This window comes from Salvia hispanica, chromosome 4 (assembly GCF_029641045.1).
Source record: "Salvia hispanica isolate PSC_SH4W2 chromosome 4, Shi_PSC_v1, whole genome shotgun sequence".
Classification (NCBI taxonomy): Eukaryota; Viridiplantae; Streptophyta; class Magnoliopsida; order Lamiales; family Lamiaceae; genus Salvia; species Salvia hispanica.
In genome coordinates this window covers 31,512,824-31,628,666 of record NC_142695.1, presented here as the reverse complement: position 1 = coordinate 31,628,666, position 115,843 = coordinate 31,512,824, and the positions used below count along the sequence as shown (strand labels likewise).

Below are 115,843 nucleotides of genomic sequence, written 5' to 3'. Positions count from 1 at the left end.
ATGTGATGAAATAAAGTAAGAGTAACTTAATTGGTCCCAAAAGGAATACGACTAACTTAGTTGAGATGGAGAGAGTAATATCGTTTCGCATCACATTCTAAGATACCCAACATTCTAATGATCAATATGTTTCGATTGAATGCAAGTATTAAATTATAAATATCGTTTGAAGTACCAAGATAGACACTACATAAATTGCAATATAAGTACCTGCAATGGTAGAACAATGTTGAAGACCCAAACCAAGTGTAAACCACATTTTAAGGTTTCAATAGATAACATCGTAATAGATTACCCAATTAGATAACATGGTAGAACATGTTGTGCACAATCTCGAATGTTTCAAAATAAATGGATCTGAAAAATTAAAATTGACTATTTTGATCTTACGATTCATATTTCTATAGATACAATTCAACGCGTTTATTTAAATCTCAGCCGTTAGATCTTATCCAATGGATCATATTGGTGATTAGTTACGCACTAATATACTATAGTATATCACAATTATTAACTGCACAATATTAGTATATCACAATTGTTCGTTGAGAAGATAAAGATTGATTAAGAAGTTATATAATGTTTTTGTTCGTTGAGAAGATAAAGATTGATTAAGATGTTATAGGTTTGTAGTAAGTCGTGCTTATCCTTGTCAAAACTTAATTTTAATAAAAACGGGTATCATTTCGAAATATATACAAATTCAATGCCACTACAATTATTTTTATTGCCGCTTATTCCAATAATGACAGCCCGTATCTTTAGTTAATTTATCTAAATTAATCAATTTAGTTTTCTCTCATTTTAAAGCTATAACATGAATGATTAAATAATTAAAAATATATAATTTGAATATTAATTGGTCAAAATCAACAATTCGATACGTGATAGCGTATTTTGAATAGTTAGTATTTTGTGGGACGGCACAAGATTTTAGAAGGTTTTATTTTGTGTGTTAAATATTATTTTTATATTCACGTGAAAGAGAATTTTTTCCAAAAATAGAAATATGACATCTTTTATGGGACAAACTAAAAGGGAAAGTGTGACATTTTTTGTGGGACGAAGGAAGTATATAAACTGTACTAGTATTATTATACTTGATTGTGCATTTGAATGATTAGATATCAAATAAGTTTAGAATTAATTCATTTACTCAAAAAAATCTAAATTATAATCTATGTATCCTATCATTCAATAAACCCATTATTAAAATGTATTTTTCTCAAATAAAATATTGTTACGAAGTAACCACGTTAATTTGGAGCTTCTAGAGGCGTAATATTTTAAGAAAATCAAATACACCATACTCTGGTACTACTTAATAGTCCACTCAAAATGAAAAATTGAGAAGTATGTTTGTGTTCTCAATGAATTTCAGAATAATAAAAAGAAAACATATTTTATAAGCAAATGATTGAATGTAAACGCGATCATAATATACTTAGAACCTAATCATCTAATGTGGTGTACGATTTTTATATATAAAATAGTATTACTAAGATATAATTTTGAATTGAGTTGATGATATTATTTTAGTTGAATGAAGATTAATTATGATTAATTATCACATAATTATCCATCTAGAATTGAATTGTAGGATTCAATCACATGAACCAAATACACTACATACTACATATTTAATTTTAAGATACAATATTTCAACTGAACAACCCCTGAATAGAATATATTGTTAATTTATTAAAATTACAAATTTTATTGTACAAACCAAACAATTAGTAGTTGAGTCTGTTTTTAGACTCTAAATATCTGAATTTAATCAACGAATTATTCAAAAAAGTTAGATCTATGGTTAAATGTTGTAGATTTGAGTTTTACAACAAATTTGATGGATGATTAATTGTCATCTTTGTGATTGCAGGATGGATTTAATTCTCTTAGTTCGTTATTTTATTGTAAACCCGCTAAGGTTGATCGTAGTAGATTATATTTCACTTTTCATTTCTCTTATATAATCAATGTATAATGATTACTTAGACTACAAAAGAAAGAAGAATTAAAAATGAAGAGTAAAGACGGCTACCCAAACCCCAATCGGGATTTGGGAACGTAGGGTGTTGACGACGACGGCAGCAGCACAACAACGGAGAGCTTTAGCGGTGGCCGAAACCCTAATTAGGGTTTGACAGGGTTTGACCATACGCAGATCTTGGTGGCGATGTGGTACGTGAAACAAGAAATAAATCGAGCTAAGAATAAGCGCGGAGACGAGAAGAGAATAAGGTGTTGCATGAGCTCATGCAACACGTGGAAATCAAGTTAGAACCACCGTAAGCGCGTCCACAGAGGATCCGAGTTAGCTAGCTGATTAGTTGAAGTTAGTTGAGTTAGTTGAGTTTGTTACTTGAGTCGTTATTTGTAGAAACAGTCATATAAATAGGTTGCTTTGGCAATGTAATTCATTCATTCGACTTAATGCAAAGAACTTTCTCATCTCCTTCTTCTCTCTCTCCTATATCTGGTAATACTCTGAATATCGGTGGGATCTCGGTCACCGTCCCTGCTATCGGAGACCTCGGTCTTGCACCAAGTGGTATCAGTCCTCGCGATCCAGCTTCCGCGATGGTTGATACGCGCTCTAGCGATGCGCGTAAACTGGAGGAAATGTTAACAGCTGCTATCGCCGATCTAAGGACTAAACTCACCGATGCTGATCGTCGGCGAGAAGATTTCGACAAATCGCGCGATCGCGCAGATGAGGCTCGCGACAGACAATTTAAGGAGCTTCGCGATGAATTCATTGCACTTCAAGTGCAGCAAAATGAGCTGATGACTCGAATGTTAGCTCCAGGAGGTGGAGGAGCACCGTACGGCGGCGGAGCTCCGATCGGTGGTCCAACGAGAGCACCTTACTTCGCCACTCGTCAATTGAAGGTCGGCTTCCCAATTTTCTTAGGGGAGGACCTAGCTGGTTGGATTTTGCGTTGTGATCACTTTTTCACGGTGGATCTAACACCGGAGGAAGCTAAGGTTCGTCTAGCTGTAATCAATTTTGAAGGAAGAGCCCTACAATGGTTCCAAAACTGGTCGAAATACCAGGATCTACCTATGGCAACCCCCTGGCCTCTGTTTCTGCAAGCTCTGGAGGGGAGGTTTGGCGATCATCTTCTCGGAGATCCAATGACTGAGCTGCTATCTCTAAAGCAAACCGGTTCGTTCTCTGACTATCACGACAAATTTGAACTGCTGTTAGGTCGTGTTTCTCTATCAGAATCGTATGCTATAAGTCATTTTATCAATGGATTGCGTCCTAATGTTCAAAGAGCTGTTAGGTTGTTTATGCCTCAAACGTTAGTTCATGCCTATGCTCTTGCTAGACTTCAGGAAATGTCTAATATAAGGGAGGGATTTACTACAAATACTCCTAGAAAGTTTGAACCTAAATACTCCCCATTACCAACTGCTAGTTCTGGAAATCCACCTTTACTTCCTACACCAATTACTCCAGCCTTTAAAAATAGAAGAATATTGACTGAAGAACAAATGGCTGAATGTAGAGCAAAGGGTACATGCTATGGTTGTAATGAGAAGTTTGAGAGGGGTCATAGATGCGCTAGAAAACAACTATACATTATGGAAATAGATGATACCTTGGCTGAACAAAATGTAGTGAATGAGGTTGAGGATAAGGAGGAAGAATTGGTTGCTGAGGATGAGAATCCATTGATCTCTATCCATGCCATTAATGGATCAGTATCTTAAGGGTTCAGAACTATGAGGATTACTGGAAAAATAGGCAAGAAGGATGTGCATATCCTCATTGACTCGGTTAGCACACATAACTTCTTGGATATTCATCTTGCTAAAAGGCTGGGACTTTCACTAACTCAAGTCAAGCCTGTGATGGTAGATGTTGCAGATGGGAATAGGCTGGAATGCGATTCTATGTGCAAAGGGTTGAAGTGGAAATTGAGACACACTACATTCATCACTGATGTGTTACTACTGCCCTTAGGCAACTGTGATATGGTTCTTGGCATTCAATGGCTGGAGACATTAGGCATCATCCATTGGGATTTTAAACATCTAATCATGGAATTTAAACTCCAAGGAAGGAAACATATACTCCGGGGAAGTGCAAAAGATCATAACATCCAGAATATATCTGAGAAGGAAATGAATAAGATCATATCTCATTGTCAAGATATCCAACTTTGCTGCATCAGAGTTATGGAGGCTAACTCAGTGGATGTTAAGGCCTTGGCTGACCACAACTCTGAGGAAGTTGTACCTGCTGAAATTCAACTCTTCTTAGAGACTCAAGAAGCTGTGTTTGCTGAACCCACAACCCTTCCCCCAATGAGAAACCACAACCATAATTGTACAGAATACTGGAGCCTCACCAGTGAACTCAAGGCCCTATAGACACACTGCCTTGCAGAAGAATATCATTGAAAAAATGGTCTCTGATCTGTTAACTCAGGGATTTATTCAGCCTAGTACCAGTCCCTTCTCTTCTCCAGTGGTATTGGTCAAGAAAAAGGATGGCTCTTGGAGAATGTGCATTGATTATAGAAGATTGAACAAGATAACTGTGAAAGACAAGTATCCTATTCCATTGATTGAAGAGCTGCTAGAAGAATTACATGGTGCAACAATCTTTTCTAAAATTGATCTGAGGCAGGCTATCATCAGATACGCATGGATGAGGATGACATTTCCAAAACTGTATTTCGAACTCATGATGGCCACTATGAGTTCACTGTAATGCCATTTGGATTGACAAATGCTCCGACCACTTTCCAAAGCCTTATGAATGATATCTCCAGACCTTATCTGAGAAGGTTTGTCTTGGTTTTCTTTGATGACATTTTAGTGTACAGCAAGGATGCTAGTACACATTTATCTCATCTGGATATGGTTTTTGAAAAGCTCAGAGAGCATTCCTTGTATGCTAAAGCATCAAGTGTGATTTTGCTAAGGAAAGAGTGGAATACTTGGGTCATATTATCTCTAAGGAGGGTGTAGCAATTGACCCCAAAAAGCTCCAAGCTATGCAAGATTGGCCGGTTCCTAATGATGTTACCAAGCTCAGAGGGTTCTTGGGACTCACTGGATATTACAGAAAATTTATCAAGAACTATGGGATTATTTGTAGACCTCTCACTGATCTATTGAAAAAGGATGCATTCAAATGGAATGAAGAAACTGATCTAGCTTTTATGGAGCTAAAAGCTGCTATGGTTAATCCTCCAGTCTTGGCTCTCCCTAACTTCTCCTTGCCCTTCACAATAGAGACAGATGCCTCTAGCTATGGCATTGGTGCTGTTTTGATGCAACAGGGTCACCCCTTGGCTTTTATCAGCAAGACACTCTTACCTAAACAAAAGCAGCTATCTGTATATGACAAAGAGCTCCTTGCCATTGTGTTTGCAGTTATACATTGGAGTCACTACTTAAGTACCCTCCCTTTTGAGGTGAGAACTGATCATAAAACTCTGGCTCATTTGATGCAACAGAAACTCACCACACCTGGACAACTCAGTTGGCTCTCTAAATTGATGGCCTATGATTTTTAGATAACCTACAAGAAGGGGCTGAAAATTTGGTTGTTGATGCTCTCTCAAGGGTGCACTCCTCTGATATTCTTTGTATGGCTATCACTACGGTTTCAACTGATTTATACCCTCTGATTGAAGCTACTTGGTCTACTGATCAGCATCTAAGTGCTGTAATCTCTGAATTCAAACAGAATCCTCAATCTCCCTCTAAATATTCTTGGATTGGTGGGCAGCTGAGGAGAAAAGGGCATTTGGTAGTTGGAAATGATGTTGATCTGAGGTTGAAAATTGTACAACTCTTCCATAACTCAAGCTCTGGTGGTCATTCAGGTGTGCTTGCCACCTACAAGAGGCTTTCTTCCTTGTTCTACTGGCTTAAATATGGAGAAACAGATAAGAGGATACATTAGAGAGTGTGATACTTGTCAGAAATTCAAATATGATAATAGTGCTTACCCCGGCCTTCTCCAACCAATCCCTATTCCAGAGTCTGCTTGGTCTCAAGTTAGCTTGGACTTTATCGAGGGGCTACCTTTATCTCATGGAAAATCTACCATTCTAGTAGTGGTAGATAGACTCACTAAATATGCTCATTTCATGAGTTTGTCTCACCCTTACACAGCTTTAACCGTAGCTCAAGCTTTTCTTGATCATGTATTCAAGCTTCATGGGCTGCCTACGATCCTAATAAGCGACAGAGATAAAGTCTTCCTCAACAACTTTTGGATGGACTTCTTTAAACTCCGAGGAGTTGAACTTCACATGTCTACAACCTACCACCCTCAATCCGATGGCCAAACTGAGGTTGTGAATCGTTGTTTGGAGACTTATCTTCGTTGTATGAGTGGTGATCAGCGTACTAACTGGAGTAAGTGGCTAAGCTTGGCCGAGTTTTGGTACAACACCTCATTCCATTTGGCCATTGAGACTACACCTTTTGAAGCGCTATATGGCTACCCTCCACCACTCCATATCCCTTATTTTCGTGGTGATTCTACTGTGCACGATGTTAATGAGAGTCTCTTAGCCCTAGAGGCAATGATTGAAGTTCTTAAACACCACCTTACTCGTGCTCAGCGCAGAATGAAGCAGCAGCATGATAAACACCGGACTGACAGAAAGTTTGACATTGGCGATTGGGTTTATCTTAAGCTACAACCTTATCGCCAGAATACACTACGTGACAGACAATTCCAGAAGCTTAGCCCACACTGTTTTGGGCCATTCAAAGTGATTGATAAGTTTGGAGAAGTCGCCTATAAGTTGCAGCTCCCTTCGGATTACAAAATCCACCCGGTGTTTCATGTTTCTCTGTTGAAAAAGAAAATGGGACCTTTGGCTCAACTTCATGGTACTCTTCCTACAGTGGGGAATTCCACCTTCTTAGAGCCTGTTCAATACCTTGATTGTCGCCTTGTTAAATGAGGGAATATGCCGGCTACACAAGTTTTGGTACATTGGGCGAATTCTTTCCCCGAGGACGCAACTTGGGAGTTTCTCCACGACATGCAAGAAAAATTTCCTCAATTTCAACCTTGAGGACAAGGTTTATGTGAGGGGGGGGGGGGGGAGATTTGATACGTGAAACAAGAAATAAACCGAGCTAAGAATAAGCGCGGAGACAAGAAGAGAATAAGGTGTTGCATGAGCTCATGCAACATGTGGAAATCAAGTTAGAACCACCGTAAGCGCGTCCACAGAGGATCCGAGTTAGCCAACTAATTAGTTGAAGTTAGTTGAGTTTGTTACTTGAGTCGTTATTTGTAGAAGCAGTCATATAAATAGGCTGCTTTGGCATTGTAATTCATTCATTCGACTTAATACAAAGAACTTTCTCATCTCCTTCTTCTCTCTCTCCTATATTTGGTAATACTCTGAATATCGGTGGGATCTCGGTCACCGTCCCTACTATCGGAGACCCCGGTCTTGCACCGTAATGGCTAGCCTTGGCGGTGGTGTTTGCATGCGACGATGGTGGCACCATGGCTCCGAGCGCTTGGCTGTGGTGGCGGGTCCAAGTAATAGACAAAGACCAGTTTGTGGACTTGGCCTAATTTCCTAATTAGTGGATATCGTTATCTTAAATATGTGAAATAACTTAATTAAATATGTAATCTGAATTGTTTTTAATCCTTGATTGGATGGATGATCAATATTTCTTCTATGGTGACACAAGATAATATTCCTTTGGTTTAAATTGAACTACGCCTTATAATTTAATTAGTAAAGTCCAAGCCTCCATAGATCCCTAACCTGGCCCTACGACATCACTTTAAAAATAGGAGATGAGGGAGAACATACAACCCAAGCCTCCACAAGACTTAAATTTTCGGCCCACTATGTATATAAAGTATTTGAAAATTGCCTTAATCTTGTTCTTCTCCTTCAAGACAAGTCCTTAAATTATTTGACAAGCTTCTCCACAAGAAGGTCAGATCTAAAGTTTGGAAAATAGGTTACAAGATCCATGGTCAAGCATTCAGACACGACATGTAGAGAAGTAGAGGGCCACTTTTATTCTATGTGAAATCATCAAAGTATGATTTTATTCTGTAATGTCGATTTTATGTGATATAAATGCACAATCAACATGTTCTTATATATTCTTTGTGTGGCCTCTTGACTGTTTTTTTGGGCATGGCGGTTGGGCTTAAGGTTTGGTCATTATGTGTGCATAGCTTAATCTTTTTGGACCATAAAAATGAACAAATTTAAAATACTCCAATCATGCATCAAACATGTATTCCAACAAAATGTGGCAAATAAACATGCGTGTCTTAACACATAGATGTACATGCTTGCACATTGATCGTGTCGTCCAGGCACGTCCCTCAAATGAACAATAAAGTAAGAAGTGCTAGATGCATTCGTCTAGGTTCATGCTCTAAAACATGTCCATACCGTGCCCCAGAAAGGCGCATGTAACGTTTGTAACTCTCGACGGTTATACACAAGTCTTGGTGGCAAACGTAATGTTGTCTATGTTGACTCCAACAGGCTCCAATACAGTGGACTACAAATATAAATAGGGTAATAACTCTGATAGGAAGGAATTTTGCACGCGTGTCGTAGGTACGTGTCCCTTCCTATTCAACAAGATCTATAAGTTCTCACTTTCCAAAATACTATTAATTAGCATATGGTAAGTTAAGCTGTCAAACCCATGAGGAACGGTTCCATCCGTTATGTATTTCCACACTTAGAAAGGTTTTGGCGATGGCGCCACGCTATAAATTGGTGGTGGGAACTGAACTACGAAATATAAATAACACTTAAACTAATGTGGGAACGAAGAGTGCAAATAAAATGCAATATGAAGAAAGCATTTAAACTGGAATGCAGACTGTGCAAGTTGACAAACTTGGCAATTCAGACATGACGAGAAAAATTAACACTTGGTGAAAATAAGAAGATTTCGGAAATGAAACAAAGCAACAACTTGCATGAACACTCCTAAGTTCAGAAGCAACAGAGACCAAGTTAAAAGGCTAACAAAAATAAACTAAGTGTTAACTCCAAAAGAAAGCTAGAAACTAGGAAAGTGACATGTTCAAAGTGACTAAACTATTTGACTCCTAAAAGCTAAACTAAATCACATGTAGCTGAATCATAATGAAACATGGAAGAAGATAAAGAACACTAAGAACATTCAACAATGGTGATAAAACACATTAAAAACAAAATCAACTAGCTAAAAACACTAACAACAAATTAACTAGGAAAGAACCAAACGTTAAAGCTTAAGACAAGGAATTTCACCTAAAGAACACAAGAACTAGGAGTAAATGCTTTAACACTAGAGAAATAAATACATCAAAGCTCTTAAAGATCATCCTCCAACAACCATTAACTAGAGAGTTAAAATGTTGGAAACAAGTTTCAACACAAGTGGTACAAAGGGACTAAAGCATTAAAGAAACTAAAATCTACTACAAGCTTCAACCCATGGTGAACAAAAGATCTTGGTAGCCTTGAAGTTGAAATATCTCTTCTTAAGGAAGAGAGAAAAGTTACCTAGAGATAGAATTAACTAAACTACTAAACTAAAGTGATGAGTGATTTTTTGGAAAGTTAAAGTCTTTTTAATAAATATATCAAACAAAAGACATTCCCCTTCTTTTCCACTCTCCAAGGGCAGATATGGGCGTGTGTAGCAAGTGAGAGTTGTCCTTGATAAGTGTGTGGAAGTGGTTTTAATCATTTTGATAAGTCGTATTCTTAGCCTTGGTTACTGGTCAGTATGTCGTGATTTACATGTATTATCCGCAAAGAAGTTGCTTAAGTGTGCCGGAAAAGGGTCCCAATCAGTAGGAGAAGGTTCGGGCAACTCAGGTGAAAAGAGCGCTAGCAGGGTACAATACTGACCAGAATGCATGCCAGAAAGAAGGCTCGAGATGGAGAAGAAGGATTTCTTGGATAATCAACCACAAACAAGGGCAAAGGAGTCATTTCGCGAAGGAAGTCTACCCTAAAAGTAAGGGCAAGCCTCCCTATAAAAGGAGCCACTTGAAGAGAGAGAAGCACTTTTTAAGTTCGGCCACTACACTTAGTTAGAATTCTCTCTCGGAAAAGATCATTTTTCCTCTAGCATTGTCCACATCTTCTCATTCCTCGCCACAGCCATGGTCACCTGAAGTTCCAGGCGTCCACCGGAGACTCACCATCCATTGTTCCAGCCAGTTCATATCGTAGCAGTAGCAGTTTCATTGCCCGGAGTGGCAAAACAATCTTTAATCGCTTTCTTAGTTTAAATCTTTACTTTCTTTCTTTCGTTGGATCTATTGCATCACTTGACTTTTTGTTATCTTTTGAAGTATTTTGTTGAGATCCAAACGCTTTTAGTAATGAAGTTTGTTTTATGCATTTCTTTTGGTTGGAATCTGTTTCATTCTGCCTAGATAGCTTAGATCTAGTTATCGTGTTTATTTTCTAAGTGTTTAAACATGTTTTCGTTTGAGTAGACTAGATCTGGGTTTGTCAACTGAAATTTCGAGTTTCTTGTTTCGGTTTAAGGAGTTATGCATGAGTTTTCCATTTCACGTTTCTGTTGCCACCTTGCATGTGAGTCAGTAAGAGTAATCTAGAGTTATTAGCCGTTGATCTTCGAGTTTAAGCTTTTTAATTTATGGATCTTATGTTTGAAGCTGTAAATTTGAGTTCATCCATGGAGTTTGTGTTCATCTAATTTCTATGCATACTTGTTGAAGAAGAAAACATCACAATCCACTTTTTCTAGGGCCACTTTTACTTTTTAGTTACTTTTTGCTTTTGTCATTTACTTTTAGTTTGTATCCTCCAGACCTGTCAGAGTAGCCACCCAACCACCACATATCCTCTGTTATTCCATATTGCCTTATTTAGTAACTGTTTTACTTTCCATGTCTCTGAAACACCTTGTCCACTATTTTCACGTACACAACCACATGTCGATCACTTTCACGCCCACTAGTCAGTAGAGTACCACTTTTAATCCTGTCTAGGTAGAGTCTCAACCCAAAAGCATGGTAGCTCACCAATTCCTTCCAAACTATCACCACGATTATCCTAACGTGTCCATCTCTGTGGGATTCGACCCTTACCTCCACTATACTAGCCAGTAGAAGTGGGTTGAGGAATTTTATTGATACCAGGTTCCGGTAGTCGTGCCAACGACTCAGCTAGGTTGGGATTTTCATCCCGATCAGTTGGATACACCCTTAAATTAACACAACACCACATTTTCGACGGGTTCAAACTGGTCAATCCAACAACTTGGCCAGACTGAATCTTCTTTGCCTTCTTCCTTCATTTTCTTCCACATCTTGTCATTTTTCCCTCTTTTTTGCATGTTTCCTTTTCATGCCTTCATTAAGCAGTCTTCGAACCTAATGCTCCATTCCTTGCCAAAAAGCATCTTTTTTATGCAAATATTCAACATATAGTGCAAATAGTGATCATTTTCGAATGATGAAAACTAGCCAATCACACTCCATATATTTCACACCCCAAGCATTCTCTGCACACATTCTTTCTCTCACTCTCTGCATACTTTTTACGTTGAAACTCTGCCATCGTCAGGGGCGGAGCCAAGAAATTGTGCAAGAAGGGGAAAAATATATACAAATAAATGAATAAACATAAAACGATAAAGATAATAAAATATATTAAACATGTACAGATGAACTAAACAATTATAATTGTTCCCGACGAGGTCTCATAACTTGAAAACTATTCAAAATCCTTTCAATATCGTTCTTGGAAGATATATTTTTCTCAATATGAGTAACCAAACAATCATTCATCCAAGGTCTCCCATCTTATTACGAAGACAACTTTTCATGATGTTCATAGCTAAAAAATACCTCTCAACTGATGCGGTCACAACTGGTTGGACCAACGCCAACTTTATAAGCAAATAAACCAATGGATAGACAATATGTTTTCCGGTAGAAACTAACCTCTGAGAAAGATCTCCCATACTTTCAAGATTTGAGAACTCTTCATGTGATCTCATGTCGCGGATGTAAGTCTTGAGTTTTTTGTCAAGCAACCGAAAATCAACTTCAAAGAACTCCAAAGGATAACAATGAGTAAGTTCAATCAATTTGGATCTTTTAAAAGCAGCAAAGGAACTCTTTGGGCTAAAGCAAGACACCCATAGAAGCAAATTTGTGTTAGCCCCATTGAAGCGATTGTTGAGTTCTTGAAGTTGCCAATCGATCACAACTTTAACAAGCTCAAACCTGAAATAATTCACGTTTGTCAAAACTTCTTTCCTTCTAGGTCGGCCAAGATTCTTATACATGTCCTTCATATCTAAGATTTCAATATCATTATTCTAAAAAAATATAGATACTTCGTTGACCAGAGACTCCCATCCTTCCTCCCGCATATCTTGTAGATATTGTTTTGCTATTTCAACTAAGGCCTTGGCATTCACAATATCTTGATATTTCCTTTGCAATGCAAAAGATAATTGATTCGTGATTCCCAAGATCGTTGTCATCAAGTGCAAAATGAATGCAAACTCAAACGTTGGCACAACACCTAATAACAAAAATGATTCTAAATGATTTGAAGAACCTCAATAACTGGAGTGAACATGATCGACAAATTTATCAGTGACCTATAATGAGACCCCCAACGTGTATCACCAGGGCTATGAAGACCTCAACAAGACCTCTTTCTTGATTAGAACCCTTGCTTGTTGAGAGTTCACCACTTTCAAATGCTCCCAAAAGTCTTTCTAATAGCTTCTCCTGAAGTAGATCTTTGCACTTTCAAGAAGCTCCAACTATAGAAGTTATATTGTTCACCAAGTTAAAAAACGCAGCAACTTGTGGTATTTTCTTTGCCACAACAACAAGAGGTAGTTGAAGCTGATGAGCAAAACAATGAACACAATAAGCAGAAGAGTTCTCTTGCAAGATCAATGCCTTGAGTCCATTAAATTCACCACGCATGTTACTTGCACCATCATAACATTGCCCTCTCACTCTAGACAAGCTCAAATTATGCTTCAAAAGCAAAACTTCTATAGCCGCTTTTAATGAGGAAGCTGTTGGATCTCTTACATGAACAATACCAAGAAATCTTTCAACCACATATCCTTTCGAATCGACAAATCTTAGAGCAAGCGCCATTTGTTCCTTGACTGAAATATCACGAGATTCATCAAGTAATATAGAAAAGAATTCATCACCTATCTCATGGATAATAGCATTTGTGGTCTCCATAGCACAAGCATAGATAAGATCTTTATGAACTTCAAGAGCTATCATTTTTCGATTTTCCATAGCATTATTCAGGACAACCTTCTCAATATCATTATTATGATCAGCAAAAAAACGTAGGAGCTGAAGAAAATTGCATTGATTTGCAGACTCTTCCGATTCATCGTGACCACAGAATGCCATACCTTGAGAGAGAAGAAAACGGATACAATCAAGTGAACTTGTCAAGCGAGTGCGATAATCCTTCTGTGTTCGGGTTGATTGCTTCGCAAAAGCAAATTGGATATGTCGGCATCTTTCTAAATACTATATTCAAACCAATTTCCATGTTCCACAAACCATTTTGGAACAAAGCGTCGATATATGTTGCCGATTTTTTTTCTGAGGAAAATCGTGTCCCTTCGGTTGACACGGGCCTTGTTGTAGATAACGTCTTCTAATTCTATCACAGTAGTTAGGATGATAAATCAAAATTTTCATCCCAATCAGAAGGAAGACATTCCAAATTGATTTCGAGTGATTATCACTTGCTCGTTCTCCGATTCATGGTAATCCTTCTACTATTAATTTCTTTCTATCGAGAAATTTCTCCGTCTTTTATTCAAAAATAAAATTTTATAATTGATATAGGTCGTAATTTTTCAATCAAATGATAATATTAATAACTAGCAGAACTCTTCTAATTTGTCGTGACCATAGAATACCATACCTTGAGATAGAAGAAAACAGTTACAGTCAAGTGAAGCTGTCAAACGAGTGCGATAATCCTTCCGTGCTTGGGTTGATTGCTTCGCAAAAGCAAATTGGATATGTTGTTATTGCTTCATCAAATCCTCACAACTTCTCCATGCTTTGTTGTGGGCACTCTCTGGACCTCTGTGCTCATTGAATTTCTCTTTTTTCTTCCAATTAGAATATTCCTTTGATACAAATACTTCACCACTTGGTTGTGCTCCAGTATTAGGAATACCATATTCCAACCAATTTCCATGTTCCACAAACCATTTTGGAACAAAGCGTCGATATATGTTGTCGATTTTTTTCTTCGGAAAATCGTGTCCCTTCGATTGACATAGGCCTTGTTGCAGATAATGTCTTCTAATTCTATCACGGTAATTAGGACGATTAATGAAAATTTTCTTCCTAAGCCCAGGATTAGAAGGAAGACATTCCAAATTGATTTCCACATGTTTTCTTTTTAAGTGATTATCACTTGCTCCTTCTCCGATTCATAGTAATCCTTCTACTATTAATTTTTTTCTTTTGAGAAATTTCTTTGTCTGTTATTCAAAAATGAAATTTTATAATTGATATCGGCCATAGTTTTTCAATCAAATAATAATATTAATAACTAGCAGAACCGCCGTCTGCAGAACAACATGTAAAAGTTCTATGGAATTATTTTACACAAATAAGATAAAGTATGATAAATTAGAGACAAAAATAAAACCATATAAAGAGATGGAATTTTATTAATCATACATAACTTCTTCACAAATATGATAAAGTATGATAAATTAGATACATAAACAAAAGGGATGAGATATTATTAATTATACATACCTTCTCCTCCAACAGTCCAGCAGCGGCCAACCTCTAATAGGAATTGAATGAATACTCTCTTTTTCTCTCAGAGTCCAAGTTGCGACTTGCAAGGATTTTGTATATTTTCTTCCAATAATCCCAAGTTTCACATATTGGACTTTTTTTTAAAAACTTTTCTTCTCCTTTTCTCTATAAATTTCTAGGGCAAAGACTTACATTTGGTGTCTTTAACACACTATCGTGTTGGTATTTTTTTCAAAAGCAATTAGTTTGAATAATTAAGTGATTTTCGTATTAGGAGTTTTGGTATTTTTTTCATTTGAAATACTAGGGAGCTATTTAATACTCGCTTCGTCCGCTATTAGGAGTCATATTTATGGACGGCACGAGTTTTAAAAAAATATTACGAAAAATGAGTGGAAAAAAATTAGTGGAATAGAGGTCTCACTTGTATATCTTAGTTTTAAATGAAATGTGAGTGGAATTAGTTAGTGGAAAGTGGCTTATTATCATTTATGGTAAAAGTGAACCGGGACTCCTATTCGCGGACAGAGGGAGTACAAAAGAAACATATTATAATAATATTATACTCCCTCTGTCCCATAGTAGATGGCATAATTGAAGAATGACACGAGATTTTAGGAGATGTTGTTTTGTGTGTTAGATGGAGAGAGAAAATAGTACTATTTATATTAATGTGAGACAGAACTTTTTCCAAAAAATGAAATGTGACATCTTTTGTGGAATAACTAAAAAGGAAAGTGTAAAATCTATTATGGGACGGGGGGAGTATATATATCTAGGTATATGGTAGTGATAAAATGCAAACTTTAAATACTGTACAAACTTTAAACTATGATCTAGACCGTTAGAAAATGTCAACAGATGAAAAATAATAGCAACAGAAAATGTCAACATAGTGTCCGCACAATGTCAACACAATATCAACCGTTGACACTGTGTTGACATTTTTCGTTGCCATTATTTTGTCATCTGTTGACATTTTTCAACGGTCCAGATCATAGTTTGGAGTTTGTACCGTATTTAGAGTTTGCATTTGATTAGATTCATATAGGTATAAATAGAAGTTGAGGGGGGTCAATTGCCTCTGGCCTCTACACGCTAGATCCGCCCTCGGCCATCGTCATCATCTAGTTCGAAGAAATTCATTTGTTAGTGGTGTTGCTACATCCGAGACAAGGTCGTTTCATCTTTGGAGATGACACGCTAATTCCAAGAACATTAATGTGATGTATCTTGTTTTACGGAAAAATGACTCGTCGACTCAGCTAATTTTGTGATATTTAATTTCAAATCCCATATTTCCTTGCAGTAATTTTTAATGAGTACATATTTTTTGTTCAATTTTCTTTTGGATCGTATTGAGGCAGACAAAGTCTACTTTTGTACTCGTTTGTAACATATTACAAAGCTTCAGCCGTATAACAATAAAATGTACTTCAATTTTGCAATTACGCTAATTGAATTAGATAATTATCAATATTCTAATAATTAAGTCGTATACTTGAGCTAAAATACTCCTCCACGTTATACTGATCGCACAATATACAAGTACTAGTATTATTTTCGGTAGGTAGAATCTCAATTATACTTGATCACGATATATTTTGTGCAAATTTGATCGAGTAGTTGATAAGCAAAAATCAAACAATGCTCAGCATATACAAATTCAACTATAATCCAATTTAATTTTTAAAAATAGACATCTTAAACGGATGGTCAGAAGAAGTTAATGTTTATATATTGAGCACCAAAAAACCACTTCCAAAAAAGCGCTCTCATTGTTTTGTTATTTGTGTGATCATTCATTTGCTCATAAATCAATTGCTATATACTATCATTAATGAATTAGCAGAGTATAGAGTTTATAGAATCAGAGACGCAAAGCAAGGGCGACGGCTCGGTAAGAGTGAAGAATGAGCTCAAGTGTATTACTTGTGTCGGGTGCGACTCGCAGCCGGCAAGGATATTCGGCCAAACCATGTCCGCCGCCGCACAGGCTCTCACGGGACTCAAGTTCATTACCAAGACTGGTGGAACCGCCGCCTGGACCGACGTGGAGACGCGCTTCAACCGGCTCACGCACACCACCAATGGGCTGCTGCCACGTGCGCTCTTTGGCGAATGCATTGGTATAATGAAAGGCTGATATACTCCTTCCGATCCTTATTAAATGTTTCATATTTATGTATTTGGACATGTCACAATAAATGTCTCATTTCACTTTTACTGCTTTTAATAAATGGACTCTACATTTTACTAATTCATTCTACTCACAATAATTATAAAACTAATATATAAACGTGGGGTACACATTCTACTAACTTTTTCAATCAACTTTCCTTTATAAAGTCAAACAATTTGTTAAAACCTACACCGGTCAAATATGTGACATTTCATGGGTACCGGAGAGAGTATTATTCTTAGCATGATTCACAAATTATTATGCATATCAAGAATTAATTCAATTGTTTGATGTGTAGGAGTGAAGGAGTCGAGTCAGTTCGACGGAGAACTGTTCGACGTGCTTGCGCGGAAGAGGAATATCTCCGGCGAGTGCATCAACAAAGCACAACTCAATGATTTCTGGGTTCAACTAGTTGATCCAAGTTTCGATTCTCGCCTTGAAATATTTTTTGACATGTAAGTGACATTCATCTTGGATTCTCATTAATCTCTCATTTCAAACCCTATATATACACACGTACACACACTGACACACACACAACAAGAGATATCTTCAAGTAATGGCAATTTGAATTTTTCAATACAGGGTTGACAAAAATGCAGATGGCAGGATCACTCAAGATGAAATCAGGGAGGTATGATCTCTTTCTCTTTTTATGTTAATGTGAGCTTTCGGCGATGTACATTCGAATTCACATTAGTATGATATTGTTGCTTTTGTTGGCAAGTGAAATAAAAATAACTATATAAATTATAATATAATTTTAATGGTCCACTCCTCCAAACACAAAATTAATTTTAGGATGGAACTCCTAGATTTTAAATTTGAAAAAACCGGTGATTTATAATAGGAAAAAGTGACCCTAAAACTAGTGTTTATGTATCCTGTATACAGATTATATGGTTGAGTGCTTCGGCAAACAAGCTGTCCGACATAGAAAGGCAGGCAGATGAATATGCACGACTAATCATGGAAGAATTAGATCCCGAAAATCTCGGCTTCATCATGGGAATTCAATCAATCTTCTAACCTCCACCTATATATAATAGGAGTCATATATTGTGTGAGCACGCATTTTAAGAAATATAATGGAAAAATATGGTTGAATAAATTAGTGAACAATGGGTCACTTATATATACTCTCCCCATCTGTCATTAGGAGTTCCGTTGACTTTTCTGCACTCGTTTTATAAAAATGATAATAAATGTTAAAGCAGAGAAATGGTAAAAGTGAGAGAGTGAATAATGCAGAGAAGTCATCATTCATGGTAAAAGTGAAATTTGACTCTTATTGTGGAACGAAGATAGTATTAAATATTTTCTCCGTCCCTCCATAGTAGAGACATTGCTTTTTAGCACAAGAGTTAAAAAATTGTGTTAACAGTGAGTTCGTGAATGGAGAATAAAGTAGAAAAGGAAAAAAGGTTGCAGAAGATACATTTCTTTTCAACACGAGATTTAAGAAAATGTGTTAAAAGTGAGTTAAGAGATGGGAAAATAAAGTGAACGAGATAAAAGTAAGTTGTTTTTTTGCAAAAAGGTGAAATAACTCAGTTGCAGCATGACAATCCAAAAAGAATACAACTCAGCGTATACAAAGGGACCGAGAGTACTTATAAACTCAAACAAATTGAAATCAATCATTTGATTATGATCCACGTACAGAAAACTTGGAGAAAGAAATTGAATGTTAATCATTTGACTATGATCCTGATCCACAGATAGAAAACTTGGAGATGGTCCTACTGCGAGGGGCAGAGCAGTCAGACGGCGAAGAGGCCCGGAATTTGAGCAAGATGATGAGCGAGAAGCTGATGCGGAGGGAGGACAAGGCGCTGAAGAGGTGGCGGAGAGGCGCAGCGTATTTTGTGGAGGACAATTGGAAGAGGCTGTGGGTGATGGCGGTGTGGATGGCAGTTATGGCGGAGCTTTTTGCATACAAATATTTGCACTACAAAAAGGAAGCCGCATTCGAGGTGATGGGGCACTGGGAAGCCGCATTCGAGGTGATGGGGCACTGCGTGTGTGCGGCAAAGGGCGCGGCCGAGACGCTGAAGCTGAACATGGTGTTGATTCTGCTGCCAATGTGTCGCAACACCATTACTTGGCTCAGGAACAGGACTAGCTTAGGGGTGGCCCTTCCCTTCGACGACAATATCAATTTCCATATGGTAAAATTTTATCCTTTATAGAACGTTCACTACTCTTTTTTTTTTTGTCGTGCAAGTTGAACCAACAATATGACTTTTACGATATATATATATATAGAGAGAGTTGTGATCAATGTCGAACCCTTCTTAAAGACCGAACTAGAGACCAAATCTCATCCATCCATTAATCACATCTGATGGTTATTAATAATTACATATTATCTTATTTTTTTATTGATAAAAGGGTAATTTTGGAAGATCAAATCTCTCTTTCTCCATCCTTCCTTCATCTCACTGCTGCCTTCCCTTTGCTACGCCACTACTGTCTCGGAGAAGGATACCGCTCCCGATCCTCACCCCAGGATGGATATCCACCGCGAAGGCCTCCAAAACCCTGTTCTGTATTAGCGGAGCCAGCACTTTCCTGCCTTTGCACCATAGATTGTACGCTATTCTATGAGATTGAATTGCGGAGAAGCCTTTGAAGTTTAGGAAACAGTGTGCGAAACTGATGCAGGCAGGGTCCCTCTCCTTCACCGCCCTCAAATCATCAACTAAAATCCCTAAAATTAAATCGTAAAGGATGTCGCTGGGGAGGCTGTGGTTGCTCAATTTGATTGAGACGTGATTCGCGAGAGCTGATTCTATCGAATCAAGGCACAAAATCGAAGTATAATAGTAGCCAGATAAAATCGGTTCCTGCTCAATATCTAATCTGGCCTCCTCCTTCATCTGTAACCACAAATCGACAACCAAATCATTTTTGCTTGTACGCGATCGGCGAAATTAAGTCTGCAACAGATGGTGTAGTTGTTGTCTATGGTAGAGAAGATGAAGAAACTGCTGAGCGGTGTGGAAATCGTCATTATTTCGATTTCGATTTTAATTCATTCAGCTAGGCTATAACTTCATTCAGTTAGATTATTAGTTCATTCAACTAGGTTATTACTTCATGATTTAATTTTCTATATTACTTCATTTGACTAGGTCATCACTTCATTCAAATAGTTTCATCACTTCATTCAATTAGGTTATTAGTCTAAATGATTCTGGAGCAGACGAGGAAGAGTGATCACTACTTCATTCATACGTGCATTTGCATCATTCAACAAGTATATCATTTCATCAAAAGATTTTTATTTCATTGAACTTCAAGTGCGTTAGTACTTTAGTTCACTCTCTTATTATGTGAGGTTATAACTTTATCAGTGGGGTTATAACTTTATCAACATTGACATATGAATAAATCATAACAAAGAAAAAAATACTTCGTTTTTAAAACACTCCATACAGTCAATTCGCTTTAAAGTAATAACACATAATAATGAAGTAAATCACAGTAAAAATGAAGTAATAAAATATTATAATGAAGTAACATCTTTAACTGATGTGTTGTTTGCATATTAAAGTATGCCATCAATTCGACTCTTATTGAGCTAAATTGTTGTTATAACACATTAAAATGAACTACATATTCTTTTTGATAAAATAGTAAATTGATAAGATGAAGTAATAAATTATGATAATAAAGTAATATAAATGATGTGTTGTTTGCACATTAAAGTATGTCATCAATTCGACTCTTATTGAACTAAATTGTTGTTATAACACATTAAAATGAACTACATATTTTTTTTGATAAAATAGTAAATTGATAAGATGAAGTAATAAATTATGATAATAAAGTAATAGTATAAATGATCTGTTTTCCTATTAACTATAATCTAGTTAGTATGAAGTATTAAATTCATATAATGAAGTAATAAGTTATGATAATGAAGTAATATAAATGATCTATTTATACAGTAGGTTTTATTACTAAAATGAAGTAATAATACATAATAATGAAGTAAATCACAGTAAAAATGAAGTAATAAAATATTATAATGAAGTAACATCTTTAACTGATGTGTTGTTTGCACATTAAAGTATGTCATCAATTCGACTCTTATTGAACTAAATTGTTGTTATAACACATTAAAATGAACTACATATTCTTTTTGATAAAATAATAAATTGATAAGATGAAGTAATAAATTATGATAATAAAGTAATAGTATAAATGATCTGTTTTCCTATTAACTGTAATCTAGTTAGTATGAAGTATTGAATTCATATAATGAAGTAATAAGTTATGATAATGAAGTAATATAAATGATCTATTTATACAGTAGGTTTTATTACTAAAATGAAGTAATAATACATAATAATAAAGTAAATCAAAGTAAAAATGAAGTAATAAAATATTATAATGAAGTAACATCTTTAACTGATGTGTTGTTTGCACATTAAAGTATGTCATCAATTCGACTCTTATTGAACTAAATTGTTGTTATAACACATTAAAATGAACTACATATTCTTTTTGATAAAATAGTAAATTGATAAGATGAAGTAATAAATTATGATAATAAAGTAATAGTATAAATGATTTGTTTTCCTATTAACTATAATCTAGTTAGTATGAAGTATTGAATTCATATAATGAAGTAATAAGTTATGATAATGAAGTAATATAAATGATCTATTTATACAGTAGGTTTTATTACTAAAATGAAGTAATAATACATAATAATGAAGTAAATCACAGTAAAAATGAAGTAATAAAATATTATAATGAAGTAACATCTTTAACTGATGTGTTGTTTGCACATTAAAGTATGCCATCAATTCGACTCTTATTGAACTAAATTGTTGTTATAATGAAGTAATAACACAGCTGAATGAACTAAATTGTTGTTATACTGAACTAAATTTGTAGGCATAAATTGTTTGTTTTAATTTTCCACTAACAATAGTTTGCATGTTTTATATCAGTGGCATACTTGCCTGACTGTCCATCCCAACTGATCTTCATTTATATTACTTATTATTTCATTTATATTACTTATTACTTCATTTATATGATCTTCATTTATATTACTTCATTATCATAATTTATTACTTCATTATATGAATTCAATACTTCATACTAACTAGATTATAGTTAATAGGAAAACATATCATTTATATTACTTCATCTTATCAATTTATTACTTCATTCTCATGTTTTATTACTTCATTTTGGTAATAAACCTAACTGTATAAGCAAATCAATTACTATGAAATTGATGGAGAGCTTCTCGTGTCAATTCAGTTAATCTCCACTTCGCCTCTATACAAATTTCGGTCGACATATCAATAGGCAAACATGGAATATTCTCGTACGTTCCACCGCAGCTAAGAAATAGGATAATCGCCGGAGAATTCGTACGGCGGCGATCTCAAATTCGGCAATGGAGTCTCATGGCTCTGGACTCCGCCGCGTATTGCTCCTGGCATTTTGTATCTCCGGGATTTGGTCGGCTTATATTTATCAAGGCGTCCTGCAAGAAACTCTGTAGGCATTGCCATTTCATTTTTTATGCTTCGATTACTTTCTATATTTTCCATAACTGATGGAAGATGAAGATATGAAGATGAACTAGGTTTGGAGAGAAGTTTTGAGAGAGGAGAGAAGAAGATGCAGCGAAATTGCGTGAGCGGGCATAAGTAAATTTTTAAATTTTTACCCTAATTATGAAATTATAAAAATACCCCCGCATTGAAGTAAATTGAGTATATAATGAAGTGCGAAAATTAACCTTTGATTATCTAATCTAATCCATCAAATTCAAGATCATGTGGTCAAGATTCGGTCTCTAGTTCGGTCTTTAAGAGTGGATTTGTGGTTAATAGGACTCTATATACATATATATATATATATATATAGAGAGAGAGAGAGAGAGTCCCATTATCCACAAATCCACTCTTAAAGACCGAACCACCGAACCCTACCAAATTAGGGCTTTTAGATCTAGTTTTTTATGGATAAGATACAGAAATTTATAAATTATTTTCGCCTTCATCACGAGCCTATTTTAATTCATCCGAAGGTAAATAAGTCATACTAACATGTTACGAAGATTTAATTTCGTCCAGAATATATTACTTCATTCTAGTAGGTTTTTACTTCATTCTAGTAGGTTTTTACTTCATTCCAGTAGGTTTTTACTTCATTCCAGTACGTAAATGTGGTTTCGCCGTCGCGTGCCGTTCTTTCTCTCTACGATATCTATCACCACCGCCATGGCGCTAATATGGTTTAATAAACACATGGAATAATATAATAAATTATTGTAATGAACTATGTGTAGAAGCATTTGAAGTCCTACTGGAATGAAGTAAAAATCTTATCCAATGAAGTAATAACGTTTCTGAATGAAGTAATAAACTTACTTGAATAAATTGCATATTTAAATGTTAATCAAGCAAAAACTCACGTCAATGAATTTGAATGAAGCATATGTTGAATCATTTCAAAACCTACTGGAAGCAAGTAAAAACATGTTGTAGTTTCAATGTATTACGTACAGAATGAAGTAATAAACCTATACAATGAAGTAAAATGGGCTAGTAATGAAGCAGAAAAAATTTTCACAGCAGCACATCTCATCAAAAAAACTAGATCTAATGGCCCAGATTTGGTCTCTAGTTCGGTTTTTAAAATTGGTTCGACATTGATCACAACTCTATATATATATATATATATATATATATATATATATATATATAGAGTCCCATTATCCACAAATCCACTCTTAAAGACCAAACCACCGAACCCTACCAAATTAGGGCTTTTAGATCTAGTTTTTTATGGATAAGATACAGAAATTTATAAATTATTTTCGCCTTCATCACGAGCCTATTTTAATTCATCCGAAGGTAAATAAGTCATACTAACATGTTACGAAGATTTAACTTCGTCCAGAATATATTACTTCATTCTAGTAGGTTTTTACATCATTCCAGTAGGTTTTTACTTCATTCCAGTACGTAAATGTGGTTTCACCGTCGCGTGCCGTTCTTTCTCTCTATAATATCTATCACCACCGCCATGGCGCTAATATTGGTTTAATAAACACATGGAATAATGTAATAAATTATTGGAATAAAGTATGTGTAGAAGCATTTGAAGTCCTACTGGAATGAAGTAAAAATCTTATCCAATGAAGTAATAACGTTCCTGAATGAAGTAATAAACTCACTTGAATAAATTGCATTTTTAAATGTTAATCAAGCAAAAATCCACGTCAATGAATTTGAATGAAACATATGTTGAATCATTTCAAAACCTACTGGAAGCAAGTAAAAACATGTTGTAGTTTCAAGGTATTAGGTACAAAATGAAGTAATAAACCTATACAATGAAGTAAAATGAGCTAGTAATGAAGCAGAAAAAATTTTCACAGCAGCACATCTCATCAAAAAAACTAGATCTGGCCCAGATTTGGTCTCTAGTTCGGTCTTTAAAATTGGTTTGACATTGATCACAACTATATATATATATATATATATATAGGGATGTATTCAGGTCAGAACGCTAAGTATAAGTAAAACTCAAAACACTTGCAGTCCATTGGATCTTATGATCTAACGGTTAGATTAATGCCACGTGTCATCTAATGATGTAGAATTTTAGACTAATAATGTAGCTCGGATAATAATGTAGCATTTTAGTTTAATAATGTACAGTTTTAGTCTTACAATGTATATTTCTAGTCTAATAATGTACCTCGGCTAATAATGTAGATTTTTAGTATGATAATGTAACTAATCACAACCATCCAATCTGATGATCCAAGGTGTAATATCCCAGCATTAGAAGAAATAGAAAATTAGAAATTTTATAGTTAATAGTTTTATATGTATGTGTTGGGGTTAGAATAGAAGAGATAAATATAGGATTTTTATAATTTTAGAAAAAAAGATGGAGATAAAGAAAAAGAAGAAATAAAAAGAATGGAAGGATTGATGAGTAATAGGGTTATACGTGTTGAATAATGTGAAAGCTATCTGGACTAGTTGTTATGCCTCATTGCTTGAGTGAATCACAGGGTATAGTTGGCATGCCATAGGACAGCAGTACTGCACACATGTTTGATGCCTTATGATAGGCTATACGAAAGATATATAGCATCTGATAGTATCTCACCCAGATGCCTTATAATAGGCTATACGAAAGATGTACAACATCTGATAGTATCTCACCCAGATGTGGATATGACAGAGGCCCTCATCGGGTTGCTTATAGTGTCCGTGTACCCGTGTCCATCGCTAAGCATAATTTGGGAGCTGAATGTGATATGAATGTGATATTTGATTGAGAAATGATGTTTTATGCATTGGATATCTAAATAGTTTTCTTAAAGCATATGTTGTGGATTGATGAAAGAATTTGACCGCTGAAATGATGATATGCTATGTTTGTGCCATATGGTTTTGAATTACAGGTGGTAATTGGTTGTTATTGAAAGTATCATGTGACTAATATATGGTGTTTGTGGCATAGTTGATCTAAATAGTTCGGGAGATATTATATAAATTGTTGGTAAACTATAGGGGTTTATGAACATGAAAAATGAATAAGTATTGAGTAGCATTCCAAGTGATAATTTGATTTTTGTGTAAGTGATATCGATTGAAGTCTTTCGAGATTGATTTCTGGAATGCGTTTACACTACGAGCTTGTTGAAGCTCACCCCCCCCTTTTCTTCTCCCTCTTGCAGAGTATAGTAGCGAGTGGACTCGCTTGTTGGCAGCTGCACGTGTCGAGTCACTACCCCCTTTTTGCTGGTACAGTTGGAGTTTTCACGTGGCATGCTTAGGCTAACTTTTGATTGTATATAGTTGGTGTGGAGGTGTAAGGTTACGTAGCCTTCTTTTGCTAAAAGGGTTGTAAATAAGTATCAAACCGGCTAATGTTACTTATGTCATGTAGAGTAGAAAATGGTTGTTTTGACATGTTTAGTTACTTATATAATAATGTTGTATGTTGGGTGTGTGTAGGAAAAAAAAAAAAAAAAAAAAAAAAGTTTTGCAGGTTAAATAGGCTTCATCGATCGTACCAGAATGTGACACCACTTACTTGGTTAAAACTAACCGAGTAAAGGGTGTTACACAAGGGCTGTGATTAGTGCTGTGTTTTACACTAAGATGTTGTAAGGACCCTAACACACCCCTATATATATATATATATATATGATTGTGTTAAAATGACAACACCTCTTAAAGTAACACCATACCACCATTCCTAGCCAATCATTTGTACATGTGGACGAATAATAAGCTGCCATGTGGCAATCATAAAAATTGCTCAAGGGTAAATTTTCACGGACTGCAATATCCAATACACTAGACTGCAACTTTTCCCGACTGCAATATCCAATACGCTAGACTGCAATCTATAGATTGCAGTCTAGCGTTTATACTATTGCTGTCTAGCATATATAATATTGCAGTCTAGCGTGGTGTCACAGTGTCATTTTAAGAGTGTTGTCATTTTCACAGTGTCATATATATATATATATATATATATATATATAATAGGGAAGTGATCAATTGCTAACTCATCATTTAATTGCTAACTACAACTAATTTAAGGCCATAGGATTTTAGAAAACATGTGGTCTACAATTTACCACGTGTGATTTTCGTTTTTATTAATAAAATAAAAAAAGATTAAATGAAAATGTCAATATAGTGTTTCGGAAATATCAACACAATGCTTTGAGAATGTCAACACGATGCTTTAAGAATGTTAACCCATTGCTTATATTGACATTCTACATGTATTATATTGACATATTTTATATAGTATGTTGACATTTCTGCTTTACGAAAAATTGAAAAATTTTTAAATTTTTTTTCAAATTTTGACGTCGGAACATATGCATATATGATATCGTTGGAATCCTTATAAAATTATCTTTAATTTGATATATGTTATATGGATTTAAAGTTTTGGGATTTCTTTTAAAAGTTAGTTATAACTAAACATGTAGTTAATTGACTTTAATACCCTTATTGATATTTTATGGAATTAATCCTATGGCTTTATTGACGTTTTTTGTTGATCGTATTGATATTTCTTGGTTGATGATCTAAGCCCTTAATTTGAATATCTAATGGCTATTATTCAGTTGTAGTTAGCAATTAGGTATTGAGTTAGCAATATAACACTCCCATATATATATATATATATATATATATATATATATAGGGGTGCGTTAGGCTCCTTTGCACCCTAAGTGTCCTATTTCCTTCTTAATCTTAGCCCTTGGATCCTTGAATTGGATGGTTGTGATCAATGCATTATTAGTCTATAATGTTGCATTATTAGCCGTTGTGCATTATTAGAATGAAAATGTGCATTATTAGTCTATAATGTTGCATTATTAGCCGTTGTGCATTATTAGAATGAAAATGTGCATTATTAAATGACACGTGACATTAATCTAACCATCAGATGACAAAATCGTGGGGCTAGGAATAAGAAGGAAAAAGGACAAAAGATATGAAAATGATTTGAATACATATATATATATATATAGGATTGTGATCAATTGAGATTTTTTATGCTAATTGAGAAATGAGATGCAATAACAGCCACTCATTTTTATTAAATGAGTGGTCTAGATTTTTCCACATGGAAAATATCTTTAGATTAATTAATTATGAAAGGGCAGAATGGTAATATCATAGTAAATTTTATTCAATAAATATTTTTTTTTTAATTTTTAATTTTAATTTTTTATTATTTTATTTAAAAAAAATTATATTATTATTTTTTATTTTTTTAAAAAATTTTTTAATTTTTTTTTTAAATTTAAAAAAAAAAAAAAATTTCATTTTTGTTTCGTTTTTTATTTTTTTTAATTTTTATTTTTCAACTACATATGCAATTCATGTCAACTACACACATATAATGTCAACTATGTGTACAATCCATGTCAACCACACACACAATTCATGTCAACTACACACATATAATGTCAACTATGTGTATAATCCATGTCAACTACATATACAATTCATGTTAACTACACAATATAATGTCAACTACATATACAATTCATGTCAAATAGTATTTATTGAATAAAGTTGTTGACATTTGATGTGTAGTTGACATGAATTGTACATATAGTTGAAAAAAAAAATTAAAAAAAATAATAAAAAAAACGAACAAAAAAATTAAAAACAAAATTAAAAAAAAATTAAAAAAATAAATAAAATAAATAAAATTAATAAAATTACAATTATGCCCCTCTGTTGACATAAACTACATGTTGTTGACATTTCACAAATATTCTGGATGAGTGGCCCATATTGCATCTCATTTCTCAATTTAGCTAAATAATCTCAACCTAACAAGACCCTATATATATATATATACTATATATAGGGGAGTGATCAATTGCTAACTCATCATTTAATTGCTAACTACAACTAATTTAAGGCCATAGAATTTTAGAAAACGTGTGGTCTACAATTTGCCACGTGTAATTTTCGTTTTTATTAATAAAATAAAAAAAGATTAAAAAAAAACGTCAAATTAGGGTTTTAGAGGAAAATGTCAATACAGTGTTTCGGAAATATCAACACAATGCTTTGAGAATGTCAACACGATGCTTTAAGAATGTTAACACATTGCTTATACTGACATTCTACATGTATTATATTGACATATTTTATATAGTATGTTGACATTTCTGCTTTACGAAAAAATTGAAAAATTTTTGAATTTTTTTTCAAATTTTGACGTCGGAACGTATGCATATATGATATCGTTGGAATCCTTATAAAATTATCTTTAATTTGATATATGTTATATGAATTTAAAGTTTTGGGATTTCTTTTAAAAGTTAGTTATAACTAAACATATAGTTAATTGACATTAATACCCCTATTGATATTTTATGGAATTAATCCTATGGCTTTATTGACGTTTTTTGTTAATCGTATTGATATTTCCTGGTTGATGATCTAGGCCCTTAATTTGAATATCTAATGGCTATTATTTAGTTGTAGTTAGCAATTAGGTATTGAGTTAGCAATATATATATATATATATATATATATATATATATATATATATATAGAAGTGATCAATGTTTAACTAATTTTAAGTCCATAACTAGAGAATAAATCCCAGCCACACATTTTAATACTTCAAATTAATCATATGGCTTAAGTTATCCTATTGCTTAAATATAGCCCAAGGGCATTTTTGTAATTCAATTTACTAAATCAAACTTATGATTTCTTCACCATCACCATATTTTCATGATTTTCTTAGCTCTTCGCAATTCACGATTTCTTCCAAAATTCACGATTCCTGATCGTTAATCCTCTGGATTTGTTCATCATGATTCGATTCCAGATTTCAGATTCATCACGATTCCAGATTTGTTCATCTCGTTCGTGATTTCCAGATTTCTAATCGTTCGTCAAGCATGATTTCCATATTCGATTCCTGATCGATCGTCCTTCGTCAATTCACATGATTCCATATTTGTTCATCTCGTTCGTGATTTCCAGATTTCTAATCGTTCGTCTATCATGATTTCCAGATTCGATTCCTGATCGATCGTCCTTCGTCGTGAATTCACATGATTCAATTCCAGATTTCAGATTCATCACAATTCCAGATTTGTTCATCCTATTCGTGATTTTCCGATTTCTAATCGATCGTCAAGCATGATTTCCAGATTCGGTTCCTGATCGATCGTCCTTCATCGTGAATCCTTTGAGGTACTGCAAAAAGATGAAAGACAAAACAAAACAGAGGCAGTGAGAATCTGGCAGAAATAGTTCACTTTGTAGAATGTTTAGTTCACTTTTGAATGATTTTTAATATCTGAGTGAAGAATATTGGTTATAGTGTACTGCTTTTTCATAGAGTGAAGTATATTGCCCATAAAGTGAAGTATATTGAGCATATAGTGAACTATTAAATGCTTATAGTGAAGTATTGAGCATACCTTATGGTGTACTGTCTTTTCATTCCGGTAAAATAAATATGATTTTTAATATTTCATAAAGTGAAGTATATTGAGCATAAAGTGAAGTATATTATGCATAAAGTGTAATGTTCTAATGATGTACTGTTTTTTCATATAGTGAAGTATATTGGGCATAAAGTGAAGTATATTGAGCATAAAGTGAAGTATATTGTGCATGTCTTATAGTCTACTATTTTTTTCATTTTCAGTGGAATATATTGTGCTTATAGTGATGTAAATTGAACATGCCTTATAGTTTACTATTTTTTCACTACAATGAAGTATATTGTGCATATAGTGAACTATTATATGTTTATAGTGAAGTATAATAACTTTACAGTGAATTATAGTGAAGCAAATATGCTCTATAGTGAAACAAATATGCTCTATAGTGAAGTAAATAGTCAACATAATATTTAATTTAATTAAAACGGATGAGCTTTATATTGATATAATGACAAATATTATGAACTATATCATTTTCATACAAATGGGCATGAAAGCTTGAAGTTTACAATAATTTTTCCACATCTATCTCCAAGTTGTTACTTCACTCTAAGCATAATCTGTTCACTCTAAACATAATATTGAATTTAAATGAACTGAATACGGTTTACAATGAACTAAATGAAACATGTTATGAATATATCAAATTGGTACATCTTCGCCTTCATAGACGCCAAGCTTCCAATCATCATCTTGGCCTCTACTTTCGTTGCTCTACATCTTTCTCTTCGTCTTTCTTTAAGTATATCAACAACTTTCAAAAGATTAATAGTTGTCCTGCCATTTGTAGAAACTATAAGCATGGATCACAAACACTTCACTTCAACCATGAAATACTTCACTCTAAGCACATTTCACTTCACTAAAATGAAAGGTTAATTAAGTGTCACTCTAAATCAATAGCAACACTTGTGCCAATATAAAAAAACCTGGAATACTTCACTCTGACCATGTTTAACTTTTGGAAAAACAAAACACTACAAGCATAGATGACAGACACTTCACTCTAACACTGGAATACTTCACTCTGACCATGTTTTACTTTACTGAAATGGAAAAACAAAGCACTACAAGCATAGATGACAGACACTTCACTCTAACACTGGAATACTTCACTCTAACCATGTTTTACTTCACTGAATTGGAAAAACAAAGCACTACAAGCATAGATCACAGACACTTCACTCTAACACTGTTTTACTTCACTGAAATGGAAAAACAAAGCACTACAAGCATAGATGACAGACACTTCACTCTAACACTGGAATACTTCACTCTAACCATGTTTTACTTCACTGAATTGGAAAAACAAAGCACTACAAACATAGATCACAGACACTTCACTCTAACACTAGAATACTTCACTCTAACACTGTTTTTTACTTCACTGAAATGGAAAAACAAAGCACTACATGTATAGATGACAGACACTTCACTCTAACACTGGAATACTTCACTCTAACCATGTTTTACTTCACTGAAATGGAAAAACAAAGCACTACAAGCATAGTTCACAGACACTTCACTCGAACCATGTTTTACTTCACTGAAATGGAAAAACAAAGCACTACAGGCATAGATCACAGACACTTCACTCTAACACTGGAATACTTCACTCTAACCATGTCTGACTTCACTGAATTGGAAAAACAAAGCACTACAAGCATAGATCACAGACACTTCACTCTAATACTGGAATAATTCACTCTGACCATGTTTTACTTCACTGAAATGGAAAAACAAAGCACTACAAGCATAGATCACAGACACTTCACTCTAACACTGGAATACTTCACTCTAACACTGTTTTACTTCACTGAAATGGAAAAACAAAGCACTACAAGCATAGATCACAGACATTTCACTCTAACACTGGAATACTTCACTCTAACCATGTTTTACTTCACTGAAATGGAAAAACAAAGCATTACAAGCATAAATGATAGATACTTCACTCTAACACTGGAATACTTCACTGTAAGCATGTTTTAGTTCACTGAAATGGAAAAAACAGAGCACAATAAGCTTAGATCACAAACAATTCACACTAATAATGTAATACTTCACTAAATGAAAAACAGAGCAGGTAGTTGTTACTCACGATCGGAGTCTACGGTTGTTGTTTTTCTTTTTTTCTGTCGATCAAAACCTACACAAAACATAGAAGTAGTTAATTGTAGTTAATTAACTGTAAGCTAACATTTGTTCTGTTCAATTTGAATTCCATAATAAACTACTACATATCTCACTTATTAAAAATTCTCGGCGTTTGGATTTGCAGAATTCTCAAAACTAAATCTAGATAAGAATGAGAAATCTAAATCAGAAACTAGTAGAACAACATACATTTTGAAAAATCTTTCTATTTGGATTCATTGTTTGACTATGGATGGAGGCGACGGCGATTGCAGCGATGATGGATGGAAGCGATGGTGACGATGGATGGAAGCGACGACGACGGTGGATGGAAGCGACGGCGACTATGGATGGAGGCGACGGGAAGAGCACTGATGGCGGGAGATGAATTCTGCAAATGAGAAATTAATTCAATTGTTAACCCTAATTTTATTAGTGAAATGTCCATTATACCCCCGCCTTGTATAGTGAAGTAAATTTGTGATAGAGTGAACTGATTTCTCCTTCAAATTCGAAAATCTCATGTGTTAAAACTAGCCCTTGATTTTCTTGATCCTGTGGCTGTGATTTGTTCTCTAGTTATATACTTAAGGGGCACTTTCCCCATATCACTACTCTCTCTCTATATATATACATATATATATATAGAGGAGTGATCAATGTTTAACTAATTTTAAGTATATAACTAGAGAACAAATCTCAGCCACACATCTTAATACATCAAATTAATTCTATGACTTAACTATTTTTACATATTTTAATTAAAAAGTAATTAAGAAGGGCATTTTTGGAACCATATTCTATGGGAGATTCACGCTTCATCCAGATTTGCTCACACAGAATCAAAACACCTACATTTCGGCGACGCCCTACTCCGTTCTGCCACCGATAAACCTCCATGCTCGCGCCCTCACCTTCTCGTGCTCCTCTTCCATCTCCTACAACTTCATCTCCATCTATGTCATCACCAACGTCTTGCGCAACAACAAGTGAATCCTCTTCTTCCTCGACGGAGTCCATCGCTCCAGCAAGACGCAACAAGACTTATGCAGATTTGCTACAATCTCCATCGCTCACGCTCATGTTCAACAATTACATCTTGCAAAATCTTCATCTCAAGAGCTGATTTCTTTATCTTAATTGTCGATTTCACGAACTGCTATATCACTTTCATCGCAAGAGCTGATTTCTCCCTTGTCAATTGTTAATTTCACGATTTGCTATATCAATTTTCATCGCAAGAGCTGATTTCTACATCGCTAATAGTCGATTTCATCGCTAATAGTCGATCGTCCTTCATCATGAATCCTTCGAGGTACTGCAAAAAGATGAAAGACAAAACAAAACAGAGGCAGTGGGAATCTGGCAGAAATAGTTCACTTTGTAGAATGTTTAGTTCACTTTTGAATGATTTTTAATATCTGAGTGAAGAATATTGGTTATAGTGTACTGCTTTTTCATAGAGTGAAGTATATTGCCCATAAAGTGAAGTATATTGAGCATATAGTGAACTATTAAATGCTTATAGTGAAGTATTGAGCATACCTTATGGTGTACTGTCTTTTCATTCCGGTGAAATAAATATGATTTTTAATATTGCATAAAGTGAAGTATATTGAGCATAAAGTGAAGTATATTATGCATAAAGTGTAATGTTCTAATGATGTACTGTTTTTTTCATATAGTGAAGTATATTGGGCATAAAGTGAAGTATATTGAGCATAAAGTGAAGTATATTGTGCATGTCTTATAGTCTACTATTTTTTTCATTTTCAGTGGAATATATTGTGCTTATAGTGATGTAAATTGAACATGCCTTATAGTTTACTATTTTTTCACTACAATGAAGTATATTGTGCATATAGTGAACTATTATATGTTTACAGTGAAGTATAATAACCTTACAGTGAATTATAGTGAAGCAAATATGCTCTATAGTGAAACAAATATACTCTATAGTGAAACAAATATGCTCTACAGTGAAGTAAATAGTCAACATAATATTTAATTTAATTGAAACGGATGAGCTTTATATTGAATATAATGACAAATATTATGAACTATATCATTTTCATACAAATGGTCATGAACGCTTGAAGTTTACAATAATTTTTCCACATCTATCTCCAAGTTGTGACTTCACTCTAAGCATAATCTGTTCACTCTAAACATAATATTGAATTTAAATGAACTGAATACGGTTTACAATGAACTAAATGAAACATGTTATGAATATATCAAATTGGTACATCTTCGCCTTCATAGACGCCAAGCTTCCAATCATCATCTTGGCCTCTACTTTCGTTGCTCTAGATCTTTCTCTTCGTCTTCCTTTAAGTATATCAACAGCTTTCAAAAGATTAATAGTTGTCCTGCCATTTATAGAAACTATAAGCATGGATCACAAACACTTCACTTTAACCATGAAATGAACGGTTAATTAAGTGTCACTCTAAATCAATAGCAACACTTGTGCCAATATCAACGGCTCAGAATCAATCTTAGCACCTCAACTTTGACATGTTAGATTAAGACATCATTAACTAAATTCCCAATAAGATACCCTATTTGGAAGGATATCCAACGCAAAAAAAGTCAAAAGCACATGGAAAATACACCAACTTCACTCTAACACTGGAATGCTTCACTCTAACACTGTTTTACTTCACTGAAATGGAAAAACAAAGCACTACAAGAATAGATCACAGACACTTCACTCTAACACTGGAATACTTCACTCTAACCATGTTTTACTTCACTGAATTGGAAAAACAAAGCACTACAAGCATAGATCACAGACACTTCACTCTAACACTGGAATACTTCACTCTAACCATGTTTTACTTCACTGAATTGGAAAAACAAAGCACTACAAGCATAGATGACAGACACTTCACTCTAACACTGGAATACTTCACTCTAACCATGTTTTACTTCACGGAATTGGAAAAACAAAGCACTACAAGCATAGATCACAGACACTTCACTCTAACACTGGAATACTTCACTCTAACCATGTTTTACTTCACTGAATTGGAAAAACAAAGCACTACAAGAATAGATCACAGACACTTCACTCTAACACTGGAATACTTCACTCTAACCATGTTTTACTTCACTGAATTGGAAAAACAAAGCACTACAAGCATAGATCACAGACACTTCACTCTAACACTGGAATACTTCACTCTAACCATGTTTTACTTCACTGAATTGGAAAAACAAAGCACTACAAGCATAGATGACAGACACTTCACTCTAACACTGGAATACTTCACTCTAACCATGTTTTACTTCACTGAAATGGAAAAACAAAGCACTACAAGCATAGATCACAGACACTTCACTCTAATAATGTAATACTTCACTAAATGAAAAACATAGCAGGTAGTTGTTACTCACGATCGGAGTCTACGGTTGTTGTTTTTCTTTTTTTCTGTCGATCAAAACCTACACAAAACATAGAAGTAGTTAACTGTAGTAATTAACTGTAAGCTAACATCTGTTCTGTTCAATTTGGATTCCATAATAAACTACTGCATATCTCACTTATTAAAAACTCTCGACGTTTGAATTTACAGAATTCTCAAAACTAAATCTAAATAAAAATGAGAAATCTAAATCAGAAACTAGAAGAACAACTTACATTTTGAAAAATCTTTCTATTTGGATTCATTGTTCGACTATGGATGGAGGCGACGACGATTGCAGCGATGATGGATGGAAGCGATGGCGACGATGGATGGAAGCGACGACGACGGTAGATGGAAGCGACGACGACTATGGATGGAGGCGACGGGAAGAGCAGTGATGACGGGAGATGAATTCTGCAAATGAGAAATTAATTCAATTGTTAACCCTAATTTTATTAGTGAAATGTCCATTATACCCCCGCCTTGTATAGTGAAGTAAATTTGTGATAGAGTGAACTGATTTCTCCTTCAAATTCGAAAATCTCATGTGTTAAAACTAGCCCTTGATTTTCTTGATCCTGTGGCTGTGATTTGTTCTCTAGTTATATACTTAAGGGGCACTTTCCCCATATCACTACTCTCTATATATATATACATATATATATATATATATATAGGGAGATGATCAAAATAAGAATGCATTTAAATCCAGAAATGCAGCCCAAATCTTGGCCCTAGGATTAGATGATCTAAGGGTCAATAATTAACTCAAAACACGGAAGGTCATAATTAAGTAGTTTTAGGTCATATTATAAGATTTGGGTTTATGTCATATTAAGATCATTTTAGGTCATGCTTTGTTAGCATGACCAAAAAATAAACTAACTATGACCTAAAAATGTCCTACGTATGACTTTGTTCTGCGTTTCTGTATTTAAATCTGGTCTTCATAGATCAAAACCCTATATATATATATATATATATATATATATATATATAGAGTCCTATTAACCACAAATCCACCCTTAAAGACCGAACTAAAGACGAAATTAGGGCCACTCATTTTTCTTAATCTTATGGTTATGATTAATTTACAATTAATTTAATATTTTATTAAATAAAAACATTTTTTTTTAGATTTTTTTTTAATTTTTTTTATATTTTTATTAATTTTTTTTAAAATTTTAAAATTTATTTTTTATTATTTTTTATTATTTTTTTAGTTTTTTTTTAGTTTTTTTTTATTATTTTTATTCGATAAAAACTTGCTGGAGTAAATAATGAACTATATTCACTACATAATGAACTAAATGAATGTATGTTATGAACTTATTACTTCATTCAGTCATGCTATTACTTCATTCCGTTAGTTTATTACTTCATTTATTCATGCTATTACTTCATTCCGTTAGTTTATTACTTCATTCAGTCATGCTATTATTACTTCATAATGTGTTATGACATAATTATCTTTCAGTTGGGTTTAGGGTTATTACTTCATTCCATTAGTTTATCACTTCATTCAATCATGTTATTACTTCATTCTATTAGTTTAGCACTTCATTCCGTTAGTTTATTACTTCATTCAGTCATGCTATTACTTTATTCCGTTAGTTTATTACTTCATTCAGTTATGTTATTACTTCATTTCATTAGTTTACTACTTCATTTCATTAGTTTATTACTTCATTTTATTGTTTTATTACTTCATAATGCGTTATGACATAATTATCTTTCAGTTGAAGTAAATTCATTAGATAATGAATGCGAAAAATTACTTCATAACATACATTCATTTAGTTCATTATGTAGTGAATATAGTTCATTATTTACTCCAGCAAGTTTTTATCGAATAAAAAAAATTCTAAAATTTATTTTTAAAAAAATTTAATTTTTCTTTTTTTTAAAATAAATTAATTTTTTTTAAGAAAAATTAAAATTAAAAAATTAAAAACGTTTTTATTTAATAACATATTAAATTAATTCTAAATTAATCATAATCATAAGATAAAGAAAAATGAGTGACCCAAATTTGGTCTCTAGTTTGGTCTTTAAGAAGGGTTCGACATTGATCACAACTCTCTCTCTCTCTCTCTCTCTCTCTATATATATATATATATATATATATATATATATATACACACACACACACACAATACTCATTACTATGATTTTCGGGATTATAATTTTTAAAATTTATGACTTCAGATAATACTGCCAAAATCTGACAGGTTTTGTTATTTTGGTTGTCGCTAGTTAAATTTATTTATCTTTTCCTTACCATTTTTAATAAATGGACACATACTCTATTAATTTGTTACACTCACATTCTACTATAAAATTAATACAAAATTACTTTGTCACTTGTTTCTTTATAAAGTAAAACAAGTTCTTAATGTCGGGTCAGAATGTGTCTTTAAACGACGAATAAAGGTAGTACGATTAGAAAAATACCCCCTTTGTCAGCCATTAGGAGTCACATGTCTTGGTAGCACAGGTTTTAAGAAATGTTAAGAAAAACGGGTGGAAAAAAGTTAGTGGAATAGGGGTCACACATGTATATATTAGTTTTAAATGAAATGTACCATTTATGGTAAAAGTGAACGGAGACTCTTATTTGCGGACGAACTAATATGGAAAAACGGTACTCCTATTCGCGGACGGAGGAAGTATAATTCATGTGTTTAAGAATATGCCAGGATTTTGAAACTATTATTTTGAGTCACTAATCTATTAAATTAAAAATATTATCTATTGTATCTGTTCTCTGAAAATAGGAATTTTAGAGATAAAATAAGTTTTAATGCGCAATTGGTAAAATAAGAAGAAATAAAAAAATAATTTGAATATTATTAGTGGAGAATGTAGCACACCAAATACTTGACAAAAATACACTTAACTAATTTATTCCTCATAATTCTATTCGAAATATAATATTTTCCCTCACATCATCAAAAATTTGAACATGAATAAAAGTGGTTATACGTTATAGATCATTGGCACGACGATTGGAATAGGAGTCATAATACACGGGATAAGCCATCTGGGGTGCGATTTTCCACGACTTGTCCAGGCGAGCCCGGAGGAGTACAAGAAGATGGCACCATATTTTGGAAATGATCAGCCAAATGGTTATTGGTATTTTGTGAAAGGATTTGAAGGTGTGATAGGGATTTTGATGGTGAGTTTGATGGGCATAGGATTCACACTTGCATCACCAAGGCTTAGAACTAACAAAGTACATCTACCAAAGCCTTTAGACAAGCTTGCAGGGTTCAATGCCTTTTGGGATTCACACCACCTATTCATCATTGTCTATGCTCTCCTCATTGCTCATGGAATCAAGCTATATCTGACATATGAATGGTACAACAAAACAGTAAGTTCTCATTCTCCTATTTTATTTTAGAAAAGGGTTTTTGGCCTTAAAAACCACAAACTTTTCCCGGATTCTGGTTTTTCCCACAAACTTCTAAATTTGTTTTTAAAACCATAAACTTTCGGTCCGTCTGGAATTTCCCAACCCGACCCGAATAGGCAATTTCCACTAAAATTCCGGCGATAATTTGTCCAACGTGGACGCCGTAAAGATGACTCTGCAACGACGTCGTTTTGTCTAAACCTAATTATTAAAACACATATCATGCTCCAACAACTCAATTTAAGCCCTCGACACCTGATTTGGAGCATTTTCTTTGGAGATTTCAACTCCAGGTAGGTCTATTCATCAATTCATTCTATCTTGGACCGATTTCCTACTCTTTGGTTGATATTTGCTCTCTGATTTTTTGTGTTGTTTACTTTTTTACGTGTTTTGGGTATTTTCATTTCGAAATTTGGGTGTTTGTCGATGAGTTTAGCTTAAAATTTTTGTGTTTTGGTGCTTGTCGACGAGTTTAGATGATAATTTAGGTGTGTGGGTGTTTTGGTGTTTGTCGATAAGTTTAGCTTAAAATTTGGGTGTTTTGGTGCTTGTCGATGAGTTTAGATGATAATTTGGGTGTTTTGGTGTTTGTCGATAAGTTTAGCTGATAATTTGAGTGTTCGGAAACTTAGGTGCTGCTTAGGTGCTTGAGATGTCGTCTTCTTCACAAACATCAAGCTTGAACAACGGTTGGAATCATAGAGAATACGTTATATGCAATCATGGAGTTCGTGCTGAGATTGGGACGTCGAGGACAGATACTAATCCCGGAAGAAGATTTTATCGTTGTCCATCTTGGAAGGTATTTGTTACTTACTCCATTTTATCACTGTAAGCTTACACACCATGAAGTTTATGGAGTTTGGCTTAATTTTGTAGAACGATGACTGTAAATTCTTTCGGTGGATTGAACCTTCTCCATTAAGCCTACAAATTGAACTTCAAAGAACCCGGGCAGTAAGAGATCAGTTCGAAGAAAAATGGAGATGTCAATACTTGAAGGCTGTTTCTCTTGAAGAGAAATTGAATGCAAAGATTGAAGAGTGTGAATTGAAGAAAGAAGAGTGTGAATCCCTTCAATTAAGGATTGGAAAATTAGAGAAAAAGTTGCTAAAGTTGCAGATAGTGATCATCCTGCTGTGTGTGATAATATTTGTCATTATGTAGGATCTTTTATTTTGTGTTTGGTAATGTTTGTGTAGGATCTTTATGTAATGTATGATGCTGAATTTGTAGCCCATTGGAACCTTATTTTGGGATGTTAAATATTATGTTTGAATTAGATTGATCTTGTTTGTGTATGATGTTGAATTAGTATCATATTGGTACCTTATTTTGGGATGTGAATGTCATGTTTGAAATATGATGATCTTGTTTATGGTATATGTGTAAAGGTGATCTGACACTAAAAAATGGTTTCATGCATTCTGAAGTTTTGGTTAGGCTTTCAAGATTTGAGCATGCTCCACAAAGCGTGCTGCCAAATAATAGCAGCATTTCTTCCTTAAAGTGCATATATTAGTGGTTAAGTATCGTTTCCTCCTTTCTATTTTTATGTTTTTTTGTTTATGATTGTCTAATGGACACTATGCAGCCTGCACTGGTAGTATCAATTAGTGAATATGGTAAGAAGTTAAAATTGAGTTGAATAATTAGGCAAACACACAAATTTTTGTTACACAGTTAGTCTTACAAGAGGAAGGTCAGTTGGAATGTCAAAAATTGTTAGCTCCTCACACAGATCACCAACATTCTCTTCATTAAAATAGTCCCTTAAATCACAAAAAATAACATGACACTAATCTATTTTGAATAATAGAATAGTACTTAGTTTGGCACTGGAGAAATATAATCATCTATTTCGAAAATGAATACTTAGTTGGGTACAGAAGAATCAAAATCATCTCATAATGCCTCGAAAAGGAAGAGTTAAATTGTATTAAGCAGCTTGTAATTTGGTTTTCAAATGGTCTATACAATGAAAGTTATGTATTTTAAAGCTAAATGCATAAAAAATGCAACACTAATAATATAGCAACTTGATACACACATAAAGAACCAAAAGTCACTCCAGATAATTACTTCTATATCACCAATCCATTATACACCTCTAGTTGCTGCATTTAAACTGAATACACATCTAGAGTACATAAATTTAGCTAAACACAAAAGTAGAACACCAAAAGTAGATAGATATCAAAGTTCACCATGGGACAAATATTGTGAGATACATCATCAAAGTGTATTTCCCAGTAGAACACAATTGTTCCCAAAAATACAAGTCATGGGACAAACATTCTTCCAAGTTCAAAATACTTAAGGCTGATCAAAGTTTGCCAACACACATCATCAAAAAACCATCATAAACATTAATACTTAAGGCTGATCAAAGTTTGCCAACACACATCATCAAAAAACCATCATAAACGTCCATAGACTACTTAAACACGACTCTCTTGGGTTGCTAAGCCAGACTGTGCTTCATTAGATCCTGAGGGTGCTTGTTGCGGGCGTGCTCGTTGTCGGCGTGCTCGTTGCTGGCGTGCTTGTGGCTGCAGGTTTACAGGTACCAGCTTACGAGGGCGCCCTGGCTTCCCCTAATAAGAACAACACAAAATTAAATCCAAGCTTGAAGTGCATTGTACCAAATCCATAATGTATAACATAAATTTAAGTGCATTGTACCTTCTCCTTTGATGGCTTTGCAACTGCTGCATTTTTGCACGATCTAGTATTGTGCCCCTGCTGAAGGCATCTCTGACAAGTCATGACACATATTTTGACACATATTTTGCGAAGTTTGTATGGCTTAGATGGATCCTTCTCCAGTGGGTCTCTTTTCCTCAGTTTCTTGGGTCTGCCAGGCATCTTCTTAGCCGGAGGTGGCATGACTTTGTATCCTTCTGCCTCAGGCCACATATTCTCACCATTCAACGGTGGAATGCCAAAGCCGTGAGCCACTTTGTACTTCTCTAAAGTGTAGTACTCACTCACATATGATTCAACCTTTTCATTCAAGAAAGTAATAACTGAACAAGCATGAATACAAGGGATTCCTGTAATATCCCAAACCCTGCACCCACAAGATCTCAAGGCTGGTGTGACCACAAATCGATGTTCTTCAAAAGTCACCTCAAACTGACCCCCCAAAGCAGGTGTTGTGATACAATAACGACTCTTATACATCAAATCCTCCACTTTTTTTCTTATCCTAGGACACAATACATCATCATTGTCACGCACCTCATGCAATTTCCTATAACATCTTTCCATCAACGACGATCTAATGTCCTCTAACATAGTTATAACATGTTTACACCTTGCATCAACAATGTATGCGTTAAAGCTTTCACACACATTATTCAAGATAGAATCACTTTTTTGAACAGGAGTAATGAAAGCCTTACAAAACCTGGTGATATTTTTGGTCATTAAAAGAGCAAATGCATCAGGAAGCTCCTTTTCAAATTCATTGCATGCTGCACGGTATTCCTCTACGTATGTGCTCCTCACAACTTGCCAGAATAGACTCTTCATAGTTGGGTCCTTGTGAGCCTTTTTCAAATTGGAATACACATGTCTTGCACAATTTCTGTGCTCGGCCAGAGGAATAAATTCCTTAACAGCATTCTCCAATCCTTGTAATAAAATAAGGTAACTTTATTAAAAGCTCTTAGGTTTATAAAACTTATTTAATTTGTTTGAATATTGTACCTTTTGTTGGTCACTAATGATTGTGATTCCAACACCTTCACTCAAGTTCAAATCTTCAGCCAGAATGCTCAAGAACCATTTCCAATTAACCTCGTTCTCTGCCTGGACAACTGCCCATGCAATTGGAAAAATCTTATTGTTCCCATCACTTCCAACTGCTGTCAAAATTGCACCTCCTAAATACGTCTTCAGAAATGCTCCATCTAGTCCTATAACTCTCCTGCAGCCCATCATAAATCCTTTCCTCAAACCACTAAAGCCAATGTAAATACTCTTGAACACAGACCGAATACCCACATCAATCTCAAACCTACCTTCTTTATCTACCCTCATCAACTCTAGCACATAACTCCTAAGCTTCCCATAATGCTCCTCTACTGAGCCCGTCAGCAACTCAATGATCTTCCTCTTAGCATTGTACAACTTCCACCTCGATGCATCATGTGCAAACCTCTGCACTAAGTCCACTCTCAGTTCCTTAACAGTTGTGTCAGGCTTAAGCCTAAACACATTTAAATACCTCCTAGCAATCCAGTTTGCTGAAACTATTTTGCTCCTCATATTCCTAGGGCAGGTGTGTTCAAACTCCACTCTTCTTAACATAAATGCTCTAGTGGTGTTGCTATAACTCCCATAACACTTCCACTTACATGGTTTCTTGCAGCCAGCTTCCACTTGAGTCTTACTGACCCGTTTGAAGTGTATTTCCCAACCATTTTCAATGGCATTGTTTGTCAAAGCATCCCTAACTTGGAATCCATCCACAAATCTCATCCCGGTAGTAACTTTTAATGTCTTATGATCACATTTAGGATTATACACACGCCTCTTATGTCTTTCTCTAATCCTTGCACGGACATCCTCCTCATCAGTCGAATCAGAAACAAAATCACCATCAGAATCTACATAGTCTGACTCACCACATCCATCTATAGTATTAGTCACTCCAACATTAGGGATAACACCATTGAATAGATCATCAGTTATAACCCTCAAGTTTTCTTTCTTAAACTTGTCTTTAGCCTTAATGAATTCATCATCATCTGATATGAATCCATCTAAGCTGGAGTCATCATCTGTTTCACCTTCCCTTTCAGTAGATGGAAGGTAGCTCCCATCTTCATATTCATCCCCTCCCTCACCATATTCTTCATACTGTCTCTCATCCTCACCACCCCCCTCATCCTCACCCCCAATCTGCCTCTCTCTGTCAGAATCCTCCCCACCCTCATCATCACCCTCATCCTCATCCTCACCCTCACTACATCCATCATATTCTCCCTCAGACCCATCCTCACCACCACCAACCTGCCTGCCTCCCACACCACCATCAACCTGCTTGCCTGCAACTCCACCAACAATGTACACATGTAGTACACATATTCTCATTTCAAGATATGACAACATATGAACAACATCTTTGTCATCCTTTATGTCTACCATTTTCATTGTCTTTGGCACCTTAAATGTAACCCTACTCCCCTCGCCATATCCCAACTGCTTAATTTCATCAACCAAATCAAAATAACCAAATCTATCGGCATCAAAGTGAGATTTAATGGTTGTATCCCCCCCTATATATAGCTCCAATGTACCATCTTTCACCATTTTTCCACCATGATAGAATAGTATGTTAAAATCATCCCTGCAAAACAGAAAAAACAACACTATATAAATTCTGTATTGGCTTTGAAGTTGCAGAGTTCACAAACACATGACACTACAAAGTCGAACCCTAACTTTCAAAAAAGGACAAAAATGAAAAGATAACCCTCAATAATTATGTTTTTGTCTCATGTTCACAAATGCACAAAAAAGTCCAGCACAATTTCATAGACAAATATTATAGTATTAGACATCAAAAGTTAATTCATAGAACTACTCGCGTAAAATCAGCATGTAGGGACCGAGAGAAACACAAAAACAACGAAGACAGGCGGGGACCGAGACCCAAAAAAGAGAAAATTTTCAATTCTTAACTATTAAGAGTGGGGACCAAGAAACGCAATTGTCGACCAAAAGTAGGGAAAAAGAACGCACCTATGCGACATTGTTGGCCGCTTCGAGACTATACCCCGACCAACTTCCACCTTCTTCAAGAATAGACGTTGTGAACTGTAAATCCCAAAATATGTTGTGCCGCCTAGGTTTTCTTGAGAAAGAAGATGGAGGAAGGAAATGTGATGGAATACGTGAGAAAGCCCTAGGTTTTGGGGGTTTTTTTTGTTAAGTTTTTTTTTTATTATTATTTAGTTTAAGTATTTGTTATTTAGTTTAATTTAGAGTTATTTCCATATCACCTTAATTCTGCCAAATAGGATCTAGTCAACCCTTGATATGCCAAGTAGGATTAAATATGACACGTGTACAAGTCGGGTTTCACCGATGACCCGCCGTGGGAAATTCCAGACGGACCGAAAGTTTATGGTTTTAAAAACAAATTTGGAAGTTTGTGGGAAAAACCAGAATCCGGGAAAAGTTCGTGGTTTTTAAGGCCAAAAACCCTTTAGAAAATTCGTAGTACTCCACATTTTTAGTCCCTAGACATTTGTAATATCATGTGCTAAGTCTCTGAACATTAATATAGTTGGAATGACTTTTGCACATTCTATATTTTTTTTGGACCAAAATACCCTCTAACTTTTCTACTCTCTCCGTCCCGGCTAAGATGACACATTGCTTAGCCGACACAAGATTTTAGGAGTTATTGGTTAAAGTGTTTAATTGAAGAGAGAGAAAGTGAGTGTAAGTGTTAAAGTAGAGAGATAGAGAAAAATGAATATTTTAATAGGAGTGAGAAAAAGTGGTTGAGTGTATTAATTAGGGAGAGAAGGTTACCAAAAAAGGAAATGTGTCATTTTAGTTGGGACAAACTAAAAATGAAAACGTGTCATCTTAAGCGGGACGGAGGGAGTAGTTTTCTAAGTTTCTTTACTTTTGACTTTTATTATAATTTTTTTATATATAAAGATACTTTTTTCAAAAATGATATTCCCTCCGTCTCATAGTAGATGTCACACTTGAAAGATGACACGATATTTTAGGAAATGTTATTTAATTTGTGTGTTAAGTGGTGAGAGAAAATAATATTTTATAATTGATGTGAGAGGAAACTTTTTTCAAAAGAAGAAATGTGACATCTTTTGTGGGACAAACTAAAAAGAAAAGTGTGACATCTATTATGAGAGGGAATACTAATATGGCATGTAAAGTGATACATTATTTATGATACATGGACCGGCAGACTTTGATGTATGTGGGCATTCCTATCATAATATATGCTGGAGAAAGATTGATAAGAGCCTTCAGATCCAGTATCAAGCCTGTCAAGATCCTTAAGGTAAAAATAACATCACATTAATTAAATCATCATGTATATATAAAGGTTACTCGTTATGTTTCAGTAGTATTTATTTGATTTAATTACTTTATTGGATGAAGGTGGCATTGTACCCTGGAAAAGTTCTAGCTCTGCACATGTCTAAGCCTCGAGGTTTCAAATATAAAAGTGGACAATACATTTTTGTCCACTGTGCCGCTGTTTCTCCTTTTGAATGGTAATATCTTATTAAAAATCAATCTAAATTCCCAAATTAAATTTATCTCCTATATTTTACTGTATTCATATACAACAATATATGAGTGCATTACTATTATTATTGCTACTACGTACAAATGCAACTGCGTATTTCCATATTGATTATCTGGAGTAAGTAATTATGTTAAAGATAAAACACATCAACTTTTATCAGAAGTAACAGGTAATTGTGTGTGTAACAAATTGTTTGCAAAAGTGCATTTAGTTATATATAGTTAATTAATATGGTATTGAGTGGGTTAAGATGTCACGACCGCACTTTGCTAAGGATAGCAAACATAGTTTATCGCGACTAGGGGAGGATTAAAGAAGCGGAGAAGAAAGGGGGATCTCAGCAAAACTAGTATGAATGAAATTAAATTTGAATAACTGGCAAAATATATCAGAGTGCATGATACAAAGGAACATAAGCTCGTTATTTACATTGCAGCGGAAGAGTCAAGAGAGAATGACACCGTGTATGAAGACACGATGCATCCAAGCATTTATCACACTGAAACACATTCGTCATCCCTGCTCAACATCGCCCCTCGTCGTCACCGCTTAACCTGCATATTTAGAAATATATGCAGGGCTGAGTACAAAGGTACTCAGTGAACACATTGCCGAAAAATACACATATACATTTGAAAATATTGCCAAGCCATCATCATAGTAACACTCAGGGGTTTTATTGAAAAGTCCCGAGCTTACTAAAAATCATTTTCCGACTGCAGTCCATTTTCTTTCTGTATCTTGCCATATCTGATCATCTTGTGCCGCTGAGATGGTATTCTCATACGGTCACCTTCCCTGCCCAACAGGTCAGAGGTATCCTTGTGCCGGGAAGGTGGCCACCTTCCATGGTCACCTTCTCTGCCGTCCGTTCATGATCAGAGGTATCCCGTGTACACTAGTCCGAGCGGGGACACCACCCTCACTGGGACCCGAATTCGACTTATATATCATCATTCATAATTCACTTGGCATTAGCCAACAGATAGGCATCATACAAAAAACATTTATGGCAAGACAATATCTTTAAAAATCACGAACATGTGTTCGAGTTTTCATAAAATATAATTTGTATTTTTAGTATAAGAAAGCTCACCTCGTTCGTTTAATTTCCTTAACTCGAAACTCTCGCTCCGACTCTAACTTGCAAAGATAACCTTTTTGAAAACATCGAAATATAATATAGCATACTAATCAGACTTCAAGAAATTCTTAAACTTCAATAGGAATGCATGCCTCCTAATTAGTGCCTTTTATTTTATTTTTATTTGATTGACTTTAAGAAATTCTAAAACCCATATAATATTTGAAGCTCCTTCTTCGAATTCCATAATTAATCTTGGTTCATGCTGGATTACAGAAATTTAATATTAAATTATTTTAAGCTCAATCGCATTGGTAGAAGAAGGAACCATATAATTATCATATAAAATGTATCGGGCCTCAATAAAGGTTTTAGGCTAAAACATTGAATGTTAACATTTCTTTCAAAATGAAATTAATTTCGAAAGTTTAGCCCATGATTTCCCCATAATTAAATTTTGGAGTTTGGGCTTACTTGAATTTAATTCACTATTTCCTACTCCCTCTGTCCCGTCTAAGATGACACATTGCTTAGCCGGCACGAGATTTTAGAATTTATTGGTTAAAGTGTTTAATTAGAGAGAGAAGGTGAGTGTAAGTATTAAAGTAGAGAGATGAAGAAAGATGAATATTTTAATAGGAGTGAGAAAAAGTGGTTGAGTATATTAATTGGAGAGAGAAAGTTACTAAAAAAGGAAATATGTCATCTTAGTTGAGACAAACTAAAAAGGAAAACGTGTCATCTTAAGCGGGACGGAGGGAGTATATTATTTGAAGGAGTGGGCTGGGATTAATTCTTACTTTATTGGCCCAAGTAACTAATTAGGAGAAGAGTGGCCCAATTCTAAGATTAATTCAACACATAATCTCTCTCCCACTTATCGTGTCTCTCTCTCTATCCTTATTCATCCTCTTCTTCCCCAATTGCAAAACTAGGGAAATCCCTTCCCCAAATCGGAATTTCCGTCGACCAGCCGCCTCTCCGGTTCCGGCGCCGCCTCCGGCAGTGTTCTCTCCTCCTTCGTTATCTCTTCTCTTCTCTTTCTCGTTCTTCCCCACTCCCTCTTCCTCTCTCGGCGCTGCTCACGCCACCGCCGCCGCTACTGATGTGCGCGCAGCGGCGCGCCGTCGCACCTCTCCCTCTCACCATTCCGCCGCCCACACCGATCACCGTCGCCGCCCTCCTCAATTTCCAGATTACCGCCGCCGTCAATGTGCATGCACAGGCGGCGGCTTCGGCCTCCACCGTTCTTCGCGCTGCCGGAGCAGCTCTCCGAAGTCGCCACAGTCTCTGTCTCCTCGCCGAACTCCCGAAAGGCAAGGATTGATTTATTATTCTTTTTCTCTTTTATGTTGATTCATTATTAAATCTTACTAATTCAGCTTACTATTTTTAATTTTAGCTAGATCATCAAATTTGCCTTGATTTTATAAATTTCATACTTTCGTTACTGTTGCCGGAATCCGGCAGCATCTTCCCCATAAGGTAAGCTTTTCAATTATGTGGTTATTATGGTTGTAGGACTTAGTTTGTCTATTTGTAAGCTACTTGGAAAATTTGATGGTGAAATAATTTGCTGTGTATGGTTGATTTCAAACTTGTAGATTCTTAAAGGGGCGAAATCAGTGATGGGTTTGGGAGTGTGAGGGTGTCATCATTGGCGACGGGGTGTCGAAGCTTGCTGCCGGAGATCCGGCAGATTCGTCTCCTCAAGATAAGTTCCAGTAACTTCCTCATTTCATATCAGTTTTTCCATTTCATGAGTGTTGGTGAGATTTGAGTATGTCTTGTTACTGGTGAGTTCTTGTGGTGAAGAGTGGTCCTTGGTGGTATATATTTACTCATGGCAGACCCTATGTACAAAGTGTGGATGCATGTATGTATATGAAAGAAAGTAGAAATGGTTTGGATGTTTACCTTGATGATAGGTGGAAAACGTGTTGTTAGATTGTAGGTTTCATCATACAATTATCTTCAACTCTTCTTCCTCTTCTTCCTCGTACTAATCTATCCTATGTGAGTGATGTGGTGTAAAGAGAATGTGTTTGACAGAGATGGCTGCTTGAAAGTGTAAGGACGTGGGGCTTATATAGAGTATCTGACTCTTCTCTTGCAAGCTGCTGTGCAAGTGGATGAAGGTTGAACATGGGGAGGGTTTAACTTGGGTAAAGCTTAACTTGGGTAAGTTTTAGCTTATAATATTATGTAGTAGATATTTCTCTTCCCTTTTTTTATGATCCAGTGGCAAAAATGTGCTTTGAGCATTGAGGAAGCATATGGGGCTCTGATCTCTTGCATTAGTATAAAAAAAAATCTGCGTTGTGATCTTAGTTGAATTTTCCCACATTTCTTTAGATTTTAACAATAGTTTATTGTACATATATTTTCTCTAATTATTTTCTTATGTAGGAGAACCCTTTTGGAGATCATTGTCAAATGTCAATTCCCAATTCCCCATGATGATTTGTACCTCCTTGGAGTGTGAGCACGAAACATCGAACGAGCTGCCCCGGACTTTGACTTCTCTCTCTAATTGTAATAGATTAAGATTCGATAAATTTTTATAATAAGACTTCATCGAACTTCTGATGGATGGGCCGGACATTGAAACTTTTATTTGGTGTTACACTTTTAGTTGTACTTGAAATGTTCGTTTGAGAACGAAATAACTATTATTTATAATTCCAAGATCAATTATTATAAACGTAAAGGGCAGGTTTCGAATTCTACAACTATCACTTATTTAATATATTTTTTTATAATATATATATATTTTTTTTGTCTTTAGGTTAATAATAGTAATAATAATAAGAAAGTTCGGGTTGTTACATAATAGTCCTTCGGGTTTGAAATGTTATATCTCATGTTTGATTCATGAGATTGAATTTCACCATTTATCATAAATGGACAATCATATGATAATAAATTATAGTCATTCCTTCTAATAAAAATAATTTCCCAACTTAATTTTGAATGAATCATCATATAATAATGAGTTTTAACAATTGAAAAACATATAACTAGATTTACTCAATTAATTGCAGGCACCTTTTTCCAACGGATTGGATCACCTACAACTTTTCTTACACCATCCCCTATTCCATCCCTCATAAACATGAAATATGGGTCTATTATCATATTTTATGTTTGTGAGGGGTAAAGCAGGGGTTGGTGTAGGAAAAATTGTAGGTGATCCCTACTGCTTTTCCAATAACTTCCTCTCCTAGAGAGGATTATTTAAGTGTTCACATTCGGGGCCTCGGTGATTGGACCAAACAATTAAACATGTATTCTCAAAGGTGAGTTAATATATGTTTCTAATTTCACTTGTAATTTTCTATCCATATTTTTTTTGTTTTTAATTTCTTTTATTCAGTGTTGATTATGCTCAGGTAAGATATATAGTTATTTTAAAATATATAATTTCAGTTCATATAGATATAATTGACTGTTATGTTCAAATATTAAACATATATTCTATAATACTTATCTTTTGTTCAGATTTAAAATGTATGGCTAATTCTAGTAATATGTTCTATTCTTTGTAAGGTATGTCAGCCACCAAATACAGGAAATGACGAACATCTTAGAGGCGACTTCTTGGAAGTTGAAAGTAATCCCAAGTAAGTCGTTTCCATGATTCATTCTAATAAACTACACCAACCATCATCGAAAATTTATCAATTATTCCATTTGGTATATCCCTAAAAATTTATCGATCTTTCACTTTTATCATTTTTTATAGTGGATCCATATTCTACTAACTTAATATTCTCACTCACATTTTATTATAAAACTAATATATAAAAATAGGACTCACATGCATTAATTTTTTTAACTCACTTTCTATTACATTTCTTAAAATCCATGTCACGTCAAATGTTCACAAATTATTAGGAATAGAGGAAGTACTAATTTTATAGATTTATACAAACAACACTAATAATGTTCTATTACACGTAGGCCCTAGATGTATATTTGGGAACCTAATTAATCATTTAAATATGGGAAATTGGTCTCTAAAACCGTGAACTTTGCCTAAAATTTGGTATTTCTCATGAACTTTGAAATTGGTATATAATATCACGAACTTTGCATTATGTTTGGTATTTCCCGAACTCACTCAAATAAGATATTTTCATCAAAATCTTATTTAACATAGGAAACCGTGATATGTTTTATAATATTTGAAACCACTTTTTAAGTTCATAACATGTAGCATAAAAAGTCGCGTTGAAAACCACGTTGATTTAATTGTGTCAAGTATGATAAAAGTCTCGTAAGTTAGTCAAATATAGTAATAAACATGCCGTGGAAAATACCAAATAAAATGCAAAGTTCATGATATTATATACCAATTTCAACGTTCATGGAAAATACCAAATTTTAGGCAAAGTTCATGATTTTAGAGACTAATTTCCCTTTAAATATTTAGTTAATTTGAAGCACCTTTTAGGTTCTTAGGTAAACGAGTTATGGATAAGCTTAACTAATGAGTACATTCAAGATTAGTTGCATGTTAAAGTAATACTCCCTCGATACCTCAATAAAAATCATATTTGGTGTGGATAAATTTGAAGAAATATAAAAAATAATGAGTAGAAATAGTTAGTGGAATATGGACTCATTTTTTATACTCCTTCTGTCCCTTAAATTTTGTTACATTTTCTCATTTTCGTTTGTCCCACAAAATTTGTCACATTTCACTTTTTAACATTTTTGACAGTAGACGCCATAAAACTAATATATAAAAGTATAACTCACTCTCCACTAACTTTTTCAACTTATTTTTTAAACTTACTTTCTGTTACATTTCTTAAAACCCGCGCCCAATCAAAGTTTGACAAAATTTAAGGGACATAGGGAGTATTAGTTTTATAATAAAATGTGAGTGAAATAAGTTAGTGAAATGTGAGACCTAATTACCATTTATGGTAAAAGTGAAATAGAGCTTTTATTATGGGACGAACAGAAATGACAAAATGTGACTCTCGAAGGAGGGAGTATGAGATAATTGTCATATTCAAAATTGTATAAAAAGATTTTGTCTTATTGATATTAAATGTACAGTATTCCTAAAATACTAATCGACAGTCCTTATGGAGCACCAACACAAAACTACAAAGACTATGAAGTTGTCCTACTAATAGGGTTAGGGATTGGGGCGACCCCAATGATCAGTGTGGTGAAAGACATTATGAACAATATAACAACCATGGAGGACGAAGAGAATGCGATTGAGGAGGCATGTGTTGCCCCGGTGCCCAGAAGAAAAATGGGGTCTGGAAGCGATAAACACGATTTTAAGACGAGAAAAGCTTACTTCTATTGGATGACTAAAGAACAAGGTACATTCGAATGGTTCAAGGGTGTAATGAATGAGGTCGTCGAAATGGATCACAAGGGAGTTATAGAAATGCACAATTATTGCACAAGTGTGTATGAAGAAGGCAATGCCCGTTCTGCCTTTGATCTCTATGCCTCAATCAATCAACCATGCTAGAAATGGAGTGGACATTGTTGCGGGGACAAGGGTTAAGTCATGTTTTGCTAGGCCCAATTGGAGGACAGTGTACAAGAGAATTGCTCTTAATCATCCAGAATCAAGAGTTGGTGAGTTCGTTTATATAGTTTTATATAATTTATTTGTTATGTTATGACTCAAAAATGCAAACTGAAACATGCGTGTTAATTCTCAATCATTATAAATATATAGGCGAAGGAAGATGATCAACGTAAACTAATCATAAATGCATAACTATAGAACACGTACACGAACACGAACACGAATTTAGATCACCATGAGAACGATTTTAGTTTACTATAAGAGTGATTTAGTTCACTATAATTTATAGAGAATTATTTACTCTGTGAAATGATTAGTTCACTATAATGGCAATTTGGTTCACTCCATGTTTCAAATTCTTGTTGTGAACTAAAACGCCTTTATAGTGAACTATATACCTCTTATAGTAAACTAAATTTGTATTCTCGTTATGCATCTAAGTCGTGATTGTCCTAGATAAGTACTGTATTCCTTTGATTATATATGTTCTGAATAAAAACGTCACTTAATGACTGAAAAATGCTGATGATAATTCATGCAGGAGTGTTTTATTGTGGGGGACCGGCACGGGTGAGAGATCTAAGAAAGTTAACTCATGATTTTACTCACAAGACCTCAACCAAATTCGTATTCCACAAAGAAAACTTTTGACATTTTAGTGGATGAAGCATGGTGGAACAACCCAAAATAGTTGTAATCTTATTTTCAACATCCAATTTTAATCAAAACTGTGACTTCATAATATTGTGTTTTGTAATAAATTTAGCGACTGTAATCTAAATTATAATATTGGTGGGTAATAGTTTTGTTTTTTGTTTAATCAAAATTTAACACAGATACATTCAGGCCTAAAGGATCTTCAAAAGTTGGGCTTCACGAAATTGGGCCCCTACAAATAATATAGCCTTCAAAACTGTATGAGTTCACTGCATTGAAGACCACATTATATTATTTTTAAAAAACAAAAAATATCTGTATATTGGAAGAATTTTATCAGCGGATTTCTTATACAAATGTTACCAGCAGATTACTGTGATACTGTATAATAAACATTAGTTTCCCATAAAATAAATAGAAAATAACAGTTAGTTGATTTGGCTAGTATACTAGTGGTTCTTTATGTCACTATTTTCCTCTACTAAGAATACTTTGAACATGGGAGCTATTGCCTGTTCATATCATTGGAACCTACCTCCATTTCTCCACTCGTCGTCCTTGCCTCATTGTTAACTCTAGCTTTGTCACCGTCTTGGTCGCTCTATTTGTTTATTTTCAAACCAATGAAAATGAAAATTTTGTTACAAATATGTTATGTTAGTATATTTCACTAAACAGAAATAATTCAATTTTTTCTGTTGGTAAGCTGTGTTACCGACGGATTACTGATGGAAAATTATGTGGCTAATTTACACGTAAGTAATTTCCTTTAAGCTATGGACCACAGAGAAATTCCGCGGTAATTCATTGAGACCGACGGTAACACCGTTTTTAGTTGGTAATTTCTTTAGTAATTACCGAGGGATTGCCATAGTCAGTAATTGAACTTTTTTTGTTGTGTTTTTAAGATGTTACTCGCTACGTCTCACTTTAGGAATCTCATTTGAGTTCGACACGAGTTTTAAGAAATATAAAAAAAATTGGTAAAAAAAATAGTAGAATGTGGATCCTACTTTTATACTCCCTCCGTCCCATTAAATATGCAATATTTGCTTTTCGGCACAAGATTTTAGGTAGTGTTGTTTTGTGAGTTAATGAAGAGAGAGTAAAGTAAGAGAGAAGAAAAAGTAGATAGAGAATTGTTTCCATTTTTAGAAACATTTCATTTTTAATGGAACAAACTAAAAAGGAAAATGTTTCATTTCTAATGGGACAGAGGGAGTATATTTTATAATAAAATGTGAGTGGAAAAAAGTTAGTGGAATGTGTAGCCTATTACCATTTATGGAATATTTCAATTGTGACTCCTAAAGTGGGACGAATGGAGTACATTATAAAAACTGTATTAAAAACAAACAAGTTGAATTCTTTAGTTGAAGTAGACTGATTGTGTGTGTCGTTCACAGTAGGTAACTCAATAGTTCTTTGCAAAAGAGAAATAGTCTTGGCAACCTATAGCAAAAGGTTTTAGTCTCAGTCTGCCTGTTTCCTTGCTGTAGGAAATAAATAACACTGGTATGGTATAACACTAAATAGATCTAACAATGAGATAAGTTTTTTTTGCTATATTCACTAAACGACAAGGTCTCCATGATTATTATTTTTTAATTAATATATTTAACTTTGGGCATACAATATTGAATGTGCACTACTTTGATTTTTTTAAAAGTGAGAGTTCATAGTAATCCAAGAATCGTGATAGCTTAGGTAGTGGTGATCAGTTTTTAGTGATGCTAAGATTGTTATTATATTGAATAACGTACCAACTAAGTTTGACTTATAATATACTAAAGAGTTGTTCGAAATAAGGTTTTATTGTTAAGAAAATTGGTCAGTTGGAATTTATTCCACGAATAATCAATGATAATTCTTATCTAGACTACACTTGGAAAATATGTTAATTAATTGCCACAATAACAAATTGTAGTTAATAATCTCTTATTTGAATGGAAAATCAATATTATTTTTACTATATTGGTTGATATTAATATTCTATTTGAGCTGAATTAAATTGGGGTTTAATTTAAATAATTAAACGTCATATAGGTGTAGCTGAACTCCAAACCTCCTTAGATCACTGATATGACCCAACTTAACTATATAAATATGTGAATAGACGAGAGTTAGAATGCCCAACTTAACTATATAGAGCAGAGAGAAATCGTTTTATTTTTCTCTTTTCTCTTTGATGTGATTTTGTCTCATTTCTGTTTAAAATCTAGATATGATACGCTTAGCCCATTATGAGATCAAACTAAAAGTTTAAGAAACTGTGGGAGTCACTTCGATTCTTTGGAGGATCTTGAAGGTGCAATTCTCTACTTGTATAATTCATGTTTTTAGGTTTATCATGTCTATCACGTTAATTATTTAACGTTCTTCGCATGCAACATGTGATATTGCATGAATATATTTATTCTAAATGATCACATCTTATTATTTGATCTATGGGTTTTTGGATTTAAAAATCAAAAACTTTCACCGAATTACGATTTTTCCCACGAACTATGAGATTGGATTTTAAAAGCACGAACCTTCACACCGTTTGCTATTTCCCCTGGCAGGTCAACGACCAAACCCGGTTTGTCTATGTGTCAATTTAATCCTATTTGTCATTAAAGTGATTACTTGGATCCTATTTGGCAAATTACTACATACAATCACACATTTATCCCTTAAATAAATACAACTTAAATAAATATTCACAAAAATACAACTTAAATAAGACAAAAAACTTAAACAAATAGCTCAAATCAAATTCGTCAAGTTAGGGGTTTTCATCCATCAATCTTCTTCCTTCTCTCTCGCATATTTGGGGATTTTTGTCTGCCAAAGCTTTGATTCGATTCTCCGATTCGGGAGGAAGGTGTGCGCACAATGAGTGGATTTCCGCGTTAAGCGTGGGTTATTGAAGAAGGTGGAATTTGGTCAGGTTCTTTTACTGGTGTGGTCCCGACCGTCGGCTATGTCATACCGGTGCGGTCTTTTTCGACAACGTCCCCACTTTCATTAAAAGAATTGAAATTATTTTGTGTTTATCGGATGTCTCAGGCCCCATTTCGTTTAAAGAATTGAAAATATTATGTGTTTGTCGGGTTCTTTTACTGGTGTAGGGTATATAGTGTTTCCTTTTAAAACAAGACATTTTTTTTTTTTATTTCTTTAGGGTTTTTTTGTGGGTTTTGTTGTGCATTTGGGTTGTCTAGGGTTTTTGTGCATTTAAGTCTTCTAGGGTTTTTTATGCATTTGTTTTATATATGGTTTTGGCTTGTACGTTGTGCAAATATTGTTCTGATTTTGTGCAATTGGAAATGAATATATATTGTATAGCATTGAATATGATGATTTTGCCTCTTTGCGGGGATGATTTTACTGTACAATTCCTTCATGGTGGAAATATGGTGAATGATGGAGCGTTGGAGGTATATATTGGTAGGGAGGAAACATTTAAATCCCACTTGATGCTAATAGATTTGATTATTTTGACTTGATTGATGAGATTAAGCAATTGGCTTATGGTAAATGGAGTAGGGTTGCATTTACAGTGCCAAATAGTATGAAAAAGAGAGATGTTAGGCGGATGTTATCATATCATGAATTAGGAATATGTGTACTGCATATGTATGTTGTTGGTGGAGAGCTTGGTGAAGCACAAGTTGAAGAGGTTAGGGGCAGTGTCGGAGGAAAGCATGCTGATGAGGGAGTGGATGAACTTGAGGTAGACTATGATGGGGGCGATGAGGATGATTCTGAAGATGGTGATGGGTACGGTGAGGATGAGTCTGAGGGAGATGATGATTGGCCTAGCTTGGAGAATGGAGAGGAAGAGGGGGGTCAACATAATGAAGACTGAGATGAGTTTGATGATGGGAGCTACATTCCATCTACTGATAGAGAAGATGACACGGATTAGTCCAGCTTGGATGGATTTATCTCAGATGATGATGAATATATCCAAGCTAGAGACAAATTTAAGAAATCAAATTTGAGGATCATAACAAATGATCTGTTTAATGGTATTCATCCTAATGTTGGAGTCAACAAAACTACAGAGGGATGTGGTGATTCAGATAATGTTGATTCTGATGGGGATTTTGTCTCTCATTTCACTTTTGAGGAGGATGATCGTTCAAAGATTAGAGAAAGACATCGAAGGCGTGTCTATGATCCTAGGTGTGACCACAAGACATTGAAATTTACTCATGGAATGAGATTTATGGATGGATTCCAATTTAGGGACGCCTTGACCAATAATGCAATTGAAAATGGATGGGAAATACGCTTTAAACGGGCCAGTAAGACCAAAGTGGAACCTAAAAGTAAGAAACCGTGCAAGTGGAGGTGCTATGGGAGTTTCAGTAGCGCTGTTGGGGAATTTCTAATGTCAAGAGTCAAGTTTGAACATACTTGCTCTAGGAACATGAGAAATAAAATAGTTTAAGCAAATTGGATTGCTAGGAGGTATTTGACTGTGTTAAGGCTTAAGCTTGACACAACTGTGAAGGAGCTCCGTGCAGACTTAGTGCAGAGGTTTGGACATGATGCATCCAAGTGGAAGTTGTACAATGCCAAGTAGAAGATAATTGAATTGTTGACAGGATCGTTAGAGGAGCATTATGCAAAGCTTAGGAGTTATGTTCTTGAGTTGATGAGGGTAGATAAAGAAGGTAGGTTTGAGATTGATGTTGGCATTCGGTCTGTGTTCAAGGGTATTTACATTGGGTTTAGAGGGTCGAGGAAGGGTTTTATGATGGGCTGCTGATAAGGCTAATTTCATGCATCGGTTATATGGTGAAAAGCACTATATTTTACTGGATCTAACACAGTTTTTAAGCCAGGTGTGTGACAGAATCGCTAGATCCAGGAGACGCTGGAGGAAACGGACTAGCGAAGGAATGAAGGAAAAGTGAGCAGAATTGAAGGAAAAGGAGGCTAGAAGAAGGGAGTCAATAGCTGAGGGCAACAAAGTCTATCTATACCTCGCTGGGCCCCACTTCAACGCCTATAAATAGAGGAGCATGCAACACACAACATATACAATCTTTTCGCTCTTAGCTCACACACAACACACACACTTGGGAAATGGGAGTTCTGGGGTAGTTTAGGGTTTTAAGGGGTCTCATCTTCAGAGGAAGTCCGTCGTAACACCGTCCGCGTGAGGGCGAAGATACAATCTATTTACTTTCGGTTCTTTTGCACTTTATTTCGTTCGAACTTCACTTTGGGAAGTCGATTTGGTTGTTGATGTTACTGATTATCTACGCATTCCTTTAGTTTCTGTTATATTTGTGTTATCTCGTGTTGATCTACGTTAATCCTGTTGTTTGGAGTTTTATTTCGGCAAGTTGCATGTTAATCTCTGTTTTTTTTGTCACTTTGGTGCTTGATCTAGGGAATTTGGCGGTAGATCTGTGGTGTTGTTGTTGATCGGAGGTTATTTGGTGATTTTGTAGTTATGGAATGTTTTTGGCCGGAGTTTGTGTCGGATGCTTGGATCCGGAGTGGATTTAGCATCCGAGGTTGGATCTGAACAGGGGATTTCAAGTTGTGCATGGATTTTTGAGTTTTCTATTTCCGTTCTGTTTTACTTCGTCTAGTAGCCATAGATCTGTTTAGTTCTCAATTGTTCTTCGTTAAATTGCTTAATTCTAGTCTGCTCTGTTTTTCCGATTACGCTCATACCTGTTTCTTCTGAGTTTTTGTGCAATTGGTTGGAGAAGATGATGTCGCTGTTAGTTAGTACTTTAGTTAATTGTTTTTCCAGATTTTCGTCCGTACTCTGCTTTTTCAGTCATGGTCCCCACCGTCAGTTTATTTCCCAGATCTAGGTAATTTAGAATAGTTTCTTAGATCTAGCGATTGTCTCGGTTCTAGTTTACGTGCATGATTTCTGTTTTGCCTAGATCTAGCTGTTAGCGTAGCAGTTTAAAATCTCAAGTTAGTCTAATTTCCTCAACCCAAGAAAAAATGCGTGGCAGCAGCCAACCCAAAAATAGTTTCCAAATCCTTGAGCATGTTCATTACGCATCCATCTCTGTGGGATCGATCCCTACTTCCCTGTGCTAAGTTTTAGTATAAGTGGTTGAGGGTTTTTGAAGAAGTGCTCTGTGTGTCCGACGACCAGTGGGTTCCTAGACCTTGTGATCTAGTGGATTTGCTGGACCTAGGAAACTTGTTATTCTTTTCTGTGCACACACTGACAATCCGTATCTTCAGCTGCAAAAGAGTAAGGGCTAGATGATGCATTTCTAAAGACTTACTTAGGAGGTTCCATCCTGACAATCAAATGTTCCCAATTGCGTGGGCGGTTGTTCAGGCTGAGAATGAGGCCAACTGGAAATGGTTCCTAGGGATTCTTGCGGAAGATTTGGACTTGGGAGAAGGTGTTGGAATCACCATAATTAGTGACCAGCAAAAGGTACTTATTCAACCAAATGCATTCATATTTACAAATTTAAGCATTATTCATACCAGGGCTTGGAGAATGTTGTTAAGGAATTCATTCCTCTGGCCGAACATAGAAATTGCGCAAGGTATGTGTATTCGAATTTGAAGAAGTCTCACAAGGCCCCAACACTGAAGAGTCTTTTCTGGGGAGTGGTTAGGAGCATGTGTTAGGTTTGGTATACTGAAAAGCATGTTTCGAGCAAGTTTCGCTCTAATAGAATCTTGCTTGTATACGTAAAACTCTATAATCAACTTTTAACCCGATTCAGTATTATTCGAGCAGTTTCGCACGAATAGAATCAGTATATTATTACATTGTGTTTGCTTGTGCATTTAGAAGATGTTTTATAAACATTTGAATGTATAAGAAGCAAACAAAGTCTAAGTCTTTTGCTTAGTAGACTGGTTGTGGGCGTCGTCCACTTTAAGGTAACACAGTCGGTTCTATGCATGGCTTTGCAAAAGAAAAGAAGAATTTCACAACCCAGATAGGCTTAGACTACCTATCGTGAAAGGTTGCAATGTCAGTCCGATTATTTCTAAGCCTTACTGAAATAAGATGACGTTGGTGTGGAATAGCACTGAATGGATCTAACAGCAAGATGTGTCTTTATGCTATCTACTGAAAGACTAGGTCTTGATAAAATACTATTTCTTAATCTACATACGTTAGCATTGAGCATACGGTATTGATTATGCACTACTTTGACTTATCAAATGGTGCGGGTTTTTCGCAACCCAATAATCCTTGATATATTGGGTAGTGGTGATTAATATCTAGCGGTGCTAGGATTGCTATTATGTTGAATCGTGCGCGAGGTAAGTCTCGTTTCATAATGTCCTCAAGAGGAGCTTGAACAAGGTTTTATTATTCGGAAACTGGCCAGTTGGAGTTTTATTACTCTATGAATAATAAATAAGTGTTTCTTGCTAAGTCCACTCTTGGAATTAATGAGATGTTGATTAATTAAGTCCATAGCAGACATTAATTAATTAATGGACATTTATATCTTAAGCGCGGGAAATAAATAATATAAATAATGGAAACCCGGATTACTTATAATTTCGGATTTGGATGGGGAGAGTTCAATATTACTTCTGTAGTGGCTGCTCGTAATATTCCAATATAAGCTTGTATTAAATTGTGGGTTCAATTTAATTAGTAAAAAGCTAATTGGGCGAGCCCATATCCAAAACCTTCCATAGATCCCTGTCTGGGCCCATAAGGAACTTCATATAAATAGGAGAATAAAGGAGACAGAAGAATCACAATTTTCATACTTGAAATTTTCGAAATTTTCGGCCCCCCCCCCCTAGCTGAAGGAGATTTCGATTTCTACTCCTTTTCCCAAAAGGATTTCTTCTGTCTTCTTTATTCGAGTCCTAGTATTTTGATAAGATCAGCCCACCCTGATATCGAGATACAGTTCGGGAACCAGAGAGAAGATTCGTGGTCTAGTATTGAAGATCATCACATGGAGAAGGCGCGAGCAATCGACGATTCTTTGTAGAATCAAATCGGTAACTCTAAACCGTAGAATTCATGTTTTAGGATTTACTTTCTTTGAGCATGAATTATTTGCATTCTAGCATGCAATTATCTGTTTAACATGTGAATTGATTAATCGCATAATCGGTCAAATAGATCCGTGTCTGATTTATTTATTTGTACAAGTCTTCTGCTGTGCAAGGGGCGCCAGACCCCATCAGCATGTATGTTGAGGAATACTGGGCAGCATGTGATGTACTATTTTTTTAGCACTATAAATACCTGCAAGTATATAGAGTAGGAATAATATAGCTAAAGGTCAGTACTGGATATCAAACACGGGGGAAACAAACACAAAGTGTCTATCAGGAGAACCGAAAGTTTTTGGAAATTTTTGAAAATAAAAAAAATAGAAAGCAAATAATAACTAATTGCAGATAACTCGCAGAGATAAAAGTATAGAGATATGGGGAATTCCAGGGATGTGCGTTCACAGTTATGGTTATAAAAATTCCAAACTACAATACCCTAGCACAATTATTACTTTGATAGAACGAGTCACCTAGCTTATGCTCATGCGATGCAAACGTTGATTACTAACATTAGTGTTGTCAATTCTAACACATAACTCCAAAAAGCTCCTAAGACCCTTGAAAAGTCCTCACTCTCAACTAACAGTGCCGTTTTAAAGGAAGCTAACTGTAGCGTCTACTAAGTGGACCTAACTCACTAGAACTATCTCACAGTTATGAAGCAAGTTATATTAAATCAATCATAATTGTGTCACTCAATCATGAAGCATCAAATTAACTTATGGAAGAAACAAAGTAAAAACAAAATGGATATTAAATAGAAAACTGGAATTGTATAACCAAAGTCGTTACGAACACATCCATAGAATCCTATGAGTTTAGTTACACATAATGGAATAAGCTAAACACATAGATTGAAGGGAAGACAATTTGAACATAAAACTAAAGCAAATAAAACCTGTAGGTTGAATCCTTGTCGTTCTTGATGTTCTTGAAATCCTTCTTCAACTCCTTGCACAATGACGTACTCTAGCTTTTAGTCTTTAGGAATTTATGTTGCAAAAAGAAGCTCTCTTTTGATAAATCTTGAGGTTATTTATAGGGGAAAGTCATTCCTCGTTGGGCCGCCGCACCGCAGTCCAGAGAGCCTTTGTCTCTTTGGCGGCTGGCCGCCGCCTGTCCTCGGGCGGTCGCCGGACGAGACTCTTTTCCAAGCATGATTTTCCGAGATGGGCCGCTACACATCACTGACCGCCGGGCGCCGACGGTCGCCATACACCTTGCGGCGGTCGGCGGTCGCCGTCTGAACTCCAGATTTCCAAACTTTGCGTTTTGACTCCCTTTTCGGCTCAAATATGCACATTTCTCACAAAACACGTCAAAATACCAAAATGTATAAAATATGCAATTATTGGACATGTAGAGTGACTTTGACATAAAAAACGGACCAAATAATGGCCTTAAAATAGTGCAAAATCCGAGCGTATCAACATGCAATGAGTTTGAGAAGGAAATTCCTTCATGCATTTTCCTATAACATCTCTCCATCAACGAAGACCTAATGTCCTCTAACATGCTTATAACATGTTTAGCCTTGCATCCACAATGTATGCATTAAAGCTTTCACACACATTGTTCAACATTGAATCACATTTCTGAACGGGAGTAATGAAAGCCTTACAGAATCTGGTGAAGTTTTTGGTCATTAGAAGAGCAAAGGCATCCTCCCTTTTCAGCTCAAATATGCACATTTCTCACAAAACACGTCAAAATACCAAAATGTATAAAATATGCAATTATTGGACATGTAGAGTGACTTTGACATAAAAAACGGACCAAATAATGGCCTTAAAATAGTGCAAAAATCCGAGCGTATCAGCATGCAATGAGTTTGAGAAGAAAATTCCTGATGCCTTTGCTCTTCTAATGACCAAAAGCTTCACCAGATTCTGTAAGGCTTTCATTACTCCCGTTCAGAAATGTGATTCAATGTTGAACAATGAGTGTGAAAGCTTTAATGCATACATTGTGGATGCAAGGCTAAACATGTTATAAGCATGTTAGAGGACATTAGGTCTTCGTTGATGGAGAGATGTTATAGGAAAATGCATGAGGTGCATGACAATCATGATGTATTGTGTCCGAGGATAAGAAAAAAAGTGGAGGATTTGATGTATAAGAGTCGTTATTGTATCGCAGCACCAGCTTTAGGGGGTCTTCTTTGAGGTCTTGTAGGTGTAGGGTTTGGAATATTACGGGAATCCCTTGTATTCATGCGTGTTCAGTGATTACATTCTTGAACGAGAAGGTTGAATCATATGTGAGTGAGTACTATACTGTAGAGAAGTACAAGTTGGCTCACAGTTTTGGCATTTACCTTTGAATGGTGAGAATATGTGGCCTGATGCTGAAGGATACAAAGTCAAGCCACCTCCGGCTAAGAAGATGCCTGGCAGACCCAAGAAATTGAGAAAAGCAGACCCATTTGAGAAGGATCCATCAAAGCCACACAAGCTTCGCATGATCTGTGTCATGACTTGTCAAAGATGTCTTCAGCAGGGGCACAATATTAGATCATGCAAAAATAATCCAGTTGCAAGGCCATAATGAGGCTCGTTCATGCATGCGTTCCATAGTAAAACTGCACCCAAATCCATGAACTAACAACCATTTTTTATCCAGGTGTGTGTGAAATTCGCCAAAATTCAGAAGATAGCACAAATCATGTGGGCGAAAGCAAGAATCAAGAAAAGAAGGAGAAAACGACGGCACTGAGCTGATCAAGTCAACATTCTAACGAAGCCAACTAGAGTTCGGCATTAGAAGAGGAAGTGAGAGACCCCACTTAAAAGTACTTACAAGTGTGAAGGGCAGCATTGACAATTCAGAGAGGTGGTACCCTAGGGATTAGAGCCCTACGCCTCCCTATACTCCCTATATAAAGGAAGCCCAACACATGAAGAAAATGGAGTTCCCCCCAGTTCCTTTAGTTTTTCAGCCAGTAGTTTAGGGGGGTTCTCAAAATGCTTTCTTAGAGTAGTTTAGGGTTTTAGCTCTCTTCTAGGCTGAAATCGGAGCTCATTTCCTTTCTTGTTCTTGATTTCTCGCATGCACACACTTGGTCCTAGCTTAGTTCAGTTTTAATCGGTGTTCGGTGTTTAGTTTCTACACAGTTTCAGTTTATGTTCTTGCTATTCCACCTCGGGAAGGGGTGATGAAACAATTTCCTGCTTTCCTTGCTTATTTCTAGTTTACTTTTGATGTAATCGACGTTCTTATGTTTTGTTTTAGTTAAATTCGAAGTTATGTTTTCATTTCCAGCTTTTGTGTTTTGTTTTACGCTTAATATGTCAGATCTGCTTTCATTTCACGTTTTGTGTTTCGTGTCTTAGCTTAGAAGTGTCTTGTTCTGTTTTGATTTGTTTAGATCTGATTTTTATGTTTGAGTCATCTTAATATGTTTAGATCTAGTAGTGTTTGTTTAGTTCCTTACATGAGCATGGTTTAGTTCTTGTTTTTACGTAGTTCCTTAACTTCCCAGATCTATTATCTACCCTGTTTTCCATGTTGATTTGTTAAAGAAGATGAAGTTGTTAAAAAAGTTTTTACTTTACAGTGCTTTTTGCAGGGGAATGACAGTCCCCGTTTATTCTGTTTGTCCATTTATGGAAATGTCAATTGAGTTGATCAAGTAGTTTAGTTTCGTCAGTTAAGTTGTTCAGTTTAGTTTATTTTCCAAAGTCCAGTAGTTAATTTCACCCACCCCTTAGAAGCGTGGCAGCAGCCAAGCCCCAAGTCGTGTCATGGAAACAAATGTTCAACGTCTCATCTCTAATGGATTGATCCTTACTTCCCTATACTAGTTAAATAGTATTAGTGGGTTAAGGTTTTTGAAAACACTCCTTTTAGCTCCTCGTTTCATCTCACTCGAGTCGGAGTAAGCGAGTTATCAGCTTGAGCTTCTATCTGATCCACTCACCCGCATTTTGCATGTAGCAGGCAGAAATATCCTGGCTTGATCAGGTCGACAATCCAACTTGAGTAGTCCACAACAATTTAAAAAGGAGAATGAAGAGAGCGTACGAAACGAGCGGTTTTCAAGCCACCAGAGGAAAAGGTTGTTATTTTTACTTTGAAACTATTCTTGGTACAAATAACTTACAGCTGCTAACCTTTAATACTTTCAACTTTTTCTTATTAGGGAAAACCAGGCTGCCCTCGCAAGGCGGCACCTCAAGGAATAAACAGATTATTTTTGTCATAATGTTGTTATGTTTTACATTTAATGTATGTTTATTACATGTTTAAATGTATAAGTAACTTAACAAAGTCTAAGTCTTTGTTTTAGTAGACCAGTTGTGGGCGTCGTTCACTTTAAGGTAACACGGTCAGTTTTGAACAAAGAAAAAGAAGAATTTCACAACCTAGATAGGCTTAGACTACCTATCGTGAAAGGTTGCAATGTCAGCCCGATTAATACTAAGCCTTACTGAAATAAGATGATGTTGGTGTGGTATATCACTGAATGGATCTAACAGCGAGACAGTCTTTATGCTATCTACTGAAAGACGAGGTCTCGTAAATTATTATTTCTTAATCAATGTACGTTAGCATTGAGCATACGGTATTGATTATGCACTACTTTGACTTACCAAATGGTGCGGGTTTTTCGCAACCCAATAAGCCTGGTATATTGGGTAGTGATGATTAATATCTAGCGGTGCTAAGATTGCTATTATGTTGAATCGTGCGCGAGGTGAGTCTCGTTTGATAACATCCTCAAGAGAAGCTTGAAATAAGATTTTATTATTCAGAACCTAGCTAGTGGGAGTTTAATTACTCTATGAATAATAAATAAGATTTTCTTGCTGAGTCCTCTCTTGGAATAAATAAGATATTAATTAATTAAGTCCATAGCAGACAATAATTAATTAATGGATGGTCTTATCTTAAGCGTGGGAAATAAATATCAAGAAATGGAAACCCGAAGTACTTATAATTTCGGAATTGGATGGGGAGTGCAATATTACTTCTGTAGTGGCTGCTCGTAATATTCCAAGTATAAGCTTAAATTAAATTGGGTTTAATTTAATTAATAAAAAGTTAATTAGAGGAGCCCATATCCAAAGCCTTCCATAGATCCCTGTCTGGGCCCAATATGTGACTTATTATAAATAGGAGAATAAAGGAGACAGAAAACACACATTATTTTTCTTCCAAAATTTCGTCCCTCTCTCTTTCTAGCAAGAGGACGATTTTTCCTCTTCTTCGAGGGATTGATTTTCCGTCTTCTTTATTTAAGTCCTAGTATACTGGTGAGATCAGACCACCCTGATATCAGTTTACAGTCCGGAAACCAGACAGAAGATTCGTGGTTTTGTACTAAAGATCTTCACGTGAAGAAGGCGCTAGCTATCTTCGAGTCTTTGGAGAATCATCAAGGTATAATGGTTAAACCGTAGAAAAGCATGTTTTAGGTTTCAATTAATTTAAAGCATGTTTTATTTGAGTTATGAGCATGATACATGTGATAATTACGCGAATAGAATTTGTCTAAATAATCTGCTAAATTGATCAGAATTATTATGTAATTGATTTATATGAGCGCTTCCGCTGCCAAACCCTTCAATTGGTATCAGAGCCAGTCTTTGGCTCTGATTGGTTGGATTTAAATTTCGCGAAATTCATGTATGCATGTGTTTTTGTTTTCGAAGCATGTTCTTGTTTTAGTTGTTATATTTTTATGCATGATGAACTCAAGAACAATCGAAACAAAGAACTCAAATATTTGGAACGCACGAGACGTGCGATTCGTCGACGCTTGCGCCGAGTCGAATCGCGCGACATGCGATCCAATTAGGGTTGTCGAGTGAGTAGGAGTTTCGGAGGTGATCAACCGGCGTCGCGCAGATTAGGGTGGACTCGTGCACACCGCCGGCAAGACCGCGGTCACTGCACTCCCCGGACTTGACGGCGAATGACAATGGTGGTGGTCGCCGGAAACTGCTGCTCGTCCGAGAGCAGCGGCGGTTCCACCGCCAAGAAACCCTAACCCTAACCGAACCCTAACCCTAGTCGAGCCTTGGCTGATCGTCACTGAACCGAGATCTGCGATGCCGCTAGCAGCGGCTGCTGGTTCCGGCGAAGACGAACGGCAGCAGATGATGTTCGCCGGAGAAGCGTGGCAATAGCCGCGTGCTGGCTGACGTCGACGGAGGGAGCGCGACGATGCAGCTTGCACCGTCGCGATGCATGGCGTATTCACACCGGAGAAGTAGGGCGGAAGCATTTTCCGGTGAGGGCTGGACGGCCAGCCGCCGTTCCGGCTAGACCTTCGTTGGAAATCTCATCGTCGTTGATCGTGCGAACCTCGATCACGAGATAACGATAAAATATTATTTTAATGATTATTTGATTCCATAATTAAAAGATATCATTAAAATATTATTATTTAATGGAAATAAAATATTTTGGGAAGATTTTCCTAGATTTTAGGAATATTTAGATTATTGACCATATCTATGGATATATTTTATCCTAGATGATATGGACAGGCATAATTTAATAGTTTCCTAATTACATTATATATCTAGAAGTTTAAAGTTTATTTCTTCATGTCAGTCAAAGATATAAATAATTAATTATTTTAGATAAATCTTATAGAAGACATAAATCTTATATTATCCTTTAATAAGATGTTTAAAAGATTATAAAAGATTTAATTATCCAGTCAATTAAATACCAACAGAATTTAATTAAGCCTTTAATATGCACTAAGGCTAAGGATAATTAATGAAAAACCATAACTTAAATATCTATGCGATAATTACGAACTAAGTTTGTATATGGTCTCCATCGATTGGTCCACAACTTATGAAGCTAATTTCTGAATCTTATCGCCACCCATGCTGTGGGGACAATAATCCTAAGAAATAGCGAGTTCATATAGGTGGACTTCTCAAATGTAAATAGTATGGACTAGAAAGTCGTTTCCAATATTATCGCCACCCATGCTGTGGGGACAATAATCCTAAGAAATTACAAGTTTCAGAAGTTCAAACAGAATTTACGAGATAGCTTGGTCTTGTTATCAACGCATGAGCATTGTTATGGGAGTGTGTTGTAGAAACGAGATACTGTAATGCTAAATCTGATGGCCGTGCTTAGGCAACATTTGTCGGCCATGCCGTGCTGCGGTCTCTGGACTATTCATCGGTGTTGTGACCAGTAAAAATGTTAAAATTTTAATGCGTATTGACCTCTGCTTGAGGGTACAAAATTTTAATTTTACAGTTGTGAGAATTTGAAAAGTTTTATGGTTAATCTCCTCAATTTCATCACATAAGTTTATGACAAATAGTAAATATTATGTTTTGCAGTGCAAACTAAATCGTCAACATGTCACTCAATCCTCTTTCTACAATTCTTAAAGAAAACAAACTCGAGGGCCAAAATTACATAGAATGGAAACAAAATTTGGACATCGTTCTCACGGCTGATGAGTACAAATTTGTGCTCACTACTCCACGGCCCCCAGTGCGGCGGCTAACGCCGCACAGGCAATGCGAGATACACATAGACAGTGGCACAAGGCGAATGAGATGGCTAAGTGTTATACGTTGGCCTCCATGTCAACAGTGCTTAGACATCAGCATACCGCCATGGCGACTGCCGCAGATATTATGCAAAATCTCACAAATCTCTTTGGTACTCAGAATCGAACGGCTAAGTCTCAAGCCTTTCGAAGTATCATGTGCAAGACTATGAAGGAAGGCTCGTCTGTGCGGGACCATGTCCTCGAGATGATGAGCCACCTCAATCAAATTGTGGTTTTGGGAGGCGTCATTGATGCCGAGTCCCATGTTACTATCATCCTTCAGAGTCTGCCCCCTAGCTTTCAGCAGTTCAAGCTCAACTTTGAGATGAACAAGAGAAATTACACCTTGGCTGAGTTGTTGACTGAACTTCAGTCGGCAGAGGATCTCATGAACCAAGCTAAGGCTGTGATGGTTAGTTCGTCACATCGTTCCTCTGGCCCTAGGCCTGGCGCAGGAAAGAGAAAAGTGACGAACCAGGTTGCACCTAAGGAAGCTAAGGGAAAGTAAAAGAGGAGGTCGGGAATGAAGCAAACAAGAAAGTGTTTTAGGTGTGGAGAGAAGGGGCATTGGAAGCCAGACTGCCCTAAAAAGGGTAAGTCTTCAGGTATGCACCGAGCTCTAGTTGTCGAGTCATGTTTGGCTTCGATTTCATCTCATACTTGGGTTATAGACACTGGAGAGACTGATCATATTTGTTTTGATCCTGACTTAATGCAGGTGACAAGACGGTTATATGATGGAGAGATCGAAGTCCAGCTGGGCGACGCTACTAAAGTGGCGGCCGTAGCAGTGGGAGACGTATATTTGCGTTTTAGTAGTGATAGATTTTTTGTTATGAAGAATGTTTTGTTGATACCTTCTTTTAGAAGAAATTTAATTTCAGCTTCTAAATTGATTTTTGATGGATATTCGATTTCTTTTAATGACAGTTGTGTTATTAGTAAAGATGGTTCTTATATCTGTCGTGGTATCATGGAAAACAATCTGTACACAATCATATCTACACAATTTAATAATCGCAAATTAGAACTCAATAATGCATCGAAAATTTCAAAGAAAGGAAAAGAACCTTCAAGTTCAATGAACGAAACGTACTTATGGCACCTTAGACTTGGTCATGCCAACCAAAGGAGGATTCAAACTCTCGTGGATCAAGACCTTCTTAAAGGACTAGATACTGAATCATTTTCCACGTGTGAATCCTGCTTGGAAGGCAAGATGACTAAGAGACCTTTTAGGGTGAAAGGTAATAGGGCCAAGGAAATACTAGAACTCGTTCATACTGATGTGTTGGACCAATGTCAACCGAGGCAAGAGGCGGCTTTCGCTATTTCATCTCCTTTATTGATGATTACTCGAAAGTTGGATATGTTTATTTGATGCACTTTAAGTCTGAAGCTTTTGACAAGTTCAAGGAGTTTAAGGCTTATGCTGAGACGCATCATGGAAAACGTATCAAAAGCCTGCGATCTGATCGCGGAGGCGAATACCTCAGTGCCGAGTTTTTGGACTACTTATCGGTAGAGGGAATTGAATCCCAACTGACTGCGCCGAGCACACCCCAGCAGAATGGCGTAGCTGAAAGAAGGAACAAGACCTTGTTAAACATGGTTCGATCGATGATGAGTTATGCACGACTGCCTATTTCGTTTTGGGGACATGCCTTGCTTTCCGCGAGCCATATTTTAGACAATTTACCGTCAAAATCTGTTCTTGCCACTCCATATGAGTTGTGGAATGGGCGCAAGCCCAATCTAGAGCATCTCAAGATATGGGGGTGTTCAGCTCATGTTTTGGAAAATGATCCAACTAAGCTGGACTCAAGGACAGAGGTATGTTTGTTTATAGGATACCTCAAATGATCGAAAGCTTATGAATTCTATAGTCTCCGAGACAAGAAAGTCATTGTGAGTACTCACGCGACATTCTTAGAGGATGACTTTGTTATGAATCATAAACCCAGCAGTGAGGTGGCTCTTGAAGAGCTCACTTCAGTCACAAGTTCCATTAACCAAAAACAGGTACCTATTGTACAACCAATTCCTGAACCTTCAACTTCTACACCTAATGTTGTAGTGCCGCACCGCAGTGGGAGGGTCTCTCATGAGCCCAAAAGGTACATTGGTTTGGGAGAATCCATGGATGACCACTTGGACAACAATGTACCAAATCTTGGAATTTTGCAGAGGCGCAGGCGGATGTCGATCATTGCCAATGGGTAAGTGCAATGGATTCGGAACTACAATCTATGATAGACAAAGACGTCTACGATTTATCTGTCCTACCCGAAGGCTGTACAGCCATTGGGAGCAAGTGGATATACAACCGTAAACGTGGACCCGGTGGACGAGTTAAAGTCTTTAAAGCAAGACTAGTGGCTAAGGGGTACACCCAAAAGGAAGGTGTTGATTACGACGAGACCTTCTCCCCAGTGGCCATGCTCAAATCTGTCCGGATTCTATTGTCAATAGCAGCTTACATGGATTGGGATGTATGGCAGATGGACGTTAAGACTGTGTTCTTGAACGGTAGTCTTGAGGAGACCATCTACATGGAACAACCCGAGGGTTATGCCGTCAAGGGCAAAGAGCACATGGTTTGGAAGCTTAAGAAGGCCATTTATGGCCTCAAGCAAGCATCTAGATCGTGGAATCAGTGTTTCGATCAGACTATTCACAAGTTTGGATTTGAAAAATGCCCTAACGAGAGCTGCGTGTACAAGAAGGTTGAGAAGGGGAATGTGGTGTTCTTAGTTTTATATGTAGATGACATTCTTCTAATTGGAAACAATAAAAGGATGTTGTCATCAGTACGAACGTGGTTGTCAAACCAGTTCGAGATGAAGGATATGGGAGACGCGGGACACATTCTAGGTATCAAGGTCTTACGGGACCGTGAGAAAAGGATGTTGTGCTTATCTCAAGAGCCTTACATCGACACTGTACTTAGTCGTTTTAGCATGCAAGATGCCAAGAAAGGTTTCTTACCTTTTAGACATGGCATCCATTTATCTCAAGAGATGTGTCCCAAGACCGCATCTGAGATAGAAGAGATGAGAAGGATACCATACGCTTCGGCAGTTGGTAGTCTCATGCTATGCTTTGTACAAGGCCTGATACTTGCTTTGTTGTTGGCATGGTAGCAGTCAAATCCGGGCCAAAGACATTGGATTGCAGTAAAGAACATACTCAATTACCTTAAACGGACTAAGGACTATGTTCTAGTTTACAAAGCAGGCGAGCTCTGTCCTTTGGGATATACTGATTCAGACTTTCAAGCTGATCAAGACTCGAGGAAATCTACTTCTGGTTATGTGTTTACCTTAGGAGGTGGAGCCGTAATTTGGAAGAGTGTAAAGCAGAAATGCATTGCAGACTCTACCATGGAAGCCGAATATGTGGCCGCTTCGGAGGCTACAAAAGAGGTTGTATGGCTTAGGAACTTTCTTATGGATTTAGGTGTGGTTACGAATCTGCCCAAGAGCATCACCATTTATTGTGACAATTCTGGTGCTGTGGCAAATTCGAAGGAACCAAGAGCTCACAAAGCGAGCAAACACATAGAGAGGAAGTATCATATCATTAGAGATATAGTGCAGAGAGGAGACATACAAGTGGTCAAGATTGCGTCAGAGGACAACCTGGCAGATCCTTTTACAAAGGCATTGGCGGTCAAACCGTTCGAGCGCCATGTGGAAGGAATGGGAGTTCGACTTGCTCGAGACCTCAACTCGCTTTCAGTATAAGTGGGAGAATTAGACGTAGTGCACATTTTTTTGTATACTCGAAAGCTGTTTTGAGTATAAGTGGGAGATTGTTAGAGTTTGTATACTAAAAATCACCTTTCGAGTGATTGAATACTGTTGAAACTTTTATTTCATTTTCCAAAGGAATAAACAGATTATTTTTGTCATAATGTTGTTATGTTTTACATTTAATGTATGTTTATTACATGTTTAAATGTATAAGTAACTTAACAAAGTCTAAGTCTTTGTTTTAGTAGACCGGTTGTGGGCGTCGTTCACTTTAAGGTAACACGGTCAGTTTTGAACAAAGAAAAAGAAGAATTTCACAACCTAGATAGGCTTAGACTACCTATCGTGAAAGGTTGCAATGTCAGCCCGATTAATACTAAGCCTTACTGAAATAAGATGATGTTGGTGTGGTATATCACTGAATGGATCTAACAGCGAGACAGTCTTTATGCTATCTACTGAAAGACGAGGTCTCGTAAATTATTATTTCTTAATCAATGTACGTTAGCATTGAGCATACGGTATTGATTATGCACTACTTTGACTTACCAAATGGTGCGGGTTTTTCGCAACCCAATAAGCCTGGTATATTGGGTAGTGATGATTAATATCTAGCGGTGCTAAGATTGCTATTATGTTGAATCGTGCGCGAGGTGAGTCTCGTTTGATAACATCCTCAAGAGAAACTTGAAATAAGATTTTATTATTCGGAACCTAGCTAGTGGCAGTTTAATTACTCTATGAATAGTAAATAAGATTTTCTTGCTGAGTCCTCTCTTGGAATAAATAAGATATTAATTAATTAAGTCCATAGCAGACAATAATTAATTAATGGATGGTCTTATCTTAAGCGTGGGAAATAAATATCAAGAAATGGAAACCCGAAGTACTTATAATTTCGGAATTGGATGGGGAGTGCAATATTACTTCTGTAGTGGCTGCTCGTAATATTCCAATTATAAGCTTAAATTAAATTGGGTTTAATTTAATTAATAAAAAGTTAATTGGAGGAGCCCATATCCAAAGCCTTCCATAGATCCCTGTCTGGGCCCAATATGTGACTTATTATAAATAGGAGAATAAAGGAGACAGAAAACACACATTATTTTTCTTCCACAATTTCGTCCCTCTCTCTTTCTAGCAAGAGGACGATTTTTCCTCTTCTTCGAGGGATTGATTTTCCGTCTTCTTTATTTAAGTCCTAGTATACTGGTGAGATCAGACCACCCTGATATCAGTTTACAGTCCGGAAACCAGACAGAAGATTCGTGGTTTTGTACTAAAGATCTTCACGTGAAGAAGGCGCTAGCTATCTTCGAGTCTTTGCAGAATCATCAAGGTATAATGGTTAAACCGTAGAAAAGCATGTTTTAGGTTTCAATTAATTTAAAGCATGTTTTATTTGAGTTATGAGCATGATACATGTGATAATTACGCGAATAGAATTTGTCTAAATAATCTGCTAAATTGATCAGAATTATTATGTAATTGATTTATATGAGCGCTTCCGCTGCCAACCCCTTCAGCCAGCACGTCCGCAGCCAGCAGCAGCTGGTCGCCCTCAGCCAGTAGCAACAGGTTGCCCACAGCCAGCACGAGAGTAGCCAGGACGCCTGCAGCCAGCAGCAACTCACCCCTAGCCAGCACGCCCAAAACGAGGACGCCCAAAAGCAAGCTCACACTCCAATGAAGCACAGTCTGGCTTAGCAACACAAGAGAGCAATATTTAAGTAGTTGATTGGCGTATCTGAGCCTTTTTTTTTTACCATGGAACTATATTCTTAATGATGGATGATGGTTGTTTGCTATAGCTCAGTATTGGATGTGTTTTGGCACCTTAAACCCTAACTAACTTGTGTTTTTGGGAAGGGCACAATGGTCTTTGATATTAGAACACTACTTTGATTAGTACTCATGTTCTATTACTCGTGTGTGTTTGTTTTGTTAGTTTATAACCTGTTGTACATAATGGAGCAACATGAGGTACTACACCAAGGAACACAAACTATGATAACAACACAAGCATCACAATCAATCTATAATGTTGATAAGATAACATCTAAATATCCAACTCCAAAGTTAACATCTAGAACTCAAAACCATTTAGAAGATCAAATCCAACATCCAAATTACTACAAGAACCAAAATTTAGCATCCAAAAGTTCAAATGTAGCATCAAAATCTACATAATGGCTATACATTACAACATAAAGTTACTACATAATGACAAATATTACGACACACAAAAGGAAGACCACCAGCTTCAACTTTAGCGTGGTGCTTCCGAAATCTTCAATCATCGATTTCAGCAGTTCACACTCTTCAATCTTAGCATTACACTCCTCAAGTTTGTCATTCAACTCCGCAATCTTCGCATTCAGTTTCTCTTCCAGAGAAACCGCCTTCAAGTGTGCACATCTCCATCTTTCTTCGAACTCGGCTTTTTCTTTCCGCGTCCTATGAATGAGAATTTCCTGGCTCAGGGGAGAAGTCGGTTCAATCCACCGAAAGAATTTACAGTCATCATTCTACAAAATGATACTCCCTCCGTCCCATAATAGATGTCACACTTTCCTTTTTAGATTGTCCAACAAAAGATGTCACATTTCCTTTTTTGAAAAAAAAACTCCCTCTCACATTAATATGAATATATTATTTTCTCTCTCCACCTAACACACAAAACAACATCACCTAAAATCATGTACCAATCCTCAAGTGCGCCATCTATTATGGGACGGAGGGAGTAGAAAAGTTCATTTTTTACGCCTGCTGCTTATAAATGGTTAAATGGATGAGTACAAAATACATTCCAAAATGGACAACGATAAAATCGTCTTCCCGGATAACTATCAGTCCTCGACGTCCCAATCTCAGCCCGAATTCCATGGTTACAGATTACGAATTCACCTTCAGGCCAACTGAGGTTGAAGCTTGAGGTTTGTGAAGAACACGACATTTGAAATTTGACCTGCACGCAAGAAAACCAATTAATTTGACCTGCATACAAGAAAAATAGTTAAATTCGTCATTTGAGAAAGATTTGTGAGGACGATTCTGAAGATGGAAGGTAACACCCAAAAACTCACAAAATTGATTCGCCTACCTGAGGAACGACTAAATTCGAAATAAAGATGAACAAAATCTTACCTCTAATTTAAGAAAGATTTCAAAATCTTACCTCCAATTTAAGAACGATTTTCACGAATTTTAGGGTTTAGGAGTGTTTTAAGGGTTGTGTAGTGTTTTAAACGTGATTGAGTGTAAAACGACGTCGTTTAAGGGTCGTAAAATCGGCGTCCATGTCATTTTTGCGGCTGTCCACGTTGGACAACTCCTGCACCGGAAATGTGTTATTCGGGTTAGATTGGGAAATAGCAAACGAGGTGAAAATTCGTGGTTTTAAAATCCAATCTCATAGTTCATGGGAAAAACCAAAATTCGGTGAAAATTTTTTATTTTTAAAGCCAAAAACCCTTGGAATATTTGAATTATAAATCTTATGTTGCAAACCCTAACATAAATGAGACTAGACATGAGACATAAACCCTAATTTAATTGGATCATAATTTTAAAACTTATCATCCTTGGTGATTGCAAAATGTTCCAACTTTTATTTTCATAAATTAAATGTTCAGCTCCTCCATGTAGTTAAAATATTTGTCTTTCTTTTCAAGTCTAGTCCTTGAATTATTCAAAATATTTTGCTCACACAAAAATGGAATATGTAGTTCTGAAACAAAGAGTCTATAACTTCTATTTTTTCCTTCCTTTCATTTTCTTCATTTTGAATTATCAGAAGATTTGTGGTAGAACACAACAATTCACCTGGAGATGTAGAAGACAATCGACGATTATTTGGAGAATGAAACAATATGACTATAATTTGTAGAATTACATTTTAGGATTTAATCTGCTAAATCTGTTTCTAGCATGTACGTAAAATATAAAATTATACTCCCTCCGCTCCTTAAAATTTGGCACCATTTGACCCGAAACGGGTTTTAAGAAATGTAATAGAAAGTGGGTTGAAAAAGTTAGTGACATGTGGATCCTACTTTTATATAGTTTTAAAATAAAATGTGAGTGAGAATGAGTTAGTGGAATGTGGGGTCCATTACCAAAAATGATAAAAGTGAAATGTGACAAATTTTGAGGGACAGTTGTAAAAGGAAATAAGTGACTAATTTTTAGAGACGGAGGGAGTAAATGATATAATGCAAAAAATATTAGTAGACGCTATGCAGTGATTTTTAGCAGACTGCATCATAGATATAGACAGACTGCATTAGAAATAATCTATATTTGCATTATAAACATAGGCTATTTAATTTGCATTATGAATATAGGCAGAGATTGTATTATAAATAGTTTATTTGCATTGTATGCAACTTTATGTCTATAATGCAAAAATAGATTGTCTAATCCAATCTGTCTCTATCTATAATGCAATCCACTGTACCAATTCTGATCGTTATCCAATTTATAAAAAATTTTGCGAACGTTTGATTTATAGTTTAGGGCTACCTTAGTTGATTTGTACAGATAAATTTGAAAGGCCGGCCGTTGGTACCATAATAGACTATTTGGATCCTATCTTGCACAGGTCAGCTTTGCCGGCGTGCCATTGTGAAACATCGGTGGAAGCTCCTTCCATGTTTTAGGATTGAGAGATGCTGCAGGATAGGAAAATTCTAAGGGGCTTCTTGGTAGGATGGAATAGAATGATGGAATGGAATGTGATTCCTACTTCCATTCTATTCATTTGCTTGGTGTGATGGAATGAATGAGTGAATAGATGAAAATGCAAAGGAAATCCAAAGAAATTGACATTTCATTCCTATCTTCATTCTATTCCAACCTTCATCCCATTCCACCCTCATTCCATTCCATCATACAAAGCATGGCCTAAGGCCCTTCTCGGTATGGTGGAATGGAATGGAGGAATGAAACGACATTCCTACCTCCATTCCATTCCTTTACTTGGTAAATTTTTTTGTTAGGAATCACCATTCCTTTTGGAATGGCCATTCCATTCCACATGGGAATACCCATTCCATCCATTTAGCTAAGGAATGGTCATTCCATTCCATTCCATTTTCCTTTCTTCTTATTTTAAAATTTAACAAAATTATACAAATATTATTTCATATCATATTTAAATTTAATATCATCACAATTTTATAATAAAATTAAAATTTAAAATTTTTTAATAATTGAAATATCCACACACACACACTTCACACATTTCACACACTACACACACTTTGCACACTTCACAAATTTCACACACTACACACACTTCACACATTTCACACACTACACACATTTTCACACACTACACATATTTCACACACTTCACACACTACACACATTTCACACACTACACATACTACACACATTTCACACACTACACACACTTCACACATTTCACACACTACACACACTTCACAAATTTCACACACTTTACACACTACACACATTTCACACACTACACGCACTATACACACTACACACATTTCACACACTACACGCACTACACACATTTCACACACTACATGTACTACACACATTTCACACACTACACGCACTTCACACACTACACACATTTCACACACTACACACACTTCACACATTTCACACACTACACACATTTCACACACTTCACACATTTCACACACTACACACACTATACATATTACACACATTTCACACACTACACATACTTTACACACAACACATACTACACACATTTCACACACCACACAGTTCACAAACTACACACACTTCACACATTTCACACACTACATACATTTCACACACTACATAAATTCAAAAATAGGATGCTTGAAATGTGTTAAATGTGACTAGTGTTTGTAGTGTGTGAAATGTGTGTAGTTTGTGAAATAGATGTATTGTGTGTAGTGTGTGACATGTGTGTATTGTGTGAAGTGTGTGAAGTGTGTGTAGTGTGTGAAATGTGTGTAGTATGTGTAGTGTGTGAAGTGTGTGTAGTGTGTGAAGTGTGTGAAATGTGTGAAGTGTGTGAAATGTGTGTCTTGTGTGAAATGTGTATGGTGTGTGAAGTGTGTGTAGTGTGAAATGTGTGTATTGTATGAAATGTGTGCAGTGTGTGAACTGTGTGAAGTGTGTGTAGTGTGTGTAGTGTGTGAAATATGTAAAGTGTGTGGAGTGCAGTGTGTGTAGTGTGTGAAGTGCGTGTAGTGTGTGAAATGTGTGTAGTGCTTTTTTTGGTAGAATCAACTTATTATTTATTCATATTTCATTACATTCCATTTCTATATTATTTGTAGATATCAAAACATAGGAATGAAATCAATCAAGGAATAACAATTCCATTCCTTTTGCATTCCTTGTGCTTACCAAGCACAAGAATGGAAACATTCATTCCATTCCCTCCTCATTCTATTCCATCCACATTTAATGCTTCTAACTTTTTATATGATACTGTTAGTAATATGTTAGGTGGAATGTGATCAAATGAAAACTCTAAATATTGTAAAACTTAAAACTATGATCTGGGCCATTGAAAAATGTCAACTGATCACAAAAAAGCATCAGCAGGAAAATGTCAACATAATTTCAACATAATTTCAACAGTATTCAATGATTGATGTTGTGTTGATATTGTGTTGATACTGTGTTGACATTAAAATCTTGAAATTTTACACTATATTGATATTGTATTGAAACAGTGTTGAAGTTGTGTTGAGGAGTTTTGAGTTTGTACAATATATAAGTTTGCATTTTATCACTACCCTATGTTAGGTAAGGGGAGTGATCATTTGCTAACTCATCATTTAATTGTTAACTACAACTAATTTAAGGCCATAAGATTTTAGAAAACGTGTGGTCTACAATTTGCCACGTGTAATTTTCATTTTTATTAATAAAATCAAAAAAGATAAAAAAAAAACTCCAAATTAGGGTTTTGGATTAAAATGTCAATATAGTGTTTCAAAAATATCAACACAATGCTTTGAGAATGTCAACACAATATTTTAAGAATGCTAACCCATTGCTTATATTGACATTTACATATATTATATTGACATATTTTATATAGTATGTTGACATTTCTGTTGTACGAAAAAATTAAAAATTTTCAAAAAAAAATTCAAATTTTGACGTCGGAACATATGCATGTAGGATATCGTTGGAATCCTTATGAAATTATCTTTAATTTGATATATGTTATATGAATTTAAAGTTTTGGGATTTCTTTTAAAAGTTAGTTATAACTAAATATGTAGTTAATTGACATTAATACCCCTATTGATATTTTTTGGAATTAATCCTATGGCCTTATTGACGTTTTTTGTTGATCGTATTGACATTTAGGGATTAATGATCTAAACGCTTAATTTGAATATCTAATGATTATTATTTAGTTGTATTAGCAATTAAGTTATTAGTTAGCAATCCCCTTTAAGTAAAGTATTAAATGTGGTAATTGATTAGTAAAAGATTGTAATTGACTAATTTTCTCCCTAATTAAATTCATATTGGATTTGATTTTACGTATTAATTGATTGCCACATTTTATGATTTGCCTACTGAGGCTCTTTATATTTAGCAACAATTATGTTAGGGATTAATATATTTTACAAACGTGAGGCCGTTAGCCATATCATCTCCTTAATCAACACCCGTCATTTTCTAAACTAAATTAATTAGCTCCTGCCATATGAAAATGCAATCAATTTGCTTTTACTCTTTGACATTAATGACATTTTTTTTTAATCTTTTTAATTAGGAATATTAGCATCTAATATCACGAAACTTTCAAAAAGTTGGGTTTTTCCCACAAACTTTAAAATTGACAAATAATATCACGAAATTTATCCCCAGTTTATTTTTTCCCACGAATAAAAAAATTCCCACAAATAATATTATGATACGGATTTGTTTTCGTAATTTCTCGACAACAATTTTGAGAGCTTCAAGTTTTTCAATCTTTGAAGATAGTTTTTCTTGAAGCATACCCTCCAAAATTGTTATTTAATCTATTAAAATAACATGAATTTTTTTATTCATGGAAAAAAATAAACTGAGGGTAAAGTTCGTGATATTATTTGTCAATTTTAAAGTTCGTGGGAAAAATCCAACTTTTTGAAAGTTTCGTGATATTAGATGCCAATATCCCTTTTAATTATTAGTTTGCTTAGTTTCGTTCAAAATCTATAGCAATATTGTAATTAGGGATGTCAATGTAGCTGCAACCCGTGGGCCGACCCGAATAGCCCGCCAAATTTATAGGGTTAGGATTGAAAATTTATAGCCCGATAAAATTACAGCCCGATTAGCCCGCACCCGATTAACCCGCAACCCGTTAGTGCCAGACCCTAAAACCCGATGGACTGGCCCGAAAACCCAATAAAATTTCTATCGTTCTATTTGTTTGACTCTAATTCGACACTTCATTGGTTATTTTATAATATAGATTACTAAAAAAATAACTTTCAATTTTGTATATTAAATATATAGATTATATATTAAATTTTTATTAACATAATAATAGATATATAAATTAGAAACCTCAAATTCACTTAAAAATATATTTAAATTTTTAAAACATGCTTTAAAATTTCTTAATGTTTATGTTTTATTTTGCATAAATCTCAAATATTAGTATTTGATCATGTTTATGTTTGAGTTTAAGCATATATCTCAAATTTATCATAATTAAATATTTTACATTTTATAAATATAACTAATTTTCACCATTATTTATTGGATTGAACGCATGCTAATTTTATTGGTAGCAACCCGATTAGCCCGCTGGTCTAGCCCGAAACCCGAGCTTTTAGGGTTAGGGTTGAACTTTTATAATTCGAAAAATTATAGCCCGATTAGCCCGCACCCGATTGACCCGCAACCCGAATAGGGTTGACCCGAAACTCGGTGGGCTGACCCGATTGACATCCCTAATTGTAATAATAGTTCGCTCTTTTTTTTATCATAATACATTTTTTATTTGTGGTAATTATTAGTGTCACGACCGCACCTTGCTAGGGATAGCAAACGCGGTTTATCGCGACTAGGGGAGGATTCAAGAAGCGGGGGAAGAAAGGGGAATCTCGGCACAACTGAAATGAACGAAATCAAATTGGAATAACTGACAAAATATATCAGAGTGCATGATACAAAGGAACATAAGTTCAACTTTTATACTGCAGCGGAAGAGTCAAGAGAGAATGACACCGTGTATGGAGACACGATTCATCCGAGCATTATAATACTGAAACACATTCGCCATCTTTGCTCAACACCGCCCTTCGTCATCACCGCTTAACCTGCACATTTTTAAAACATATGCAGGGCTGAGTACTTGATGTACTCAGTGAACACAATGCCGAAATATATTTTCATAAAAACTGGTTTTGTCAAGCCATAACTGAGTGAACTCGGGGTTTTATTGAAAATGTCCGAGAACACTAAAATCATTTTTCTCTTTAAAACTGTGACTGCGCAGTCAATTTTTCCTGGAACATATACCATATCTGAACTTCATTCTGGTGCCGGGAATGTGGCCACATTCCACGGTCACAATGACCGGCCAACTCGAAGGATGGCTCCCGGTCCCTGGTGTACACTAGCCTGAGCAGGGAATCACTCCCACACTCAGACCCGAATTCGATTCACAACATAACTGGTCTAGTAGGGTCGCTCCCCTTTCTAGACGAACAGATAGGTAATGCTCAAAACAAAAACATGGCAAGACAAAACATACTTTGAATTTAAATAACTGAAAGCATTTTTCACCACATAATAATGTAGGATAGAAAGCCCATAAAAATACTTTAGTTCGAAAGCCCACCTCGTTCGTTTAATTTTCCTTAACTTGAATTTCTTGCTCTGTCCTTAATTTGCGGAGATAACCTTTTTGAAAACATCACCACATAATAATATAAAACACTAATTAGACTTCAAGAAAATCTTAAACTCTAATAGGAATGCATGCCTCCTAATTAATCCCTTTTATTTATTTATTTTTTTCATTATTCTTTAAAACATTCCTAAAACTCGCATACTATTTAATGTTTCTTCGTTCACTATTCTCGGCTTCGATTGAATTAAACTTTATACTTAACTTCAAAATTTACTCTTATGCAAAACTCTAAAATAAATCCAAGGAACAATTATTTGATCTTAGTTACAAGAAACCATAAAAATTATAATCGAACCTTAGATTAAAACATAGGCTAAAATATAATTAAATTTTGAAAATGGGCCTTCCTACATTTATTTACTACAGCACCAAATTATTAAAAGGTTGGCCCAGATTCATTTTTTTTTTTTTTTTTCACTGGTTCAACCCAAATGAATTATCATTAGCCCAATAGCAAATAATAATAAACAATAAACAATATATATATACTCCCAATTCATCTTCCTCCTCATTTCACCGTAGCCAAAAATTAGAGGAACTCCCCCCCCTTTCAATTGCTGCCATCGCCGCCCCCCCGTCCGCCGTCGCCGCCTCCACCTCCGGCGGGGCCCTCTCTCTCTCTCTCTCTCTCCCCTCCATCCGTCTCTCTTCTTTCTCTCCTCTCTCCCTCTCTTTCTTCTCTCACTCCTCTCTCCTCTCTCGGCCCTGCTTACGCCGGCGTCGTCGCCGCTGCTGTGCGCGCGGCGGCTCACCGTCGCTGCCTTCTCCCTCTCGGATTCCGCCGCCGTCACCGCCATGCACCACCTAGACCGCCGCCGACCTCTCTACCTATCTCCCTCTTTCTCTCGGATCCGCCGCTCCCTCGCCATTCTCCGACAGGTAAGGTAGGCCAGTTTATCAGTTATCCCTTTTGTTTTATTTCTAAAGATTAAATCTTTAATTTCAAGGTTTGGTATTTTTAACTTGTAGATTTGTGAAGGGGCGAAATCAGTGATGGATTCGAAGGAGGTTGGGCTGTCATCGTTGGCTGACAGTTTCCTAGCTCGCCCGGAATCCGACAGATTCATGACCGTGAGATAAGTTTTCCTAGCTTGTGCTTACTTTGGTGGTAGGACTTGGTTTGTCTACTCTATGGATTTGGTGACTCTTGAATAATGTGTTGCTACGACTCATGGTGAAACATGTAAATCTTGGTGTGAATTTTTTACTTTGGGCAGATTCTACTTGCAACTATATGTATGCAGACTTGTACATATGAAAGAAAAGAAGGGCTTGGTGTTTACCTTTTGATGTGGGAACAAAGTGTTGTTGGATTGTAGGCTTGATCCTACGATTGTCTGCAGCTCTCTGCAACTCTCCCTCCTCGTACTCCTTTATTCTATATATGTGTATGAAGAGAATTTGTAGAATGTTTGATAGTGATGGGTTTCCTGAAGTGGAAAGACTGGGATTTATATAGTTGCTATTTCTTCAAGTTGCTATGCAAGGGGGGGGGGGGGGTTTACAATGGGGGAGGTTTAACATGGGGGAGGTTTAATCTGGGGAGGTTTACTGCCAAAAGATCTCCTCAAAATCTCCTCAAGGATCTAATTTGGATCCTATTTCTTGATCTTACGGCTAAAAAATATGGCTTGAGAATTGAGGAAGCATTTGAAGCTTTGATCTCTCTGCACTTGCATTTAATGTCCACTTGGTTGAAATCTTGCAAGGATTTTGATTGGATTTGGGAATGAATTTCATCAAATCTATTATTGGATTTCATTTGATACTCCCTAATCCATTCAAAGATTTACTCCACAATTTATTTTGTTACTCTCTCTAATTCTCTTCTTTTGTAGTAAATAGCATCTATTTATGGAGCATGGGCTATCCTCGTCGATGTATCGGCTTTCCTCGGAGCTTGAGCACGACCGTTGAGCGGCTGCCCGAACTTGCACGCCTATCTCTTATTGTAAAAGATTAGGATTTGGTTGTATTGTATATTTTAATCGGACTTCTCGTATCACGTACTATTATTTGGATTTATTATTTTAAACTAATCGTTGTAAAACCAACAACTCCTATTGTATACTTCGTCTTGATTTCTTTATAACTCAAAAAGATCGATATTAAAAATTCAAACGGGCAGTTTATAAATACTACATTGATCACTTATTTATATTATGTAGTTAAGATCATAATAATAATACTAAGGTTCAAAAGTTGGGGATGTTACAATTAGTTTCAATGATTAATTCTAATTTATTGAATAATAATACTAAGGTTCAAAAGTTGGGATGTTACAATTAGTTTCAATGATTAATTCTGATTTATTGTAATGAGCAACACATTTTCATTAAATTTGTGGTAATTCATGTATTGTGTTTACAAATAATAATTACTGAATTAGTTCTTAATAAATTGTATTTGGCATTTGCATTATTTCATTTATTTCTTAATTTTATTTAATTCTCTTTTTACACAAACACTACAATATGCTAACCTTCAAAGAAATTATACCAAATTGTTGGGTTAATTTAAATAAAAATTAATTCATGGGGTCATCACTAATAGAATATGATGTCAAAGTCGGAAACTTCTAGTTGTGTTCATAGAGACTAATTAAATTTACCAGAACTTGTCAAAGTGTCGACATATGACTCTCGATGAGATTAAATTTTATATTTTAATAAATTAGCATTGAAAAAGAAGTGTTAATCTCTAGCAAAGTATTATCTTTTGAGTTTAGTAGACATTGACCGACAGGAAAATTGTTGTGATGGTTTCAAAAGCAAAATCTTGAATGACCAATTATGAAGTCATTACCTGGGGACTATGTATATGTTTGATGTATACACCTACCATGACAAAATTTATTATTTCAACCTTAGAAATATGTATTTTTATTTTACCTTCTAGAATAGATTGATAATGGTCAGAGCTTGTGTAACATCTCGGAATTTAGAACCCCCCTAGAATTAATTGTTGATGACGTGGAATCGAGAATGCAGTTATTTCACGAGGTGATATGGTCGAATTAAGTTTAGGGTTTGTGTGAAAGTTTGAAAAGTCAAACTATTTGACTTAATGATGTGGCATGTGATTTATTTATTTGTGTGATTTATGTGGTAAATTATTTGTTTAAGGGTGAGTGAGAATATTAGAGAAAATTTCCATAAATACTTGTCACCCCAATTCTTGCAATTTTCGAATCCTAGACCCCTTGGAGAAAGAATTTCTATTTTTCCGGAATTTATTTAATCCTTGGGATATTTATCCAAATTAATTCCAACAGCCAATTATTTCCTTATTTAGAGATGGAAAAAAATCGAGCCCCCTTGTTTTTCTAGTGATTTTCGAAAATCACTATATTTGGGAAGGAAGGAATTATTTTATTTTATTTGACTCCTTACTTGATTTCCTTCCATACCTAGAATTTAATTATTCTACCAAATCTTTCCATACCTTAAAAGATCTTGCCTTACCTTATTCTAGGCAATATTTGAAAATCCATGCCTTATTTAATTAGGCATAGGAGGCGCCACTTTTGACTCCAAGAATGGGAGAATTCTTATTTTATTTTTGCTCCATGATATTTTATTCTACATGGAAAAATACCAAAACAAAATCTTGGCTTTTTGGAAGGCCATATTTTCGAAAATCTCATGCCTAGAAACCTAATATATTTTTGTTAATTCTTCTTCCCCACTTCACAATATTATTTTATTTAATTGGGAGAATGAGATCTTACCAAATATTCTATTCTAATTACCTAATGATCTTGTTGAGCACTATAAATAAGAGAACACCCCAACCCTAGCCCCATAATTTTCGGCCCCCTCCCTCCCATACACTCTCACAAATTCTCTTCTTCTACTCTCCAATATTTTGCTATCTTTTGGAGAAGAATTGAAGTTTAATCCAAGAACTTTGAAGAATCAAGGCTAATACTTGTTTCCTACCGATCGTTTTTCTCAAAAAAGGTATTCTTGTTTAAGAGTTATGCTTATTCTTCTTCTACCTCTTCTTTTTCTTCTTCTTCTACCCGATTAATCGGTCTTCTTGAACCCTCATGCATCTTGGTTGAGTGAAAGAAGGATAAAAAGGGATGTGGAAACATGTGTATGTGTGTGTGGCGTGTGTGTGTGTATGCGACGTGTGTGTGTGTATGTAGTGTTTGAATGGTGTGTGTTTGATGGTTAAATGATCTTGCGTGATAAGCATGGTCTTGATTAATTGGTAATGATAAGATAAATTGTTGGGAAGAGGGAAAAGTAATGAGACATGCATGAGTAAGACTAGTATTGAACCTAATATGTGATATGTGCCTATGTGATTAAAAGGTGAAACTTTGGTTGCGAAGCCGGATAACGGAAAAGCGAAACTACTTGAAAACTAAGCAATCGAGGTGGGCTTTATTCTTAAACTCTTTTACTTCTTGCAACAAATATTGATTGGTGTTATAAGGGTGGTTTAACTGTTATGCCATGCCTATGTCTGTTTTATTTTGATGTTGTGTGCCTGATGTCTAGTTTGTGAGTTCGCTCCATTGGGCTATATGGCTATGGATATGTTTATACGAATTCGGGTCTGAGTATGGGCCGCAAACCCTACCAGGCTGTGTACACGAGGGGATCGAATCCTTGCTAGTCGGCCGGTCTCGTGGGCGAAAAGTGTGGCCACACTTTCGTCGCACCATGGAAAGATTGTGATTGTGGAATTTGATGAGAAAAGTGGGGAGTTATTTGACTGGCCAGTCTATGGAAAATATATTTTGTGATACTCGTGCTATTTTTCTTATAACTGCTTAAAACTCGAGTTCACTTGGTAAGGGTGGCATAACTTATAAAATGTTTTGCCAATGAGCTCACTGAGTATTTCAAAATACTCAGCCCTGCATGTGTTTTCCTTATGTGCAGGTCGAATGATGACGAGCGGTGGCGGGTGTTGAGCAGCTTAATTAATAAAAATGGATGTGTTGAACTCTAAGTGTAGTTGTGTCACCATACATAGCTATGCTTCTCTCTTGGTCGTTTTCCGCTGAATTTTTGATACTCTTTGGAATTTCCTTTGGGATATTAGCATCTTAGTTTTGGTTGTGGCCTTAGCCCTTTTTCTTGTGATTTTGTCTTGGATACTATGTCGTACTCTTAAGGTTTTGATCCTCATTTATGATATCTATCTTCTTTTGAACTTCTAGGTTAAGTTGTTGCATTAAATACTCTGATATTCCTTCATTTCTTTGGTCAGTACTCTTTAAATGAAACCCTAGCCTATGTTTACTTCTTTCGAGTCGGGTTTTGGGTAGCAGCCGCCACATTTATTGTACCCTAGGAGGGCGGGTTGTTACAGTTGGTATCAGAGCCTCAGTTCTTTCCGCTCTGGACCCAAGAGTCTTTTCGAACTTTAGGTTGTCCTTGTAATCTTTTTGTAAATGAACTAAATGCGAAGGGCTTAACACCGCAACTCGTCTCGTTCAACCGCAAAGAAAGAGGTACTAGATATTTTGTGACTTGTGCTTGAAACTTGATGCTTTTGGAAATATTGTGAATGAGAAGTGACGCTTTCTGAATGATGATTGTTGAATATGAGAACTTGTGAAAAGCATGCTTTATGTGCTAGAAATATTATGAATGCGAAGCGATGCTTCTTGAATGATTTGTTGAATGTTACATGAGAACTTGTGAAAGTTTGTGAAATGCGAATGTGATTGCGTGAGATTATGTTGAAATGTTGCGATGCTTAGACTTGGACTTTTGGAACCTAGTATGTTTGGGACTTAGCATGACTTAGCTATACGATCACAACGCTTGTACCAACCATAGAAACGTAGAAGGACTAGTATAAGGCCGTTAGTGTATGTGGAGATTCGACGAAACGCGAACAGAAAACGCACGAATAGTTGCCTTAGGAACGAGAACCTTGGACGCGACGTTTTGAACCACCATCTTTCGACTTTTATACACTTTCGCAGCACCATTTGAGACCACGCACTATCTATTCTTTTCCACCTTTGTGATGGTGCTGACTTGTTCCTTTTCCCTTTTTGTAGATGGTCCAACCCTATCACGCCCTTATGAGAATAGGAACTTTCCGGTAGAACGCTATAGAGAGCTGGAATGGGACGGAGAGCAGTTCCTGCTGAACTTCGTTACCGACTTCTATGGTCATTGGCTGGACGTCTACGCGTACGGAACTACCCATCACGAGGGAATCATGCGACTTATCCATATACTACCTTCCCCTTGGAGCGAGTGGACCGCTCAAGCCTCAGTATCCTACACTTGGTTTAGCCCTCCCAAATACACGCCTCGAGGAGACTTCGTCGGCCTAATGGGAGTTCTACTTCCGGCCATGTCTACCGCCGTTGATGGACCTCCACTTCATCCGCCAACACAAAGGTACTCGCCAGGAGCAGCACGTCGAATGAAGTATCGCGATGATGAGGAGCCGCATGTTGCTCGCGTACCCCGTAGAAGGACCCTTAGGATGTGCGTTTCGGCCCCTCGAAGGATCATAAGAGAGGCCGAGGAGATGCTTACTTCGATTCCATCGCCCCTAAGCAACGAGAAGAATGACGAGGAGTTAGGATCGTTCGAGAGAGGAGAGAGTTCGAACGCGGAGAGTGTCGGAGAGTCGAGAGAACCCGAGGAGGACGAGGGCAGAGATTTCTAGTGCCCGAATAGGAATTTTTTTTTCCCTCCCCCCATGTTTTTGAGTTCTAGAACTTCTATTTACATTGTTATTTTTCTTCCGCGATTGAATCGCTCTTTTTCATTGGTTGTACCAAGATCTTTTGAGACCGCTTTTGAGATTTAATGAGGAATTCGTACCTTTCATTCTATTATATGGCTACGAAGCCGTCTTCACTCTTTTCTATCCTTATTACATGAATATACTTACTCGTTCTATTATCCCCAAGTGTTTTCCACCTTATGGTGCAATCTTATTATGTTCTCTATTTTCCTAACAACTGTTTTGTGTGGTCTTTCTTTAGGCCATACTTGTGATGAATTAAGAAAAATTTCCTTTCTTCCTTTCAAAGTACCCTACCTTGAAATTTTAAATTAAGTACGCTAACAATTCGAGTGTGACCGCCTAGACGCAACGTGAGGAACGAGGAACCTACCTCCCAGGCTTCGGTAGAAGTAAGTGTGACGCAACCTAGGCCGCCGTCACCACCACTACCACCTCCACGAGTAGATAGGGAAGTCGTGAAGCTTTTCCTTGACCAAAACCCTCCTACCTTCGACGGAATGGGTGAACCTGCCAAAGCTGAGACTTGGATACGAGCCTTAGAACGCATCTTCCGAACCTTAGTGTGCAACGATGCGGAGAAGATGATCTGCGTGACGCATCAGCTGACTGGATCCGCCGATTTTTGGTGGGACACCAAACTGAAGACCATGTCCCAGGATCGCATAGACGAGATGACTTGGGAAGAATTCAAGACCGAGGTTTACGACAAGTACGTACCCAAGAGCTACCGCAAGGCAAAAGCCGCCAAGTTTCACAACCTCACCCAAGGACGTCTGTCCATAACCGAGTATGACCGTGCACTTTGTGACATGACCCGCTACGTGCCGGAACAGACCGATACTGACGAGAAGCTGGCTGATAAGTTTCGTGAGGGCCTTAGGCACGAGATTAGGATGGCGTTAGAAGTCCGCGGAACCCTTACGTACGCCGAGGCGCTAGCCCTCGCTCTAGATGTAGAGGCAGCGATGCCAAAAGAGAGGAGCGTGGGGAACACCGCAATGACATTACCCCCGCCACGTCCTAACCATGATAAGAGGAGATGGGAGGAGAGTAGGATTCCCTATGACAACAAGCGATACCGCCCCACTCAGAACAGGCCGCCATACAGAGGAGGACAGACTTCGTACAATTCAAGGAACGACCCCCGTGCCAGACCGCCACAGTGTAACGTTTGCGCCAAGTACCATTAATGGGAGTGTAGAGGACCGAACCCGACTAGGTGCTTCAACTGCGGAGGGAACGGTCATTTCTCTAGGGAGTGTCCGAGTAGGAACGTAGGAACCGGGTCGAGGCAGAACCAACAGAGTTTCCGACAGCAGCCGAGGGCGCCACCTACGGGCTCGGGAGCGAACCGGAACCAGCCACTGCGGCTGCAGCAGCCTGTCCGCCCAAGACTTCCCGCCCCGGCTAAAGCGTACGCTATAGAGCAGAAGCAGCCCAAGGTCGAGCAAGGAAAGCCCGAGAGTGGAAATCTAGCAGGTATAGGCGAAATCCTTGACACCCCTATCGTTGTTTTGTTTGATACGGGCGCATCCCATTCTTTCATCTCTGAGTTGTGTGTGCATACCCTAAGTTTGCCTATTAGGAAGTCCGAACATAGGATGATGGTGTCCTCACCAGTAGGAGGAATGATAGAGATCTCTCGTTTTTGCTCGAACGTAGAAATCGTACTAGGAGAACTTAAGTTAGTTGCTCACGACCTGCGAGTTATGGCGATGAGAGACGTTGACGTGATCTTAGGAATGGATTGGTTAACCGCGAACTTTGCGACGATTAGTTGTAAGAAGCGACAGATAACCCTACAAACCCCGGGTATGGAACCCGCCGTGTACCACGGAATCTCAATGAACCGACGAATCGCTGTAGTCTCTGCGTTACAAGCCACCGCCATGTTGAGGAAAGGACGCCCGGCCTACCTTGTCTATCTCCACGGAGAAGAGAAGGAGGAAGCGAGGCTTGAAGACGTTGCTGTCGTACGAGACTCTCCCGATGTCTTTCCCGAGGAGTTACCTGGACCGCTGCCCGATAGGCAGTTAGAATTTACGATCGATCTCGAACCTGGAGCCGCCCCCATATCGAAGGCGCCGTACCGCATGGCACCTAAGGAGTTAGAGGAGTTAAAGAATCAGCTATAAGAGCTCATGGACTTAGGATTCGTTAGGCCCAGTGTTTCGCCATGGGGCGCACCGGTGCTCTTCGTTAAGAAGAAAGATGGGTCAATGAGAATGTGTATCGACTATAGAGAGTTGAACAAATTGACCCTCAAGAACAAATACCCTTTGCCAAGGATAGATGACCTGTTCGATCAACTTCGAGGAGCCGGAGTGTTCTCTAAGATGGATTTGAAGTCCGGTTACCACCAGTTGAAAGTGCGAAAAGAGGATATCCCTAAAACCGCATTCCGTACCAGATATGGTCACTATGAGTTCGTCGTGATGCCGTTCGGTCTGACGAACGCCCCAGCCGTGTTTATGGATTTAATGAACCGCGTTTTCCACCCATACCTAGATACGTTCGTCTTAGTGTTTATAGATGATATCTTAGTCTACTCGAAGGACGAGAAGGAGCACACAGAACACCTACGGATCGCGCTGGAGACGTTGAGGAAGGAGAAGCTGTACGCCAAATTCAGCAAGTGTGAATTCTGGCTGAAGGAAGTCAACTTTTTAGGACACATCGTGTCAGCAGAAGGAATCCGAGTGGACCCCGCCAAGGTCGAGGCGGTGCAACAATGGAAGTCGCCATCGACACCGAACGAGATTCGGAGTTTCCTGGGTTTGGCAGGATACTACCGAAGGTTCATAGAAGGATTCTCTAAGATAGCTAAACCGATGACCCAACAGCTCAAGAAAGGAATCAAGGTGAATTGGACGCCGGAGTGTGAAGCGAGTTTCCAACTCTTGAAGGAGAAATTGACCACCGCACCAGTGTTAGCTGTGCCCGAGCTTGGAGTCGACTACGTAGTTTACACCGACGCTTCGAAAGTCGGATTAGGATGCGTGTTGATGCAGAACAACAAGGTGATCGCTTACGCGTCGCGACAGTTGAAACCGCACGAGTTGAACTACCCTACCCATGATTTAGAGTTAGCCGCTGTAGTTCATGCCCTAAAGATTTGGAGGCACCATCTCTACGGAGTTAGGTGTGAAATCTTTACGGACCATAAGAGTTTAAAGTACTTCTTCGAGCAGAAGGACCTGAACATGCGACAACGGAGATGGCTCGAGCTAGTGAAGGACTACGATTGTGGTATCAACTACCACCCCGACAAGGCAAACGTAGTAGTAGACGCTTTAAGCCGTAGAGACCATTCGCAACTCGCAAATTGTTGATGACGTGGAATCGAGAATGCAGTTATTTCACGAGGTGATATGGTCGAATTAAGTTTAGGGTTTGTGTGAAAGTTTGAAAAGTCAAACTATTTGACTTAATGATGTGGCATGTGATTTATTTATTTGTGTGATTTATGTGGTAAATTATTTGTTTAAGGGTGAGTGAGAATATTAGAGAAAATTTCCATAAATACTTGTCACCCCAATTCTTGCAATTTTCGAACCCTAGACCCCTTGGAGAAAGAATTTCTATTTTTCCGGAATTTATTTAATCCTTGGGATATTTATCCAAATTAATTCCAAGAGCCAATTATTTCCTTATTTAGAGATGGAAAAAAATCGAGCCCCCTTGTTTTTCTAGTGATTTTCGAAAATCACTATATTTGGGAATGAAGGAATTATTTTATTTTATTTGACTCCTTACTTGATTTCCTTCCATACCTAGAATTTAATTATTCTACCAAATCTTTCCATACCTTAAAAGATCTTGCCTTACCTTATTCTAGGCAATATTTGAAAATCCACGCCTTATTTAATTAGGCATAGGAGGTGCCACTTTTGACTCCAAGAATGGGAGAATTCTTATTTTATTTTTGCTCCATGATATTTTATTCTACATGGAAAAATACCAAAACAAAATCTTGGCTTTTTGGAAGGCCATATTTTCGAAAATCTCATGCCTAGAAACCTAATCTATTTTTGTTAATTCTTCTTCCCCACTTCACAATATTATTTTATTTAATTGGGAGAATGAGATCTTACCAAATATTCTATTCTAATTACCTAAAGATCTTGTTGAGCACTATAAATAAGAGAACACCCCAACCCTAGCCCCATAATTTTCGGCCCCCTCCCTCCCATACACTCTCACAAATTCTCTTCTTCTACTCTCCAATATTTTGCTATCTTTTGGAGAAGAATTGAAGTTTAATCCAAGAACTTTGAAGAATCAAGGCTAATACTTGTTTCATACCGATCGTTTTTCTCAAAAAAGGTATTCTTGTTTAAGAGTTATGCTTATTCTTCTTCTACCTCTTCTTTTTCTTCTTCTTCTACCCGATTAATCGGTCTTCTTGAACCCTCATGCATCTTGGTTGAGTGAAAGAGGGATAAAAAGGGATGTGGGAACATGTATATGTGTGTGTGGCGTGTGTGTGTGTATGCGACGTGTGTGTGTGTGTGTAGTGTTTGAATGGTGTGTGTTTGATGGTTAAATGATCTTGCGTGATAAGCATGGTCTTGATTAATTGGTAATGATAAGATAAATCGTTGGGAAGAGGGAAAAGTAATGAGACATGCATGAGTAAGACTAGTATTGAACCTAATATGTGATATGTGCCTATGTGATTAAAAGGTGAAACTTTGGTTGCGAAGCCGGATAACGGAAAAGCGAAACTACTTGAAAACTAAGCAATCGAGGTGGGCTTTATTCTTAAACTCTTTTACTTCTTGCAACAAATATTGATTGGTGTTATAAGGGTGGTTTAACTGTTATGCCATGCCTATGTCTGTTTTATTTTGATGTTGTGTGCCTGATGCCTAGTTTGTGAGTTCGCTCCATTGGGCTATATGGCTATGGATATGTTTATACGAATTCGGGTCTGAGTATGGGCCGCAAACCCTACTAGGCTGTGTACACGAGGGGATCGAATCCTTGCTAGTCGGCCGGTCTCGTGGGCGAAAAGTGTGGCCACACTTTCGTCGCACCATGGAAAGATTGTGATTGCGGAATTTGATGAGAAAAGTGGGGAGTTATTTGACTGGCCAGTCTATGGAAAATATATTTTGTGATACTCGTGCTATTTTTCTTATAACTACTTAAAACTCGAGTTCACTTGGTAAGGGTGGCATAACTTATAAAATGTTTTGGCAATGAGCTCACTGAGTATTTCAAAATACTCAGCCCTGCATGTGTTTTCCTTATGTGCAGGTTGAATGATGACGAGCGGTGGCGGGTGTTGAGCAGCTTAATTAATAAAAATGGATGTGTTGAACTCTAAGTGTAGTTGTGTCACCATACATAGCTATGCTTCTCTCTTGGTCGTTTTCCGCTGAATTTTTGATACTCTTTGGAATTTCCTTTGGGATATTTGCATCTTAGTTTTGGTTGTGGCCTTAGCCCTTTTTCTTGTGATTTTGTCTTGGATACTATGTCGTACTCTTAAGGTTTTGATCCTCATTTATGATATCTATCTTCTTTTGAACTTCTAGGTTAAGTTGTTGCATTAAATACTCTGATATTCCTTCATTTCTTTGGTCAGTACTCTTTAAATGAAACCCTAGCCTATGTTTACTTCTTTCGAGTCGGGTTTTGGGTAGCAGCCGCCGCATTTATTGTACCCTAGGAGGGTGTTACAGCTTGGGTGTTAAGTATTGTGTCTGATCAAGTGAATACAAAAATGAAGTAATTATAAAACTAGCCGTTGTGTTTGAAAGAGGAGTAGCATAGAGCTGGAATGAACTAGCTTGCAACTGATTTCTGGCTAAAGAAACATCAAGGCTCCTTGATGAGCTGATTCATATATATACCTATATGATTGATGAAGGGGAAGGAATCAGTTACAAGAGAGAGTGCAACAGGGTTTGGTCGATGCATTAAAGGCGGATCAGAAATAGAAAGTGGAACCAACTAATGTTACAGAAAAGTCTAAGAAGGATGAATTCCTTGAAAGAGCTCACAGTGCTATTATGTTAAATCTTGGAGATAATTCGAGAGACAACCGCCGCCGACATTTGGTCGAAATTAGAGTGTTTGTCCATGATGAAATCATTAGCAAACCGTGTGTATATGAAGCAAAGGTTGTACTCATTCAAAATTGTTCAAGAAAAATGTATCGAAGAACAACTCGAAATTTTCAGCAAGGAAATCGATGATTTTGAAATCAAGTTAGGTTATATTTAAAATCTCAGTCTGGTTATATTTTTCCTATGTTCAATTCGTCAATAAGTTGGAAATCAAGTTCCCAAATTGTGGTAGCCTTGTCAATCACTGAGGCTGAATATATGGCCTTAACATAGGCAGTAAATAAATCTCTTGGCTTCGAGGGATCATTGCTGATTTTGGCATCAAGCAAGCCAGTGTGACCATTAAATGTGACATTAGCAGCGCAATATGCTTGACAAGCATCGGATTATTATGATATAAGGTAGATCTAGTATAGCTACAGGGAATAAATTTACAAACTGTGTATCACATACTCAGTCTCATATACTATTTAGCGACCGCTGGCATGCGCCAGCGGGCCGTTGGGTTGCCTTCTTCTCCAACTTCCGAACTTTGACGTTTTTATGCCCTTTTTCAGTTCTATTTTGCACATTTCTCACAAAACACGTCAAAATATCAAAATGGATATAATATACCAATAATGGACATGTAATACAACTTTGACACTCAAAACAGACCAAAAAATTGCCTTAACATAGTGCAAAATCTGAGCGTATCAACACTGCAAACACGTTGATGTGAGGCTGCACTTCATTGAGATGAGACCGAGAAAGTAAATGTATGGATGAAGAAAGTTAGCACTAATCATAATGCAACTGACATGTTGACAAAGGCGTTACCAAGCCTAGCAACAGAAGAAGATGGAAGGGTTTAATCATCAGCCAACAGAACCCTTCTTGCTTCTATTCTACTTCAGACACCTTATACTAATGTTTCTAGCTTTTTACCACTAATTTCCACCTTTAGTCGCATCTGTAATGCAAATTCACACATTATAGCACAAAAGTGAAAAAAAATAACACAAATCAACTTATTAACCAACAAGATAAAAATTTGGAACATCCTCCAGATATTGGTAATGAAGATCCGCATGTTGAAACCAAAAGGACTACCAGATATAGACAATGGTCAACTAGATATTCTTCAAGTGAGTATGTTCTCTTGACTAACAAGGAGAGAGCCCGAGTACTTTGAACAAGCTATGAAAGGTGTAGACAATCAAAATTAGTTTCATGCAATGAAAGATGGGATATAGTCTTTTGATTGTAATGATACTAAAACAAGAAGAGAACACTTCCAAATTAAGATATAAGGCAAGATTGTTTGTTAGGGTTTTAGTCGGAGAAAGGGAGTTGATTTTGATGAGATTTCTCCTCCGGTGGTAACGATGTCTTCAATCTGAGTCGTGTTGGGGTTAGCTGCAAGCCTTGAGTTGGAGATTGTTATGACAAATAGGACAACTGTGAATCGAGAAACAAAAGAACGTAAAATAGACACAGAATTTACGTGGTTCACCAACGTTGTGTTGGCTACGTCCATGGGCAAGAACAGAGAACAAATTGTATTATGACTGCGGTTTCAAGAACAGATTGGATCTGTCAGATCACAGATCACAGAATTATGTGCTCTACTCCCATAAATATAGGCACACAAGAGACAGATTGGGCCTAGGAAACATAATCCTATCCTAATTAGGAAACCTTATCCTATACAAATTCAAGGCATACTAACAAATCTCCACCTTGACTTGAATTCTCCCTTGCAGACGCATCATCATAACACCAGACGAACAAACTTCTCCATTCTTGCCTCAGATTTGCCCTCCACGGGCAACTAACAGCTCATGACATTAAGCAAGTCCAAACAATGTTGGAACTTGCTCTGTGGGACCGACTTGGTGAACATATCAGCAGGATTATCAGCAGTACCTACTTTCTTCACCTCAATTCTCTTCTCATCTCATCTCTTAGAAAATGATACCTCACATCAATATGTTTAGTCCTCTCATGATGGACTTGATCCTTGGCTAAACAAATAGCGCTCTGACTGTCACAGAATACGACAGCTTGATCTTGATGTAAACCAAGATCACCAACTAGCCCTTGCAACCATATTCCCTCTTTAGCAGCTTCTGTCAACGCCATATACTCTGCTTCAGTAGTAGACAAAGTAACTGCATCCTGCAAAGTTGCTTTCCAACTAACAACAGAACCACTAAGAGTGAAAACATAACCGGTCATAGATCTTCTACTATCGACATCTCCAGCGTAGTCAGAATAAGAATAACCAGTCACTAAACAGTGAGTATCACCTCCATAAATGAGACCAACATCAGACGTACCTCTCAAGTAACGAAAAATCCTCTTCACAGCCTGCCAGTGCTCCTTTCCAGGATTTCCCATGAACCTGCTAACAACGCTGAAAGCATGCGCTATATCTGGCCTAGTACAGACCATGGCGTACATCAAACTCCCTACTGCATTAGAGTACGGGACTCGAGACATGTACTCCTCCTCAACTTCGGATTTCGGTGCAAGATCAGATGACAAATGAATGTTTGTGGCAGTTGGAGTATCAATAGCCTTAGATGCAGACATGCCAAATCTTGACAAAATCTTCTCAATGTAGCTCTTCTGTGACAGAGAAAGCTTCTTCTTTTCTCTATCTCTTGAAATCTTCATGCTCAGAATTTTCTTTGCAACACCCAAATCCTTCATATCAAACTTAGCACTAAGCTGAGCTTTCAACTTTTGTACTTCAGACTTCGACTTCGCAGCTATGAGCATATCATCCACATATAGAACTAGATAGACCATAGAACCATCATCAGCTTTGTTGTGATACACACAGCAACCATACGGACTCCTGCTGAATCCCAGCTTGATCATGTAGCTGTCAAACCTCTTGTACCACTGCCTCGGAGACGGCTTTAGTCCATACAAGGACTTCTTCAACTTGCACACAAAATCCTCCTTGACCGGAACCACAAATCCCTCTGGCTAAGTCATGTAGATATCCTCCTCAAGCAATCCGTGTAGGAAAGTCATCTTCGCATCTAGTTGCTCAAGCTCCAAATCATAATGTGCAACGATCGCAAGTAACACTCTGATGGAAGTGTGTCTGACCACTGGTGAGAATATCTCATTATAGTCAACCCCCTCCTTCTGCGTGAACCCTCTTGCAACTAGACGAGCCTTGTATCTAATGCCCTCATCTGGTGTAGTGTCTTCCTTCTTCTTGAAAATCCATTTGCAAGTGACAATCTTTCTCCCCTTAGGCCGTGGAACCAATTCCCAAGTCAGGTTCTTCAAAAGTGATTCTATCTCTTCTTCCATTGCAGCGAGCCACTTGGCACGCTCGGTGCCCGAAACAGCTTCCTTGTAGGTAGGTGGTTCATCTGCCGAAGGCTCATCTTCGACCTCATTGGCAACCTGCAGTGCATATGCCATTATATCCTCGAAACCATACCTCAACGGAGGCTTCACATCTGTCCTCCTGGCTCTGTCAATAGCGATGCTTCTCTGACGAGCTTGTGGATGAACATCTGAACTAGAAGTATCAGCGGCTTCAGCAATAGTGAGTTGATCTTCTCCACCTTGGAGTTGTGATTCACTCACATCGTGAGTGACTTGCAGCTCCACCTGTTCATCAACACCATTCAAATCCTCTGTAGCAATAGACTTCACAGTAGAGTTAAGCATAGAATTTTCATCAAACACCACATTCCGATTGAGAATAATTCTACCCTCTGAAGATGACCAAATTTTGTACCCCTTAATTCCATCTCCATAACCAACAAATACTCCCTTCTTAGCTCTTGGCTCCAATTTACCTTCACTCACATGATAGTAAACAGTACTCCCAAAAACTCTCAACATAGAGTAATCTGCAGGTGAATCAGACCATACCTCGTACGGTGTCTTGCAGTCAATGCCAGTGTGAGGTCCACGGTTGATCAGATAACAAGTCGTGTTTACCTCTGCCCAAAACTTCCTAGTCAAACCGGCTTGGAAGAGCATGCATCTTGCTCTCTCCAACAACGTCTGATTCATGCGTTCTGCCACACCATTCTGCTGTGGTGTATGTCTAACGGTGTGATAGCGAACGATCCCTTCACTCCTACAGAACTCATCGAACTCAAACGAACAAAATTCCAGACCATTATCTGTTCTCAATCGCTTGATCTTCTTCCCAGTCTGGTTTTCAATTAGAGTCTTCCACTCTTTGAACTTCTTGAATGCCTCACCTTTATGTTTCATCATAAACACCCAAGTCATTCTCGAGTAGTCATCAATCATCGACACAAAATACTTGTGTCCTCCAATAGACTCAACACGTGAGGGACCCCAACAATCCATATGAATGTAGTCAAGTGTCCCCTTCGTTCGATGAACACCTTTCTTTGGAAACTGGCTGCGATGAAGCTTCCCCAACACACAGTGTTCGCAGAAATCAAGTTTCTGCACCTTATGGCCCAAAAGAAAATCACGATTCGACATGATTCTCATGCCACGTTCTACCATATGACCGAGCCTCATATGCCACAGCTTGGTCATATCCTTGGTTGCAACCTCGGATGATGCAATATCAGCAGAATTTGCTACGATGGACCCTCTCAGAACGTACAAGGTACCCCGTTTCAAAGCTGTCAGAACCACCTTCAAACCTTTCAAAATACGCATTACTCCACCTTCACCTTTGAAACTGAACCCCTTACTATCAAATGTACTCAGGGATATCAGATTCTTCGTCATCTGTGGAACATGCCTAACATCGTTCAAGGTGCAGAAGACCCCATCATGAGTCCTAATCCTGATTGAGCCGATGTCAACCACCTTGCAGACAACACTGTTAGCCATGGTAACGTTGCCCCCATCTATCTGCTCATAAGTGTTGAAATACTCCCAGTGAGGACAGAGATGATATGACGCTCTAGAATCCAAAATCCACACATCATTACAGTGAGGCCGTTCATCCACAACCAAGGCCAATTCTTCTTCCGAATTTGTGTCATCAGCTTCTGCCACAGTCGCAGAACCGTTAGCATCTTCCTTCTTGCCCAATTTCTTCTTTATCCTTGGACAATCAGCCTTCCAATGCCCTGGTTCTTTACAATATCTGCAGATGTCATCTAGCTTAGGGCCTTTAGGACCTTTTGAACCTTTTGAGTTCTGCTTCTTTTGTCCGAATTTCTTATGTCCTTTACCCGTAACAGATAATCCCGATGGCAGATCTTCTGTGGCTGAACTTGTTGCCTGTTGACGATCCTTTCTGATGTGGAGAGCAGATCGAACATCCTCCAACGAAAGAGTTTCCTTGCCAGTCATAAAAGACTCAATAAAATTTTCGTAAGATTCAGGCAGAGACACAAGCAAAATTAAAGCAGCATCCTCGTCTTCTACTTTAACTTCAACATTACGCAAATCTAGCAAAATTTTATTCAAATTTTCCAGATGATACCGAAGGGGCGTACCTTCCTGCATGCGTAACCGAAACAAACGTTGCTTCAAGAGCAACTTGTTGGTTAGAGACTTCGTCATGTATAGACTCTCCAACTTCGCCCAAAGAGCAGCAGCCATCTCCTGATCCGCAACTTCGACAATAACATCGTCAGACAGGCTCAATATGATGGTCGAGTGGGCCTTTTCGTCTAGGGTGTCCACTCCTTATCATCCTCCGTAGCCTTCTTTGTTTTGAGTAGCTCCCACAAACCCTGCTGCTTCAGCAGAGATCGCATCTTGATCTGCCATAAACCAAAATTATTTCTCCCGGTGAATTTTTCAACCTTCACGTTCAGAGCAGACATCTCGATTTACCAGACAAAACCTTCGCAGCGGAATTCAAAACTCTAGTTCGAAAACCAAGGCTCTAGATACCAGTTTGTTATGACAAATAGGGCAATTGTGAATCGAGAAACAAAATAACGTAAATAGACACAGAATTTACATGGTTCACCAACGTTGTGTTGGCTACGTCCACGGGCAAGAACGGAGAACAAATTGTATTATGACTGCGGTTTTCAGATACAGATTGGATCTGTCAGATCACAGATCACAGAATTATGTGCTCTACTCCCATATATATAGGCACACAAGAGACAGACTGGGCCTAGGAAACATAATCCAATCCCAATTAGGAAACCTAATCCTATACAAATTCAAGGCATACTAACAGAGATTGAACAAATAGATGTGAAGACTGCATTTCTTCGCAGTGATTTGACTGAAGAAATTTACATGGAGCAACCAGAAGGGTATAGGGTGAAAGGTAAAAAGGATTATGTGTGTAAATTGAAAAAGAGTTTGTATGGTTCGAAGACAATAGTACAAGAAATTTGAGCCGGTGATGAGGCAACATGGCTACACGAAGACTAGATGTGACCATTGTGTTATTCTGCCAAAATGTAAGTTTGATATTTGTTGTTTTCTTACCGGAATGAGAAGATCTTCCACATAGTTGTGAGGGGGGAGATTTGTTAGGTTAGGGCTCCCAACTCGTGGAAAAAAGACCTAAATGAAATTGACTCATTTAAATTATTAAATAGGTCAAAGGAGAACATATAAATACCGACCATTTGTCTAGGAGGCATCTATATTGAGAGAAAATAGAGGAAAAATATGTACAAGGAAAGAAGTGTTCTTCAAGTTTCTTGCACGCGCAATATCAACTTTTGTCTCAATTGGAGGTCCAGACATTGCCCGGTCGCCTTGATAGTTTAACTGAAAGTAAAAGATTCGTCAAGCTTGATTCAGACCGAAGGAAGTTACATCTAAACGGTTTGGTCCTGAGTTATTTTTTTTTAACGTGACAACAATTTCGTGAGATTTTTATTTCATATGGTTTGAAGTTTTATTGATTATCTAATGTCTTTCGCTCGGTTTTTAAGGACTAGATATCGTTGTAAGCTTTTAGTTGTATTTTTTCCTTAATAATAGTGGATTTGATAAACCGGTGGATCTCGTAGTTTTAATCTCTTCACGTTGAAGAGAGTTTTCCACGTAAAATCATGGTATTGATTATCGCTGCATTTTAAAATTAGGCCACTCTTTCAACATAATGAAAGTCCTAATAGAGGATGGAGAGAGTAACAAATAGTCCAAAATTTGATTAGAAAATATACTCCCTCTGTATTCAAAAAATAGAAATATTTGAAACGGCACGGGTTTTAATGCACATTTAGCAAAGTAAGTGAGAAGAATCGGTAAAGTAAGAGAGAGGAAAAGAAAAATGAGTAAGAGAGATGAAGATAAATAGTGAAAATAGAATTAGTGGATTGTGGGGTCCATGTCCTAAAATAGAAATATTCTAAAGTTTCTATTTTTAAAAAACAGAGAGTCCAAAATTTGATTAGAAAATATATTCCCTTTGTATTCAATAAATAGAAACATTTGAAACGACACGGGTTTTAATGCACATCTGGTAAAGTAAGTGAGACGAATTGTTAGAATAAGAGAGAGGAAAAGAAAAATGAGTAAAATAAGAGAGATGAAGAGAAAAATTAGTGAAAATAAAATAAGTGGATTGTGGAGTCTACCTCCTAAAATAGAAAGATTCTAAAGTTTTTATTTTTAAGGAATGGTCCAAAATGAAAATAATTATTATTTTTAAAAAACGCCGAGAATATCTACTTTAGACTTTGCATTGTGTCCAAGTCCATTAATTATGACATCATTAAGCCAACATCAGCACTGAAGACCAGTTCTCCAGACATAATTAAAACAATTTGTTGGTAAATCTTTCATTATCTGATCGACCCTAAGCACGTTACTATTACAATATATTCCAAATTAAATAAGATTTAATTAACTACATATTCGGTAGGTACTTAGACACGAAGCTTATACCACATCTCCCACACCGCGTTCACATTCATTTCATTTGACTAATAAAGCTATCGTAAGCTGGGACGTCTCTTTGATTTTATTAAATATACTCCCTCCTCCGTCCGTGAAATGTCATTCAATTTTGCTATTTTCATCCATCCGTGAAAAGTTGTCCTCTTTGGGTTTTTTTTTTATTTTTGATAAATGGACTTTATTTTCCACTAACTCTTTACACTCACATTCTATTAAAAAACTAAAATTATAAATATGAGACCATCATTCCAATAACTTTTTCAACTCACTTTTTTTTATAAAATAGTTAAATTAATTAAATATCAATTAATTAAAATATCAATTAATTAAATAGTTAAAAGAGAAAGAATAAAATAAAAAATACTATAAAGTTAGTGGTTTAGTGAGAACTTTTTATGATAATTGAAAATCATCTTTGATATATTTTGATACTCGTTCTGTCTCATTTTACGAGTCCTATTTGATATCAGCACGAAGTTTAAGAAATGTAAAAAAAAAATTGGTGAAAAAAGATAGTGAAATGTGGGTCATATTTGTATATATTACTTTTATAATAAAATGTGAATGAAAAAAAATTAATGAAATGTGAGATCTATTACCATTTATGAAATATTTCAATCGAGACTCCTAAACTGGGACGAGGGAGTACATCACAAAACTTATCAGTTACTGTCAGAAACTGATATTATGAATCAATGAACTGATAGTGGGTCAAAAACTGATACTCCCTTTTGTCCACCATTTAAAGAACCATTTTAGGTTGTTCACAATGTATAGAATAATCTACTTTATTATACTTTTAGTATGCGGACCACACATTCTACCAACTTTTCACACTCACAATCCAATATAAAACTAATACTTTAAATGAGTCTCACGTTCCACTGAATTTCTTCTTTCACTTTTCTTCACAAAGTCGAACAATTTCTTAAAATTCATACTGAATCAAAATGACTTTTTAAATGGAAGACGAAGGAAGTATGTCTTATGCTGCTAACTAATAAAATGGTGTTTACGAATTTATATACTCCCTCCGTCCCATAAGAATATGCACTCTTTCCTTTTTAGTTTGTCCCACAAGAATATGCACTTCCCAATTTTAAAAACTCTTTTATCTCTAATGATGTGGGATCGATTCCACACTAACAATACTTTAATTACTTTTTTCTCTCTACCCTCTCTTACTTTACCAATTTTGTATTAAAATCTGTGTCATCCTCAAATTAAGTGTATATTGTTTGGGGACGGAGAGTGTAACATCCCGGATTTTCGAACCCTAATTTTAGAGCCCTAGAATTTTATTAATGACGTGGGAGACGAGAATTAATTGATGAAGGAATTTATTTCATGAGTTTCTTTGTGACCGAGTCGAGTCTAGGGTTTGCGTTGGAAGTTTGAAAAGTCAAACTTGTTGATTATATGACGTGGCATGCAAATATTTGAATTAAAGGTGAAACTATGTGATGATTTAATTGTTTAAGGGTGAGTGAGAATATTAGGGAAATTTTCCATAAATACTAGCCACCTAATTCTTGAGATTTTCGAACCCCTTGACTCCTTGGAAAGGGAATTCTATTTTTCCGGATTTAATTTAATTCTTGGGATATTTATCCAAATTAAATTCAAAACCCAATTATTTCCCTATTTCTTAATGGGAAAAATCGAACCATATTATTATTTAGGTGATTTTTTAAAATCACCTATCTTTGGGAAGGAAGAATTTATTTTATTTTTATTGATCCCTTATTTGATTTCCTTCCATACCTAGAATTTAAATATTCTACCAAATCTTTCCATACCTCAAGAGATCATGCCATATCTTATTTTAGTTAATATTAAAAACCTATTCCTTATTTAAAAGGCACACTACATGCCTATTTCCAATCCCTAGTTGGGAGAATTCTTATTTTTATTTTGCTCCGTGATATTTTATTCTACTCCGTAAAATATACCAAACGAAATCTTGCTAATTAAAAGCCACAATTTTTGAAACCTACATGCTTGAAACCCTAGATTTTTTTTTTCCTTCTTCTCTATTCCACAATATTTGTTTTAATTAATTGTAGAGAATCAAATCTTACCAAATATTCTATTCTATTTACCTAAAGATTTTATTTAGCATTATAAATAAGAGAAACCCCTAACCTAGCCACCACAATTTTCGCCCTCCCACCCCCAAACTCTCGGCCTCTCCCTCTCTTCTCACTCTCTCAATTTTCTTCTACATTTCTCCAATAATCATCCATCCTTTGAGAGGAAATAGAGTTTGAGCCTCAAGATTTTTGAAGAACCAAGTCTTTACTTCGTTTCTACCGTTCGTTTTTCTCAAAAAGGTATTCTTATATTAATTCTTCTTCATCTAACCGATTAATCGATATTCTTGAACTCTCATGCATCTTGTTTGAGTGAAAGTGGGATAAAGGGGATATGGAATATATGTATGCATGTGTGCGTCGTGTGTGGCGTGTGTGTGTGTGTGTTGCGAGTGTGTGCGTGTGTGTGTTGTGTGGTGTGTGTGTTGGCAAAACACTCATGTGTGACATATGTTGATGTTAGATCTAGAGTTGAGATGCGAATGGAACTTATGTGATAAACATGACTTTGATTGATGATGTTAAGATAAATCGATGGGAAAAGGGAAAGCGTTGAGACATGCATGAGTTAGGAGTTTGTGTTGAATCTGATTTGTGATATATGCCTATGTGATTAAAAGGTGAAACCTCGGTTGCGAAGCAGGATAACAAGGGAAAGACCATACTTGAAATCTAAGCAGTCGAGGTGGGCTTTACTCTTAAACTCTTGTATGTGCAAATTTATGAATGTGGAGAGATAAGGGCGGTTTAACTGTTATGTCATGCCTATGTCTGTTTTGTTGTGATATTGTGCGCCTGATGCCCAGTTTGAGAGTTCGCTCCATTGGACTATAGCGCTATGGATATGTTTAAACGAATTCGGGTCTGAGTAGGGCCGCAAACCCTACCAGGCTGTGTACACGGTGGGATCGGGAGCCGTCCTTGCTAGTCGGCCGGTCTCGTGGGCGAAAAGTGTGGCCACACTTTCGTCGCACCATGGAAATGTTGTGATTGTTGAAATTGATGAGAAAAATGGGGAGATTGTTTGACTGGCCAGTCTATGGAAATAATTTTTGTGATACTCGTTGATCTTCATTTTTGATAAATTGTATAACCTCGAGTTCACTATGGTAAGGGTGGCATAACTTATAAAATATTTTGGCAACGAGTTCACTGAGTAGTTTCCTTTAAATACTTTGGTCAAATCTCTTTCAATGAAACCCTAGCCGATGTTTGGTGCTTTTAAGTCCTTTTGATAGCAGTCGCCGTATTTATTATACCCTAGGAAGGCGGGCTGTTACATAGAGTAGTTAATATGAAAAATTATGTCATAATCCATCTCCTAATTATATCATACCATTTTTAATAAAACAACTTGATATCTTACCCATAAATACCCCCAAACACCGTTAAATAACATCCTCTAGATTGAAAAGAAGAAAAAAAGTGATCATAAAAAAAATGGAGACGACGATGACTTCCATCTTGGCCATCTTCGATGAAGCCCTCTCTCTGACCGACCACTACACCTACGCCGACGAAGCCTTCCAAATCCAGCAAGCCCTCCACGCCTCTCTCTCTCTCTCCCAATCCCAAAACCATCCATCTTCCTCCTCTTCCTCCCAGACAATCTCCTGCGAGATCTGCACCGAAGAGAAGCCACCCTCCAACATGCTCGACTGCCGCCACTCCTTCTGCGCCGCCTGCGTGTCAAAGCACGTCGAATACAAGCTCCGCGACAACGTCATCGCCATCTCCTGCCCCGCCCCCAGCTGCGCCAGCGCCATCCGGCCCCACGCGCTGCGGCCCCACCTCGCGGCCGAGGTGGTGGAGCGGTGGGAGGAGGCGGTGGCGGAGTCGGCCATCCAGGCGTCGCAGAGGGTGCGGTGCCCTCACCCCGGGTGCGAGGAGGTCATGGTGAACGAGGGCGGGGATGAGGTGGCGGAGTGCGAGTGCCCGTGGTGCCATCGGCTGTTCTGTGCGAGGTGTGGGGTGACGTGGCATCAGGGTTTGGAGTGTGGGGAGTTTAGGAGAAAGGGAGAGAAGGAGAAGCTGAGGAGGCTGGCGATGGAGAATAAGTGGAAGAAGTGCCCGAGTTGTAAGGTGTTTGTGGACAAGACGGAAGGGTGTATTCATATTACCTGCAGGTGAGTCCCGTTAAATATGAAACGTTTGCTTTTCGGTTTGGGATTTTGTATAGTGTCGTTTTCTTAAGAGAGTGAAAAGAGTAGAGATGATGGTATTTCTGTATTAAGAAATGTTTTATTTTTACTGCGCAATCCAAAAAGGATAATGTTTCATTTTTAATGAGACAAAGGCGGAGTACATAGTAACGAAAGGAAGAAAAAAAACTACTCCCCCGTCCGTCCTATAATGGATATCACACTCTCTTTTTTAGTTTGTCCCAAAAAATATACTCCCTCCGTCCACAAAAAATAAATCACTTTTGCCATTTTGGGACGTCCACAAAAAATAGATCACTTTCTAAAAATGAAAAGTTTATCTCTCATACTTTTCCCACTTTTTCTTCCATCTCTCATACTTTACTCACTTTTTCTCCCTATCTCTCCTAATTTACCTACTTTTTTTCCTTATCTCTCTTACTTTACCAATTCTACATTAAAACTCATGCCGAACAACAATAGATCTATTGTTTGTGGACGGGGGGTATTAAACTTCCTTTTCTGAAAAATGTTATCTGTCATATTAATATAAATCTATTAGACTACTACTATTTTCTCTCTCCACTTAACACACAAAATAACTGTTCCTAAACTCCCATGTCATTATTTAAGTGTCCCATCTATTATGGGACGGAGAAAGTATTATTATTTGAATTTATGTTGAAATTTGGGAAATGTTGTTGCAGGTGCAAATTTGAGTTCTGCTATGTATGTGGAGAGAACTGGAACGATGCACACTGGAACACCTGCCAAGAATAGTGTCAAATACTTGTATGGTTTATAGAATAGAGGAACAGAGCAAATAGGATTGATTACAAGGTTGGATGGGTAGCCTAGTGGCTAGATCTATGTTTATAAGATCCAAACAAGAAAAAAAAATAAAAATGAAAAATACAAGAAAAAGAAATATAAAAAAGAAAAGAAAAGAAAAGAATATGAAAGTAGAAGACACATGTGTACATGTAGTAGTTAGCTTGTTAAGAATTCAATAATACTATAGTAAGTAAAATAGTTTGGAAAATTTGCCTATTTTGACCCACAATTTCGACGCTTATAACAATTTTCGGAATCAAGAACAATCTGGAGTTTATCCATCCGAATATTTTCAATTAAAAAATAAACTCTAATGGGATCCTAATTAAGTTAGAGGAAATCAATATACGTTTTTGTGGTCGCTATCCAAACAACTTACTCCATCTTTAAAAGTAAGTGGCGGATCCAGGGATGGGCAGGAGGGGGCGACTGCCCCTCTCCGACGACCCGCTACCATGGATCCGGACATAGATTTTCCATAGACACCTCCTCCGATATCGCCCCTCCCCCTCCGTTACTTTCGATAAATTTCATTTCGCCTCTTCCCTTTTAGGATCCTGGATCCACCGCATACAACAATAGAGACACAATTTTCCCTTCTCGCTTACATTATTTTTTTGAAAAACAAATAAAGTACACATCAATCTCGAGAAACAAAACTACTTAGAATGCATGAATCCTAAATTCGATTATGTTCTTGTTCTTTATTCAGAGTTTTAGAACTTGTTTTTAATTAATCATTAGATTTAATTAATTGTCGTTATTTGTTGGTTTTGTAAATTTTGATTATACGCGCCCGACCGCTTACGTCTTCAAAACTTGCATCGCCAGTATCGTGTCCCATCATCTTCCTCAGAGATTGTTCGTGCATTAAACAAAATAAATTGGAATTTCATTAAATTAATTTGAAATTGAAATTATCTAATTCCGACATTTTTTGGGTGAAACCCAATCAAACGAAGATAATAACACGCGATCCCCGAGTAAAAGAATTTATTTTGGGCCCAAACCATTTTACACAATGGTCAGTCTAATCATATTCCATTTACTTGGGCCCAAATAATTAAATCAAATGGCCCAACCAAAGTAAAAGAACATTTGGCCCACTCATTTAATTTACATGGTTCTAACTCTCAGTTATTATCAAAAATTAAAAAAAAAATAAAAAAATGCCCGAATTACAATAAAGAATCGGACTCCCACAATTCACATATCATCGTTCTTTTTATTTCTCATTCTCAAACCGCCGATTTCTTCGTCAAGGGATGCCAGTGAGACACGATAGTGCAACAACATCCATTAACCATTCCGTCCTGGCGGGAAGGCCAACCTTCCATCAAAAGTAAGAGCACCGTTACTAATACTCTCAGAATGAATTAAAAATAGAAAATGAAAATGTAAGTTAGATATTAGAAAAAGTATCAAATTCATAAGAAAATAAGGAAATAGTATTGATTCATAAGCATTTATTTATATAAATAATTATTTCTTTTTTCTCTTTTTAGTTAGGGACGATTTTAAATTTTGGTCTATCTTTTACATAAGGATATTTTTCTGTGAGAAAAGAAGAACAACGGTTGAGGATGTAGGAACTGGCAGCGGAAGCGTGCGGGGATTTCGAATTCATAATTAATTTAATAATTAATCGAACAAATAAATCACATAATAATCGGATCTATTTAGCAGATTATTTAGACAAAATCTATTCGCGTAATTCTCACATGTATCATGCTCATAACTTGAATTAATCATGCTTTAAGTATATTGAAACCTAAAACGTGCTTTTCTACGGAGCAGAAATAATACCTTATTAATTCTCCAAAGAATTGATGATGGCTAGCTACTTCTCCATGTGACGCTTTGATTACTAGACCACGGATCTTCTCTCTGGTTCCCGAACTGTACTCCAATATCAGTGTGGGCTGGTCTCACCGGAATACTAGGACTTAATAAAGAAGACAGAAATTCTACTCCACGGAGGAGATGAAATATTCGCCCAACTCCTATAGGGGGGGGGGGGGGGGCGAAAATTTTGAAAACAATAATATGTTGTGTTATTTTTTTGTCTCCTTTATTCTCCTATTTATATTAAGTTCCTTTTGGGCCCAAACAGAGATCTATGGAAGGTTTTGGATATGGGCTCAACCAATATACTTTTTACTAATTAAATTGAACCCACAATTTAATATAAGCTTTAATTGGAATATTACGAGCAGCCACAACAGAAGTAATATTGAACTCTCCTCATCCAAATCCGAAATTATAAGTAATCTGGGTTCCGTTTTAACTTTCATTTCTCGCGCTTAAGATAAAAATGTCCATTAATTAATTAATGTCTGCTATGGACTTAATTAATTAACTTCTTATTAATTCTAGGAGTGGACTCAGCATGAAACGCGAATTTATTATTCATAGAGTGATCAAACTCCAACTAGCTAGGTTCCGAATAATAAAACCTTGTTTCGCGCTCCTCCCGATGACATTATCAAACGAGACTCACCTCGCGCACGACTCAATATAATAGCAATCCTAGCACCGCTAGATATTAATCACCACTACCCAATATATCAGGATTATTGGATTACGAAAAACCCGCACCATTTGATAAGTCAAAGTAATGCATAATCAATACCGTATGCTCAATGCGTTACATTGATTAAGAAACAAATATTTATCAAGACATCGCCTTTCAGTAGATAGCACAAAGACAACTCTCGCTGTTAAATCCGTTTAGTGCTTTACCACACCAATGTCATCTTATTTCAGTAAGGCTTTGAAATATGCGGACTGACATTGCAACCTTTCACGATGGATAATCTAATTCTATCTAGGTCGTGAAATTCTTCTTTTTCTTTGTTTAGGACTGACCGTGTTACTTTAAAGTGGACGCCGCCCACAACCGGTCTACTAAAACAAAGACTTAGACTTTGTTAAGTTAACTTATACATTTAAACATGCAATTAACATCCATTAAATGTAAAACATAACAACATTATGACAAAAATAATTTGTTTTATTCCTTGGAAAATAAAATAAGAGTTTTACAATATTCAATCACTCGAAACGTGATTTCTATTATACAAACTCTAACAGAGGAATGGTTCAAATGAAAGAGTACGACAATTGAAAAATGGATTAAAAAAATTTTAAAAAAAACTTAGTTTTTATAGCCCAACAGGCGAGCCTGCCAGCCACCGGGCTAACCCGCTTAACCCATCAGCCAAACAAGCTAGCTAATTTTTTATCGGGTTTTTTGTAGGCTAATCTTTTCAACCCAATGAGTTTAGGTTGAACTCACATCTTTATTAGTAATTAACTGGTTCATATTCCTAGTATGAAATGATTCTTTAGTTGGTCAACAGACTAATCGGTTCGGGTACTAGTCGAACCGACCGAATTAACCAACGCTAGCTATATACTACCATTACCAAAAAATGGTCTTGGTAGTGAAAGACACGGATTTCAATAAAAAAGTAGTTAATACGAGAGAAAACGAAAAAAATGATTGAAGTATTGTTAGTAAAAAATGAGACCCGCCTTATTAGAGAAAAAATCTTAATAAAGACTAATTTTGATTGACGGCTCAAAATAGAAAGAACAATTATTTTTCATGGAGGAGATAGTTGTAATAAATTAACATAATTTATAGTATATAGGATAATTATTTTTTCATACAGTATATTTTCAAATATGAACTTTTTCTAATAATATTTATACATACATGACAAGGTTTGTGTTAAAATGACAATATGTCTCTTAAAGTGACACCGTGACACCACATATCCAGCAATATTATAAATGTTACATAGCAATATTATAAACGCTACATAACAATCTATATACAGTGTTGAATATTGCTGGCCGAGATTTTTACACTTAAGCATTTTTTTTATTGCCACATGGCAGCTTATTATTCGTCCACATATACAAATGATTGACTAGGAATGGTGGTATGATGTTATTTGAAGAGGTGTTGTCATTTTAACGCATCCGACGTGACAATAATTATATATTTTCATGTTTTTTATTCGGTACAATCATATTTCTCTTCATGATAAAAAGTAGTATAAATCACATTTTAGTGTCTTTAATTGAAAATGTGTTTTATTAGCCAAACGAAAACAAATTAAAGATAATCATTTTCTTAATCAACGATAACTGCAATTAACAAGTCATAAAACCTACTAATGTTGTCGGTAACTGATTTTGCACGAAATTCAAGAACATTTTGAGAATTTAGGATCAAGAAAGTTATGGATGTAATGTCATTCATTTAATTTCCAACCATTATAAGTAGTCAGTACACTGTAAAGACAAAATTGAGTGGGGCACCTTTGAAAATGTTGGGGATTTTCAACCATTACTTAAATATAGGTTTTTGGCTTTAAAACCAGAAACTTTCACCGAATTCCGGTTTTTCCCACGAACTATGAGATTAATTTTTAAAACCACGAACTTTCACATCGTTTTCTATTTCCCAACCCAACCCGATTAACACATTTCCGGTGCAGAAGTTGTCCAACGTGGACAGCTGCAAAAATGACATGGACGTCGGTTTATGACCCTTAAACGACGTCGTTTTGCCCTCAATCACAATTAAAACACTTAAATGATCAAAATCAATCAAAATCTCATAAACCCTAAACGAAATCGTCAGATTCGAATTCAGTTAGATTTTGTTCATCTTCATTTCGAATTCAGCCGTTCCTCAGGTAGGCGAATCAATTTTGGGTGTTAGGGTTTCATCTTCAGAATCGCCTTCACAAATCGTCATCAAAAATCGTCCGCACAAATCGTTCTCAAATGTGTTATTCGGGTCAGGTTGGGAAATAGAAAACGATGTGAGAATTCGTGGTTTTAAAAACCAATCTCATTGTTCGTGGGAAGAACCGAAATTCGGTGAAAGTTTTTGGTTTTTAAAGCCAAAAACCTCACATTTTAGTGTCTTTAATTGAAAATGATTTTTATTAGCCAAATGAAAACAAATTAAAGTTAATCATTTTCTTAATGAACGATAACTGCAATTAACAAGTCCTAAAACCTATTAATGTTGTCGGGTACTGATTTTGCACGAAATTCAAAAACATTTTGAGAATTTAGGATCAAGAAAGTCATGGATGTAATGTCATTCGTTTAATTTCCAACCATTATAAGTAGTCAGTACACTGTGAAGTTGGTGATTTTTAACTATTACTTAAATATATATATATATAGGTGTGTGATCAAATACAAACTAAGTTACGGTAATAACTAATAATTAATATCAATTTTGAATGTTAAAAACATCAACACAAAGACATAAATTTATCAATCTTCTTGTGTTGATAAACTTATATTTTTGTGTTGACATTTTAAATTTACATGTTGTATTGATATAATTATGTCTTTGTGTTGATAATTGTAATACACAATATTGAAAGTTATTAGTTATTACTGTAAATTAGTTAGCACACTGACGCAACCATATATATATATATATATATATATATATGGGGTAATATGCATAAAAGGGCAATAAAACTTTAGTCTAAGGCATGGGTCCAATTAATAGTCTTCGAATCACTCATACATTATTGAATTACTACAACCCATCGTGCTCATCAAGAATGACATACCACCTCTCGTGGACTAAGACTTGTCTAATAATTTTAATTTAAATCACATTTTTTGAATCTATATGATTTGTATGTATCATGATTAATCTTGAATTTCTCTCAATCAAATCAGCCATTATACTACTCCTAGAAGTGAAGAAAATGAAGAAAATGAATATAGGTAGCATTTTGTTTCGTAGATCAAAGTCATATGCAAATTCGAGTATATTTTGTTGATTTCAGATCAATATTTGTGTTAGTGTTTAGATTACTCGTGTATTTTTTCTGTAATTTCATGATTATTTTATGTAACAAAATACTCCCTCCATCCCTAAAAATTTGTCACTTATTTTCTTTTTCGTCTGTCCCTAAAAATTTGTCATCTTTCAACTTTTTATAATACCCTTTGTCCCACCTTATATGATTGATTTATTTATTTTTCATTGTTTCAAAAAAAATGATAATAAATAATTAAATTGGAGAGAAAGTAAAGTAAGAGAGAAAATAATATAGAAGAGTATTTCTTTTGTTCTGAAAGCCAAGCAATCACTTGAGCTGGGATGGAGGAAGTATACTTCTTCTGTACCATAATAGATATCATTTTTTTTTTAGTTTGTCCTATAAAAGATGTCATATATTTTTTTAGAAAAAAATTCTCACATATTAATATTAATATAAATATATTATTTTCTCTCTTCACTTAATACACAAAACAATCTCTTCTAAAATTTCATGATATTATCCAAATATATCATCTATGAGACAGAATAAGTGATGAATATAGATGTGTGTGTATATAAAAGCATGGCACTAGCTAGTGAGTTGTGATGTGGGCAACGTTGGATTTCATGACATTATCCAAATATATCATCTATGAGACAGAATAAGTGATGAATATAGATGTGTGTGTATTTAAAAAGCATGGCACTAGCTAGTTAGTTGTGATGTGGGCAACGTTGGATTAATTATCCTAATCCAATGATGAGTGTGAAGGATTAAGATTTCTAAGTATGTTAGGTGGGAAGAAAGAGCAATTTGACAAGAAGAATAAATAAAGAAAAATTGGAGTGGCTATAAGTTGATGCTAGCTGATTCTGACGAAAGAATAACGAAAGCAGAAATTGAACCACCATTCTGTATTCTCCTCATTTCCAATAAAATTATACTATGATCCTATTACAAATATCAATTTTGCGGGTTCTCAGTTTATTTCTGGTGAAAAATTACGATCTCTGATACGAGATATCTCCATATCTCTATTAATTTGTCCATCAATTATTTTCCATATCTTTCCTTATTTGCTTATGATTATTTGTTTGGTCACTAAGTTAGGTATTAGGGTATTAGTCTTATAAATGGGAGTCATTGTATTATTCTCAAGCATTCAGAAATATCAATCATCCTTTTATTTTATTTTTACGCTTTTATCATATCGTTCTTGGTTTGATCGACCGGTAAAGCTCCGGCGACTGCCTTTTATCCTTAAATTTGACGCCGGAGTGATCGTCGGGCAATAGCTCCCGCGACGTTCGACACGAATTATCCGAGTTAAGGAACTTCATTCTTAACAATTGGTGCTTTCATTTGATACGAGATATCTCCATATCTCTATTAATTTGTCCATCAATTATTTTCCATATCTTTCCTTATTTGCTTATGATTATTTGCTTGGTCACTAAGTTAGGTATTAGGGTATTAGTCTTATAAA

At 36.4% G+C, this 115,843-nt stretch overlaps 5 protein-coding genes, 4 long non-coding RNA genes and 3 pseudogenes across 10 annotated transcripts; 6 read left to right on the top strand and 6 right to left on the bottom strand.

Moving 5' to 3' along the window:
- Nucleotides 1-2,550: 2,550 nt before the first annotated feature.
- Nucleotides 2,551-4,729, top strand: LOC148928456 (uncharacterized; annotated as a pseudogene).
- Nucleotides 4,730-11,799: 7,070 nt separating this feature from the next.
- Nucleotides 11,800-12,315, bottom strand: LOC125194988 (uncharacterized). Its single transcript, XM_048093198.2, has one exon. The coding sequence runs from the start codon at nucleotides 12,313-12,315 to the stop codon at nucleotides 11,800-11,802; it is 516 nt and encodes a 171-aa protein (XP_047949155.2).
- Nucleotides 12,316-12,781: 466 nt separating this feature from the next.
- On the bottom strand, nucleotides 12,782-13,417 carry LOC148928455 (uncharacterized). Its single transcript, XM_089056679.1, has one exon. The coding sequence runs from the start codon at nucleotides 13,415-13,417 to the stop codon at nucleotides 12,782-12,784; it is 636 nt and encodes a 211-aa protein (XP_088912805.1).
- Nucleotides 13,418-14,325: 908 nt separating this feature from the next.
- LOC125194987 (respiratory burst oxidase homolog protein C-like) lies at nucleotides 14,326-53,586 on the top strand (annotated as a pseudogene).
- LOC148928454 (uncharacterized) lies at nucleotides 41,353-43,663 on the bottom strand. The gene is made up of 3 exons (XM_089056454.1): nucleotides 42,696-43,663; nucleotides 41,665-42,620; nucleotides 41,353-41,576 (listed from the first exon to the last, which is right to left on the bottom strand). Exons 1-3 carry the CDS (start codon nucleotides 43,465-43,467, stop codon nucleotides 41,421-41,423), a joined length of 1,884 nt encoding a protein of 627 aa, XP_088912580.1. The 5' UTR covers nucleotides 43,468-43,663; the 3' UTR covers nucleotides 41,353-41,420.
- LOC125193831 (uncharacterized) lies at nucleotides 46,638-49,419 on the bottom strand. Its single transcript, XR_007171643.1, has 3 exons — nucleotides 49,287-49,419; nucleotides 47,382-47,442; nucleotides 46,638-46,839 (listed from the first exon to the last, which is right to left on the bottom strand). It is a non-coding gene; the product is annotated as an uncharacterized LOC125193831 (long non-coding RNA).
- LOC125193830 (uncharacterized) lies at nucleotides 48,227-50,009 on the top strand. Its single transcript, XR_007171642.2, has 4 exons — nucleotides 48,227-48,685; nucleotides 48,776-48,854; nucleotides 48,974-49,550; nucleotides 49,779-50,009. It is a non-coding gene; the product is annotated as an uncharacterized LOC125193830 (long non-coding RNA).
- Nucleotides 53,587-57,799: 4,213 nt separating the features above from the next.
- Nucleotides 57,800-64,167, top strand: LOC148928453 (uncharacterized; annotated as a pseudogene).
- A 10,961-nt stretch (nucleotides 64,168-75,128) lies between these two features.
- LOC148928452 (uncharacterized) lies at nucleotides 75,129-75,868 on the bottom strand. Its single transcript, XM_089056250.1, has 2 exons — nucleotides 75,719-75,868; nucleotides 75,129-75,440 (listed from the first exon to the last, which is right to left on the bottom strand). Exons 1-2 carry the CDS (start codon nucleotides 75,866-75,868, stop codon nucleotides 75,129-75,131), a joined length of 462 nt encoding a protein of 153 aa, XP_088912376.1.
- Nucleotides 75,869-82,025: 6,157 nt separating this feature from the next.
- Nucleotides 82,026-83,350, bottom strand: LOC148928451 (uncharacterized). The gene is made up of 2 exons (XR_016137705.1): nucleotides 82,751-83,350; nucleotides 82,026-82,226 (listed from the first exon to the last, which is right to left on the bottom strand). It is a non-coding gene; the product is annotated as an uncharacterized LOC148928451 (long non-coding RNA).
- Nucleotides 83,351-83,370: 20 nt separating this feature from the next.
- LOC125222843 (uncharacterized) lies at nucleotides 83,371-84,879 on the top strand. Of its 2 annotated transcripts, none has more exons than XR_007176618.2 (2): nucleotides 83,371-83,706; nucleotides 83,792-84,879. It is a non-coding gene; the product is annotated as an uncharacterized LOC125222843 (long non-coding RNA). The 2 variants fall into 2 exon arrangements; XR_007176617.2 differs by having other exon boundaries at nucleotides 83,392-83,701.
- A 22,097-nt stretch (nucleotides 84,880-106,976) lies between these two features.
- Nucleotides 106,977-108,865, top strand: LOC148928450 (E3 ubiquitin-protein ligase RSL1-like). The gene is made up of 2 exons (XM_089057791.1): nucleotides 106,977-107,692; nucleotides 108,415-108,865. Exons 1-2 carry the CDS (start codon nucleotides 107,007-107,009, stop codon nucleotides 108,485-108,487), a joined length of 759 nt encoding a protein of 252 aa, XP_088913917.1. The 5' UTR covers nucleotides 106,977-107,006; the 3' UTR covers nucleotides 108,488-108,865.
- Nucleotides 108,866-115,843: the final 6,978 nt, after the last annotated feature.

What these genes read in the sequence shown, in the direction of transcription:
- LOC148928452 (XM_089056250.1), bottom strand. Translation starts at nt 75,868, where the DNA reads ATGTCGTGTTCTTCACAAACCTCAAGCTTCAACCTCAGTTGGCCTGAA. An exon ending in ATCGTTGTCCATTTTGGAAT is followed by an intron (nt 75,441 to 75,718) that starts GTATTTTGTACT and finishes ATCATTTTGTAG; the next exon opens with AATGATGACTGTAAATTCTT.
- LOC148928454 (XM_089056454.1), bottom strand. Translation starts at nt 43,467, where the DNA reads ATGAGATTTGTGGATGGATTCCAAGTTAGGGATGCTTTGACAAACAAT. An exon ending in AATCATTAGTGACCAACAAA is followed by an intron (nt 42,621 to 42,695) that starts AGGTACAATATT and finishes TTATTTTATTAC; the next exon opens with AAGGATTGGAGAATGCTGTT. An exon ending in CAAAGCCATCAAAGGAGAAG is followed by an intron (nt 41,577 to 41,664) that starts GTACAATGCACT and finishes TGTTCTTATTAG; the next exon opens with GGGAAGCCAGGGCGCCCTCG.
- LOC125194988 (XM_048093198.2), bottom strand. Translation starts at nt 12,315, where the DNA reads ATGAAGGACATGTATAAGAATCTTGGCCGACCTAGAAGGAAAGAAGTT.
- LOC148928455 (XM_089056679.1), bottom strand. Translation starts at nt 13,417, where the DNA reads ATGGCATTCTGTGGTCACGATGAATCGGAAGAGTCTGCAAATCAATGC.
- LOC148928450 (XM_089057791.1), top strand. Translation starts at nt 107,007, where the DNA reads ATGGAGACGACGATGACTTCCATCTTGGCCATCTTCGATGAAGCCCTC. An exon ending in TGTATTCATATTACCTGCAG is followed by an intron (nt 107,693 to 108,414) that starts GTGAGTCCCGTT and finishes ATGTTGTTGCAG; the next exon opens with GTGCAAATTTGAGTTCTGCT.